This window comes from Indicator indicator, chromosome 16, assembly GCF_027791375.1.
Source record: "Indicator indicator isolate 239-I01 chromosome 16, UM_Iind_1.1, whole genome shotgun sequence".
Lineage (NCBI taxonomy): Eukaryota > Metazoa > Chordata > Aves > Piciformes > Indicatoridae > Indicator > Indicator indicator.
In genome coordinates this window covers 2527273-2667723 of record NC_072025.1, presented here as the reverse complement: position 1 = coordinate 2667723, position 140451 = coordinate 2527273, and the positions used below count along the sequence as shown (strand labels likewise).

Genomic DNA, 140451 nt, shown 5'->3' with positions numbered 1-140451 from the left:
CCTCCCAGGGCTTTGCCATGCCAGCTGTAGCAGGCAGGAGGTGGTGTCCCCTGCTGTGAGGGAGTCCATGTGCCACAGAAGCCACCACACCTCAAATCATAGAATGGGTTGGCTTGGCTTGGAAAGGATCTTAAAAATCATCCAGTCCCAACCCCCTGCCATGGGCAGGGACACCTCCCACCAGCCCCCAGCTCAAGGCCTCATCCAACCTGGCCTTGAACACCTCCAGGGAGGGAGCAGCCACAACCTCCCTAGGCAACCTGCTCCAGTGTCTCCCCACTCTCACTGGGAACTTCATTAACCTTCCAACTATTGCACCAAGAAATTCAAACAACAGCTGAGCCTTCACTTGCTGAGAAGCTCAAGAGAAGCATTAGATGATGCTGCACCCACTCCCTTTCCCCTCTCATCTCATGCCACAGGGCCAGAAAGGATGAAGACACTTTCCCCAGGGTCTGCATGGCCTGGCAGGAACCCCCAGGGCTTGAGGGGGACATCTAGACTGCTAGGAAGCCAATTTTCCCCCAGAATGTTGCTCCTTCTTCAAATAAAGCCTTGCTCCAAAGGCTGCCCCACCACAGACATCACCCAAAGGCCAACCATTTACTTGGGAGCCCAGGGCAAAGCCACCCCTCTGTCCCCACTCAGCAGCAGCAGCAGCCACACAAGTTCTCCTGCAAGAAAATGGTGCATCCAGCCATGGATGTTCATGTTCCACCAGGGATCCACTTTCCCAAGCCATCAAGTGCCATGTCAAGAATTTCTTCCTCATCCCCAGTCTCCATCTCCCCTCTCCCAGCTCAAAGCCATTGTCCCTCATCCTGTCATTCCCGGCCCTTGTCAAAAGTCCCTCCCCAGCTCTCCTGGAGCCCCCCTCAGGTACTGGAAGGCTGCTCTAAGGTCTCCCTGGAGCCTTCTCTTCTCCAGCCTGAAGAGCCCCAACTCTCCCACTGGGTGATGCCCCCGGGCAGCTGCAGGCCATGAAACCAGGAGAAACATCAGGAATTGTGATTCATGCATCTCTGTTGGGACAAATATAGTATTCAGGCTCTGAGGTGACCTTCTTGTGGCTTTCCAGTATCTGAAAGAGGCTCCAAGAAAGCTGGGGAGGGACTTTTCAGGGTTTCAGAGAGTGATAGGACTGGGGGGAATGGAATAAAGCTGGAAGTGGGGAGATTCAGACTGGAGGTGAGGATATCAGGTAGTGACAGGACTGGGGGGAATGGAACAAACCTGGAAGTGGGGAGACTGGAATCTGAGGAACAAATTCTTCCCCATGAGAGTGGTGAGAGCCTGGAATGGGTTGTCCAGGGAGGTGGTTGAGGCCCCATCCCTGGAGGTGTTTAAGGCCAGGCTGGATGAGGCTCTGGCCAGCCTGATCTAGTGTGAGGTGTCCCTGCCCATGGCAGGGGGGGTTGGAACTGGCTGCTCCTTGTGGTCCCTTCCAACCCTGACTGATTCTATATCCTTTGGGGGTGGTAAGAGGCAGAGCATGCCAAGCCCAACCCCACAACCCCCCAGCTCTGCTCACCTGCCAGACTGAGCAGCAGTGCTCCCAGGGCAAGCAGGGGCCTGAGCATCCTTGATGTGGGCAAAGCCTGGGTAAGGAGGCAGAAGGAAGCACTGCCTTGGGTGTCCTCAGGAGGAGTCTTCTGTCTTGCAGCAAGTGCTGGGGAAAAAATGGAAGAAAACATTGAGACAGTGCTGGGAGGGAGGGGCAGAGAGGAGGGAGGGCAGGGGACCAGCATTCCCCCCAGGCATCAGGAGCAGCCACCCTGTTGCAAAATGCAGACAAGGGACATTGGGGACCTGCTGGACCCAGAGGCAGCTCTTGTGTGCTGGAGGCTCTGGCTGGTGTCTGGGGAAGCCACGTGAGCCTCTTCCCTTCCTTGCTTCTTCTCCTCCCCTTTTGTTGCTCTCTTTCCCAGCTTTCCCCTGCAGTCTTGGGCTGCTACATGCCTGTCCTCCTCCAAGAGGAGGTGTCTAAACCAGCTGAGAACCAAACAGAAGTGGTTTGCAGATTCCCAGCTCCACCAGCAGCTCCAGGGCTGGGAGGTTCATCAGGGTTCATCATCCTGCTGGCAGCAGGAAAGCCTCCACTATGAGGTTGCCCCCACAAAAAAAAAAAAATGGGAAGGAAACCAGAGACTTCTGGAGCTGGATGGGAGGGCAAGCTGCCCAGCACCACTGGCCACCGTGGCTCACATCCTGAGCATCCTGAGAGCTCGCCAGGCTCCTCGTGACCTGCACTCCTCCCTCGGAGCAGAAATCAGCCCCAGACAGCACAGTCCCAGCCCTGTCCCACCACCTCCCAGAGCCTCACTGCTCCACCCAGAGCCCTCAGGGGTGACAGTCTGCAGCACAACAGCAACTTGTCTTTGTTGGCAACAAATTGGGTGTCCCAGCAGCAGCTTCCCGGGCTCCAGCAGGAACAGCTTGGGCCATTGGCACCTTCCTCCTTAAACCCCCTTGAGGAGGGGAAATGGCAACCCCAAAGCTCTGCTCAGCTCCCACAGGGTGGGGGGAAACTGAGGCACAGCTCTGCCCCAAGAGCTCTGTGAGGGCATCCCCCTCTCCTGTGAACCCTCTCCTGAGGATCCTTTGGGGAAAACAAATTACCCAGGTTTTGTTTTGTTTTTTTTTTCTTAAACCACATCCCAAACTCCTGACTCATCCCTGTGCCAAAGCCTGGGCAGGCAGGAAAGGAAGGAGCTGGGGTGGGAGAGGGCAGCAGGGCATCGCTCAGCTGCCTGGGCAAGGGAACCTGTGACTCATCTCCCTCACTCCAGCCCTGGCAGCTCTTTTCTTTTCCTGGAGCTGCTAAAATAACTACAGTCCTAGAGGTCTCGTGACCAGAGTGCTGTCAGACCATCCCTGAGGTGTCACAGAAAGGGGATCCCCATCTCCCCAACCCTCCCCTCTGCAGCCTGGAGTCTTTTGGTGTGCCCTGTCACAGCTTCCCCACCCCTGAGGTGTAAACCCAAGGGGGGGCTCTGCCCCTCCCCCAAGCTTCCAGAGAATCACAGAATTGTTGTGGTTGGAAAAGACCTCTCAGATCAGCAAGTCTGTTAACCCACCACCACCATGGCCATCAAACCATGTCCCAGAGTGCCAGGGCCACACCTTTCTTGAACACCTCCAGGGATGGGGACACCACCACCTCCCTGGGTAGCCTCTTCCAATCCCTGACCACTCTTGCAGCAAAGAAATCTTGCCTCATCTCCAACCTAAACCTCCCCTGGCACAATTTCAGGCCATTTCCTTGCGAGTTGGGCTGCAACAAACCCCACAACCACATCCCTTTGGAAGAGGCACAGCAAGGCAGGGTGGCTGCAGCCTCCAGAAGCCCAAGGAGTAACGAAATCCCTTTCTGCAGTGGGACCCTGGGGACCATCCTTCATCAGTTCCCCATTTCCTACCACATCCCATGCAGCCAAAACACTGCTTGCTGACAACACCCAGATTCTCATCTGCCAAATTATCCCCCCCCCATAAGATGGGAGGAGGTGTCAAGAAAACAACTGCTGGTCCAGGGAGAAGTCCTCACCCACCAATCTGAGTCAGCGCCAGGTTTTGGGGTTGCCTGTGCTGAGCCCCCTGTTCTGCTCCAAATTATCCCCCCATAAAATGGGTGGAGGTGTCAAGAAAACATCTGCTGGTCCAGGGAGAAGTCCTCACCCACCAATCTGAGTCAGTGCCAGTTTTTGGGGGTGCTGCTTCTGAGCCTCCTGCTCTTCTCCTCTCCTCTCCATCCCGAGGTTTGTGCCAATGAAGAGCCCAGCTCTGCTCTGGACTATTTTTAGTCTCCACTTAACTTCTTGGTGCACAGCAGAAGATCCCGGGTGGCAAGGGAGGACCCTGGGCTGGGGGGACATGAGCTGCAAAAGGAGATGGCCCCAAATCTCGGATAGGGATTGGGGGGTGGGGGAAGAACGATATTTGACGGTAGAACGGAAGGGGTTAGGTTATCCTTGTGCTCATCCTGAGAGAAAGGGGCACAATTGCTGCCTCTTGGGGCTGGGGCTTGTCCCACGCGTGGGAGTGGGGTCTAGCTCCATCCATTAAATCCGACGGCTCCCGAGCATCCGGCGGTGGTGCTGCTTCCCCTGAATCCAAATGGGAACCGGCGGGGACACCGTCTGCCTCCCCGGGAGCCCCCCCGCAGCATGAGGAGGGGACCCCCGACCGCCCTACCCAAGCCGTCCCCGGGTACTGGCTGCTCCACGGCACGGCTCGGGGTCGGGGTCGGGGGGAGCAGGAGGAAGGAGCCTCATTCATTTCGCCCTCCCGGAACAACGCCCGGGCTGCCAGAGCCGTCCCAGGGGAGGGCAAACGGGAGCGGCGGCGGCGGCTCCTCCCCAGGGGCTGCCTCCCACCGACCCCCCTGCTCCCCGCCACGTCCCCAGCGCCCGGCCGAACTGAACCGAGCCGAACAGGGCCGAGCCGAGCCAAACGCGGGCACTTACCGGGAAGGCGGCGCGGAACGGACCGGCCGGTCCCGGGGCGACGGCCCCGGCCCCGATTGGCTGCGGCCGCTTCCTGCCGGGGTCCCGCCGGCGGCGGAGGAGGAGGAGAGAAGGAGGAGGAGCAGCCGGAGGAGGAGCGGGGGCTGAGCTGGGGTCGGGCGGGGTGGTGGCGGAGGGCAGTGAAGTGCATGGAGCTAGGGGGCTGGGGAGCATAGAGCCAGGGACTTGGGGCACACACAGCTGGGGGAGTGGGGTGCACGGAGCCAGGGACTTGGGGCACACACAGCTGGGGGAGTGGGGTGTATGGAGCCAGGGACTTGGGGCACACACAGCTGGGGGAGTGGGGTGCACGGAGCCAGGGACTTGGGGCACACACAGCTGGGGGATTGGGGTGCACGGAGCCAGGGACTTGGGGCACATACAGCTGGGGGAGTGGGGTGTATGGAGCCAGGGACTTGGGGCACACACAGCTGGGGGAGTGGGGTGCACGGAGCCAGGGACTTGGGGCACACACAGCTGGGGGAGTGGGGTGTATGGAGCCAGGGACTTGGGGCACACACAGCTGGGGGAGTGGGGTGCACGGAGCCAGGGACTTGGGGCACACACAGCTGGGGGATTGGGGTGCACGGAGCCAGGGAATTGGGGCACACACAGCTGGGGGAGTGGGGTGTATGGAGCCAGGGACTTGGGGCACACACAGCTGGGGGAGTGGGGTGCACGGAGCCAGGGACTTGGGGCACACACAGCTGGGGGATTGGGGTGCACGGAGCCAGGGACTTGGGGCACACACAGCTGGGGGAGTGGGGTGCATGGAGCCAGGGACTTGGGGCACACACAGCTGGGGGAGTGGGGTGCACGGAGCCAGGGACTTGGGGCACACACAGCTGGGGGAGTGGGGTGTATGGAGCCAGGGACTTGGGGCACACACAGCTGGGGGAGTGGGGTGCACGGAGCCAGGGAATTGGGGCACACACAGCTGGGGGAGTGGGGTGTATGGAGCCAGGGACTTGGGGCACACACAGCTGGGGGAGTGGGGTGTATGGAGCCAGGGACTTGGGGCACACACAGCTGGGGGAGTGGGGTGCACGGAGCCAGGGAATTGGGGCACACACAGCTAGGGGATTGGGGTGCACGGAGCCAGGGACTTGGGGCACACACAGCTGGAGGATTGGGGTGTATGGAGCCAAGGACTTGGGGCACACACAGCTGGGCGATTGGGGTGCACGGAGACAGGGACTTGGGGCACACACAGCTGGGGGATTGGGGTGCACGAAGCCAGGGACTTGGGGCACACACAGCTGGGAGATTGGGATGCATGGAGCTGAGGAGTTGGGGAGAAAGGAGTCAGGGTGACAGAGGTACACAAAGAGTTGGGGAGCACCAGACCAAGGGGATTGGGGTACACAGGGCCTGGAGTGCATGGAGCTGGGTAGTTGGGGAGCAGCAAGCTCCAGGTTTGGGGTGCACAGAGCTGTGGGGTTGGGGTGCATGGGGCTGGGGAGGTGAGGAGCATCATGCCAAGGGATTTGGATTCCTAGAGCCAAGGATTTGGGGTGCATGGACCTGGGACATTGGAGTGCAAAAAGCTGGGTGGGTGGAAAGCACAGAGCTGGGACTTTGGAGCCTTCAGATCCGGTGGAGTGGAGTTTAGAGGGCTGGGCTGTGGCGAGGCAAGAGGGCTGAGCCATCTTGTCCCTGGAGAACAAAAGGCAGCTGGAATTTCCCTGCAGAGATGGGGGAAACAAATCCAGCTGATGATTTACCCGCACCAGCTGCCTGGAGGTATCAGCAACCCCACGGTGTGCTCGGTGGAAAATGCTGTGGAGGGCAAGAGGGGGACCCCCAAAAAGCTGGGAACCGTGGTGCTGGAAGGGGACACCCATGAGGGTTCCCCACCTAGCAGAGTTAAGACCTCAGCCATGCAAGGCGTTGGGGCATTGCCTCCCTCCTGCACCAACCATCTGGAAGGACCAGGTTCCCTGGAAAACCCACCTCATGCCTTCTGGAGTTTGATTTTTTGGGTGGTGTAACCCAGCTGGGCTCTGGGGGGATGCCACCAGCACTCCCACGCTGCATCGGGTGGCTTTTGCTCGGGGCTGGGCCCCAGAGCTGAGCTTCCTCCCACGCTCCCATACACAAAGTCTCCTTTTATACAGCCGCGGGCGGGCGGGCGGGCGGCAGCCCAGCACTGCTCCCCGACACGCACCGGGGGATGCTTCAGGACCAGGGAAAGGATCACAGCAGGAAGGAGGGGGGGGGGGGGGGAAGGAGGAAGAGCAGGGAAGGAGATTAACTCTTCCCCCTTTCTCCCTCCCACGATGTTTCCCCAAAGGAAGCAGCTGCTTGGGTTTAATCTGGTTTTCATAGGAGCCCCCTTGACACCACCAGCTCTGGCCACGTCCCTGAGGGTCTGGTGGCTGCAGTCTGTGCTCCAGAGCCAGGTGACTGTGGGGGAGGTTTGGGTCTTGTCAATGCTCAGGCAAAGGAAGCTCCTCACCCTTTTGATTACAGAGGAGAGGTGGATCAAGCAAACCTGGAGTGCTTAAAATGGAAAGGCAAATAAAACTACCCCCAAACATGATATATTTGAAACCATTTTGTTTGTTTCCTACTCCCAACAAAGGACTTTGTGGTGACAGAGGTGGTAATAAGGCTGCCCATCTTTACAGGATCTCAGAAGCACAGAATTGTCAGGGTTGGAAGGGACCTCAAGGCTCAGCCAGTTCCAACCCCCCTGCCATGGGCAGGGACACCTCACACCACAGCAGGTTGCTCACAGCCACATCCAGCCTGGCTGCAAAAACCTCCAGGGATGAGGCTCCCACCACCTCCCTGGGCAACCCATTCCAGTGTCTCACCACCCTCATGGGGAAGAACTTCCTAATGTCCTCTCCTCTAGCTTGGATGCATTCCCCCCAGTCCTATCACTTCCTGACACCCTCAAAAGTCCCTCCCCAGCTTTCTTGGAGCCCCCTTCAGATCCTGGAAGGCCACAAGAAGGTCTCCTGGGAGCCTTCTCTTCTCCAGACTGAACAGCCCCAACTCTCTCAGGCTGTCTCCAGAGCAGAGCAGCTCCAGCCCTCTGCTCATCCTCATGACCCTTCTCTGGACACCTTCCAGCACCTCCAGATCCTTGTTGTTAATAGAGGCTCCAGAAGTGGACACAAAGCTCCAGGTGTGGTCTCAGCAGAGTGGAGCAGAGGGGCAGAATCCCCTCCCTGGCCCTGCTGGCCACACTTCTCTTGCTGCAGCCCAGGCTCTGCTTGGCTCTCTGGGCTGCAAGTGCTCACTGCTGGCTCCTGCTGAGCTTCTCATCCCCCAGCACCCCCAAGTCCCTCTCCTCAGGGCTGCTCTCCAGACAGTCCCTGCCCAGCCTGTAGCTGTGCTTGGGATTGCCCTGACCCAGCTGCAGGACCTTGCCCTTGGTCTTGTTGAACCTCATGAGGTTGGCATGGGCTCACCTCTGCAGCCTGTCCAAGTCCCTCTGGATGGATCCCTTCCCTCCAGCCTGCCTGCTGCACCACACAGCTTGGTGTGCAACATCAAAAGTGGCTAAAATTACAATCTGCCCTGCTTGCAAGTCTGCTCATAATTAACAATGAAAGGGCTGCTGGGAAGGAGTTCAAACAGTAGATGGTCTCCATCCCAAATGGTTATTCCTGGCTGATTTTTCCTTCCTCCAACCCTGCAGCACCCAAGGCATTGCATAAGAAATGTGCAGCATAATGACCAAAAGGAAATACACAGAGGCAAAGAAAAACAGGTTGCAACTGGCAAGTTTTCATTTCATGCTCAGCCAGAATTTGATCCAGGGCAGGAGGGATAGACAGAGAGGGTGGATGATGGTCCAAAGTGTCCTGAGCACTCTACACATCCCAGGGAAACTTGCAGGGCTGCTTACCTTTCCCAGCATGGGAATACTGCACAGCACTGGTTTCCAGCTGGTAATGATGGAGAATTCAAGTATGTGATGACCAGGTGGATCTCCTGCAGCTTCTTCCAGCACAGGGCATCTGACACACTTCTAGGGCAGGGATTGTCCCCCTGGGCTCATCACTGGTGAGGCCACACCTCAAATCCTGGGGTCTATTTGGGGGCTCTCACTCCAAGAAGGACATCAAGGGGCTGGAGCAGGTCCAGAGAAGGGCAACAAAGCTGGGGTAGGGTCTGGAGAACAGGGCTGGGGAGGAGCAGCTGAGGGAGCTGGGGGGGGTTAGTGTGGAGAAGAGGAGGCTGAGGGAGACCTCATTGCTCTCTACAGCTCCCAGAAAGGTGGTTGGAGCCAGGTGGAGTTTGGTCTCTTCCACCTACTAACAAGCAATAGGATGAGGGGAAACTGCCTCAAGCTGTGCCAGGGCAGGTTTAGGTTGGACATTAGGAACAATTACAGAATCATAGAACTGTTTGGGTTGGAAGAGACCTTCAAGATCATCCTGAAAGAGTGGTTAAGCCCTGGAACAGGCTGCCCAGGGAAGTGGTGGAGTCACCATCTCTGGAAGTGTTCCACAGTCTGTAGTGGAGCTGTGGTGCTGAGGGCTATGGTTTAGTGGGGATTAGGCAGTGCTGGGTTAATGGTTGGACTCAGTCTTGGAGGTCTTTTCCAGTCTTCATGGCTTTATGATCTTCATGACCAATTGAGGCTGGGAGGTAAATCCTACCTTGGCTATGAGGAGATTTCTCTCCCCCAAAAGCTGCCAAGGTGGAACCAAACCTCAGTGGTGGTGACTGTGATATCCCTATGGGCCGGTGGCTGCAGCTGCTCCACTGCAGGATGCTTGCACATATGGAAACCTGCTCTGGCTCCTCTTGCTGCAGCCTTAAATGAAAACCAGAGAGTCACAGAATGCCAGGTCAGGAGTGACCCCAAGGAGCATCTGCTCCAAGCTTTCTAGGTCACACCAAAGTCAAAATCAGCTGGCCCAGCACTGTGTCAAGCTGAGTCTTAAAACTGCCCAGGGCACCCACTTCCCTTGGGAGATGATTCCAGTGTCTGACTGTTCTCACATTTTCTTCTAGAGTCCAATGGGAATCTCCCCAGCAGTAACTAGTCTCCATCATCCCTTGTCTTTTCCACAGGACTCCTTGCAATAAAAGGGAGTCTCCATCCTCTTGGTAGTCGTCATTTATGTACACCAGGCTCACAAGATGTTAGGGGTTGGAAGGGACCTCTGGAGATCATCAAGTACAACCCCTCTGCCAGAGCAGGACCACAGAATCCAGCACAGGTCACACAGGAACACATCCAGATGGAGCTTGAAAGTCTGCAGAGAAGGAGACTACACAATCTCTCTGGGCAGCCTGCTCCAGTGCTCTGGGACCCTCCCAGTGAAGAAGTTCCTCCTCATGTTGAGGTGGAACCTCCTGTGCTGGAGTTTCCATCCATTACCCCTTGGCCTATCCCAGGGTGCAAGTGAGCAGAGGCTGTCCCCTCCCTCTTGACCCCCAGCCCTCAGATATTTATAAACATTTATTCAATCCCCTCTCAGTCTTCTTCAATCCAGACTAACCAGCCCTCTGCTCATCCTCATGGCCCTTCCCTGGACACCTTCCAGCACCTCCAGCTCCTTCCTGCAACAGAGGCTCCAGAACTGGACCCAGAGCTCCAGGTGTGGTCTGAGCAGAGTGGAGCAGAGGGGCAGAATCCCCTCCCTGGCCCTGCTGGCCACACTTCTCTTGCTGCAGCCCAGGCTCTGTTGGCTTTTAGGGCTGCAAGTGCTCACTGCTGGCTCCTGCTGAGCTTCTCATCCCCCAGAGGGTGCAGACCCTGGCCTTGTGGGGTAGCCTCCTGCTCACTCTCCCTCATGACCTCCCCTCGCAGACCCCTCAGGGCACTTTCACATCAGTTTGGGCCAAATAAAGTCACCTTTTTTACAGCAGTGGCTTCTTCCCCTCTTCCCAGTGCCTGCTCCCACCCTTCCCCTTTGCACTGGGGCCTCTCAGTGTGAATTTGGGGTGCTGATCCCAATGAATTATTAAATGATTGGTTCATCTGCCACCAGCTTGGGAGGCACCAGCCTGGGCAACCTACACCTCCAGCACTTACATCTGTTGCTGTTCTGGGTCTCTACCCATGGCAGAGGGGTTGGAACTAGCTGATCTTTAGGGTTCCTTCCAACCCAAACCATTCTGTGATTCTATGTTTCTATGATTCTGTGATTCTATCACCCTGATGAGACCACACCTGGAGCTCTGTGTCCAGTCCTGGAGTCCCTATTACAGGAAGGATCTGGAGGTGCTGGAAGGTGTCCAGAGAAGGGCCATGAGGATGAGCAGAGGGCTGGAGCTGCTCTGCTCTGGAGACAGCCTGAGAGAGTTGGGGTTGTGCAGTCTGGAGAAGAGAAGGCTCTGAGGAGACCTTCTTGTGGCCTTCCAGTATCAGAAGGGGGCTACAAGAAAGCTGGGGAGGGACTTTTGAGGGTGTCAGGGAGTGACAGGACTGGGGGGAATGGAGCAAAACTAGAAGTGGGGAGATTCAGATTGGATGTTAGGAAGAAAGGGCGTTGGAACTGGCTGATCCTTGAGGTCCCTTCCAATCCTAACAATTCCATGAGTTTATGATTCAGAAGCCCATGTCAGGAGAGCCCTCCCCACACCAGTGTGTGCCAAGGGCTGGCATCTGCCTGCTGTGCCCAGCAGCCAGCCCAGTCCAGGAGGTCTGCCCAAGTCACTGACCCAAGAGGTTGTAAATGGCATTAAACCTGCAGCTGTGGTAGAAGCAACCTTTGCTCCAGCTCCTTTCCCTCTGCTTTGCTGGGCACAGCTCAGGTGAGCCCCGTGGGGGGCACTGCTCATTCCCCAGAGCACTCTGAAGGGGGCTTTAGCCCAGAGCTGGGCTCTAGGGATGTCTGTCTGCCATCCCCACCCCAAAACCACGGCACTCCTTGCCTCCTCCCTCCATGCAGGGGCTCTCAGGGGCAGGAAGGTGGAGCTGTCCTGTTTGCAGAGGCTTGCTGCAAGCCTTGGAGCAGAGGGTGTGGGGTGAAAACTGCTCCTCGGCGTGGCAGCTGCATTGCCTTTGAGGCAGGCAGGGAGGAAGCCAAAGCTCTTCTGCTGAGCTGTGCCTAAGCTCTTGGAGAGGACTTCCTCTCTCCCCCGACGTGGAAAATGAAGCTTTTTTCCTCCTCCTTTGTTTCCACATCCTGCCCAGGCAGCCCCCAGTCCTTCCACCCAGCCTTGCTGCCATCAGCACGTCCAGCATGAAGAACCTCTGCTGAAGCCCCCACTTCTGCTCTCCAGTAACCTCACTGCACTGAGGACTTGGGTTTTACCTACATCTAAGAAACAGGAGAAGTTCTGCCCCAAAGGAATGGCCCCTCTGTGCTCAGCTACCTCCTCTGCTGTCCCAAAACCACCCTCCTAGAAGGATAGCCAGGGTCAGTACCCCCTCAGCCCCTTCCAGCCAGGCTGTGGGTGCCAGCCTGGAAGGGAGCAGGTAGGAGCATGGCACCTTTGAAACCTGCCCTGAGTCCAGCACCAAGAGCTTTGCAGAAAGTGTCCCTCAGGGATCAGTGCTGGGCCCAGGCTTGTTCAACATCTTTGTTGGTGACATGGATAGTGGCACTGAGTGCAGCCTCAGCTGATGGCACCAAGCTGTGTGGTGCAGCAGACAGGCTGGAGGGAAGGGATCCATCCAGAGGGACCTGGACAGGCTGGAGGGAAGGGATCCATCCAGAGGCACCCAGACAGGCTGGAGGGAAGGGATCCATCCAGAGGGACCTGGACAGGCTGGAGGGAAGGGATCCATCCAGAGGGACCTGGACAGGCTGGAGGGAAGGGATCCATCCAGAGGGACCTGGACAGGCTGGAGGGAAGGGATCCATCCTGAGGGACCTGGACAGGCTGGAGGGAAGGGATCCATCCAGAGGCACCTGGACAGGCTGGAGAGCTGAGCCCAGGACAACCTCATGAGGTTCAACAAGACCAAGGGCAAGGTCCTGCAGCTGGGTCAGGGCAATCCCAAGCACAACTACAGGCTGGGCAGGGACTGGCTGGAGAGCAGCCCTGAGGAGAGGGACTTGGGGGTGCTGGGGGATGAGAAGCTCAGCAGGAGCCAGCAGTGAGCACTTGCAGCCCAGAGAGCCAAGCAGAGCCTGGGCTGCAGCAAGAGAAGTGTGGCCAGCAGGGCCAGGGAGGGGATTCTGCCCCTCTGCTCCACTCTGCTCAGACCCCACCTGGAGCTCTGGGTCCACTTCTGGAGCCCCTATTACAAGAGGAATATGGACATGCTGGAAGGTGTCCAGGGAAGGGCCACCAGGATGAGCAGAGGGCTGGAGCACCTCTCCTATGAGGACAGACTGAGAGAGTTGGGGTTGTTCAGTCTGGAGAAGAGAAGGCTCTGAGGAGACCTTCTTGTGGCCTTCCAGGATCTGAAGGGGACTCCAAGAAAGCTGGGGAGGGACTTTTGAGGGTGTCACAAGTGATAGGACTGGGGGGAATGGAATAAAGCTGGAAGTGGGGAGATTCAGACTGGAGGTGAGGAAGAAGTTCTTCCCCATGAGAGTGGTGAGAGCCTGGAATGGGTTGCCCAGGGAGGTGGTTGAGGCCCCATCCCTGGAGGTGTTTGCAGCCAGGCTGGATGAGGCTCTGGCCAGCCTGCTCCAGTGTGAGGTGTCCCTGCCCATGGCAGGGGGGTTGGAACTGGCTGCTCCTTGTGGTCCCTTCCAACCCTGACTGATTCTATGATTCTATGATCTCCCTGCCCTGCAAGCCACTGGGAGCACTGAGCACCCAGGCCTGGCCCTGCCATGTTGAGTCACCTTTAATGCAGACTCAGCTGGAGGGCAGAAATGGGAAGCTGCAGAGACCACCCTCACGTGTGGTGAAGGTCCCATAGCACTGGCAGCTCCCTCCCAAATCTGCCATCAGGGTGGCAGGAGGGATTTGACAGCAGGGAAGCCTCAAAGGATGTGTCCATGGATCTCCCCCACTTCCCTGAAGGATGCTCCCACTAACCCCCAGCCAGTTTTCATTGTGGTCTGGTGACAGCAGTCATATGCAGCTGTCCAAACGCTGTCTGCCACATGGCCACCTCATGTCTGCTTGCCACCATCCCTAGCAAGAACATTGACCTATGAGGACAGACTGAGAGAGTTGGGGTTGTGCAGTCTGGAGAAGAGAAGGCTCCCAGGAGACCTTCTTGTGGCCTTCCAGGATCTGAAGGGGGCTCCAAGAAAGCTGGGGAGGGACTTTTGAGGGTGTCAGGGACTGATAGGACTGGGGGGAATGGAGCAAAACTAGAAGTGGGGAGATTCAGATTGGATGTTAGGAAGAAATTCTTCCCCAGGAGAGTGGTAAGACACTGGCAGAGGTTGCTCAGGGAGGTGGTGGAAGCCTCATGCCTGGAGGTTTTTGCAGCCAGGCTGGAGGTGGCTGTGAGCAACCTGCTGTGGTGTGAGGTGTCCCTGCCCATGGCAGGGGGGTTGGAACTGGCTGAGCCTTGAGCTCCCTTCCAACCCTGACAATTCTGTGATTCTATGGTCTGGTGTCCCCATGCCCATCATGGGCTCTGTCTCCTGGCCACAGAAGACAAACTGTTCACAGAGGAGACAGGAGCTACAAAGGATGCACTGTATTTTGATCTCACAGAATCCCAGCCTGCTGGGGCTTGGAAGGGACCTCCAGAGATCATCCAGTCCAACCCTCCTGCTCCAGCAGGGTGACCCACAGCAGCTTCTCAGCATCACAACAGCTCAACAGGTGGGGTTGGAATCTCTCCAGAGAAGGAGACTCCACAACCTCTTTGGGCAGCCTGCTCCAGGCCTCCAGCACCCTCAAAACCAAAAAGGTTTCTCTCAGGTTCAGATGGAGCCTCCTGGGTTCCAGTTTGTGGTCCTTGCCCTGTCCCTGGGGACCACTGACAAGAGTCTGGCCCCAGCCTCTTGCCCCCCACCCTTTAGCTCTTGCTGAGCATTGCTCAGCTCCCCTCTGGGGCTGCTCTTCTCCAGGCTCTCAGCCCCAGGACTCTCAGCCTTTGCTCCTCACAGAGCTGCTCCAGACCCCTCAGGGTCTTTGTAGCCTCCCCTGGACTCTCTCCAGTACTTCCCTGCCCTTCTTGAACACCAGAGCCCAGAACTGGGCACAGGACTCAAGCTGTGTCCTGACTAGGGCAGAGTAGAGGAGGAGAAGAACCTTCCTTGTCCTGCTGCCCACACTCTTCTTCATGCTCCCCAGGAGATCTTTGGCCTTCTTGGCCATGAGGCTCCACTGCTGGCTCATGGGGAACTTGTCCACCAGCACTCCCAGCTCCTTCTCTGTGGAGCTGCTTCCCAGCAGGTCCCCCCTCACCTGTCCTGCTGCAGGAGGTTGTTCCTCTCCAGGTGCAGGACCCTACACTTGCTGCTGTTTGACTTCCTGAGGTTTCTCTCCACCCAGCTCTCCCCTGGCCAGCTCAGAGCAGGCTGGCTGTAAACATTAGCAAGGTATTTTCTTATCAAAGAAAAGGGTTACTTTCATCAATTCATTGTTTTACTAAAATAAAAATAAATTAAATTTCAAAACAACAACAACAAAAGAAATATATTAAGTTTTCTCTCTAAAGCCTTTCCTTCAGGAGTTTTCTTCAGGAAACTCAAAGCCCTCTCCCTCCCCACCCTGAGCAGACTCCATGCAGGCAGCAGAGCAGCAGGAGCTCAGCCAACCTCCAGGGAAATCAAGCAGAATAAATGAGCTGGGCAGTGCCAAAGTGGAGCCACAGCTGGCAGGGTGAGATCACCACCTCCCAAGGCAAGCAGCTGCCCCACAGCCCAGCCATGCAGAACTGCAAACCATCCTGCAGCGGTGCAGAGCAAAGCAGACCTGGGCCATTAGCTGCTCGACCCACTTGGACAGGAGGGAAGCTGCAGAGGCTGAGGTCTGCCCCAGCTTTGTGTGGGCACAGGCACCAGCTTTGCTTAAACCCTGCCCAGGCTCTTCAGCAAGCTCTTGGTGGCCGACTCAACACTTCACAGACTTTGTAAGGTAAACAGAAGTTGGCCAAAACTTCCTCAGAGCAGGGCAGGACTGAGCTAATGCAAAGATTTCATGGAATCATCAAATTGTTTGGGCTGGAAGGGACCTTTGAAGGTCATCCAGTCCAGCCCCCTGCAGCCAGCAGGGACATCTGCAGCTAGAGCAGGTTGCTCAGAGCCCCAAGCAGCCTGATCTGCAATGCTTCCAAGCATGGGGCATCTCCCATCTCTCTGGGCAACCTGAGACAGGCTCTCACCACCCTCAGTGTCAAACACTTCTTCCTTCTCTCCAGTCTGAATCTACCTGCTTTAGGTCAAACCATCACCCCTGGTCCTGTCACAACAGGCCCTGCTCAGAAGTCTGTCCCCAGCTTTCTTGGAGGCTCCTTTAAGCACTGGAAGACCATCAGAAGGTCTCTGTGGAGCCTTCTCTCCTCCAGGCTGAACAACCCCAACTTATCAACCTGTTCTCACATCAGAGGATTTTCCATCCCTTCTATCATTTTTGTGACTTCTTCTGGCCCCACTCCAACAGGTCCCTGTCTGTGCTGTGCTGAGGACTCCAGAACTGGGCCCAGCACTGCAGATGGGGTCTCAGCAGAGTGGAGCAGAGGGGCAGGAATCCCTCCCTTAACCTGATGGCCATTTGATGCTATTCCCTCACAAAACATCACCTGATTCATCCATGGGCATGACTTGATGCAAACAGCAAGGGAATCTGAGGCTGCATTACATCCTAATACTCCTTGGACCCCAGCTTCTGCCTGGGAGATGCTACCAGGGACTAAGCAGGACCTAGCAGAGCCATGGGCAGCAGGTCTGTCTTGCCAGCCTCCAGCACCAGGTTGTTGCTCACCATAGAATTGTCAGGGTTGGAAGGGAGCTCAAGGCTCAGCCAGTCCCAACCCCCCTGCCATGGGCAGGGACACCTCACACCACAGCAGGTTGCTCACAGCCACCTCCAGCCTGGCTGCAAAAACCTCCAGGGATGAGGCTTCCACCACCTCCCTGGGCAACCTCTGCCAGTGTCTCACCACCCTCATGGGGAAGAATTTCTTCCTCACATCCAATCTGAATCTCCCCACTTCTAGTTTTGCTCCATTCCCCCCAGTCCTATCACTACCCTAAAAAGTCCCTCCCCAGCTTTCTTGTAGTCCCCTTCAGATCCTGGAAGGCCACAAGAAGGTCTCCTGGGAGCCTTCTCTTCTCCAGACTGCACAACCCCAACTCTCTCAGTCTGTCTCCAGAGCAGAGCAGCTCCAGCCCTCTGCTCATCCTCATGGCCCTTCTCTGGACAACTTCCAGCACCTCCAGATCCTTGTTGTTAATAGAGGCTCCAGAACTGGACCCAGAGCTCCAGGTGTGGTCTGAGCAGAGTGGAGCAGAGGGGCAGAATCCCCTCCCTGGCCCTGCTGGCCACACTTCTCTTGCTGCAGCCCAGGCTCTGGTTGGTTTTTGGGCTGTAAGTGCACACTGTTGGCTCACGTTGAGCTTCTCATCCACCAGCAGGAGTTCCTAAGGCAGAGCCTGCTGTCAGCCTGCAGACAGGGACACAGCCTAGACCTCTTCTGGGTAGCATCCTCACTGCTCCAGCCAAAACCTCCATGGCACAGCTGCATCCCTAAGGCAAAGGGACTGTGATGCCATTGCTGTCCCTGCAGACACAACAAATATCCCTTTGCAGACTTCTTTCCTAGGGGAAACTAAGTGCTGCTCCCATTGCTGGCTGTCCTTCTCCCCAGGAATGCAACTAGCAACCCAAAAGGAGGCCAAGGCCAAAGGGGTGGTTTGGTTCCTACCAGCTTGGGTCAAAATCCAGCAGGAGTCAGAGCAATGCACACAGCCCCGGGGTGGCAGCCAGCTGGCCCTGCAGCACGTGGCCTGGCTGCCCATCAGCTGCTCCATCCTCACCATCATCTGTGCCAGAGCTGCCCTGAGAGGTCAGAGGGAAGAAGTTGGTAGAGCAGTGGGAAAGGGATGACGAGAAGGTAACTGAAGCCCTGGGAGGGAGTAACCCCCACACTGCTGCTCCCCGAGCAGCTGACTTAAGGGAGCTGAGTGCTACTGTACCACACTTCCAGACTCACCCACACACTTTGGGAGCCCATCCTGTGCTGCTCAGAAGACAGCTTCTCCCAAGAAAAGCCCTTCCCAAAGCAGCTCCTCCATCTCAGCACCACCATCCTCCTCCTCCTCCTCCTCATTCTCCTCTTCCTCCAAGCCAGCTGCCAGCAAGGAAAGGAGCAGAGCAACGGCAGAAGTCGCCACGAAGCTTGCCTGGGGCTCCCACTTGAGGCTGGCTGCATCACAGCTGTCCCGTGGCAAGGTGTCAATGGTAGCCCACCCAGCATTCACAGCACCATCCCCATCACAGTCCTCCCCACTGCCATCTGCTCTGGAGCTCAGCCCCTTTGCCAGGTGGCTGGTGGGATGGGAAAGAGGAACCAGCAAGCTTTGCAAGGCGCTCTTGCAGCACGGGATACACCAACTCGCTCCCAAACAGCTCCTGCTGCCTGCTCAGGAACAGTCCCACAAGGAGATTCCCACTCACAGAGCCAGGCCAAAGATGACAAACTGAGGAGCAGATGTTTGTTTGTTTGTTTGTTTGTTCCCCCATGCCTCTTTTTTTGGCAGCAGCAGATTGAGGGCCCTTGGGGGAAGGTTGGCAGCATGGACCTCCTTGTGCTTCATCTGGGAAGGAAGAATCAACTGCAGCAGCACAGGCTGGGAGGGGATCTGCTGGAGAGCAGCCCTGGGGAGAAGGTCCTGGGAGTGCTGGTGGATAACAAGTTCTGCATGGGTCAGCAGTGTGCCCTGGGGGCCAAGAAGGCCAATGGGGTCCTGGGGGGCATTCAGAGGAGTGTGGCCAGCAGGGCCAGGGAGGTTCTCCTCCCCCTCTACTCTGCTCTGCTGAGACCTCACCTGGAACATTGCATCCAGCTCTGGGCTCCCCAGTTCAAGAGGGACAGGGATGTGCTGGAGAGAGTCCAAGGCAGGGCTCCAAGGATGCTGAAGGGACTGGAGCAGTGCCTGGGGAGGAGAAGCTGAGAGCTCTGGGGGTGGTTAGTCTGGAGAGGAGAAGACTGAGAGGGATCTGATCAATGTCTATCAATAGCTGAGGGCTGGGGGTCAAGAGGGAGGGGACAGACTGTGCTCAGTGGCACTCTGTGATAGGACAAAGATCAATGGATACAAACTCCAGCACAGGAGGTTCCACCTCAGCATGAGGAGGAACTTCTTCCCTGTGAGGGTCCCAGAGCACTGGAACAGGCTGCCCAGAGAGGTTGTGAAGTCTCCTTCTCTGGAGACTTTCCAGACCTAACTGGATGTGTTCCTGTGTGACCTGTGCTGGATTCTCTGGTCCTGCTCTGGCAGGGGGGTTGGACTTAGTGATCTTTGGAAGTCCCTTCCAGCCCCTAACATCCTGTGAGCCTGTGACCCACAGCAGGACCCAACTGGGGATGTGGCTACAGGTCCTGAGCAAAATCCCCTAAGGGAAGGCCTAGCAGGAGCACAGTTTCAGGACAGTTTTTTGTGCTCAAACAGGCTCCTCTGGCAGGGTTTGGGATTCTGTAACCTTTAGCCTGTGCTGTGTTTGCACTGTCCTCACAACTAGCCCAAAGGAGGGCAGATGTCAGCAGAAATCTGAAATAACCACATACTTCTGCACCCTCCTCATCTGCTTTTTCTGGAGACCACATGGCCTTGGAACCAAGGTTTATTTGATGTTCAGGAAGCATTCCCAAAGCCCACTGGCACCATGGGGTACAAGAGAATCACTGTGGTTGGAAAATGGCTTTAAGATCATCAGATCCAACCATTATCTGGCTCTGCCAAGTCTGATGCTTAAACCATGGCCCTCAGCACCACAGCTCCGCCTCTTTCAAACACCTCCAGGGATTCAAGCACCTCTCCAAGCAGCCTGTTCCAGTCTTTGAGAATCCTTTCAGGATCACACAGGCTCACAAGATGTTAGGGGTTGGAATGGACCTCTGGAGATCTTCAGGTCCAACCCCCCTGCCAGAGCAGGACCAGAGAATCCAGCACAGGTCACACAGGAACACATCCAGATGAGGCTTGAAAGGCTCCAGAGAAGGAGACTCCACAACCTCCCTGGGCAGCCTGCTCCAGGGCTCTGGGACCCTCACAATGGAGAAGTTTCTCCTCGTGTTGAGGTGGAAACTCCTGTGCTGTGGTTTCCATCCATTGCCCCTTGTCATAGGATTCAACTGAGCAGAGGCTGTCCCTGTCCCTTCCTCCCTTCCTTCCTGACCCCCAGCCCTCAGCTATTGATAGACATTGATCAGATCCCTCTCAGTCTTCTCCTCTCCAGACTAAACAGCCCCAGGGCTCTCAGGCTCTCCTCCCCAGGCACTGCTCCAGTCCCTTCAGCATCCTGGTAGCCCTCACTTGGACTCTCTCCAGCAGATCCCTGTCCCACTCGAACTGGGGAGCCCAGAACTGGATGAAACATTCCAGGTGGGGCCTTCAGTGAAGAAGTTTCTTCAATGTCCAACCTAACCCTCCCCTGGTACAACTGGAGGCCACTTCCTCTCATCCTACCACCTGTTACTAGGCAGAGGAGAGACCAACACACACTGGTAGGGTCAGAGCTGGTTTCCTTTCCATGCACACATGCTCAGCATCTCTCTCTTCAGGTCCCTTTCAACACATCCTTTGCTCTTCTTCAGAAGTTGCCCTGCCCAGTTGTTTTTTTTTTTTTTCTTTCCAAAACCAGTTCTGCTTTCAAAAAACAGACAGGGAAGGAGGCTTCAAACTTTCCACTGCAGCTGGCTTTTATTTTTCTTCCCTCCACCCGTGCTTCCCTTAAAGCCCTCATTCCAAGAACTTTAATTGTACATTATTTTCTCTCTGAATTGCCCCCCCCCGGATAATTGATCTTCTCTTGGTGTAGCTGTAGGGAGCACAGTCTTATCTTGCAGCTCCAGCAAGGCTGACAATTTCCTACCTTCTGATGCCTCCTGCTCTTTACTGTTTTGGAGCTTTGTTAGAGAGTTGATTAAAGCAAAATTGCTTTTTGCAGCAATTTCCCTGCAATCTATCCCAGCAATGCCCAAGGATTCAGAGTCATCTTTCATGATGCTCATCTCTTTGTGGGCTGTAAAATTCCTCCCTGCTCAGTCTGGAGTGTCTCTAATTCTGTCCCAGCCATAATGTTTGCCATCAATTAAACCTCCTCCAAATCACACTGAAGATATCCAGCCCAGCCCCTGGTCACTCACTGCTATCCCTCATTGTTCATTTTCTCCTCTTCATAAGAAATTCCTCTGCTCAGAAATTTTTTTTCTTTTTCCAGTTGCATCCAGAAGTGCCCTTTCCACTGCATCTTCCTTAGCAGCTTTTGTTTCTCCAAGATGCAAAGAAGTCTGAAGGCCAAACACCTCCAAAAGACACAGAGTTTGTTTCTCCCAGCTTAGCTCATTTCCAAGCAGGGCAAATGGCAGCCCCAGCCTTGAATCCAGTTCTCAGGGGTTATAAAACCACTTTCTGGCTACTCAGGGGTGACTCCATCCCACTCCCTCTGCTCCACTCTGGTGAGACCCCACCTGGAGTGGGGTCCTCCAGTTCTGGAGCCTCTATTACAAAAAGGATCTGGAGGTGGTGGAAGGTGTCCAGAGAAGGGCCATGAGGATGAGCAGAGGGTTGGAGCTGCTCTGCTATGAGGACAGTCTGAGAGAGTTGGGGTTGTGCAGTCTGGAGAAGAGAAGGCTCCCAGGAGACCTTCTTGTGGCCTTCCAGGATCTGAAGGGGGCTCCAAGAAAGCTGGGGAGGGACTTTTGAGGGTGTCAGGGAGTGACAGGACTGGGGGGAATGGAACAAAACTAGAAGTGGGGAGATTCAGATTGGATGTTAGGAAGAAATTCTTCCCCAGGAGGGTGGTGAGAGACTGGCAGAGGTTGCCCAGGGAGGTGGTGGAAGCCTCATGCCTGGAGGTTTTTGCAGCCAGGCTGGATGTGGCTGTGAGCAACCTGCTGTAGTGTGAGGTGTCCCTGCCCATGGCAGGGGGGTTGGGACTGGCTGAGCCTTGAGCTCCCTTCCAACCCTGACAATTCTCTGATTCTGTGACTCAGAGACTTTGGCTATCCTCAGCCACCTGGGAGGTTTCTGGAGCTCGATAGTGCATCACACCTGAGTTTCTGGAAGGTATTCATCTGCCCCATGCTCCATCCCTCCTCTTCCAGCTCCCAAGAAGGGGCATCCTGAAAATGCCATTGCCCTGACAATGCCTTGGGGTCTCACTGGGTGAGGCTGTGCTTGCTGTGGTGGGGAGCCCAAGCTCCTAGCTGCAGGGGAAGGTGGACAATGGGTCTGTTGTAGCCATACTGGTGGGCACAGGTTGCAGACCAAGACAGAGCTGGCACTGCCCCATGGCACGATGCTAGTGAGACCCTGTTTGCTAGGAGGGGACATGCAACCTCCCATTTCAGCCACCAGTACATTCCACAGGCAAAGAGTCAAGTTCAAGAGATAGCTCCTGCCTCAGACACAGAAATTGAGGCTTCTGACAGCCCCCAGGCCCCACATCCACAGATGCCCATGCAGAAGAAAGATTGCCCTTTGAAAGACAACAGCCACCACTGCCTTCCTGTGGTCACAAGAATGAGACTGAACCAAGAGACAAAAGTGACTTCATCACAGGCCAGGAACCTCCCCACCCAGGAGTCTCCACAAGTGGAGGTACATCCTGGAGCAACAAGGCAGAAGGTAAAGCAACCTAACAGCAATATCTAGAAGCCACCTCAGAAAAGCCAGTCCAGAAGCCCAGGCTAGGAGAGACTCACCCAAACTCCAGCTCAAATCAAGAGTAAGCACTTGGCTTTGAGCTTACATGGAGTGATGGGCAGGGAGGGTGTGGGTTGGGGTCCCTGCTGGAGCCTGCTCAAAGCCTGGGCTGGATTCAATTCTTACTTGTGACTGGTAGTCCATAGAATCATGGAATGGCTCAGGTGGGAAGGAACCTCAGAGATCTTCTACTCCAACCCCTCTGCCATGGGCTCTCAACTAGACTCAGCTGCTCAAAGCCTCATCCAGCCCACAACCTCCCTGGGCAACCTGCTCCAGAGTCTCACCACCCTCACACTGAAGAACTTCTTACTCAGCTCCAGTCTCACCCAGCTCTGCCTCAGCTTCAAACCATCTCCCCTTGGCCTGTCTCTAGACACCCTCAGGAAAAGTCCCTCTGCAGCCTTCCTGTAAGATCCCTTCAAGGGACTGGCAGGCAGCTCTAAGGTCCCCCCAGAGTCTTCTCTTCTCCAGGCTGAACACCCCCAGCTCCCTCAACCTGTCCCTATAGCAAGGGTGCCCCCTTGCATCATCCCTGTGGCACTTCTCTGGGCTCAGTCCAACAGCTCTGTGTCCTTCCCATGCTGAGGACACCAGACCCAGACACAATATTGGAGGGGAGGTCTCACAAGAACAGAGGAAGAATCACCTCTCCTGGCCACACATTTATTTTAGGTCTCATGCTCCTAAAGCAGAAGGAAGCCTCAGGTTTCATCAAATCATTTTCATGTAAACCATTGCATCAGTGGCTAAAATAACCATGGCCCAGGGCAGCACAGCCAGCCCCATCTCTTCTAAGATGATCAGAGGAAGGTGAGAAACCCCCACCCCATGTCTAATCTGAGCAGCATCAGGCAGGGTTAGGAAGATTGTGTCTAATTGTATCATTTACCACGCTGTCAAGGCCACTAATACCTTTAATTTTGATGGAGTTGGCAAAGAGATGCTGGAAATCAGCCTCACCTACAGCAGACAGGATAAGCAGCAGATGGGATATGTGTGTGGGGCTGGAGAGCTGGGCCCAAGCCAACCTCATGAGGTTCTACAGGACCTGCATCCGGGTTGGGGCAATCCCAGGCACCACTACAGGCTGGGCAGGGACTGGCTGGAGAGCAGCCCTGAGGAGAGGGACTTGGGGGTGCTGGGGGATGAGAAGCTCAGCAGGAGCCAGCAGTGAGCACTTGCAGCCCAGAGAGCCAAGCAGAGCCTGGGCTGCAGCAAGAGAAGTGTGGCCAGCAGGGCCAGGGAGGGGATTCTGCCCCTCTGCTCCACTCTGCTCAGACCACACCTGGAGCTCTGGGTCCAGTTCTGGAGCCTCTGTTCCAGGAAGGAGCTGGAGGTGCTGGAAGGTGTCCAGAGAAGGGCCACGAGGACGAGCAGAGGGCTGGAGCTGCTCTGCTATGAGGACAGACTGAGAGAGTTGGGATTGTGCAGTCTGGAGAAGAGAAGGCTCTGAGGAGACTTTTTTGTGGCCTTCCAGGATCTGAAGGGGACTACAAGAAAGCTGGGGAGGGACTTTTGAGGGTGTCAGGGAGTGATAGGACTGGGGGGGATGGAGCAAAACTAGAAGTGGGGAGACTCAGATTGGATGTTAGGAAGAAATTCTTCCCCAGGAGAGTGGTGAGAGACTGGCAGAGGTTGCCCAGGGAGGTGGTGGGAGCCTCATCCCTGGAGGTTTTTGCAGCCAGGCTGGATGTGGCTGTGAGCAACCTGCTGTGGTGTGAGGTGTCCCTGCCCATGGCAGGGGGGTTGGAACTGGCTGATCCTGGAGGTCCCTTCCAACCCTGACGATTCTATGATTCCATCACCCCACCTGCGTTCCCTCCTCCCCCTCCCCCTACGAGCCACCCCTGCTGCTGCAGGCTGCTGGTTGTCAGCTCGGTGCTGAGCTCCTGGCCAGGCTGTGCCCTCTGATGTCCCCTCAGCAGTGCCAGCCCCATGGTCTTGATTTCACTTTAATCACCAGCAGTTAGTCAAACATTATCGGCCTTTCCGCCTGGCTGGCTGCGCCGCTGACACCCAGGGGCAGGTCGATGTGAAGCCATCACAGCACAGCTGTCCACGTTTGGGTCACTGGGCTGCCTCCAGCCCCTTAAACCCAGGCTTGAGCACCCCTGAAGTGACAGCCAGATGTCGGTGACTCCTTTAGGAAGAGATGTAAGTTATGTGGGGAGCTGGCTCCATGAGCACAGGAGGGAACAGCCAAGAGCCAGGGTGCTTTGTGCAGTCCTTCTGCTTCTGTGCCACAACCCTGCAAGGCTGGGTGACAACTGGGGGCACTAAGGGCCCTAAGCAGCCCCCTGCCTGGGACTCCCACCCACACCTTCCTATTCAAGCTCAGTCCAGAGCCTTCAGTGTGTGTTTGAGGTGTGCCCCTACATAGAATCATAGAATCAGTCAGGGTTGGAAGGGATCACAAGGAGCAGCCAGTTCCAACCCCCCTGCCATGGGCAGGGACACCTCACACTGGATCAGGCTGGCCAGATCCTCATCAGCCTGGCCTTAAACACCTCCAGGGATGGGGCCTCAACCACCTCCCTGGACAACCCATTCCAGGCTCTCACCACTCTCATGGGGAAGAACTTCTTCCTCACCTCCAGTCTGAATCTCCCCACTTCCAGCTTTGTTCCATTCCCCCCAGTCCTATCACTCCCTGACACCCTCAAAAGTCCCTCCCCAGCTTTCTTGGAGCCCCCTTCAGATACTGGAAGACCACAAGAAGGTCTCCTGGGAGCCTTCTCTTCTCCAGACTGCACAACCCCGACTCTCTCAGTCTGTCCTCATAGGAGAGGTGCTCCAGCCCTCTGATCATCTGGGTGGTCCTTCTCTGGACACCTTCCAGCATGTCCATATCCCTCTTGTAATAGGGGCTCCAGAACTGGATGCAGTACTCCAGGTGGGGTCTCAGCAGAGCTGAGTAGAGGGGGAGAATCACCTCCCTTGACCTGCTGGCCACACTTCTCCTGATGCAGCTCAGGCTCTGCTTGGCTCTCTGGGCTGCAAGTGCTCACTGCTGGCTCCTGCTGAGCTTCTCATCCCCCAGCACTCTCAAGTCCCCCTCCTCAGGGCTGCTCTCCAGCCAGTCCCTGCCCAGCCTGTAGCTGTGCTTGGGATTGCCCTGACCCAGCTGCAGGACCTTGCCCTTGGTCTTGTTGAACCTCATGAGGTTGGCTTGTGCCCAGCTCTCCAGCCTGTCCAGGTCCCTCTGGATGGATCCCTTCCTTCCAGCCTGTCTGCTGCACCACACAGCTTGGTGTCATCAGCAAACCTGCTGAGGGTGCACTCAATGCCACTGTCCATGGCACTGACAAAGATGTTGAACAAGCCTGGGCCCAGCACTGATCCATGAGGGACTCCGCATGCTGCTCTCTGGTTTCCTCTCAGTTATGCCTGTACCTAACTGTGGGCCTTGTTGACTGGAATCCTGACCAGACTGATTTCCCAGCTTGAAATGGGCTCTGTTTGGTCTCCTTGGACCTACCTGGGGATCACCTGGCTGTGTCTGACCCTGGTTGCCCAGAGTTAATCCTGACTTATGGAGTGATTTCTCAGCTTGATGTCAAGCCTACCTTCTCTGGAGACTTTTAAAACCTGCCTGGATGCATTCCTGTATGTACTACCCTAGGATAGGGTCCTGCTTTGGCAGGGGGTTGGACTCGATGATCTCTTGAGGTCCCTTCCAACCTCTAAGGCACTGTGATACTGTGATCTAATGACTGGGACTCTTGCCTGACCCTGCCTACCTCCTGCTCTCCTTACTCAGGTACTTTGGAGCTTTGGAGTACAAGGCCAGCCATGGTATCCCCCTTGCTTTCCCATTCCTTAGAGAGCGGTGCCCTCAATGCACAGCACCCCTGCTTGTTGTGGGCATCCCTCAAACAAAGCCAAGCCTGATCCTTTAGGCTAACAATAGTGATAAAGTGTCCCAGGCCAACCCACACAGGACACAGAGATAAAGAGGCCATTTCCCTGCTTTTCTGCCTCTTCAAGAAGATGAAGCTAAACCCTAGCTGCAGGCATTGCCCAGCCTGGCTTGTACCCACCCCAAGCAAGCCCTGTGCTAATCCATGGGTGCCACCTGCCGTCTACTCGTGATGGCATCGCCCACAGCTTCACCTTTGCCTCATGCAGATTGCTCCAGATGTTCAGCTTTTCCCCTCTGCCTTCTTGGAAGCCTCTTACCTGGCGTGGGAGCGAGCCTGGGTGCAGCAGATCTGCCCCTGGGCATCCTGCCTGTGGCTGGTCGGAGCTGCTCCCAACAAAAGCGTGAGGGTGAGGAGGTCAGGGAAGAGCCCTTGTGTGTCTTTAACTGGAAACTAAAACACTGGGTGGAGAAAAACATTACTTCATGGCTGAGCTGGGTGAAAAGTTTGCCATGTGAGAAATAACTTTGAGGTTGGGTCAGAAAGAGAGTGGGGGGTGAAGGGAGGGGGAAATCGCTTTCCTTTTCTCCTTCTTGCTTCTTTTTGGCAGTCAAAGCCTCAGGTTTTTGTCCTAACAAGGATGCTTGGGGCAGAGTGGCTGGAAAGCAGCCTGGTGGAAAAGGATCTGGGAGTGCTGGTGGATGTGCAGCTGACCATGAGCCAGCAGTGTGTTCAAGGAGGCCAACAGCATCCAGGCCTGTAAATGTGTCCAGCAGGAGTAGGGAAGTGATGGTGCCCCTGTACTCAGCCCTGGTGAGGCCACAGCTTGAGTTCTGGGTTCAGTTTTGGGTGCCACAGCATAGGAAAGACATTGAGGTCCTGGAGCATGGCCACAGAGAGCAAAAAGACTGGGGAGGGGTTTGGAGGGCATCAGATGAGGAGCATCTGAGGGAGCTGGGGTTTAGTCTGGAGAACAGGAGGCTGAGGGGAGATCTTACTGCTCTCTACAACTACCTGAAAGGAGGTTGGAGTGAGGCTGGTGTTGGCCCCTTCTGCCAAGTAACTAATGACAAGTTGTGCCAGGGGAGGTTTAGACTGGATATTAGGAAAAGCTTCTTTACTGTGAGAGTGGTGAGGGGTTGGAACAGGCTGCTCAGGGAGGTGGTGGAGTCATCAACCCTGGAGGTGTTCAAGAAGCTGTAGATGAGGCACTTGAGGATCTGGTTTAGAGGTCATGATAGTTGGGTTCTGGTTGGACTCAGTGATCTGAGAGGTCAGGTTCTGGTTGGACTTGGTGATCTCAGAGGTCCTTTCCAGCCTTCCTGATGCTATGATTCCATTCTATGAGTCTAATACATGATTAGATCAATGCTGGTAGCTGTCATTGGACTCTCTGTTTACACTGCAAATCACTCTGACCAAACCTAGCCTTTCTGTCACAATGTTTGTTTTGAGTGAGAAGACATTTCTTCTCAGGGAAAAAAAAAAGGGAAGGAAAAAAAAAAAGGCAAGAAATCAGTTAAAACATTTTGACCACTTTTGACAGGAACATTTGAACATGTGGGAGGATGGGAGATTGCTCAAAATAACCAATCTGCCATTAGCCAGTGGGACTGAGATGTGCAAAGGCAGCTTTCTGCTCACTAAGAAAGAACATCCAGGCTCTCCTCATCCCCACCTGAGGTTCTTTCATTCTTTTTTCCAGAAAGCCTACATCTCTGTTATTTTATGAGCTTTGTTTTGCCTCTCATTCCTCAGAGGGCTACTTCTTTTTCAGCTCATTCCTTCCCTAGCTCTTTCTATGGCACTTACTACAAGAAGGACATCAAGGTGTTGGAGAGTGTCCAGAGAAGGGCAAAGAAGCTGGTGAAGGGTGTTGTGAGGAGCAGCTGAGGGAAGAGGAGAAAAAAAATCTGAGGGGAGACCTCATTGCTCTCTACAACTCCCTGGAAGGAGTTTGGAGCCTGGTGGGCGTTGGTCTCTTCTCCCTAGTAACAAGTGATAGGACAAGAGGAAATGGCCTCAAGCCACAGTAGGGGGAAGATTAGGTCAGACATCAAAAGAAACTTCTTCACTGAAAGGGTTCTCAAACACTGGCACAGGCTGCCCATACAGCTGGTTGAATGCTCATCCCTGGAGGTGTTTAAAAGACACTTAGATGTGGTGCTGAGGGACATGGTTTAGCACCAGGTTTGGTAGAGTTAAGAGAATGGTTGGACTTGATGACCTTCAAGGTCTTTTCCAACTGAAGCAGTTCTATGCAGTGTGTTGCCTTGCTCACAGGGTTTTAGTGTGCTGAGGTGTCCTGCTGTGCAAACACTCTCTGTGTGTCTGTGTGTCTGTCTGTGTCTCTGTGTGTGTCTATGTCAACAGCTGATGTGAGCCTGTTGGACCTGGACCTGTGTTTATCCCTAGCATGTCCCCCTCAAGGTATTAACCAGCATTATTCAGCACTTCCCAGCCCTGAGAATCAGAGAATTGTCAGGATTGGAAGGGACCTCAAGGCTCAGCCAGTTCCAACCCCCCTGCCATGGGCAGGAACACCTCACACTACAGCAGGTTGCTCACAGACACATCCAGCCTGGCTGCAAAAACCTCCAGGCATGAGGCTTCCACCACCTCCCTGGGCAACCCATTCCAGTGTCTTACCACCCTCCTGGGGAAGAATTTCTTCCTAACATCCAATCTGAATCTCCCCACTTCTAGTTTTGCTCCATTGCCCCCAGTCCTATCACTCCTTGACACCCTCAGAAGTCCCTCCCCAGCTTTCTTGGAGCCCCCTTCAGAACCTGGAAGGCCAAAAGAAGGTCTCCTGGGAGCCTTCTCTTCTCCAGACTGAACAGCCCCAACTCAGCAGAACAGCTGCAACAGCTGAGTTTTTTACTATACACCAGCAAGCATTTCATGCTCTACCCTGTCAATAGTGGAGTTTTCAATATGCAGGGAAATAGGGAGGAGCAGTAACAGAACCCTCACTTTGGACTTTCGGAGGGCAAACTTCAGGTTGTTCAGGCAACTTATTCAGAAAGTTCCCTGGGTAACAGCCCTTAAGAAGAAAGGGGTCCAGGATGGTTGGACCTACTTCAAACAGGAGCTCCTAAAGGCACAGGAACTGGCAGTTCCCACATGCCGTAAGACAAGCCGGCGGGGAAGACGACCGGCCTGGATGAGCAAGGAGCTCCTGAAGGATTTAAGGGAAAAAAAGAGGGTTTATTGCCTTTGGAAAGGGGGGGAGGCAACTAGTGATATGTTTAAGGATGTTGCTATATCATGTAGAAGAAAAATTAGAGAGGCAAAAGCACAGTTAGAAATTAAACTGGCCGCTTCCGTGAAGGATAACAAAAAGCATTTTTATAAATATATTAACGCTAAAAAGAGGGGCAAGAGGAGCCTCCACTCCTTATTGGACGTGGAGGGTAACATTGTAACTAAGGGTGAGGAGAAGGCTGAGATTCTAAATACCTTCTTTGCCTCCATTTTCAACAGTAAGGCAGGAGGACTTCAGGATAACTGGCCTCCTGAGCTGGTTGATGGGGTCAAGGAGCAGTGTTGTACTCCTGAAATCCATGTGGAATTAGTTCGAGACTTGTTGAGTCACTTGGATATTCACAAGTCCATGGGACCTGATGGGATTCATCCTAGGGTGCTGAAAGAGCTGGCAGATGAGCTGGCCAAGCCTCTCTCCATCATTTTCCACCAGTCCTGGCTCACTGGAGAGGTCCCAGAAGACTGGAAACTGGCCAAGGTGACACCCATCCACAAGAAGGGATGGACAGAAGAACCTGGGAACTCCAGGCCTGTCAGCCTGACCTCAGTGCCAGGGAAAATCATGGAGCAGATTGTCTTGGGGGCAATCACTGCATACCTGAAGGATAGCCAAGGAATCAGGCCCAGCCAACATGGATTTAGGAAGGGCAGGTCCTGCCTCACCAACCTGATCTCCTTCTATGCTCAGGTGACCAGCCTGGTGGACGTGGGAAAGACTGTGGATGTAGTCTACCTGGACTTCAGCAAGGCCTTTGACACTGTCCCCCACAGCAAACTCCTGGCCAAACTGGCAGCCTGTGGCTTGGACAGCAGCACTCTGTGCTGGGTTAGGAACTGGCTGGAGGGCCGAGCCCAGAGAGTGGTGGTGAATGGTGCCACATCCAGCTGGCAGCCTGTCACTAGTGGTGTCCCCCAGGGATCAGTGCTGGGCCCCATCCTGTTCAATATCTTTATTGATGATCTGGATGAGGGGATTGAGTCCATCATCAGTAAATTTGCAGATGACACCAAGCTGGGAGCAGGTGTTGATCTGTTAGAAGGTAGAAGGGCTCTGCAGAGGGACCTTGACAGGCTGGACAGATGTGCAGAGTCCAACAGGATGGCATTCAACAAGTCCAAGTGCCAGGTGCTGCACTTCGGCCACAACAACCCCATGCAGAGCTACAGGCTGGGGTCAGAGTGGCTGGAGAGCAGCCAGGCAGAGAGGGACCTGGGGGTGCTGGTTGACAGCCGCCTGAACATGAGCCAGCAGTGTGCCCAGGTGGCCAAGAGAGCCAATGGCATCCTGGCCTGCATCAGGCATAGTGTGGCCAGCAGGAGCAGGGAGGTCATTGTACCCCTGTACACAGCACTGGTTAGGCCACACCTTGAGTCCTGTGTCCAGTTCTGGGCCCCTCAGTTTAGGAAAGATGTTGAATTGCTGGAGCATGTCCAGAGAAGGGCAACGAGGCTGGGGAGAGGCCTTGAGCACAAGCCCTATGAGGAGAGGCTGAGGGAGCTGGGACTGTTTAGCCTGGAGAAGAGGAGGCTCAGGGGAGACCTCATTGCTGTCTACAACTACCTGAAGGGAGGTTGTAGCCAGGAGGGGGTTGGTCTCTTCTCCCAGGCAACCAGCACCAGAACAAGAGGACACAGTCTCAAGCTGCACCAGGGGAGGTTTAGGCTGGAGGTGAGGAGAAAGTTCTTCACAGAGAGAGTGGTTGGCCATTGGAATGTGCTGCCCAGGGAGGTGGTGGAGTCACCATCCCTGGAGGTGTTCAAGAGGGGATTGGACGTGGCAATTGGTGACATGGTTTAGATAGGCATGAGGTGTAGGGTGACAGGTTGGACTCGATGATCTTTGAGGTCTCTTCCAGCCTTCTTGATTCTATGATTCTATTCTATGATTCTAATAACAGATTCAAAAGAAGGTGACTACAAGTGAGTCAAAAGCTTCCTTCAGGTGCCAAAGCATTATCAATAAACACATCAAGCCAACAGCCATCTCCTGAGCACTTCCAGCTGCAAGGAGGCAGGATCAAAGATTATACACAAAAATCAGATGAGGACTCTTGGCTGCTGTGCACTGCAAGAAGAATTGAAATTCTGGATTTGCTGCTCCTGATGTGTGTTTGTTTTTTCTTTTTTCTTCCTCTGCTTGTTTCAAAGCCAAGATTTTCTGTCCTGCTTTTGCTGATAGTCAGAGACTATGCAAAAGACTCAATCTGGTGGAATGCCTTTGTCAGAAACCTCTTGGTGAATGCATTGCTGGTAAATCCTCTTCTGCTCCATAACTCCACTGCAAGTGCAACCCAGTGCAGTAGGTTGAGTGTGGTAGAACAGGTTTTTAACCCTGCATTAGCCAGGAGTCTGGCAGGAACAGGTCTTGCTGTATCTATTAGAGATTGGTAGAAACCCTATTTGTGTCCCTCAAGAGACTCTCGAAGGCAACAGGAAGCTTCAGATCAGGTCTGTCTTCTTCTGGCCTTGATTTCTCATGTTGTATGCTCACAGCATCTCTGAGTCAACCACAAACCCCCACAGGTTAGCTCACCTTGTGTGCATTAACTGCTCTGGGTAACCATCTCTGATCAGAGCTTTTGAGGCAAACTCTGGCAGACACAGCTCCAGCAGAGCAAAGCCTCAGCAGTGCTAAGCAGGGCAGCATCTCCTGGGGTTGTCCCCAAGGCAGAGCCAGAGGAAAGTGAAGGCAACAGGCAAGTTAGGCAGCTGTGGGGAGAAGATGGCCAATTGGATCCTGGGGTGTGCCCAGCAGATCCAGGGAGGTTCTCCTCCCCATCTGCTCTGCCCTAGTGAGGCCTCACCTGGAATATTGCATCCAGTTCTGGGCTCCCCAGTTCAAGAGGGACAGGGATCTGCTGGAGAGTCCAAGGGAAGGCTCCAAGGATGCTGAAGGGACTGGAGCACTGCCTGGGAGGAGAGGCTGAGAGCCCTGGGGCTGCTTAGTCTGGAGAGGAGAAGACTGAGAGGGGACCTGATCAGTGTTTATCAATATGTGAGGGCTGGGGATCAGGAAGGAAGGGACAGGGACAGCCTCTGCTCACTTGCACCTTGTGGACAATGAATGGAAACTACAGCATAGGAAGTTCCACCTCAACATGAGGAAGAACTTCTTCACTGGGAGGGTCCCAGAGCACTGGAACAGGCTTCCCAGAGAGGTTGTGGAGTCTCCTTTTCTGGAAACTTTCCAGCCCCATCTGAATGTGTTCCTGTGTGACCTGTGCTGGATTCTATGGTCCTGCTCTGGCAGGGGGGTTGGACTCGAGGTCATCTCCAGAGGTCTCTTCCAACCCCTAACATCCTGTGAGCCTGTGTGATCCTGTGATCTAGCAAAACATGAGTGTACTGAGCTGGTTACAGAGGAGAAACAGAAAAGCCTTCTGCTCACTTGGGCCCAGGCCTCTGGCAGCATGAGTCACTGCGAGCTGCCATGGTTACGAAACGAGCAGTGCAGTGCAGATACCGACCATGCTCGCAGGCAAGCACATCACCAACTAGTTCCAAACTTGGAAAGCAGTAGAGTGTAGGTAAGGCCTGATGCTGAGTGGGTGTCTGCAGAGAGGAGAGCTATGGCAAAACCCTCTGGAGCTATCATTCAGCATGCAACGAGCAGAGAGGAGGCCATCGCCTTAAACCTTGATTTTGAGATCACAGAATCACAGAATCACACAATGTTAGGGACTGGAAGGGACCTCGAGAGATCATCCAGTCCAAGCCCTCTGCCAGAGCACGGTCACCTAGAGCAGGTCACACAGGAACACATCCAGGCAGGTCTTGAATATCTTCAGAGAGGGAGACTCCACAACCCTCCTGGGCAGCCTGTGGCAGATCTTTTTGCCCATTCTGGTCTGCAAGAGCTGCTGTCAGAAGTGTTCCACAGAGAGAGAGAGAGAGAGAGGTAAAAAGAGGATGTTTCTGCACCATGGCAAGAAAACAATCAGTAGTGTCACACAGCTGATTCAGCTGGTACAAAGCGTGAGTCATGGAAATGCACCATGGAGATTCTCCAGCGCGGGATGCACAGTGGAAGATCTGATGCCCATCTAAGCCTCTGAGAGTTAGAGGCAGCCAGCACGAGGACAGCAACCAGGACCTGCCCAGATGTTTTTTCTTCTCAGGTATGACCTCAGCCCTGCCAAGCTGCAGCCATTAAGGCCACAGTCGATCCTCCTCGTTAAAAGTCCTCAAGCGGTGATTTTGCTGGCTCCAAGCCAGCGGCAGGGTTTTGATGACAAATGTGTGTCCCAGCCTGCTCTGCAGTCTTGGAAGTCACACCAACAACAAAAGGACTCTTGTTTGCCAACCACCAGCTGAGAATAACCAGGTCAGGGTAAAGGATGAGGGGTGCAAGGCTGCTGTGAGGGAAGAGGGGGAGCAAGGGCACGATCTGCACATCTGCTGCAGGCTGTGCCTTATAGAACCATAGAGCTGTCAGGGTTGGAAGGGACCTCAAGGATCATCCAGTTCCAACGCCCCTGCTGTGGGCAGGGACACCTCACACTAGAGCAGGTTGCTCAGAGCCCCATCCAGCCTGGCCTTGTTCAAACAAGCTCCTGCTCCCAAGGTAGACCAGTGGTTTGGATGCCACCACCACAAAGAGAGAAGGTGCTGCACCCACTCCCCAGGTTCACCACAACGTGGGTCAGGCAATGCCTACAGAAGGTTGGAAACAGAGACAGGCTGAAAGAACTGAGGTTGTTCAGCCTAGAGAAGGCTTCAGGGAGACCTTAGAGCAGCATTGCAGTATCTGAAGGGGACCTACAGGAAGGCTGGGGAGGGACTGTTTAGAAGGGCTTGGAGTGACAGGACAAGAGGCAATGGTTTGAAACTGGAGCAGAGCAGATTTAGGTTGGACATCAGGAGAAAGTTCTGCACCATAAGAGTGGGGAAATACTGGAAGAGGTTGCCCAGGGATGTCGTTGAGGCCCCATGGCTGGAGATACTCAAGGTCAAACTTGATGTGGCCCTGGGCAGCCTGATCTAGTTGAAGGTGTCCCTGCTGACTGCAGGGGAGTTGACCAAGATGACCTTTGAGGGTCCCTTCTGACCCAGTGCAGTCTGTGAATCTGTAACTGAAGAAAATCTGTTTTTGAGGGGCTTTCTGCTTTCACTTCAAGCATGCTCCTCTGCTGGCCTGTCCCATGGTCTCCTGCACTCTCTGTTTCTCCTCACTTTGGCTCCAGCTGTTTGTGCCATCCAGTGAGGGAGAGCAGTCAGGACTTCCAGCACCTACACCAGGCTGGGGTCACCAGCACAGCACACAGCAACCACAGCACGAGCAGATCTGATCTGCCACCTGTGCTTTACAGAGAAGGAAATCAAGAAAGAACCTGCCCAAAGCTCAGCAGGTGCCATTTTTCATGACACTTGCTGTACCCAGGAGTCAGCTTTTGTGCTTTCTGCCCCCAGCTCCACTGCTAACCCTGGCCTTGGCTTCCTCCTCATGCAAAAAAGGACAAAGCCCTTGAATAAGAACTTTATTTGTTTGTTAATACATGAGTAGTGGTGATTGATAATATTGTGTTTTAAAGGAATTTTGGGTGCCTGGACATAAAGCTGACACCTAGAGATGGATTTTACATTCCTCTGGCACACCTTAGCCCCTGAAGAATGGCAGATAAAACTCCTCAATCACCCTTGAGACTATGACCAAGCCAAGCTGCTGGCTCTTGGCCTGCCTTCTCTTCTCTTGGCCACTACTTCAAGCCCACGAAGAATACAAGTGAGGAGGCATGTGGGTGCTCCTCAGATGACAGCTTTCCAGGCAGCTACAGGGACTCCCCTTTTCCACCTGCAGCACCCCTGAGGGCACCGCAACCCCAGATGAGGCTCCTCTCACACCCACACCACCCCTGAGGCAACTGCTGTCTCAGTGGTGCTCCTCATCCACCCACAGCACCCCTGAAGGGATAACAGAATCAGGTAGGGCTCCCGTCACCCACACAGCACCCCTGAGGCGACTGCTGTCCCAGTGGTGCTCCTCATCCACCCACAGCACCCTTATGGGCACCTCAGCCTCAGGCAGGGATCCCCTCAAACCCACAGCACCCCTCAGGTGACTGCAGATTCAGGTGTGGGCTCCTCATTCACCCACAGCACCCCCGCGGGGGTCACACCCTCAGGTTGGGCTCCCTTCACACCCACGGCACCCTTGTGGGCACCGCAGCCTCAGGCAGATCCCCATCCCCTCACAGCACCCTACGGAGACCGCAGCCGCAGGAGAGGTTCTCCTCACACCAACAGCACCGCTGTGGTGACCGCAGCTTCAGATGGGGGTTCCTCAGCCACCCACAACAACCCCGCGGGCACCGCAGCCTCAGGCAGAGCCCTCTGACCCCGCAGCGAAGCCCCAGGCAAGCCCGTTCCCGGGAGCGGTGGGAACCTGGCCGCAAGATGGCGGCTCCGGAGGGCGGGCGCGCTGCGCGACGCGTGACAGCCTCCTCCCGCTCCCCCCCGACACCCCGCGCCCCCCGCTGGCGCGCGCGCGGCGCCCCCCGCCCGCCCCCGCAAAATCTCGCGAGAGGCGGCGGCGGCGTCGCGAGAGCGAGCGCAGCGCTGCGGTAGGAGGTCGGCGGAGAAGGACGGAGCCGGAGCCGCTTCGCTCCTGCCGCCGCCGCTCGCCTCAGCCCCCTTCCCTTCCCCTCCCGCCGTCCCCCCTTTTCCTCCACCTGCTTCCTCCCTTTTTTTTTCCCCCTCGGCCGCCGAACAGGAGGATGTCACGCTCCGGGCCGCTCCCCGCCGCCCTTTCGCTGCTGCTGGCGACGGCGGCGCTCCTGCCGGGACCCGCCGCGGCGCAGAACGGTGAGGGCGGCGGCGGGGCGAGGACGGGGCGGGGGCTGGGGGGGTAGGGAGAGAGGGGGCGACGCGGGTTGGCGATGGCGGATCGGGGCGGGGGGGGACGGACGGGGCGGGGGGATGTTGCTGTGAGGGCAGCCGGTTGCTACGGGGGCGACCACGGTGGGGAACGGGTCAGGAGGAGGGGGAGGGACGCTGGGCCTGGGTTTGGGGAGGGGGCTCGGCCAGTGCTTGAGGGGACATCCCCCACTCCTCTCTGTGTTTTCGGATCCTTCAGGGGAGGGGGGGCTGTCAGGGCCATGCCGCGGTGGTTCCCCCCTCCTCCTTTGCTTCTCCTGAGGCGTCTCGTCCTGCCGGTAAAATGGAACATCTCCTCCCGCCTACTAAACCTGCATCTGCCGGGCTGCCTTAAATCATTTATAATGCAATAAAACCGTAGTTCCTTAGCAACTAAAGAGGTTCTCTGATAGGAGCCTTAAAGAAGGGGAGAGGGAAAAAAATAGATATATATGGAAAAAAAAACACCAAAAAAAGCCGGCAACCCACCCCTTTTTTTCCTTCCTTGTAGGATAGCATGAGCTAAATCTAGCGCGGCATGCCTCCTCCCTTGATGAGTTTGCAGCCAAGTGCATGACAATTAGTGGCAGGGAGAAGCGGGGCCAAGAGGCTGGTCTAACCTCCTGCTTTGAAAAAAGGTCCTGCAGCGCTGATAAAAATGCAGGTCTGCTCCTGCCGTCCGAAGGCGAGAGCCAGCCGCCAAGGCAGGCTTGGTCTGCTCCAGCACTGCCCCGGCTCAGGCTTTCTGGAGCCACTTCTTACGCAGTTTAGCGTGGTGAGGGTAATGCCAGGGATGCTTTGGCTTGGAAACGATGTGAAGGGCAGGGATCCTGCCTCACAGGAGGCTCCAGTCTACGTACATATGGGAAAATTTTACCTAGAAGGAAGGGATACCCTGCAGACAAACCAATCCCTTGCAAGTTTTCATCGTTTCATCCTCGTCCTTTCTGCTCTGCAGAGATACTGTTCAGTCCTAGCGTTTTTCCTTCTATTGAGGTGAATTTTGCCTTGCAGCATGAAGTCAGCCTCTGTTGGCTGTTTGCTCTGGAGGAAAGATTGAGGCTTTTGACGTGTTTGGTAATGATAGGAAAGATGTGGATGGAAGAAATAACGTCCTAGAGATTCCAGGTCGGAATTGCTGCCTTAGGATGTGCAGATTTTGCAGTCTGAAATTACAACTGAGCCTCATGCTTGTCTTTGTTAAACCACACAGAGGGAGCCTTGGCATCCATGCTATGTGGGTGAAAACTACATTTTCTGCTATATGAGGGACTTTTTGTGGAGCCTAAAAGAGTGTGGGCAAATCCCACAGCGGTTCAGTGGGGATTTTAGGGACTTGACTTCCTGAGCTCCCAGGAAGCTGCTGGCTGGGCCGAGTTGTGGATAAAACCTGGTTCTCTGTTGCAGTGATGCTGTCGGCTTCTTGTGCTGGCTGTGCCATCATCCTGGCAGGGTTCATCTGCCCGTCCTGTGTTCCTCTTTGTATTTGGGTGGAGTGAGGTGAGCTGTCCCCTTGACAAGCACATTAAATGGGTCGGGAGCCTGAAGCTGTTCCCCTGCAGTTAGCAGGCAAAGGTGTCAAATGCTGGCAGCTGGTGTAACGATTCCCAATAGCTGGTAGGCAGTGCAAACATTTGGTGTTTGACAGCAGTTATATGTCTGGAGGTCAATGATAAAAACAATTTTGAGGATAGATGGAAGCCTTTAGCCTTTGAGTGTCTTAATTATGATTTCTATTCCTGACATGAAGCTAATCAAGCAGTAGCAGGTCTTGGCATGAGGTGAGACTGCAGACCCCCAATATATCCTGAAAGCTTATTAATTTTGCCTTGGTGAACTAGGGTAATTCAAGCAATTAAATGATAAGGGAGACTTTTCGAGTGTCTGTATTCCTGTAGGAGTTTATACAGGTGAGTGGAAATCTTGGAAAGGAGTGGAGCCCTATCAAGTAAATGGTATCCATATCCGATGGTAGCCATATCAAGTAAAAGGTAGAGAGATCCTTCTGAATAAGGGTTAGTGCTGCTGTTGAATTTTTACCGCAACTTGAACGCTGTTGTAAGATCATCCAGTTTCAACCCCTCTGCCATGAACAGGGACACCTCTTACTAGACTTCGTTGCTCAAGGCCTCATCCAACCTGGCTTTCAAGTCCCAGGCTTGGAACCTCCACAGCTTCTCTGGGCAACCTGCTCCAGTGCCTCACCACCCTCATGGTGGTGAATTTCCTCCTAAAGTCCAATATAAATAGAGCTGCTTCTGATTTGAAGTTACTGCCCCTCATTCTGTCATTCCAGGCCTTTGTTAAAAGCTCCTCTTCAGCTCTCTTGTAGCCTTCTTCAAATCCTGGCAGGTTGGTCTAAGGTCTTCCCAGAGCCTTCTCCAGATTGAGCAACCCCAACTTTCTCAGCTGGCCTCACAGCTGAAGGGTTCTAGCCCTTACATCACTTTTGTGGCCTCCTCCAACAGGTCTGTGTTTCTCCTGTGCTGAAGACTCCAGAGCTGGCCCCAGCACTGCAGGTGGGGTCTGAACAGAGCACAGCAGAGAGGGGAAGAATCCCTTCACCTGCTTCCCACGCTGCTGGGGATCAGCCCAGGACACGGCTGGGGCTGGGCTGTGAGTGCATGCTGTCATGCTGAGCTGCTCATCAACCAGTACCCCCAAGACCTTCTCAGCACCGTTCTCTACCCATTCTCCACCCAGCCTGGATTTGTGCTTGAGGTGTGCTGAACTTTGCAAATGTTGAAGGCCCTGCTGCAGAGAAACTGTTTTCTCTCTGCAGGTAATGTCCAATGGGACCTGTCATGAAGTAGAACAATTCCTGTTTGGCTTTGGCATGAATAGCTGCAGCCATTTCTTGCATTGTGTGTACTCCTTGTAAGTCCTCAGGACAAAAAATGAGGTGGTTTGAGCAGGGGTGTGCAGGTATGTCAGTAACAAAACTCCTTGAGGAACAAAACCTGTCTAGCACCCAGGTGTGTGCTTCGAAGGGATCTGGAAGGATCCCAGAATGTGCATATGGAAGAATCACCTTATCCATTATTGATGTAGAGCTGTCAGTGCAGTGAAAGGTGATAGTCCAAGTGCTGTTGAATGTGCAGTGACACCACATGAGTTCAGCATGGCAGAAGAATAGTCAGGGACTTGTTGAAGCTGCAGGGCAGGTTGCTGCTCAGCTAGCAGAGAAGATAACCAGTGGCATCCCAAGTGTCTGTGGGAAGCAACCTTTTTTTTCCTGCCTGTGACAGCAGCTGCCTGATGAATTACCAGTGATTTCTTTGCTTTTCTTTTCCAGTTGATGTAAGTCAGAATATTTTGCATCAGGCTCACCTATAGATTCAAGCTTATTAAAACTGGAAGTTGGTTTTTGACGCTCATCAGGATTATTTTTAAAGCTCTTGCAGCAACCCAAAGATCACAGGGAAAAAAAAAAAAAGGCATGTTGGAAATGTAACTTTTCCTGAATAGTCTTCTGATAAGTTTATCAGGCTCTTTGGGGCTGCATTTCTGATGCACTTTGACTCATCACTCCTATCCAGAGCACAGTTCCAGATGAAGTGACAGGAAGAAGGGTTAGAAGAGAGATGAGGAAATGTGAAAAGGAACAGCTGGAAAAAGCCAGGCTGTCAAGAAGATCTCTGTTAAACCTGTGCTTTCCAACTGGCATTTGTTGGAAAATCACTTCAGTGCTTCCACACAGACAGCATCCTCATGGAATGGGGCTTGACTTGCTTTTGGGTGATGAATAACGTGCCTCTGCCAGCTGCTGGGTTTTAATCTTTGCAGTATCTGTGTTTCTCCAGCTGCTTGCTTAAGAATAAAAGATTCATCTGTACTAACTCACCTAGGGGGGCTTGGATTTAGAGTGGCATGGCTCCATTTTTACTGTCTAAAGCAGAGGCTTGGATTGCCCCCCATGAAACCTGCAGTGTTTCTTCAGTGTGCCAACTGAACGTGAGTTTAGTTGGCCACAAAAGTTCTTCCAGTTTCAGAGCTTTGGTCTGGTTGAGTGCTCTTAGACCCCAGCTTTGTGTGTTGTGTGTTCTTCAACACGTTCTAAAACTGAAAGCTGGCTTCAGAAAATGGCTTGGGTTATTCAAAGCTAGACATAACTGGGGAGAAAGAAAGAATGAAATTAAGTGGTGCTTGCTTAGATCTGTTCTCATCATCTTCTGTTTGGGACAATGAGAAGGAAGTAACTAGGTGGAGAATGAGCTGGGACAATGAGAAGGAAGTAGCTTAGGCTAGAAGGGTCCTTGGAGATTATCTATTCCAACTCTCAGCTAGGCTTGGTTGCCTAAGGCCTCATCCAGTCTGGCCTTAAACACCTCCAGGGAAGGGACATCCACAACCTCTCTGGGCAACCTGCTCCAGAGTCTCACCACCCTTGTACTGAAGAACTTCTTCCTCAGCTCCAGTCTAACCCTGCTCTGCCTCAGCTTCAAACCATTCCCCCTTGGCCTGTCTCTAGACACCCTTAGGAAAAGTCCCTCTGCAGCCTTCCTGTAGGATGCCTTCAGGTATTAGAAGGCAGCTCTAAGGTCCCCCCAGAGTCTTCTCTTCTCCAGGCTGAACACCCCCAGCTCCCTCAGCCTATCCTTGTTGCAGAGGTGCTCCAGCCCCCTTGGGTCATCTTTGTGGCCTCCTCTGGACTCACCTCAACAGCTTTGTGTCCTTCTTATGCTGGGGACCCCAGAACTGAATGCAGTATTCAAGGTGGTATCTGGCAGAAACCAGCATAAAAATGACCACAAAATCAGGAAAGAGGAGCTCCTTAAAATGAGCTGCTTTTTAAAAGAGCAAGAGAAAAGCCTTCCTTTTATCCTTGTGATGCTATTTCTGCCTGCTGCTTCTCATCCTTGTTGCACTGATTGTATCCTGACACGAATTTAATGGTCCCCAGATGAAACTAAGAAACAGTTTCACACAGGGTTTCTGGGAGCCTGAGTGTGGGCTGAGCCATGGAGGAAAACGTTCAAAGTTCTCCTCTCTGCCCCACCATTGCTATTCTCCTTCCTCCTACAACTCCCAAGTTGGAAACTTAAATACAAGCAACATGACTAATGTGTACACACTGGAAAATTGCCCTGAGTTCTGACAGCTCTCAGCTGAGGGGTGAAGAGGCGAAAACTGCTGGTAACTGACATTTCAAACGGGACCTTTAATGATGTGGGGAAGCAGCTGAAAGCCAGTGACTGATCACAGGATGTTAGGGGTTGGAAGGGACCTCCAGAGATCACTGAGTCCAACCCCCCTGCCAGAGCAGAACCATAGAATCCAGCACAGGTCACACAGGAACACATCCAGATGGGCCTTGAAAGGCTCCAGAGAAGGAGACTCCACAACCTCTCTGGGCAGCCTGTTCCAGTGCTCTGGGACCCTCACTGTGAAGTTCCTCCTCATGTTGAGGTGGAACCTCCTGTGCTGTAGTTTATATCCATTACCCCTTGTCCTGTCATAGGGTGCAATGGAGAAGAATCTGTCCCCTCCCTCTTGATCCCCAGCCCTCAGATATTTATAAGCATTTATTAAGTCCCTTTTCAGTCTTCTCTTCTCCAGACTAACCAGCCCCAGGTCTCTCAGCCTTTCCTTGTAGGGCACATGCTTCAGTCCCTTAATCCTGGTAGGCCTCCCTTGGACTCTCTCCCAGCAGATCCCTGTCCCTCTTGAACTGGGGAGCCCAAAACTGGATGCAGTATTGCAGGTGAGGTCTCAGCAGGGTAGAGCAGAGGGGGGAGGAGAACCCTGGATCTTCTGATGCGCTGAGGGTGTGAACTGTCCTTGCAACAGGCTGTTGCAGTGAAGACATCTTTCTGGTTAAAGCTATGGAAGAGGAGTGTTCTTTCCCTCACAATCAGCTGTTGCTTCTGCTGCAAGGACTTCTTCAGAGGAGAGGATTGTAAAAGGATAATACCCAGCCTGTGATTCATTCTTGGCTTTCCAAAGCCAGAGCCTTCCAACTCTTCTTAACTTACCAGTACTGGAGGTGCTGCACCTCCCACTGATAAGGTTGAAAGTCAGATAAACTGTTCCTGCTTATTTAGGAGCTGAAAAGTTCATCTGGAAATCTAATCTAAATGTTTTTTTTTCCTGTCCTTTTATAGGCATTTTATTCTTTCTATCCTTGCAGTGTAGAGTGGGGGAGGAGGGTGCTGCTGTCTCATCAGCAATCCTTCCTTCTCCAGGTTAGTTGTCACGGTTGTTGTGGCTTAAGTTGTGTTTTCCTGGCTGTTCTGGTGGTTTTCAGTGGATTTTCCTCAGTCACATTTGATCTAGAGTGTGATGTGTAAAACTGGACACACTTCTAGTTGGGACCAGACCAGGATTCAGTGGAGTGGAAGGATTATTCAATATGTCTTGCATATGGCATTCCCCTTTGCATCACAGAACAAATGGATCCCTAAAATAAAACATTTCTGATTTGTGTCCAGTGGGATCCTTTATGGTGGTCAGACCTTACTTTGCAGGATTGCTGCTTTGCATTCCCTTACTGCCTAAACCAAGTAGTTCCTAGATGTTCTTGCTCAGTGGCAGCTTACCTTCTTCTGATGTCTTATCTGTTGTCAAAAGTCCTATTTTATCTTCTCAAGCATGCAGCCCTGCTTTGGTTCTATCAGCTTAAGAGACCCTCTAGCCCACTGTCAGTCTTCCTTCTGCTTTCCACCCAGTTGCTCATGTACCTCATCAAACTCACATCTGTGGTACATGAAGCTACATTAACGAGGTTTTATTTTTGGTTGTGAGGCTCTTCATAGAAAATAACAGAAACATTCAGGTTGGAAAAGACCCTCAGGATCTTGTAGAGGGCAATGGTAAAAGCTTTATTGAAATTAGGAGCCCTGAGTCTGCTCTTCCTCCTCTAGAGTCACCTTTGAGTGTTAGCCAGCACTGCCAAGTCACCATGTCCCTCAGCACCACATCTCCACAGCTTTTAAACCTCTCCAGGGATGGGGACTCTACAGGTGCCCTGAGCAGCCTGTTCCTGAGCTTAAATCAGTCTGCAGGGGAGAAATTTATTCCTAATGTCCAACCTAAACCGCTCCCCTCATGCATCTTGTGTGAGAGAGAGAGAGAGAATGTCTTGAAAGATGTGGATGTGCTGGTATAGGTCCAGAGAAGGGCCACGAGGATGATCAGAGGGCTGGAGCTCCTCTGCTCTGGAGGCAGACTGAGAGAGTTGGTGTTGTGCAGTCTGGAGAAGAGAAGGCTCTGAAGAGACCTCATTGTGGCCTTCCAGAATCTGAAGGGGGCTACAAGAAAGCTGGGGAGGGACTTTTTAGGATGTCAGGGAGAGATAGGACTGGGGGGAATGGAACAAAACTACAAGTGGGGAGATTCAGATTGGATGTTAGGAAGAAGCTCTTTCCCATGAGGGTGGTGAGAGCCTGGCAGAGGTTGCCCAGGGAGGTGGTGGAAGCCTCATCCCTGAAGGTTTTTGCAGCCAGGCTGGATGTGGCTGTGAGCAACCTGCTGTGGTGTGAGGTGTCCCTGGCCATGGCAGGGGGGTTGGAACTGGCTGAGCCTTGAGGTCCCTTCCAACCCAGACAATTCTATGATGCTGAAGTGTTTATCCCCTGGTAAGATAACTACTGTAGACTTGCAAATTCATGCCCTGTTGATAAGCTTGAAGCTTGTTTGGATCATCCTGGTGGTTGAAGTCCTCACTTGTCCCCACTTACTGACTCATTCAAGAAACAAAGACAGCAACTTTGGAAGCTGTGAAGGGTGTCAGAAGCTGTAGATTGCTGCTAGAGGTAAGAATGAGGAGGATTTGGAGCACAAGGTGGAGTTCTATTGTCCCCATTCTTGTTCTGAATGCAGTGTGGATCAGCACTGTCATCTTGTCAGCGTCATATCTGGGCTGCTGGAAGGTGTGTGTGCCTGGGGCAAGTGTGAACAATGGGCTGTGATCATGGGAAGCATGTGCTGAGTAAATCTGACACTTAACGGTCCCATATTAGGATGGGAGAGCCTTTACCCCTCCCTTAATGGCTTTAATGTTGGAATATGGTAGGAAAGCAGAGCTCTCAGCTCTGCAGCTGCTTCTGAAGGAGTCACAGGAGTTGTGCCTTCCACTTTTTGGAGGTGTAGTTTGACCTTGGTTGGAGGGATACAATGTTTGTATCAGCTGTGTTAGCTTTTGATATCAGGCAGGAAGCTTTCTGGTACAGAATCATAGAATTGTTTCAGTTGGGAAAGATCTCTAAGATCATCCACTCACACCTTCAAACTAACACCACCATGTGCACACATTTCTTGAACATCTCCAAGGATAGGGACTCCACTACCTCCCTGGGCAGCCTGTTCCAATCCCTGACCACTCTTGCAGCAAAGAAATTTTTCCTAATCTCCAACCTAACCTTCCTCTGGCACAATTTCAGGCTGTTTCTATCACCTGATACTAGGGAGAAGAGACTAATCCCCACCTCACTCCAGCCTCCTTTCATGGAGGTGTAGAAAGCAATGAGGTCTCCCCTCAGCCTCCTCTTCTCCAGACGGAACAACCCCAGTTGCCTCATCTGCTTCTCACCAGATGTGTTCTCCAGACCCTTCAGCAGCTTTATTGCCCTTCCATACATCCACACAAAAGCAGGGGCAGGGATGTTCTGCAGGAACAGATTTTCCAGATGAGAAGAAAAGTGCCCAGGACAGTAGGTGATGAATTAAATCTGATTTGCATTGGGAGGCTCTTCTTGTACAGGAAAATCAGATCCTCAAGTCCTCTTCTGGTTTGAATAAAGGCAAAGGTGGCCTTGGATTGCTCTAGTTTGTCTAGGCTTGTCTTACATCATGTTTTAGAAAGTCCAAGTAACTGATCTGTTGAACCAGAGTGCTGCTTAAGAGTAGCCAAGTGGTGCAGCTACTCCCTGGTTCCCACATGGTTTGAGTTACTGCTAGCTTGGAGTTCACAGGGATCATGGTGATCCTCCTCAGAGCTTCTGTGCTTGTTGGGAAACCTCAAGTAAATGTGTTTTCTAACAGGTGTGTTTGAAGGTATGGGAAAAGGAGAGGAAGGGAAATAGAATGGACTAGAAAAGGGAAGGCTGGCCACTAGAGATGGGACAGAGGCTCTCTTTGAACCCCTCTCCCTTCCCAAAGGGGAGAGAACAGAGGGATACTGATGGGGTGGGAAAGAAGCTAAACAATCTGGGGTGGAAAGAAGATCAATCTCATGAAACAGAGACAGAGACACAAACCAATATGGAACCCAACCCCTGATGGCAATGAGGGCACCACTGTCACCACTGGTGCTGGGGAGAGGCACTGGATTCAAGGGCTGGATTCAAGAACACAGGGATGGGGATGGAAGTTAGAAGGGACAGAGTCCTGCTGGGACACCAGGCAGTGAAGAAGAGGCTTGACCCTGGGGATCCCTCAGCTTGCTCCTGAAGATGCCCTCCATGGGCTGCAATCCCTTGTTGGGCAGTTGAGGGTCCCCTGTCCTGTCTGCTCCTCCCCACAGCTGCCACCTCTGCCCTCCTGCCCCCTAAGGTTGGCAGAAGCTGTGGCAGTGCCCTTGGTGTGCCCAGGAGCAAGTCTCAGGCAGAGCCTTTCTGCAGCCCAGCCCTTGGCAGTGACTCTCCCCAAGAGCTTCTCCCTGCCAGGAGCAGCCCCTGGCTGTGCCAAGCTGCCCTGAGCTTCAGCAAGTGCCTGAGTGAGCAGAGCCTGGGCTGGGCAGTGCCAGCACTGAGCAGAAGTGGCTCTGCTGTGGCTCAGACCATGACAGGAAAAAAAAATTAATTTAGGAGGTTGGAAAAACTGCCAGAGTGTGTATTTTAGGTTAAAAAGAGAAAATTGAACTGGAATGCTGAGGGAAGAGCTTGACAAGGAATTTGGCAGTGCTGGAGGCTCTCAGCAGACACCATGGCAGACCACAGGCAGACTGAAATACTCTGGTGAAAGCATACAGCAGGAGGTGGACTAAACAGATGTCTGAGTGCATTTTAAACCCCAGTAGCTACCACACTGACTGAGCACTCTTGGATTATGATTTGATTTTTGGCCTAGTTTGTTGGCAAGATTTTGTGATGGTGAGCTAGACTAATCTACCATAGCAGGTGCCACTCAGAAGTGCTGAAGTATTTTATTTCCTCTCATATTCATTCAAAACACCTAATAATAATGCCTGAAGTGATGCTAAACTGGTTCAAATGCCATTACAAATCAGAGTTCAGCTGCACTGCTGTTGTTGTGTTGGACAGAAGATGAGCCAAGCTCCTGTATGTGCAGTGGTGATGTTTGGCTTTGAACTGTTGGTGGGGTGAGGATAGCCTTCAGCTAAAAATCCACAGTGTCACAGAGGTGGACTGGTTTGAATTCCTCATTTGAGCAGGTGAGAATTGTTGTTACCAGAAGGGAACACAAGCTGGTGGAGCAGAGAATTAGAAGATCCATGGAATCATAAAATTGGTTGGAAGGGACCTCCAGGATCATCTAGTTCCAACCCCCCTACCATGGACAGGGACACCTCACACTACAGCAGGTTACTCAGAGCCATATCCAGCATGGCCTTAAAAAACCTCCAGGCATGAGACTTCCACCACCACCTCCCTGGGCAACCAGTTCTAGAGTCTTACCATCCCCATGGTGAAGAACATCTTCCTAACATCCAATCTGACTTCTAGTTTTGCTCCATTCCCCCCAGTCCTATCACTCCCTGACACCCTCAAAAGTCCCTCCCCAGCTTTCTTGTAGCCCCCTTCAGATCCTGGAAGGCCACAAGAAGGTCTCCTGGGAGCCTTCTCTTCTCCAGACTGAACAGCCCCAACTCTTTCAGTCTGTCTCCAGAGCAGAGCAGCTCCAGCCCTCTGCTCATCCTCGTGGCCCTTCTCTGGACAGCTTCCAGCACCTCCAGATCCTTGTTGTTAATAGAGGCTCCAGAAGTGGACCCAGAGCTCCAGGTGTGGTCTCAGCAGAGTGGAGCAGAGGGGCAGAATCCCCTCCCTGGCCCTGCTGGCCACACTTCTCTTGCTGCAGCCCAGGCTCTGCTTGGCTCTCTGGGCTGCAAGTGCTCACTGAACCATAGAGCTGTTGAGGTTGGAAGAGACCTTTGAGATCATCAAGTCCGAACTGCTTGCCTAGAGCTTGCAGTCCCAACCACTACTGCTAAGCCACTGCCATTAAACCATGACCCTAAGCACCACATCCATGTGTCTTTTAAATACCTCCAGGGATGGTGACTCCACCACCTCCCTGGGCAGCATATTCCAGTTCTTGATCAACCCTTTCTGGGAGGAAATTATTTCCTAATATCCACCCTGAACCTCTCCTGGCACAACTTGAAGCCTTTTTCTCTTGCCCTTTTACTTGTTGCATGAGAGAAGAAACCAACCCTCATCTGGCTCCAGCTTTCTTTGAGCGAGTTTTTTGCAGTAGATAGTTTGTGTTGCTGTCTATGAATCTTCAAACAAGGGCAACAAAATTCTGCCTTGTAATTCAGTTAATTTCTGCTTTAGCTGTTCTGACCTATCTCTGAAGGTAAGTCTACCTAAGCCAATCTTTTGCAGCAAACTTGATGTTATTTCATCCTCCCTTTGCTGATTTAAGCACCCAAGGTTGCAAGCATCTGACTCCCACTCTCACATTTTATATTATTATTATGTATCTTGATGGCTTTTATAGAAGTGTGGTTACATCACAAGCAGGTTGAGGGAGGTTCTCCTCCCCCTCTACTCTGCCCTAGGGAGGCCACAGCTGGAGTCCTGTGTCCAGTTCTGGGCTTCCCAGTTCAAGAAGGACAGGGAAGTACTGGAGAGAGTCCAGGGGAGGCTATGAAGACCCTGAGGGACCTGGAGCATCTCTGTGAGGGAGAGAGGCTGAGAGCCCTGGGGCTTTTGAGCCTGGAGAAGAGCAGCCCCAGAGGGGATCTGAGCAATGCTCAGTAAGAGCTAAAGGGTGGGGGGCAAGAGGCTGGGACCAGACTCTTGTCAGTGGTGCCCAGGGACAGGACAAGGCACAAAGTGGAACCCAGGAGGTTCCATCTGAGCATGAGGAGAAACATCTTTGTTGTGTGGGTGCTGGAGGTCTGGAGCAGGCTTCCCAGAGAGGCTGTGGAGTTTCCTTCTCTGGAGAGATTCCAGCCCCACCTGGCCATTGTGATGCTGAGCAAGCTGCTGTGGTTGCCCCTGATTTAGCAGGGGAGGTAGTGTAGGTGATTCTCAGGAGTCCCTTCCAAACCCCTCACACATGGGATTCTGTGATACACTAATACACATTCTGGAGGTCTAGTTTGAAAGAGGAAAATCCTGCATCCTAGTATCTTATTGGGTGCAGAACTAAGAACCATTTCAGTTCTTACTCCATGCAGCTCTGTGTAATCCTCATTTAGAAAGGAAAGGATAGAGCAGAAAAAAGATGGAAAACTATTCCAGGAGGAGATTTAAAGAGTGAGTTTAAGAGGTTGAGATCAAACAAAGCCAGGAATAAATGACATGGAGGAAGGAAATACATATATATATATATATATATAAAAGTCTACTGGATGTAGTATAGTGAGAAATGTGGCAGCAGGATGCCCAAGTTGCAGTTTTAAGCCAGACAGGCACCAAAGAGGCAAACTTTTGGAGTATGAGGCATTAGCCTGTCTCTGTAATGAGTAGCTGGAGATTTGCAGTGTAGCCTCTGTCAGGCAGTTTAGTTCTTTCTTGTGCTAGATTAGCTTACTGACTCTTCAGAAATGAATAGGAAGCTCAGTATTTTTACTCAGTGTTTGCATATGCTAAGTTGAACTCTACAGTGAGTTTCTTCCTCCTGGTGTGACTGCTAGGCTATGGAAACAGCAGGTTCAGCAGTTAGCTGCTGTTGAGGCTTCACGACTTGATCAGAAGAGAGCTGCCTTGGGGAAGTGGTTTCCAAAATCCTGAAGCAGCTGAGCCTCTTGGGTTTGTGAGTCAGAGCCTTCTGCACTCTCTGGGAGTCCTCCTCTCAATGGGCTGTTGCTTGTTTAGGTGTGCTGGGAAGCTTGGGTTTGCTTGCTCTGCCTTCCCCCACCCCACTGTGTTGTGTTGTTGGGGGGAAAGGAAGTGAGCAGAGCTGTTGCTGTCAGCTGTGCTGTCTGTGAATCTTAGCAGTGTTTATAAATACCTGAAGGGTGGGTGTCAGCAAGGGGCCAGGCTCTTTTCAGTGGTGTCCTGTGATAGGACAAGGGGCAATGGATACAAACTGGAACCCAGGAAGTTCCACCTCAACATGAGGAGAAAATTCTTTACTGTGAGGGTGCTGGAGCCCTGGAGCAGGCTGCCCAGAGGGGTTGTGAAGTCTCCTTCTCCAGAGACTTTCAAGGGTGCATTTCTGTGTGACCTGTCCTAGGTGATCCTGCTTTGGCAGGGGGGTTGGATTTGATCTCTAGAGGTCCCTTCCAACCCTTACCATTCTATGATCCTCTATGTGACCCATCCCATTGGAAACAAGTTATTTCTCTTTAACCAAATGGTAAAATGTGAGTATGTCTTGGGCATACTGAAGGGCTTGATGCAGCTGCTTCCAAACCGCAGGTGAACAGGATTGTCTCTGGCAGGTATTTGAAAGACATGCTTTGGGTTATTCTTGGTTGGTTGTTCATGGAGAGCTTTTTCTTTTGTGCAATTGCTCTGCATCTGCACTAAGAGAAAAACACATGCAGGTTGTCACTTCTTTTGTGTTTCATTTTGCTTCAAGAAGTGCTGTTTGGTCCCTGTGATCACAGAATCCCATTGTGGTGGGGGTTGGAAGGGGACCTCTGGAGATCATCCAGTCCAACCCCCTTAGGACTGCAAGGTCCAGGCAGCTTTGGAATCTCTGCAGAGGATACTCCACAACCTCCCTGGGCAGCCTGCTCCCAGCACCCTCACACCAAAGAAATTTCTCCTCATGTTCAGATGGAACCTCCTGGGTTCCACTTTGTGCCTTGTCTTCTCACTGGGCACCACTGACAAGAGTCTGGCCCCAGCCTCTTGCCCCCCACCCCTTAGCTCTTGCTAAGCATTGCTCAGATCCCCTCTAGGGCTGCCCTTCTCCAGGCTAAAGAGACTCAGAATCTACCTCTGCCAGTTAGTTCTGATTATCTTATTTCCTTCTGATACTTCCTGCTCTTAAAAGCTTCCGCCTTTACCCCAGTGGTCTTCTGCCTTCTGCTGCCTTTGAGTTTGTGTTTCAGTGGCTGCCTAGCACCATTCATACCATGCTTTAGCTCACATTCACCTTCAAGTTTCCTCTTGCAGTGTAAGTGATGTCACTCTGACCTTTGTATTTTTACAAGTATTTGAGCTTTATCCTATTTTTGCCAAATCTTCATGCAAAACAGTTGGGAATGATGCTTCAGTACCTGGCTGTAACCATCTGGCACTGTGAGAGCTTTTCTGCTTGCTCTCCAACACTATGGTGATTGAAGTGTTAATTAATTTCCTTCCATTGTGTTAATTGTGTTTAGATTGGTTACAGTGCAGCTCTCCCCATTTTTTTTCACCTCCCCCCTGTAACTCTGGCAGAGAGGACAATGTGTGGGAATGCAGCATCCCCTTCCTGGCTGTTTGCTTCCAGAAGCAGACTGCTTGCTGGAGACAGGACAATTCACATCTCATCCCAGGTTTAAGGATGCTGACCCTCCTGTGAGCCGTAGCTGTGGAGTATGGAAGGCTTACTTCCAAGTTAAACTTTAACAGGTTTCTCACCACCTCACTGCACATTCTGCAGCAACTTATGGTCTCACTTAAGGCTGTAAGATAATTTGAAGCCAAGCTGCCTGGTTTTTGGGTCTCAGAACTCCTGAAGCTCCTATTCTTAGCAATACCAGGATCAATGTAGTGACCCCAATCTTGAACCATATGGAGTAAGAAAAAAAGCAAAAAAAAAGCAAAAAAAAAAAGAAGTTTAGTTTGGTTTCTAGGAAGGGAATTAGTTGGGAGAATGGAACAAAAATGCCAGAACAGAAGAAATAGCTTTCAGGGAGCTATAAATAACAGCCCAGGCAGGAACTGTAAAAGAACATGGATGAATGCAGTGCTGTTTAGAGTATTCTCTTTCCTTCTGCCTCCTCCTCCTATCTTCTTTTCAGTGCACACAGTAAGGTACCTGGATTTTCAGTGCAGCTGGGAGTTGGAGCTGTCTGCCAGTGGCCTACATTCCTGGTCTTCAGCAGAGCATTGTCTTCCCTTGTTCCTTTATTTATGCCTCTCCTGGGCAACAAATTCAGTGCAGAGATGATTTCTACTTTCAACAGCACCTTCCAAATGTTAACCTGGCATTGGCTGCCCAGTCAGCACCAGTATGAGTGTGCCTTGTCCTGGATTGCTGTTCTCCTGGTGTGATGAAATAAAATGCACTTCTCATTCTTCCAGGGGCTTTCAGAATCTGTGCTGCTGTCCTTTTTCTGCAAACTGACCCAGAGCTCTTCCCTCTTAAGAGATGGAAAATTACTAAATAAAGCTTTTTCAGTTCTTTATGGAAAAGTAAACTGGCTCTAGGGTGGCAATGAAAACATAGCCTTTGGCTTGGGAGAGTCCTCTCCAGCAAACTCTTGAAGGCTGGCAGAAGGTCACTGCATGGTCCCTTGTATTCTAGTCATGGCCACCACTGCTAAAGGCTACAGGATAACTTAATTCAGTGATTTAAAATCTTGTAATGCTGTTGCAGAATGTCTGCACCACTGAGTGTGGTTCAAGAGCATACAAAAGGCTTCTTAGTGTTGCCATGTTGGTAAGGACAACAGCTTGGAATCACAGTTGTCCTAGTTGGAAAGACCTCTAAGTTCAGCCAGTCCAACCTTCAACCTGAGACCACCATGGCCATTAAACCATGTCCCGAAGTGCCATGGCCACACTTCAACACCTCCAGGCATGGTGACTCTACCACCTCCCTGGGTAGCTTCTTAACAGTGTTGTGATGGCAAACAGAAGGAATACCTTTTTTACTTGAGCTTGGGGAGGTGATTCAGATTAGATTCAATCAAATGGTTTGGGTCACCATTTATACTCTTCTCAAACACCCCAACAATCTCTAAATGTAGTGAAACACTCTTAAATACGTCCCAGCTATGGGACTGGGTTCCCTGGTACATTGGAATTGTTTTGATTGGACAAGACCTTGAAGATCATCAAGTCCAACCATTCTCTGACTCTGCAAAGGCTGGTGCTAAACTATGTTCCTCAGCACCACATCTAAGTGTCTTTTAAACAGCTCTGGGACAGGGAGTGCACTTCAGCCCAGCCCTTGCCGGTGAGGTGATTGAGTACAAATCCATTTCTTACAAGTGGTGTGATTAAAAACCATCAAAACTGATCAGTGATAGGTGAAAATAAGCAATGTGCTTCAGTGCTTTCCTTGGGATTGAGAGATCTCCACCGTTCTCCAGCTGGCATGGTGGCTGCTACTTTTCTGTAGGCTTGACCAGTTTCAGATAATAAAGGGATATTAAAGACCATCTAGTTCCAAGCCCCTGCCATGGGCATCAACAATTCCTGCTAGACCAGGTTGCTCAAGCCCCTCCCCTGGGCTGGGGATAAAAACTCCTCCCTGGGTAGCCTGTTCCCATGTTTGAGAACTTTTTCAGTGAAGCCTTTTCTTCTAATGTCCAACTTAAACCTCCCCTGGTGCAACTTGAGGCCATTTCCTCTTGTCCTATCAAGTATTACCAAGGAGAAGGGGCCAACCCCCACCTGGCTCCAAGTTCCTTTCAGGGAGTTGTAGAGAGCAGCAAGGTCTCCTTTCAGCCTCCTTTTCTCCAGACTAAACAACCCCAGTTCCCTCAGGTGCTCCTCACCAGACGTGTTCTGCAGACCCTTCCCAAGCTTCCTTGCCCATCTCTGGACACTCTCCAGCACCTCACTGCCTTGTAGTGATGGTCATCTTGAGTAGGCTGGACCGAGGACTCCAGATGTGGCTTCAGTAGCATGTAGGGGGCTGGAGAACCTCCCTTGACCTGCTGGCCAACACTCTTCTTCATGTACCCCAGGACACCATTGGCCTTCTTGGCTGTGAGGACACATTGCTAGCTCCTGGTGAACTTGTTGCCCACCAGCACTCCCAGGTCCTTCTCCATGGAGCTGCTTCCCAGCAGGTCCCTCCTCACCTGTCCTGCTGCAGGGGGTTGTTGCTCCCCAGGTGCAGGACCCTGCACTTGCCCTTGTTGAACCTCATGAGGTTCCCTCTGCCCATCTCTCCAGCCTGGCCAGGCTGGATGACAGCACAGCCTGATTGGGAGTGTCAGCCACTGCTCCCCATTTGGTACTATCAGCAAACTGGCTGAGGGTCCACTCATTCCTTCATCCAGGTGGTTGATATTGAACAAGACTGGACCCAGTGCTGGAGAACAACACAATCTGCAAGCCTCCAACTAGACCCTGCACTGCTGACCACAACCTTCTGAGATCTTTTTGTTGGCCTCACCAGCAGTTTGTAGTGTTTGCAGTTGTCTTGAAGTTGCAAATCATAAGTCATTATGGTTTGAAAAGACCTCCTAGGTCCTGGGCTTCACTGCCAAGTGCACTGCCATGTCCCCACCAACGAAACCATGGCCCCTCAACTTTTAACACTTCCAGGAATGGTGACTCCACCTCCCTGGGCAGCCTGTTCCAGGCCATGACAACCCTTTCAATGAAGACTTTTTTTTTGTGGTCTTAATGTCCAATCTACAGCTCCTTTGGTGCAACTTAAGGCAGTTTCCTCTTGTCCTATTGCTTGTTACTTTGGAGAAGAGACTCACCTCACTCCAGCCTCCTGCCAGGGAGTTAGAGAGTGAGAAGGTTGTTCCTTGGCCTCCTTTTCTACAACCCCTGTTCCTTCAGCTGCTATTCTCCAGACCCTTCACTAGCTTTTCACCCTTCTCTGGACATGCTGCAGCACCTCAAAGTCTTTCTAAGAGTGAGGGGCCCAAAACTGAACCCAGTGTTTGAAGAGTGGCCTCACCAGTGCCCAGTACAGGGAGACAATCACAGCCCTGGTCCTGCTGGCCATACTATTGCTGATCCAGGCAAGGATGCTGGTGACCTTCTTGGCCACTTGGGCACACACTGGCTCATCTTCAGCCACTGCTGACCAGCATCCCCAGGTCCTGTTCCACTGGGCAGTTTCCAGCCACTTTCCCCCAAGCCTGGGGTGGTTGTGACCCAGGTGCAGGGTCTGGCCCAGTGCTGTTAACTTTGTGAGGCTTCAATTGCTGTGTTAGATGTGAACACCAGGCAGATTTAAATTGGAATTCTGCTGTTCTGTGTTGGGAAGATTGAATTCCTTCCTGCTCCTTTCCAGGGAGTGGGTTCCTGGTGGTTAACTCTTGTTAATTGGTTGTTAATTGGCATTATACAAGAGTCTTTCTGCTCCTGTGTCATTCTGCTCTAGAGATAGTCTTGTATGTTCTTTTGCAGCAGCAATGTTTCTGTGGTGACTTAAAGAATTAAATCTGATACATGCTGGTTTATTTAATATTTTTTTTTCCTCCCTGCTAGATGGTTTTAAGTCTTTTTGTCCCTAAGTTGTTTGAGGGAGGAAGTATAAATGGAAAGAAGAGGAGGATAATGCCTGCCTCTTCTGAGGATGGTCCAAGTTTAATCTTTGGAAAAGCCTGTGAGGAGCTGGTCTAGAGCTTCTCCATGGAAGGAAATCTCTTGTCAGAAATGCTTCTTGAGGCATTCAGAGCAGCTCTGACAGCTCTTCAGAACAACCAGGCATGTAAAAGCAGAGCTTGCTGCAGGATTACATTACTCTAACAAGGCCTGGTGGAGCATCCTGCACAGGCAAGCACCAGTCCCAGCTCCTTTCAGGTGACCAGGTTGGGTGCCTGATGCCATCAGCCACTTTTGAGTGTTCTCTAAGTGTCTGCAGACAAGGAGATTTTTTTTTCTTTCTTTTGCTTTCAGGTTAGTTTATAGCTCAGGGTCTTACTAGAGGGAGAGTGTGGCTGCTTGGTGAACCTGATTATCTCTTCTGCTTTGCATCCCTAATCAGTTGACTAAGGAGTGAAAACTGCCTTAAGTCACTTGATTCTTGCATCAGTCCTCCAACGCCAAGCCCTTCAGTCTGTAGTCTGCCCTGGGAGATGTTTTTCTGGTGGTGCCTGTAGCATGTGACGATGACAAACCTCTTTGGGATTTTAAGAGATTTGAATATTAAAAGACTGGCTTGTGTTCCCTTCTCATTGCCCTGAATTGAGGTCCATGTCCTCCTGGAGTCACTCAGATGGCTTTGTCATCCACCTTTGTTTGGTTGATCTTATGTAAGTTGCTGGTCTATCATGAAGGGCCAGCCGAAGTTATCCCAGACTTCCCTTTTCTAAAGCACAGGATTGAAATGCCAGGTAGCTGAATTCTGCCTCAGATGCTGCCTTCTCTTCTGCTTTATTGTGTATGTAATCTACTTCAAATGTGGCTAGGAATAGTCCTTGAGTGATCATAAGTGGTTTGGATTGGAAGGGACCTTAAAGATTGTCCTAGTTTCAACCACCTTGCCATGGGTGGGGACACTTCCTACTAGACCAGCTTGCTCAGGACCCCATCCAACCTGACTTGGAACATTTCCAGCCTTGGAGCCATCACAGCTTCTTTGGGCAACCTGTTCCAGTGCCTCACCTCTCATGAGGAAGAATTTCTTCCTAAGGTGCACTGTAAATCCAGCTTCTTCCTGTTTGAAGCCATTACTCCACGACTTTGTCAGAAGTCCTTCCCCAGCTCTCCTGTAGCCCCCTTCAAATCCTGGAAGGTTGGTTTAAGGTCCCCCTGGAGCCTTCTCTTCTCCAGGCTTAACAACCCCAACTTTCTCAGCTGTCTTCATCAGCCCTTGGGTCATGTCTGTGGCCTCCTCTGGCCCCACTCCAACAAGTCCCTGTCCCTGCTGTGCTGATGACTCCAGAGCTGGCCTCAGCACTGCAGGTGGGGTCTCAGCAGAGGGGCAGAATCCCCTCTCTCCACCTGCTGCCCATGCTGCTGGGGATCAGCCCAGGGCATGGTTGGCTCTGGTCTGTGAGCGCACAGTGATGTGGGTCACACTGAGCTTCTCTTCAGCCCAGCTCCCTTACGTCCTTCTCACGACTGCTAATTCATTCTTTGTGCTGGGGATTGCCCCAGGACAGGTGCAGGACTTTGATATCCTTTAGTATTTTCTTTGAGTTAGGAAGAAAGGAGCTTTTGAAGGGGCCCAGATACCATCAGCTGTTTCACAGGCAAGTTAACCTGTGCTGGTCAGAGCTGGCTTCACTGTGTCTCTGCACCTACTGTTTGTTTGGAGGGTGTTGCTCCCAGCAAACAAGGCTTGGGGCTTCCTTGTTTATACTCCTTCAACCCTTCTGGGCAGATGGGCTTGAAGCAAAAATCAGGCTTTGACAAGGAGGAAGCTCTGAGTTTGAGAGGGCTTGCACTCAGCAGGTGGTGAGTAGGACAGGGGCTGCAGATCGCACTTTTGGGAGAATCCCCTGCAGAAAGAGCATCTTCTTACCCCATGCCTGCTCCTCCTCTGCCATCTGAGCAGCTTGTCCATGCACACCACACCTTTAGTTAGCAAGGTCCATGTCCTTGCTATCTGAACTCTGCTTCAGATGCTGCCTTCTCAGCTGCTTTGTTGTGTATGTATGTATTCCTTTGCAGAATTAGCACGTTAGAGGCAGAGCCTTACAAAGAGAGCACTTCTGTTTGTTTCCTGCTTTCAGGTGGGGTAGATTTCAGTGCTGTTCCAACATTTTTCCACTAGTTGAGTGCCAGGTTTCCCAGTTCTTTGTGAAAGACTACGTCAGTGTTCCACTTAGCTCTTCAGACTGTGCTCTTTTGTAGTGGCAGAGAACTACAACTTTGTTCTTTCCAGATGAAGAGCTAGGAAAAGAAGATCTGCGAACTCCCACACGTCAAAATGTGACTCTAGCCAGCAGGCTGACATTAATATGGAGCCCAAGTGAGGGAGCATATACTCAATTATTGTTCTGACTCTCCTCTTGCTGCAGATTCACAGAATCCCTGCATGGCAGGGGTTGAAAGGGACCTCTGGAGGTCATCCAGTCCAACCCCATTGCTGAAGCAGGGTCACCCACAGCAGCTTGCCCAGGATCACAGCTTCTAGGTGGGGCTGGAATTTCTCCAAAGAATCAGACTCCACAACCTCTCTGGACAGCCTGCTCCAGACCTCCAGCACCCTCACAACAAAGAAATTTAGATGGGTTCCAGTTTGTGCCTCTTGCACTTGTCCTGTCCCTGGGTACCGCTGCTGAGAGTCTGGCTCCAGCCTCTTGCCCCCCACCCTTTAAGTCTTGCTGAGCATTGCTCAGCTCCCCTCTGGGGCTGCTCTTCTCCAGGCTCAACAGCCCCAGGGCTCTCAGCCTTTCTTCCTCACAGAGATGTTCCAGGCCCCTCAGGGTCTTTGTAGCCTCCTCTGGACTCTCTCCAGCAGTTCCCTGTCTCTCTTCAAATGGGAAGCCTGGAACTGGACACAGAACCCCAGCTGTGGCCTCACTAGGGTAGAGTAGAAGCAGAGGAGAACCTCCCTTGTCCTGCTGGCCACACTCTTCTTCATGCACCCCAGGCTACCATAAAATAATTGCATTTGAAAGTCATTGCGGTGTGAAGCTTTCTGTTTGGGGGAAGCAAGTGGACCAGAGGACCTTGAGAAATCCTTTCCATCCTGAGTTCCCTGATTGATAACCCTGAAGCTGATCCTTGTGTCCTTTCTTCATCCATCCTTGCAGAGCAGTGTCTCTTGGTTGTATGGGGCATTGATATTCCCAGGATGGCCTCACCACAGCCAAGGCTCTGAAACCATTTACTTAAGGACTCTCTGAATTTCACCTGAGCAAAGAAATGAAATGAGTTTGGCCATAAATCTCTTTGCACATGAAACTAAGGGAGGTTTTCTGCTGCAGAGAGAAAGGAGGAATGCTGGTCTGGATCCAGCAAATGTTAATCCTCATCTCTGTGAGATCTGGAGAATGTAATCCTCAGGTTTCCCTCTCTGTGAGGTGAATCTTAATGCTGCAGCATGACCTCATGCATTTTGTATGATGCTCTCTGGGCAATGTCTTCCTCTGGAGCGAGTCAGAACCTACCTTCAGCTATATAGAGCTGCAAGATGAGATTGCAGGAATTCATTCCATGTACTGCTCCAGTTCTCAGGGTGCTTATAGATAGTGTAGGATAGCTGAGACATGAGGCAAAGTGCTGCTGGAGAACTGGGCAAAGCAGAGCAGCAGTTGGTGGAGCTGGGGTGGTGCACATAGGAAGCTATCCAAAGGTTGGTGCAGCACATGGAGGTTACTGGTGCCACAGCAGTTGCTGAGTCGGACTCTGCCCAGAGGACAGGGAGTGCACTTCAGCCCAGCCCTTGCTAGTGAGGTGATTGAGTCCAAACCCATTTCTTACAAGTGGTGTGATTAAAAACCCTGCTTTCTACTGATAAAAGAATGGGAAACCATCAAACTGATCAGTGATAGGTGAAAATAAGCAATGTGCTTCAGTGCTTTCCTTGGGATTGAGAGATCTCCACCCTCCTCCTCCAGCTGGCATGGTGGCTACCACCTTTCTGTAGGTTTGACCAGTTTCAGATAATAAAGGGATATTAAAGACCATCTAGTTCCAAGCCCCTGCCATGGGCATCAACAATTCCTGCTAGACCAGGTTGCTCAAGGCCCATCTAACCTGGCTTTCAACACTTCCAGGCTTGGAGCCTCTATGACATCTCTGGGCAACCTGTTCCAGTGGCTCACCAGCCTCATGGGCAAGAATTTCCTCCTAATCTCCAATCCAAACTGAGCTTCTTCCAGTTTGAATCCATCACCCCTCATTCTGTCCCTCCAACTCTTTGTAAAAGGTCCCTCCCCAGCTCTCCTGGAGCTCCCTTCAAATACTGGAAAGCTGCTCTAAGGTCACCCTGGAGCCTTCTCTTCTCCATGCTGAACAACTCCAACTCTCCCAGCCTGTCTTTATAGCAGAAGTGCTTTAGTCCTTCGGATCATCTCCATGTTTTCCTCAGGACACACTCTAACAGGTCCATGTCCTTCTTGTGTTGGGAGCTCCGGAGCTGGCCTCAGCATTGCAGGTAGGGCCTCACCAGAGCAAAATAGAGTGGGAGCATCATCTCCCTCATCCTTGGTTTAGTAAAGATGAGCACCGGAAAAGAACTAAAGATTAATTAGGCTGCCTTTTCCCCCATCCTGAATGAGGTAAAAATGCACTGCTTTGACAAACTGATGCTTTTCTGCCCTCACAAAATAGATCACTTCATTAACACCGTGCAGGGAAGGGGAAGGTGGTGGTAATTAGCCAGAGGGCCAGTCCAAATTACAGACAGATGCTGCCTGGGTGATGGATGCTGTAGGAGAGTGAAGAAGGAAAAGGAGGAGAGCAGCTTCTTGTTGTAGTTTTGCTTGATGTTCTGATGCAAGCTGGAAGGGACACTGTTGCCATGTGAAAGAAAAAAAAAAAGGTGAAAAGAAGCTGAAGAGAGCTGTGAAGCCTTTGTGGGCTGCCCAAGTTCAGCTGAAATCTTTACAGATGGTACTTGGGTTTGTCCTCTTTCCTGATACTATTCCTTAGAGCTCCAGCCATGCTTTGAACCCTTGGATCTTGGTTTTGGGAACAGACCTCTCTTAGTAGAAGGTAGCTGTCTCCAAGCCAGTACAAACACAGCACTTCAGGAGTGTGTGAATTGTTTGCATTTGGTTCTTCCCCTTTTGGATCCTGAAAAGTGCAGGGTTATTCTTAAATTACTTGATCTGCTCTACTGGAATTGACTGATTGCTCTGAAACTTTGTGCTGGTAAAGCTTTGTTTTGTTTTCCTTTTGCAGAGCCCACAACACTTGGGCAAGCTGGAAGACTTACTTATTTAATCATTCAGAAATCAAAATGCACAATCCAGAACTGTAATTAGGAAAAAGATGTGAAAACAATTTAATGAAGAGACCTGAGTGAAAGCTTCAACTCTGAGGGCCTGGTTTTGGTGGCAGAACTTCATAGAATCAGAGAATCATTAAGGCTGGAAAGACCTCCAAGGTCTTGGAGTTCCAACTGTCTGACCCACCACTGCTAAGTCACCACTAAGCCATGTCCCTCTGCACCATCTCTAGATGTTTTCTGAGCACTTCCACTTCCACTAGTGCACCAGACAGCCTGTTCCAGGGCCTCACCACTCTTCCAGTGAAGAGGTTTCTTCTAATGTCCAACCTAAACCTCGGCTGGGGCAACCTGAGGCCATTTCCTCTCATCATATCACTTGTTACTAGGGAGAAGACCAACACTGACTCAATCCAACCTCCTTTCAGATATTTGCAGAGTGAGAAGGTCTCCCGTTGGCCTCCTTTTCTCCAAGCTGAGCAATCTAATTTTCCTCAGCTGCTCCTCACAAGACTCAGAAACTCTTTTTGTCCTTTAACCTATGTTTTCTTTCTCAATAGAAGAGAAATCCACTACAAAGTAAAGATAGGATCAGCACAGGAGCTTTATCTTGCTTGATAGGGAAGTGTGCTGCTTTACCCCTGACTACAACGTTTCTTTCTTACAGTTATGCCCTTGTGGTTGAAAACATTCTTGAAGGAAACTCCATGTGGGTCACCTCTGTATGTTCTTGAGCTTGTGTCCTACTTCCAACCTCTCCCTGCAGCCCATTGTGCCCTTGGGCTTCACAGCTTCTTCTTCCCTGATCTTTGCAGGCTGTTTTCAAGCCAGTCTCCTTTTGCTATCTGATGTTGATGGTCTCATGTTTGTTTTCAGCTTCAGTCCTCATGCTTGAGATACTTAAACCTGAGAGAAATCAGTTTGCAGTGCCTGCATTTCGTTTCCACCTGGCTGTTCCTCTCTTTGCTGGGGCTGCTTTGACATTCCTTTTCCTAAGGCAGCACATAGCTCTAGTTTTTAAACCCTTCCTTTAGCCCAAGCTTCAGCTTGGGAAAATCAATATTCTCCCTTTCTTGCTTCTCTGGGGCTGTTGTCATTGCAGAAGAGTCAATCTTGTGTTAAATGTCAGCAACCAAAGGATATTTGAATCAATAGCCCAGACATTTCTGCAACCCAGGGATGGGTTTAGTCAGGCAGTGCTTTCTGTGGATTCTTAGGCTGGTGGATTATTGATCTCCCTCTCTTTCTGTCTGTGTCACAATCCTATTTTGTGTGTTCATTTTAGCAGTTGGGAAGCTCCTTGGTCATTGCATTACTGGTTTTAAGCTCTTCCCAGGGAGCTTCAGCCAAGGTAGAGCACAAGCTGCTCTGCAGGCTTCAGAAGTTGCTCTGAAGTACAGCTAAACATTTCCACACACTTCTAACAATGTGTAGATTTCTGGTTGTGTGTGGTGTTTAATCCTGCAATTTGACTAGCTCACAGCTTTTCTCCCACTCCCAGCTGAGCTGGACCTGCCTTTCAACAGGCATTTGTTCTTAATCTGGATTTAGTGGCTCTTCCCCACAATGCAGCTTTTAACATCTCCAGTCTGCAGACATGAAGAGCCCTGCTGCTGCTGCTGCTGCTGCCTGGATTTCATTAGGCTGTGGCAGAATATTCACAGGCTGCATCAGGTTGGAAAAGGTCCTCAAAGGTCACCTTGTCCAGCCCCCCTGCAGTCAGCAGGGGCACCTCTGACTACATCAGGCTGCCCAGAGCCCCATCATGTGTGACCAGGAACAGGGCCTCAACCACATCCCTGGGCAACCTGTTCCAGTATTTCACCACCCTCACTGTGCAGAACTTCCTCCTGATGTCCAACCTAAATCTGCCCTGCTCCAGTTTCAAACCATTGCCTCTTGTCCTATCACTCCTAGCTCTTCTAAACATTCCCTCCCCAACCTTCCTGTAGGTCCCCTTCAGATATTGTAGTGCTGCTCAAAGTCTCCCTGGAGTCTTCTCTTCTCTAAGCTGAACAGCCCCAATTCTTTCAGCCTTTGTGGCCTCTTCTGGACCTGCTTCAGCAGGTCCATGTACCTCTTATGCTGGGGGCTCCTGAGCTGAACATGGTACTCTAGTGAGGTCTCACTAGAGCACAGGGGCAGGATCCCCTCTCTCCATCTCTGGCCATGCTGCTTTTGATGCAACCCAGGCTGCCATTGGCCTTCTGTGCTGCAAGTGTCCATTGCTGGCTCATGTTCAGCTTCTCACCCACCAGCACTCCCAAGTCCTTTTCTGCAGGGGCTGCTCTCAACCTCATCACCCCCAGCCTGGATTGATACTGAGGACTGTCCTGACCTAGGTGCAGGACCTTGCTCGTTACCTTATTGAACCTCATGAAGTTCTCCTCAGCCCACTTCTGCAGCCTGTCCAGCTGCTCCTGGATGGCATCCTGTCCTTCAGTCATGTATTGTATGTGGAGACTTCATTTGCCTCTCTAGTTTTGGAGCATTGGTCCATTTCTTTTCTCATCTTTATCCTCACAATTGGTAGGTGAGATCAAGTCTTCAGTGAAAAGCATCACTTCAGAAGTGATTTAATATTAGTGCCCGTTGTTCTTCTGTCCTGCAGGTAGATCACCAGCAATTAATACCAACAATAGTTAGTTGGCAGCACGACCTGGACCATTGAGCATTGTTTTTCTTGCCTTCTGGTATGTCATGAAGACTTAGAAGACCTTCTAGGGGATGTTTAACATGTTTAACCTTCTAGGGGATGTTTAACATGTTTAACCTTCTAGGGGAGGTTTTCCCTTTGTTCTTTTCAGCCTGATAGCAATTAGTGTTAAAGATGTCCCAACCCTGAACAACCCTCCCCCTCAAGCACCTTTTTCTTTTAATGAGGATGAAAAATCCCTATGTGACAGAACAGCTCATCTCTGACAAGAATGAAATACAGCTGGCAGGATCATGAACATCACAGCTCCAGCACTTGAAAGTGCTGATTCCTATTGTATTTGGCATTAGGGAATCCACCTAAGATGTCACAGAATTCATAGAATGGTTGGGGTTGGAAAGGACGTCTAGAGATCATCAAGTCCAGGGTTACCTGGGACAAGTCACACAGGAATGCACCCAGATGAGGATTGACCGTCTCCAGGGAAGGAGACTCCCCAGCCTCTCTGGGCAGCCTGCTCCAGGCCTCCAGCACCTTCACAGTACAGAGGTTTTTCCTTATGTTGAGGTGGAACCTGCTGTGTTCCAGCTTGTGCCCATTGTTCCTTGTCCTGTCACAGGGCATCTCTGAAAAGAGGCTGGCACCTTCATCCTGCCACCCCTCAGATATTTATGGACATTGATAAGATTCCCTATCAACCTTCTCCAGACTAAACAGCCCCAGGTGTGTCTCTCTTTTTTTCATAGGAGAGAGGTTCCAGTCCCTTGGACTGTTCTGCTACTCCCCATTAGTCTATGTGATCTTTAAGTATGATCTGTGGATCCTTCCCCCACCCTCCCCAGAGCCCTGACCTCTGGTTGCTGCAGTTCTACTCTGCTGTCATGGGCAGGGCTGACCCTTCAAAACCAGGAGCTGAAAATGATTCTTGCAGCTTACACTTGGGAAATGAGTCAGCCAGAAACTACAAATAAGGGCAGGTTTAGGCTTTCAGATGGATCTAATGTAATCACTCAACCAAACCTTGACCTCTTGGCTTGTTCTGTTTGTGTTTTGATTCGTCTTTGCCCTTTTGATGTCTGTAGAACTGTGCAGAGCATGGTAAGAACAAAGCAGCAAGTGCTTGGAGAAGACCAAGTAAGGAAACTGTTGGGCTCTGAAAACCTCTGCTGTATGCAGTGAGATCTGTGGAGTGTCATCCTCTGTTTGCTTCTGAACAAGGGTGGAAACCACTGACTGGTGCCAAAAACCAGCAGCACCAGTTCCAGACCCAGCTTGTGTTGCAGGGAGCATCCCCTGGAGTATTCAGCCTTTGTCTGCTTGGTCCTAGCAGCTTTCTGCTCTTTTTGGCAGCTTCTGGCTAGAGCTTTGAATGGGAAGTGGCCCTCTGGCAGGTGTGGAGCAGCTGGAAGCATCTCCTCCACTTCCTGGTGCTGTTTGATGTGTTTGCCTGAAAGTGCAAAACGTTAACCCCAGACTTGTGTGTGGAGTTTTTAGTACCCTGCTGGTCATTTGTGATGCACAGGTCTCACTGATTGCTCCAGGGAGGCTTTTCCTGCCACCTCCATTCCCATTGGCCCATCCAGGATTTTATTCCAACCTGGAATACCTTTTCAAAGAGCACTTTTACCTCTTGGAGGGGGTTAGGAAGGCCACCAAATCCGGTTTGTGGTTGCTTTTTTCTTTGCCATCGTTTTTCTTGTCAGTGGTGCCCAGTGACAGGACAAGCAGCAACAGGCACAAACTGGAACCCATCTGAACAGGAGGAGAAACCTGAGAGGAGATCTTCCCAATGCTCAGCAAGAGTAAAAAGAGGATGGGGGGCAAGAGGATGTGGCCAGACTCCTGTCAGTGGTGCCCAGTGACAGGACAAAGGGATAATGAGAACAAACTGGAACACAGGAAGTTCATCTGAACAGGAGGAGAAAATTCTTTGGTGTGAAGGTGCTGGATGCCTGGAGCAGGCTGTGCAGAGAGGTTGTGGAGCCTCCTTCTCTAGGGACTTTCAAACCATGTCTGGATGTGTTCCTGGGTGGCCTGCCCTAGGTGATCCTGCTCTGGCAGAGGGGTTGGACTGGATGATCTCCAGGGGTCCTTTCTAGCCCACACCATTCTGTGATTCTGGAGTTAGCTGCAGTGATGCCATGGTTACCCAGCCAAGTGTGGCAGTGAGTACATCATAATCTGAGACATTGTCCTTCAAGAGGATTTGGAACTGCTGGAAATGGAGGGTTTAAAACTTCAAACCCAGAGCATTTTTTTTTACTGCAGAGACCTTTTGATGCAGTTGTCCAGTGTAATCTTTTCAAAATTATTTTTAGGCTTTGTGCAGAAAGTTCCTAATACTTTTAAGAGCTTAACAAATGCAGACTCAGATTCCAACCCAAAAGCTTTTGACAGCTCAGTTTATTCAAATTACTGCAACTCCTTTAAGAAGAGGATTTACAGGAAGGACTTTTTCACACCACAAATGTCTATTGTGGAGTCCCAGCAGCAGTGCAGCTCCCACTTATTTGAAAGCAGCTCCCAGTTATACTCCTTTTTAGATTCATAGAATGGTTTGGGGTAGAGGAGAGATCTTAAAGATCATCTATTCCAATCCCCTTGCTATGGCCTGGGACATCTTTCTCTAGACCAGGTTGCTCAAGGCCCCATCCAGCCTGGCTCTGAACATTTCCAGGCTTGAGGCCTCCAGAGCTTCTCAGGGCAGAAGTCATCCCAGCACAGAGCCTGGCTCAGAAGCCTTTCTGGTAGAGAGATGGTTGCCTAGTAGCCAGGCTGGCTGGAGAAGTAGGATGGAATTGCACCTTAAGTGGTTTGGGTCACTTGACCTTTGGCTTCAAGGGATGCATTTCATGCCAGGGAAGTTGATCATTATTGTGTAGTGGAACCTGTTGAAAGGGAGCCCCATTCTGAGGAGGCTTTCTTGAGTTACTGGCATCTCTTTAGCAGTGTTCTGATGGAAGACATGAAAGCAAGGCTGTAGTGTAGGAGGGAGATCTACCACCATTGGAGAGAAGCAAGCCTATGCTACAGGCTAGCCACAGTTCTATAGCCTATGCTATAGGCTGGCTCCACCTGTACTCAGCACTGGTGAGGCCACACCTCAAATACTGGGGTCAGTTTTGGGCCCTTCAAGAAGGGCATTGAGGGGCTGGAGTGGGTCCAGGGAAAGGCAACAAAGCTGGTTGAAAGGGCTGGGGAGGAGCAGCTGAGGGAACTGGGGTTGTTCAGCCTGGAGAAGGGGAGGCTGAAGGGAGACCTCCTTGCTCTCTACAGCTCCCTGAAAGGAGGTTACAGTGAGGTGGGAAGTTGGGCTCTTCTCCCTAGTAACAAGTGGCAGGATGAGAGGGAGTGGCCTCAAGTTGCACCAGGGGAGGTTTAGGTTGGACATCAGAAGAAACTTCTTCTCTGAAAGGGTTCTAAAAACCCTGGCACAGGCTGCTCAGGGAGAGGTGGGTGAGTCCCCATCCCTGGAGGTGGTTGAATCCCTATCCTAGGAGGTGTTTCAAAGCTACAGCGGTTTGGTGCTGAGGGCCATGGTTTAGCAGCAGCCTTGGCAGAGTTAGAGAAGGGTTGGACTGGATGATCTTCAACGTCTTTTCCAACCAAGAAGAGTCAGGGATAGGCAGCCTGTTGCATCCATGTTGAGAGAGATGCTGGCCTCCCAGTTCAATGTATGCCTCTGTGGGAGTACAAAGTCTTCCCCCTTCAGCATCCCTTGAAATGGGCACAGTCCAGCAGAGCAAGATCATAACCTTGGCTGCTGCAGCAGGGTGAGAACAGTGTGATCCTCATTACCCTGGAGCAGCAACCAGGGTGTTAGTGCTGTTTGCAGTGGCCAATAATTAGGGCACTTGTGTAGTGCTGTAGCTTTTCCTCCTTCTCTGCAGCAGTGGGTTGTTTGCTGCAGCACTGCCGCTGAGCTTTTAGAGCTGGAGTAGGAGGCTGGAGAATCCTTGTCAAGTGAGTTGGTGACTGAGATGGAGATCTGGTAATTTTGAGTGTTCTTGTAGCTGTGATGTGCAGCTGCTGAGCAATTGCTCTTCAAATAGGACTGTGCTGGCTAGGAAGAGTTCCTCTGTGTCTGCACTGGGGAATCAGAGCCTTGTTTGCTTGCCCAAATGTTTACGTAGAGATTTCACAGACTGCATTGGGTTGGAAGGGACCCTTGAAGGTCACTTTGTCCAACCCCCCTGCAGTCAGCAGGGACACCTCCAGCTAGAGCAGGCTGCCCAGGGCTGTGTTGAGTCTAATCTTGAATGTCTCTAGGGACAGGGCCTCAATCACATCCCTGGGCAACCTGTTTCAGTATTTCCCCACTCTCATTGTGAAGAACTTGCTCCTGATGGCCAAATCTCCCCGGCTCCAGCTTCAAACCATCATCTCTCGTCCTATCACCACAAGCCCTTCTGAACAGTCCCTCCCCAGCTCTCCTGTAGCCTCCTTCAGGGTACTGGAAGGCTGCTAGAAGGTCTTCCCAGAGCCTTCTCTTCTGCAGGCTGAACAACCCCAACTCTCAGCCTGTCTTCATAGGAGAGGTTCTCCAGCCCTCTGATCATCTTTGTGGCCTCCTCTGGACCCACTCCAGCAGGTCCATGTCTCTCTTGTTTGGGGGTCTCCAGAGCTGGCCACAGAACTGCAGGGGTGAGGTCTCACCACAGCGGAGTGGCAGAATCACCTCTCCCCATCTGCTGGCCACACTTCTTTTGATGCAGCCCAAGATGTGATTTGTCTTCTGGGCTGCATCTTTGGTACCAACTTCCCATCTGATAGTCCACCTACAACTCTTTGCTTCACTGTTTCATGATGTGTGTGGGGGAAGCTCATCAGAAATGTCTCCCAAGGCTTTTTCAGTCCTCTTTTTTGTTTTCTGGGGTCCACTGTATTGTCTTTTTCATCTTGTCTTTGAATTTGAGCCATGAACTCGAGGAGAGGGATGAAACAATCAAGAGTTTTGTCAGCTGTGTGGCCCTCAGCTTGCTGCTGAGGAGCCCTGCTGCCCAGGGAGCACAGCTCTGTGCTGGGTTTTGCTGCATAATCTGTCTCACCAGCTGCATTCTAATCTTCTGCTTTTTAGAGGGAGGGCTTGGTGGAGGCAGAGACTAGCTTTAAGGCAACGTGGTTTTCAATAGATACCTTTGAAAATAGGATTGAAGGACAATTTAGGATGTCTGTGCTCTTAGCAGGGCTCTGAAGCTGGTAAGTATTGAAGGATTTCATGCTTTAATAAGGATATTTTGGCCTGAGCACCAATGTCAGCACGACATCCCCCCTGCAGAAGGCAAAAAATCCTGTGGGCTGCTGAAGCATCTTTGATGCTGTTCTTTTCCTAACTAATGAGTCAATCTTTGGGCCTGCCTGTGTGTACCCCAATGAAATTCCCTTTACCTTAGAAGATTGTGAGGCTCCTGGAGCTGTGGTGATCCAGCCACTTCAGGAAAGTAGGTCATTTGTGTCTTAGGGAATTCCCTGCTTCACAAGTCCAAAACAGATGGAAGAAAAGGTCCAAGCAGAGTTCAGAGTTGAAAGGGGAGCACGCTGGGGTTTTATTCCCCCTTTTGCCCCCCCACCCCCCTCCGCAGACAGCTCATATGAAACAAGACTTCTCAGAGACAAGACATCTGGCCATGAACACACTTAACACTAACCAATTACAAGGTCCACACCACTGAAACAGCTTTGACAAACTTTTCAGAGTGTCCTGGGGCTTGGAGGTACCTCCTAGCTGCTGTGTGTTGCAGCCTGGAGCTTCCCAAGAACATCATGCTGCCCCCAGAGCAGCAAGGATCAGCACTTTGTGCTGTGAATCATAGAATCATTTAGTTTGGAAGAGACCTTTCAGATCATCAAGCCCAACTGTTAACCCAGCACTGCCAGGTCACCACTAAACCACATCCCTCAGCACCACATTTACATGAGGAGAAACTTCTTCACTGTGAGGCTGATAGAGCATTGGAGCAGGCTGCCCAGAGAGGTTGTGGAATCTCCTTCTCTGGAGACTTTCAAAACCCACCTGGATGCATTCCTGTGCAGACTACCCTGGGTTGATCCTGCTTTGGCAGAGGGGTTGGACTTGATGATCTCTGGAGGTCCCTTCCAACCTCTAATGTACTGTGATACATGGCTTTGAAACCCTTCCAAGGATGGGTATCCACTAGTGCCCTGGGCAGGCTGATTTACCAACCCCTTTTTGGTGAAGCTACTGCTGTTAAGATGTAACCTGAACCTCTCCTGGCACCCACCTGTGCCTCTCATGGGGAGTGTTCTGCTCTCCAGCTACCACCCTTCACGCCCGAGTGCTGCTCCGTGTTGTGCTTTCTTGAATGGAAGCTGTCTGGTTGTCAGATGTAAGCTGATGTCTTACCTAACTCTTGTTTTCTGCACCCTCACTGCTTTGTTCTCTGCCGAGATCTCTGTTGTTTTCTGCCACTCTGTCACTGCGTTTCTGCTGCCCCTTCCCTCTCTAGCCGGGTTTGTCAAGTCGCCCATGTCAGAAACTAGACTCACGGGGGACGCCTTTGAACTGTACTGTGATGTGGTTGGGAACCCCACTCCAGAGATCCAGTGGTGGTATGCTGAAGTCAACCGGGCTGAGTCTTTCAAACAGCTGTGGGATGGGGCTCGGAAGCGCCGTGTCACCATTAACACAGCCTACGGGGCCAATGGGGTGAGTGTGCTGAGAATAACTCGCCTGACCTTGGAAGACTCGGGCACTTACGAGTGCAGGGCCAGCAACGACCCCAGGAGGAATGACTTGAGGCAAAATCCCTCCATAACGTGGATTCGAGCCCAGGCTACTATAAGCGTCCTGCAGAGTGAGTCTCTGGCACCTTACAGTAGTTGGTTCTGTAGTACCTAGAGGCAGTCCTAGTGAACCCCTCCCCTCCTCTGCCCCCCATGCCCACCCTCAGCTACCTTCTCCTGCTGTTTTCCACCTCACACTGCCCCTTCTGTCTGTGTAGTGCTGATGTTGTCTGCCATCTCCTGTCTCTTCTCCTTAGCATCAAAGGACTTGGGGGTGGGGTAAAAAAAAATCAAATCCTCTGGATCTGTTTCTGTAGCTTTTGTGTGCAAGCAAGCCCAGTGGTGAATCTTGTGTTTCTTCCCTGCCCTTCTTTAGCTCTGTAGTGGCTTCTCCATGAGTACCTTTGTGTTTGATTTCTTGTGTTCTTGCCAGGTCTAACCATTTTGTTTTCTTTTCTGTTTTAATTTCTTCTGTTCTTTTGGAATTTCTCCGAGTGCCTTCTCTCAGGAGGTTTTGGTTGCATCCACGCTGCTGTACAAATCCTTCCCTTGCACCTTGAATGTTTAGATTTTTCCAGCCAGTCATGGTGTTCCTTTTCCTCTCTGAACAGCAGCTTGTTCCTAATGAGTTCTCTGATGCAGCAGCACTGAACTTGATGCAGCTATTCTTAATCCAGCCTATGAAAGGGAAGGGGAGGGGGAATATCCTCCCCTCAGTGCTGAACTAATAACTTGAGCTAAATGACTTTCATGTGAGAACGCAACTTTTGGCAGCAGCCAAGCTTTCAAAAGCAGAGGATATTGTTGACCCAGAATTGCTTTTTGTTCTTTGTTATAAGACTTCTGCTTTTAAAGCAGTCCCAGGCAAGCTGGGACCTTTGTGTCATCAGAGAATGGTCTGGGATGGAAGGGACCTTGAAGATCACCCGGTTCCAACTCCCCTGGCATTGGCAGGAGTTTATATATTCATAAAATGGTTTGAGTTGGAAGGGACTTTAAAGATCATCCAGTCCCAATCTCTGTGCCATGGGCAGGGACATCTCCCACCAGCCCAGGTCGCCTCATCCAGCCTGGCCTGGAACACCTCCAGGGAGGAGGCATCTACGACCTCCCTGGGCAACCTGTTCCAGTGTCTCACCATCAAGAATTTCTTCCTATTCTGCAGTCTCAGTCTCCCCTCCTTAGAGAGAAGAACCCTGGCTCTTGGTAGAGGAGAACCCTGATTCATTTTGTGGAAGATGCCAAACTCCTTCAGTTGCTACTAAGATAAACATTTAATGAGTTATAGTTGAGTGAATTAAATCTGCAACATGAGCCTGGAGGTAGAACAGAATTTGCTCTCTCAGTGATTTCTCAATGTCCTGAAGTATCAGAGAGCAGAACACAGATATCCTCCTGCTGTTCTGCTCTGTGCATGAACAAACCTTGGATGTACCACCTCCAGGTTTGCCTGGCTACAAAAATGTCAAATTCTGTGTAATTATGTCTGGCTTATGGGTTTGGAACACCTGCAAAAACCACCCCCAAAATAACCCTAAAGCCTGATGCTGCAGTCAGCACTGCTGGATCAGAGAGCTTCCCTCTGGAAAATGGAAACAGCATTGCTCACATGTGGAAAAATAAATGGTTGTTCAACTCAAACCTGCTCAGCTTCCAGCCCTGATGCTCCATTCCTCCTCTGTCCGTTGAGCTCCCAAAGGACTCAGACTGGTAGATCACCTGCATGACCCCTGACAGCAAGAGTGGTTGCAGGAGGTGATGCTGCCTTAAAGCTCCAAACAAGGCTGCTAGGAATTCATGTCTCCTACACATCCCCTCTGCCCTTCTTAGGACCTTTGGTTACTCTTTAAGTGTGGTAATTCTGTGGTGGTCCTGTGCTTGTCTTGCTGTGTCCAGTCAGTTTTAGTCACCTGCTGAGGGAGAAAATCCTTTTCATGTCACCAGTTTGGGAATGGACTCCTGGGAAGACATCTCCATATGGAAAGGTTGTTTGTTTGTTTGTTTGTTTTCTCCCTCCCCTCTCTCAGGCTCTTGCTACTAACCTGCTCCAGGGATTGAAGATTTAACTTTTCCTCTTCCTCCCCAGTTAACATCATCTGGTGCTACTAATTCTGGAGTGTGTGTCATAACTTTGTTGCCAAGTGCCTTGTGCCCAGCATCATTCTGTGTTTCTCATGGAGTGTGGGGGAAGTGTTGAACCCAACACTTGAACACTTTAATACTGTGTGTGGGGTTGTCTGTGTGTTAGGAGATCTGACCAGGAAGCACACCAGGTGGGCATCAAACTGCTGCATGACCACGGAGGTAAAAGGGCTTGGGGGAAGCAAGTTTTGCAAGCCAGCCCTGGAGGTTGGAGACCACCTTAAACCTCTCAGTGTCCACAATTTGTCTTGGAAATGGGGAATTCCCTGCTTTAAAGGGTGGTGGAGCTTTCCAAGTAGCAGTGAGCATTATTTGACATCAGCATCAAAGACCTCCAAAGAGCATTGACCTCTTTGTCACTCCCCTGTAAATCAAAGCTTGTCCTCAAACACCACAACTTCACTGCAGACAGCTCAAGTGCAGCTTGAGTTGGAGGAGTTAGCACCCCCAGGAAGAGGAGCTGCTGGCTTCAGGCTCCTTCCTAACCTGCCTTAAGAGGGTTTGATTTAAGAGTGCTTTAGGTTTGGCTGGGCCCTTTGGTTGTTCTTTTGTGTGTTGAGTTTGGGGTTTTTCTTTGATGTTTGGAGTTAGGTTTTTTTTTGGGGGGGGAGGGGGATGGGGTAGTTTTTTGTTTGTGGTTTTGGTTTGTAGTTTGGTTTTGTCCCTTTTTCTGGTCTTTTTTTGGGGTAGGGGGTGAGGTGGATTTTTCAGGAGGTTTGGTGTTTCTGTGGGGAGGATTGACTTTTTTTTTTTGAGGGGGTGTTTGGGGTTTGGGTTTTAGCTTTTTGGGGTTGGTGGTTTTTTAGCTTTTGGGATGGTTTTTGGCCTTTGGGATTTGGTGGTTTTCTAGCATTTTGGGGTTTTTAGCTTTTGGGTTGTTTTTTTTAGCTTTTGCGATGGTTTTTGGCTTTTGGGATTTGGTGGTTTTTTAGCTTTTGGGATGGATTTTGGCTTTTGGGATTTGGTGTTTTTTTAGCTTTTGGGATGGATTTTGGCCTTTGGGATTTGGTAGTTTTCTAGCGTTTTGGGTTTTTTATCTTTTGGGGGTTGGTGGGTTTTATCTTTTGGGGGTTGGTGGGTTTTATCTTTTGGGGGTTGGCGGGTGTTTTAGCTTTTGGGGGTTGGTGGGTGTTTTAGCTTTTGGGGGTTGGTGGGTGTTTTAGCTTTTGGGGGTTGGCGGGTGTTTTAGCTTTTGGGGGTTGGCGGGTGTTTTAGCTTTTGGGGGTTGGCGGGTGTTTTAGCTTTTGGGGGTTGGTGGGTTTTAGCTTTTGGGGGTTGGCGGGTGTTTTAGCTTTTGGGGGTTGGTGGGTTTTAGCTTTTGGGGGTTGGTGGGTTTTAGCTTTTGGGGGTTGGTGGGTTTTAGCTTTTGGGGGTTGGTGGGTTTTATCTTTTGGGGGTTGGCGGGTTTTATCTTTTGGGGGTTGGCGGGTTTTATCTTTTGGGGGTTGGCGGGTTTTAGCTTTTGGGGGTTGGTGGGTTTTAGCTTTTGGGGGTTGGTGGGTTTTAGCTTTTGGGAGTTGGTGGTTTTTAGCTTTTGGGGGTTGGCGGTTTTTAGCTTTTGGGGGTTGGTGGTTTTAGCTTTTGGGGGTTGGCGGGTTTTAGCTTTTGGGGGTTGGTAGTTTTTAGCTTTTGGGGGTTGGCGGGTTTTAGCTTTTGGGGTTGGTGGGTTTTAGCTTTTGGGGGTTGGTGGGTTTTAGCTTTTGGGGGTTGGTGGGTTTTATCTTTTGGGGGTTGGTAGTTTTTATCTTTTGGGGGTTGGTAGTTTTTATCTTTTGGGGGTTGGCGGGTTTTAGCTTTTGGGGGTTGGCGGGTTTTATCTTTTGGGGGTTGGTGGTTTTAGCTTTTGGGGGTTGGCGGGTTTTAGCTTTTGGGGGTTGGCGGGTTTTAGCTTTTGGGGGTTGGCGGGTTTTAGCTTTTGGGGGTTGGCGGGTTTTAGCTTTTGGGGGTTGGCGGGTTTTAGCTTTTGGGGGTTGGCGGGTTTTAGCTTTTGGGGGTTGGCGGGTTTTAGCTTTTGGGGGTTGGCGGGTTTTAGCTTTTGGGGGTTGGTGGGATTTATCTTTTGGGGGTTGGCGGGTTTTATCTTTTGGGGGTTGGTGGGTTTTAGCTTTTGGGGGTTGGTGGGTGTTTTAGCTTTTGGGGGTTGGTGGGTGTTTTAGCTTTTGGGGGTTGGTGGGTTTTAGCTTTTGGGGGTTGGTGGGTTTTAGCTTTTGGGGGTTGGTGGGTTTTTTAGCTTTTGGGGGTTGGCGGGTTTTAGCTTTTGGGGGTTGGTGGTTTTTTAGCTTTTGGGGGTTGGGGTTTTTTTTTTTAGCTTTTGGGGGTTGGCGGGTTTTAGCTTTTGGGGGTTTTTTAGCTTTTGGGGGTTGGTGGGTTTTAGCTTTGGGGGTTGGTGGGTTTTAGCTTTTGGGGGTTGGTGGGTTTTAGCTTTTGGGGGTTGGTGGGTTTTAGCTTTGGGGGGTTGGCGGGTTTTAGCTTTTGGGGGTTGGTGGGTTTTATCTTTTGGGGGTTGGTGGGTTTTAGCTTTTGGGGGTTGGTGGGTTTTTTAGCTTTTGGGGGTTGGCGGGTTTTAGCTTTTGGGGGTTGGTGGTTTTTTTAGCTTTTGGGGGTTGGGTTTTTTTTTTTTAGGTTTTGGGATGTTTTTCAGCTTTTGGGGGTTGGATATTTTTTAGCTTTGGGGGCTTGGTGGTTTTATAGCTTTTGGGATTTTTTTTTTAGCTTTTGGGATGGTTTTTAGCTTTTGGGATTTGGGGTTTTTTTAGCTTTTGGTGGTTTATTTTTTAGCTTTTGGGATGGTTTTTAGCTTTTGGGGTTTTTTTTTAGGTTTTGGGGGTTTTTAGCTTGTGGGATTTTAGCTTTTGGGGTTTAGTTGGGTTTTAAGCTTCTGGGGGTCTTAAGCTTTTGGAGGGGTTGGCTTTTTGGATTTTCATTGTGGGTGGTTTTGGCTTTTAGGTGAGTTTTTTGTTAGCTTTTGGGATTTTTTTGATCTCTGGGGATTTTTGGGGGGCTGGAGGGGCTTTTGGGTTTCTTGGGTTTTTTTTTTGCTTTTGGGGGTTTATTTTGGTGTTGAAGTTTTTTTGGAGTATTTTTGTGTCTTGGCTTGGTTTGGGGGATTTTGGGTTTTTTTGGCTTATGGTAGTATTTTTTTGCTTTTGGGGTGTTTTTTGTTTTGCTTTTGGGCTTTTTTGCTTTTGGGTTGGTTGGGGGTTTTGGTTTTGGCTTTTGCTGGCTTTTTTTTTTGGTTGCTTAGTAGGTTGCTTTTTGTTTGGTTTGTTTTGCCTTTTTTTAGGTGTGTGGCTTTTGGTTGGTTGGTGGTTTGGGTTTTTGGGGTTTTTTGTTGGTTTGGGTGGTTTTTTTTTTGGTTTTGGTTTTTGTGTGTGTGTTTTGTTGTTTTTTTGTTTGGTTTGGGGTTGATTTTGTTTTGTTGGGTTTTTTTTTACCCTTAAAACCTGATCTCACCTAGAATGGGCAGTTTAAATGATGTGTAAAAAGAGACTTTGCTCATTCCAGTGGACATCCTTCTTTGGATGTGCTGTCCCACCACTATTCCATTTGCAGTTTGTCTGCTAGAATTCAGTCAAGCTGGGACTGCCTGATTGCCTTTGCCTTTTTATTTTTGAAAGAAACAAATTGCAGAAGCAGGAACAGATCTGAATGGTGGAAAGGAGACAATTTGCTTAGCCTACAACTTAAAAAGTTGCAGCTCAGACACAAAAATGCCCCAGCAGACTCCAGGAAAGCAAGCTTGAGGCAGCTGCAAGTATTTTCTGGATGCTGCAGCTTAGAGACCTAGGTGTAAAACGGTGTGGATTAGCAAAAAAATAGCATTTGGAGCTCCAGGCAGGGTTGGTTTGGGGTTTGTTTTTCTTTTTTTCCACGTTTTGGCTCATCGGTTTGAGAGGCTGAAGAACCAGCCCTTTATTAACAGAACATGAAGGCCACCAAAACCCTTCTGGGTAAAGTCTTTAACTTCCTGGCCCTGTAGGGACAAGATTCACCTATTTTGGTGGGGTTTTTTTCCCCTGTTTGCTAGCATGTGTGTCCTGCTTTCTGCTGGCAGAACCTCTGCTTTCCACCTCCAGTGCCTCTACACAGCCAGCAGCAGTGCTCACAGCCCTTGCCTGGAGGTGGTGCAAGCTTGGTTGGAGTGACCTAAAGCCTGTCCTGCCAGTGTCCTCCTCCCAAAAGGAGAACCCTCTGTGTATTTCTCAGGGGACAGACTTGAAGATGCTGTTTTCATCATCAGAGAAAAACATTTAGAGCCAAACCCAACATGATCACAGATTGGTCTGGGTTGGAAGGGATCTCCAAAGGTCATTCAGTCCCAACCCCTTCTGGAGGCAGCAGGGACATCCTCAACCAGATCAGGTTGCCCAGAGCCCTGTCCAGCCTCACCTTGAATATCTCCAGGGATTGGGCCCCAACCACCTTCCTGGGCAACCTGTTCCACTACCTTCATGGTGCAGAACTTGTTCCTAACATCCAATCTAGATCTGCCCTTCTCCAATTTGAAGCCTTTGTCCCTTTTCCTGTCACCACAGGCCTTAATCAGTGGATTCTAGCAGAGGTTATTATTTCCCTGTATCAGGGTTCTGACACTGAATTACACTTTGCAGCACACTGCTAAGCACATTTCCCAAGCACACAAGCTTCTAGTTGGAGATGGGAGCAGGCCGGTAGTGGCATGGCTTTAACAGAACAATTTTGTACCCAGTTTTTGTAGAATCACAAAATGGTTTGGTTTGGAAGGGACCTTAAAGCTCATCTAGTTCCAAGCCCCCTGCTATAGGCAGAGACACCTCCCACTAGACCAAGGTGCTCAAAGCACCATCCAGCCTGGCTGGGAGCCTCTGCAGCTTCTATGGGCAACCTCTTCCAGTGCCTCCTCATCCTCATGGGGAAGGATTTCTTCCTAATGTCCAATCTAACTGGAGCTTCTTCCAGTTTGAAGCCATTACTTGTCACTACAGACCTTCTGGGTTGCATTCTGGACCCAGACAGCTGTGTACAATTAAAATCCCCAGCGTGGGAACAGGAAACACAGCTGCAAATGTGTGATGGTAACCAAGATGTCTGTGAGAAGAGTCAAAACCCCTTCAGTAACCACCAGTTTGCTCAGCAGTTAGTTTGAAGGAGCTGTGGGAAGACTGCAGCCAGCCCCTCAGAGAGGGGGAGAGGAGAGACAGCAGTCAGCTGCTGCTTTTGTCATGTCAGAAGTAGGTAGAGGGATTTTTTTCTGGCCTGCCTCTCTGGGCACTAATCTTAAGGACTTGCTTTTGGACAGAGGAGTGTTTGATGTGATGAAAACAAACCATTTGTGCTGGGGGTTTTCCACTTCCCCTTGCTCTGTGTCAGAAATTTATGTTCCAAGTGCTTTGCGGATGAATATCCAAGAGACTGCCTGCATCTAAGGTTCTGTTCCAAATGTGTTACCTAACAGAATTTTGCAGGATTTCAGACCCCTCCTTTCCCTCCCCCCTGCTGACTGACAACAATAAGCACAAAGATGTTCAGCACTGACCACCTGCCTCACCCTCCTGCCCTTTGCAGAGGAGGCAGCTGGTGCTGCAGGAGTGTGCTGGGTGAAATGAGCAGCTGGCATCAGCTTCCTCCTTGGAGTTCATTTCACTCCTTAAGAGATGCATCAAAGGCAGGAATCCCAGCAGTGTTTCCGTGGGGGGAGCCTGCTACAGCAGTGGCCTCTGGTTGAAGCTGTAGCTATAACCAGTACTAAACCCAGGTATTTTTGGAAGGTGGATAGTAAGGATTCTGCAATTCCCTTTAAGCTCTCTTGTTTTGTGTTGAAGTATCACAGAATGGTTTGGGTTGGAAGGGACCTCCAAAGGTCATCCAGTCCAACCCCCTCTGCAGTCAGCAGGCACATCCTCCACTAGATCAGGTTGTCCAGAGCCCTGTTGAGCCTCACCTTGAATATCTGCAGGATGGGGCCTCAACCACCTCCCTGGGTAAACCTGATGCAGCACCCTCATGGTACAGAACTTGTTCCTCACATCCATGACCTTCGGCAGAAGGGTCTGGGGTTTGTTGTTGTGGTGGTTTTTTTTTTTTTTTTTTTTTTTTTTCCCCAAGCTTGGGAAGAAATTTGTCTCCAGCTGCTCTGAAAATATCCATCAGCATTGTTAGGGAGTAGGAGCTGTCTGCACCATCTTACCAAAAGCTGTGGTTCTCACATGTAAGGGCAGTGCCCTCACAGAACCTTAGCACTCCTGAAAGGCTTTCTCCTAAAAAAAAAAAAAAAAAAAAAAAAAGGTGAATTTGCTGTTAGCAGGTAAGATTGTGGCATCAAGCAGCTGGGTTATGGCTTCAGTTCCTCCTGCAGCCAGTAAAGTGGCCTCTTTATGCAGCAAGGCTAACACAGTTGTTTGGGTTTTTTTCCCTTTGTAAATCTTTGTGTTTGAGGTGACTTTAGAAATGAAATAGCTCCCAGCTCTCATTTTACCAGGGTGTCTATTCTTTTGTTGTTGTTGTTGTTATTAAGCCTGGAGGGCTGCTTTCAGCCACCCCACAGCAGACTTGTGCCTTGCACTTGCTGGAATTGCAGACATCAAGAAAGTTGTGGTGTTTGAAATACATCCTGTGCACAGGATGTTCTCCTCAGAGGCAGGAGGAAGCCCAGAAATCCTTCAGAGAAGGTTTGGCTGTGTCTGCCATACACCCTCTGCAGGGAACTTGCTGTTCCATACAGAGCATGGGGTCGGTTTTAACCTCCAAGCAGGGAAACCCATAGGCAGAAAAAGTTGCTTGAGAAGGACCAGCCAGTATCCTGTGGTCACAGGACAAGCATTTTCCCATGTCAGAGGACCATAGAATTGTTTCAGTTGGAAGAGACCTCCAAGATCAAGTCCAACCTTCAACCTCAGACTCCACTGTGGCCCTCAATCCATGTCCCAAAGCGCCAAGTCCTCAGGTTTCTTGAACGCCTCCAGGGATGGTAACTCCACCACCTCCCTGGGCAACCTCTTCCAGTGCCTGGTCAGTAGTGTGTAGAAGATGGCTGAATGGTGGTGTGTAGACACCTGCAGTGATGGTCAGTGTGCAACTAACCAGTCTGAAAAATCAATCTGCTTTTTCCCATTTAGAGATGCTCGTCCCTGAGGTCGCTGCCTTCACCGGTGGTCAGCTGTTTCAGTGTGACTTTTCTTGCTGTCTCCCAAATGAGTGCCATTCCTTGTGTAGTCTCTTTTTCCCCATCCCAATTCCCTTCTTGAGTGGTAGACTAGCACATGGTACAGCCAAGGCTGGTTGCTATTGAAGGTGGTGGTGGTGTGTTTCAGAGCCCAGGATCAACGCCAGTGAGGACGTCGTCATCCACGTCTATGGCCCGGCCGTCACATTGCAGTGTAACCTCACCACCAGCCCCAGCCCCCTTTCTGCCAGCTACTGGGTGAAGAATGGAGAAGAGATCCCTGGCACTAGAAAATCTTCAAACACTACAGAATACAAGTAAGTCTCTGGGGAAATAGCCTTCATCTTCCACCAGAGAGTGACCAACCTGGTTAGAGATCGGCTTCGGGGTGTTGGGATTTCAGTGTCCCCGGTTCAGCTTTACAGTGGTGGTCAGCCAAAAGGAGCTGAGCTGCATTAGAGGGTCCACCAAAAGTGTGTCTGTGAACAGTGTTAGAATGATGCTGGGAAAGCTGTTGTCTGCTGTCCCAGCTGGATCATGGAATCAATAAAAACCTGCTGCAAGCTCTTCTTTTTCAAGAGAAACTCATTTAGAATTGGTTGTTGAAGATTGAGTCCAACCATTCTGTGATTTTACCAAAACCATGTCCCTCAGCACCACATCTCTGCCTATTTGAAACCCCTCCAGGGATGGGGATTCAACTACCTCCCTGGGCAGCCTGTGCCAGTCTTTGAGAACCCTGTCAGGCAAGAAGTTTCTGCTAATATCCAACCTAAACCTCCCCTGGTGTAACTTGAGGTCATTTCTTTTTGTCTTACCACTTGTTCTTTGGGAGAAAAGACCAACCCCCACCTGTCCCCAGCCTCCTTTCAAGGAATTAGAGAATGAGAAGACCCAGAAAGCAATTTACATCTTCTCTAGAGTGTCCATGAGTGTGGACACAGGCAGAGACATTCAGCCTGGTTTTCTTTTCCTCTGGGTACATTGTGCAGCTGGTGGCTGCATAAAGATGGATCTGCAGCTGTATTTTTTTATTGTGCAGGGAAATGCAGCACATAAACCACTACTGGAATCAACTGGTTTAGTCCTTCTCTAGCCTTGGGAGGTGAAGGATGATGTTGTCTGAGTTACTGCTCATGAGTTGTCAGAGTTCCAAGCCTGGCACTGTTCCAAACCAGGCTAGATGAGGCCCTGAGCAAACTGGTCTAGTGGGAGGTGTCCCTGCCCATGGCAGCAGGTTTGGAAGGTCCCTTCCAACCCAAACCATTCTAGGATTTCCAGCATTCATCTGCTACACCTGTGCATACTCTGGCTTTGCCTTCCCTCTAAGGGTGTGAAGGAGGACAGAACTCATACAGCCACCACTTCCATTTCACTGTAGCTTGCGTGGAGCAGAAATGCTCTGAGGGCTTCTGTCTTCCTGAAATGAGGCCTTCACCCCATAGAGGTGAGGTGAACTTAGGAGGCTTGCTCAGTGATGCCAGCAGGGCTGGTTTGTACATCTAACTTGATTTGTTTTTTCCGTTCCATGTACTTTTCTTGATGGCAGCATGGACAGCAAACCATCTTTCTCTTCATAGGATCATGAAGTGGTTTGGGTTGGAAGGGACCTTAAAGGACATCCAGTTCTAGTCACACTGCCATGGGCAGGGACACCTCCCACCAGCCCAGGTTGCTCAAGGCCTCCTCCAGCCTGGCCTTGAACACCTCCAGGGAGGGGACATGCACAGCCTCCCTGGGCAACCTCTTCCAGTGTCTCCCAACCCTCACTCTCAAGAATTCCTTCCTAATCTCCATTGTCCATCTGCTCTCCTCAAGCTCAGATCCATTGCCCCTCATCTTGTCACTACAAGCCCTTGTCAGAAGTCCATCCCCAGCTTTCTTGTTAGGCCCTCTTCTGGTACTGGAAGGCTGCTCTAAGGTCTCCCTGGAGCCTTCTTTTCTCTATGCTGAACAACCCCAACTCTCTCAGCCTGTCCCTATAGGGGAGGTTCTCCAGCCATCTATCTTCATGGCATCTCTGGATCCACTCCAATAGTTCCATGTTCTCTTTGTGCTGAACTGGAGGCAGTACTCCAGGTGGAGTCTCACAAGAGCAGAGTAGTCTTAAGCTAAAGGTGAAGATCACTTGAGCAAAGTCTTACCCAGCTGGTGCTAACTTGCTCTTTGAAGACATAAACTCATTGCTGATCCCCTCCCTCAACTGTTACAGCAGAGAGAAGTGATTATCTGAGCAAGGCCCACAGTGACATTGCAGTGCAACTGGTTTGAGAGAAGCGCAGAATGGTAGGGAGTTGGCAGGGACCTCCAGAGATCAAGTCCAACCCCCTGCCAAAGCAGGGTCCCCTAGGGCAGGGCACACAGGAACTCATCCAGATGGGTGTTCAAGTCTCCAGAGAAGGAGACTCCACAGTTTGCTGTGCCTTGGCCCTGCCCCAAAGCAAGGCACTTCACTCTGAGCTGGCTTTTTTGCTGTCTCTAGCAGAGCTCTGGGGCATCTTTTCCACACAAATGTTGTGCTCTGCCACAGGATTTAAGAGGTGCTGAATGCTTTCAGTGCCTCAGCAAAGCAATATTTTCATCCACAGGATTATGGAAGTGGTGTTTGATTCTGATCAAGACCTGTTCCAGTTTGTTTCCCTTTGCTTCTCCACTTTGCATTATTTGTTCAGTTTGGCAGCTTAAAGAAATGGCCTCATTGAGTTCCATAATTACTTCCTGTGATTTCTTCAGTGTTGAGTGCTGGGGGTACTGGTCTTGAAAGGCTCTGCTTTCTCATCTAGCAATTAACTTGATGAGCAGCCTTGTCCAAAAGCACCAGACTAAGTGCTGCAGAAGGTGCCTTGCCTCCAGATTACTGAAAATGACCTTTGATTATGCAGGAAACTGAAGTACCAAGGCTGACTTCTTTATAATGTGTCACAAAGTAGGGTGGAATTTTCCTTTCAAGTCCCTCAGTGAAGAAAGAATTAAATTTTCCTTCAATTCTCAAGTCCTGCAGAAGGAAGAGTAAAGGTGGGCAGGCTGCAAGACAGTGGCTTTGTTCCCAGGGGATGAAGGATTGGCAATCACAGGGCAGGTGGAGAATTTGGGGAAATCAGGGGACTTCAGATTCCTGCTCCTTTATAACTTGCTTTGTGTAGATCTCAAATGCAGACCTTAGATTCCTGCTCCTTTGTAACTTCCTTTGTTGTATGTTGTGGCTTCAGGATTTAAGTGAAAACCCCTTAAAAATCCTGCTTCATACAACATCAGACATTGAGCACAACCTTCCTCATTCTTCATTCAAACTTGCTGGAGCTGCTCTTGCTGGAAGGCAGCTGTGGTCAGAAGGATAGAGATTTAATTATCATTTTAATTAAGAATGGGCAAGAATTAGTTGGAGTGGGTTCTTTCACAAGCAGCAAGGGTCTAGAAGTGACTCTGGCCATCCTGAGCTTTCATTCTGGAGACCTTGTCCCCTAGACTACTCTCATAGTTTGGATTCCTCATCAGTTAATTCAGAGTTGACTAACCCATAGCAAATGTGGGGGAGGTGGAGGTTTTTCCATCTGCTGCAGAATCTATGGCTACAAAAAGCTGAGATCTTCCTACAGCCAGAGGACTGAGGGAAGTTCTTGGTTAAGCAGACTTGGTCCAGGTGCTTGTCTGTCTGTAAAACCCTGCAGCCCCATCAGCTCACACTTTGGTGAGTGCTCCAGGAGAGGCTGACATTGACACTCTCAGACCTGAAAAAGAAGCTTGTGTAGAATGGAAAGAAGGAAATCCTGGGATGGGTTTAGCTGGAAAACACCCCTAAGGTCATCCAGTCCAACCATCATCTAGCTGCACCAAGTCTGGTGCTAAACCATTGGCCCTCAGCACCACATCTCTGCAGCTTGGAAACACCTCCAGGGATCCAAAGGATTCAACTCACTGTGAAAGGGTCTGAGAACCCTTTCCATCAAGCAGTTTCTCCTCATGTCCAACCTTACTCCGCCCTGCTGCAGCTTGAGGCCATTTCTTCATGTCCTGTCACTTGTTAATAGGGAGAAGAGACCCAACCTGGCAGCAGCCTCCTTTGGGGGAGTTGTAGATCCAACCTCTTACTCTCCCACCCCTCCCTGCCTTTAAAGCCTCGTGGATAAAGAGCAGAGGTCAGGCTGTGATTATTTAAAGGCTCCTTAGCCAGCTGCTCTCTGCCTTCCTTCCTTCCTGCAGAGTCAGGAGAGCTCAGGAATGGCAAGAGCTGGGTGGAGCCAGGTGACAATGTCACCATGGCCAGCAGGGCTGCTGCCTGCAGTTCAAACACCCCTGATTGCTTTGATGTTTGGGTACAAAATGATCTTTCCTGCTGCCATTCAGATACTCTGTGACAAGTGGCTCTATTATCCCGTATCTGAAAGACATTAACCTTAGAACTAACTCCAGGCTGGATCACTGGAGCTGGACAGGCAGCCATGGCCTGAGTCCAAGGATTGTCTTCAAGTGAGCAGCTTTTTCCATGTGTCTAAGCAGTTTCCATGCCTAATTAAATTCTTTTCTTGCAGTGCTCTTCCTCAGAGTTTCTGTTCACTTCATGTTTCAGAAAGCATTCATAAGAAAGAAAGAAAACCAAGAAGCCTTTTTGGTGCAGGGAGGGGGAGGGATGGGGAGAGCTCTTGCCTTATTCTGGGCTGTGTGGAGGTGGAAATGCTGTGTCCCATTGCCATGCACTGCTCTAGCCTCAAAAATCTCCTGAGGGAAAGAGCTGAACATGTGTGGAGAGCTTTTAAGTCACCTCTATGCAAAAGCTTTTTGAAGCACAGCAAAAGCTGGTGCCCATGAAGTTGGCACCATCTTGAGTGCAAAGTCATCTTGGTTTTCTTGGATGGGTTGAGTTGGAAAAGATCTTAAAGATCATCCACTTCTAACCTCCCTGCCATAGGCAGGGACACCTCCCCCTGGCCCAGGCTGCTCAAGGCCTCCTCCAGCCTGGCCTTGAACACCTCCAGGGATGGGGCTTCTGCCACCTCCCTGGGCAACCTGTTTCAGTGTCTCCCAATCCTCACTCTCAAGAATTTCTTCCTAATCTCCAGTCTGAGTCTGCCCTCCTCAAGCTTCAATCTAGTATTAGTAGTAGTAGCAGTATTTCTAATGTTCTTCTGGCTAGCCTGCATCTGCTATTCACAGGTTCCCAGCATTCTGGGTGTTAGAAGGGACCTCTGGGGATCACCCAGAGCAACCCCTCTGCTGCAGCAGGGTCACCCACATCAGCTTGCCCAGCATCACAACGTCCAGGTGGGGTTGGCATCTCTCCAGAGGAGCAGACTCCACAACCTCTCTGTGCAGCCTGCTTCAGCACCCTCACAACAAGGAAGTTTCTTCTGACATTGAGGTGGCACCTCCTGTGAGTGCCCCTTGTCCTGTCCCTGGGCACCACTGAGAAGAGATTCAATGTCTCCAAGGTGACAGAAATTGCACTGGGAAGTCACTCAGCCACTGGCTGTTTTTTGAGACAAGACTTGTGGTAGTTTTTCCTGATCCTATTTGGCAGTAGGCTGCTGTCAGGTCTCGACCAGCTTTTGCAGTTCTTCCCCATCCAGTCTGAACCAGGAGGCTATGAAGGGCCCAGCCTCATGCCTGCTATCCAAAGAGGAAGCAGCTTCTGAGTGTCAGCCTTGGCTTTGCAGCTAGCCCTGCAGGTGCTACACACAGAGCATGCTTCCTCCTCAGAGGGTGAGGATATCTGCCTTCTTGGCCAGGGGCTGGAAGATGGCTGACTGTGCTGCTCCAGCTACATTTGTGCTGATTTCCAACCTGGAACTCCTCCCTGTTTGTGCTGGCAAACAGCTTCCTTTAGCTCAAGCAGGTCCACCTGGAATTACAGTATCACAGTGTATTAGAGGTTGGAAGGGAGCTCCAGAGATCATCCAGTCTCTGATCCCCCTGCCAAAGCAGGATCACTGAGGGTAGTCTGCACAGGAATGCATCCAGGTGGGGTTGGAAAGTCTCCAGGGAAGGAGACTCCACAACCCCCCTGGGCAGCCTGCTCCAGGGCTCTGTCAGCCTCACTGTCAAGAAGTTTCTCCTCATGTTGAGCTGAAATCTTCTATGTTCAAGCTTGAACCTGTTGTTCCTTGGCTTATCACTGTGCACCACCTAAAGAGCCTGGCCCCCTCCCCTTGACCCCCACCCCTCAGCTATTGATGGACATTGATCAGATCCCTCTCAGCCTTCTCTTCTCCAGACCAAACAGCCCCAGGGCTCTCAGTCTCTCTCCACAGGGGAGATGCTCAAGTCCCCAAATCATCCTCCTGACTCTCCCTTGGACTCTCTCCAGCAGGTCTCTGTCTCTCTTGACCTGGGGAGCCCAGAACTGGACACAGGATTGCAGCTGTGGTCTCACCAGGGCAGAGTAGAGGTGGAACAGAACCTCCCCAGCCCTGTGGCCACACTTCTCTTGCTGCACCCCAGGCTCCCATTGGTCTCTTGGCCACCAGGGCACATTGCTGCCCCATGCAGAACTTGCTGCCCACCAGCACTCCAAGGTCTTTCTCTGTGGAGCTGCTCTCCAGCAGGGCAGCCTCTAACCTGTCCTGGTGCCTGCTGTGACTGCTCCCCAGCTGCAGGATCCTGACCTTGTCCTGATTGAACTCCCTGAGGTTTGCCTGCAGCCAGCTCTCAGCTCTGGTTGGATGGCAGCACAGCCTGAGGGGTGTCAGCCACTCTCCCCCAGCTTTGTATCATCAGAGAACTTGCTGAGGATGCTCTCAATGCCCTCAGCCAGGTGGTTGCTAAAGATCTTGAACCAAACTGGACCCAATAGTGACCCCTTGGGCACACCACTGACTGCAGGCTGTGAACAGGAATTAACAGGCAGCAGCTGTGCGAGTGGGTTTAAAAAGCTTCAAGCCTTGGGAGGATGATGGGGGAGGTGGGTGAGGAGAAAAACCTCAAATCCTGTGTTGCTGGTTTGTTGGTTGCTACCAGAGTGTTTAACTTGGCTGCTTTGTTCTCTCCCTGCCTGCAGGATTTTGAAGCCCAGAGCAGAAGAGTCAGGGGAGTACTTGTGCGTGTTTGTGTTTGCAAACTCTCCCATAGCCAACGCCACTATAGAAGTCAGAGGTACTCTGCTCTTCTGGTTTTTTGTGTGTGTCTGTGTCTGTTTTCATTTGTTCCCCTCAAAGTCAAGGGCTTGTACTTGCTGTGCCATCTCCCTTGGTGTCTGTGAAGAGACAAGGACTTTCCTCATGGAGAGCACATCACAGGATCAGAGGCTTGCAGGATGTTAGGGGTTGGAAGGGACCTCTGGAGGTCTTCCAGTCCAACCCCCCTGCCAGAGCAGGACCAGAGAATCCAGCACAGGTCACACAGGAATACATCTAGATGGGGCTTGAAGGTCTCCAAAGATGGAGACTCCAGAACCTCTCTGGGCAGCCTGCTCCAGTGCTCTGGGACCCTCCCAGGGAAGAAGTTCTTCCTCATGCTGAGGTGGAACCTCCTGTGCTGGAGTTTCTATCCATTGCCCCTTGGCTTATCCCAGGGTGCAACTGAGCAGAGCCTGTCCCCTCCCTCTTGACCCCCAGCCCTCAGATATTTGTTGTCATTTGTTCTCCTCAAAATCAAGTGCTTGTACTTGCTGTGCCATGTCCCTTGGTGTCTGTAAAGAGACAAGGCCTTTCCTCATGGAGAGTGTTCCCTCCTTGGCTGTCATTCCAAGGCAAGCCAGGGATGCAGGCACAGGGTGGAGATCTCACAGGTACAGGGAATGTGGTGCTGTGGGCACAGAATCACAGAATTAACCAGGTTGGAAGAGACTTTCAAGATGATCAAGTCCAACCTCTCACCCAACAGCATCTAACCAACTAAGCCATGGCACTGAGAGCCTCATCCAGTCTTACTTTAAACACCTCCAGGGATGGTGACTCCCCCACCTCCCTGGGCAGCACATCCCAATGGCCAATCTCCCTTTCTGGAAAGAATTTCTTCCTAACATCCAGCCTAAACCTCCCCTGGCCCAGCTTGAGCCTGTGACTTCTCCTTCTGTCACTGGGAGAAGAGACCAACCCCCACCTGGCTCCAACCTCTCTTCAGGCAGTTGTAGATGGCACTAAGGTCTCTCCAGGTCTGCACAGAAGGCACTCAAACACCTTCTGGCATGCACTTTGCACTCCTGTGGTAACCTTACGCCTGGCTCTCTGTCCAGCAGCAGAGGCTGCTGTGGACTGCAGCTGTGCTCCTGCAGAGGCAGCTGTGGGCTCAGTAAATGAGACCAGCAGGATGTGTTCAGTCTGAAGAGGAACCAAGTAAGCAGCAGTGTCTCAGGTGTGGCAGCTTGGAACTGCCTTTTGCCTGCAGAGGCTGTTTGATGTGCTGGGAATGCCTGGCTTCTGGACCTGATGGGTGGACTGGGGCAGCTTTGTTAGCCAAAGGCTGTGCTAGACAGTCCTACCACCAGCCTCTGCAGCTCTGGGACTGGAATTATAGAGTGGTTTAGGCTGGAATAAAACCTTTCAGGTCATTGAGTCCAAGCATGAACCCAGCACTACCCTGTCCAGCATTAACCCATGCCCCTCAGCACCATGTCTACATGGCTTTTAAATCTCTCCAGGGATGATGATTCAACCACTCCCCAGGGCAGCCTCTTCCACCCTAATGCTTGTTTTGTGCACCCTTGTTGGAATCTAAGTTGGCATTGCTTACCCCCTTCCTCACAGCAGGCTGCCCAGGGAGGTGGTTGAGGCCCTGTCCCTGGAGACATTCAAGATCAGACTCACCATGGTCCTGGGCAGCCTGCTCTAGCTGGAGGTGTCCCTGCTGACTGCAGGGGGGGTTGGACAAGCTGACCTTTGAGGGTCCCTTCCAACCCAGTGCAATCTGTGAATCCCCAGCATCATGCAGAGCTTCCTCTGCTGCTGTTTGGAAATGGTGAAGGGAGGAGGATGCCTCCCACTACCTCAGCATCCCTGCAGGAGCCCTGCAGGCTGTCCTGATCAATACTCTGTGATCATGACTGTTTAAACTCAGCAGCAGAGCTCTGTAGCAAAGCTGGCCTCTTTCTTTGGGCCCTTTCTGGTGCCTCAGTGCAGACTTGGATGGTCAGGTTCCTGAATCCGAAGTGAGGAAGTGGCAGCAATTCAGCAGCAAGTGTGCAGTGACAAATGTCCACCATTAGCCTACCACTGCTCTCTGGAGAGCAGCATCTTTTGAACCACATTTTCCTGAGGAGGAGAAATATTGCCACATAAATAAGGATCCTGACTGATATTGTACTGAGAAAAGCTTGCTGGGTTCCTGTGTCAGTTTGAAAAGGAGGGGTTGGGGTTGGTGGTTTTTCTTTTCTTCAATCATCTTGCATAAAACCTAGCAAAAATAGCCCCAGATGTAAGCAAATCTGCTGCAGGAGCTCTCTCTGCCAGGAAAAAAAAGAAGGAAATCTAAACCATGTGCTGAGATGGATGCACCACCAGTTCTTGGTGGGCCAGGGTGGAATCAAAAAGAATCTGACTGCACCTCTAAAAAGAAGGAGAGTGAAAACCTCAGGTGGTGCTTGTGGTGAGCTTGTCCCACATCTGGGTGGTCAAAGTGTGTGTGGGCTTTGTCTTGCTGAATCACCTCAAATGACCTGCATTTAAGATCTTGAGTCCTCTGTGCCTTCTGGAGGCTGCTCTGGGGGACAAACCACTTCCAGAGGCAGGGCATTTAGCACTGGTAAGAGACCTAAGCCCTTTCCCAGCTTTGGATAATCTCTTTAAAAAAAAACAACACCAAAAACCAAACCCAAACAAACACAAAACCCCAACAAAACAAACAAAAAATAACCCCAAACACAACCAAAAGCCAAAAAACCCCACCCCAAACCCAACAACCTTTGGAAACACTTGGCTTAGAGCATCTCTGCTCTCTGCTGCCAGGAGGGGACACCAAGAGAAGCTGGCAGAGAGATGTGCAGGGGCAGAGGGGGTTTGACAGGGAAGAGAGAAAAAAGAGTGCATCTGATGGAGCTACTGGCACCAAGGGCAGAGGGAGGGTAATAAGTAACCCTCCTCCCAACTTCTCACAGGTAATTGAGACCTAAAGCCATCAGGTAATGACTCCAGCACCACTCCTGGCAAGTGTTAACAGCTGCAGCTTGCTCAGCAGCCCCAGTCCTAGAACTCTCTTCTCCAGCTCCTCCTCACAGCTTCACAAGAGTGGCTTGGGGGGGGGCTGGAATTCCTCCTTTGGCAGAGAGAACCCCCAGGGCTTGTGTAGAGTGAGGAATTATCCTGTCAGGTCTTCTGCAAAGCAGAGTGGGGTGTGTGAGTGTAGCTTTAAGCTGAAAAGACTCTTTGCTGTCTAACTCCTGGTGGAAAGCCAGTACTGTAGCAGTACCTTGGGTCTGCATTGAAAGCACAAGCTGGAGAATTTTGCAGGCTCCTTGAAGTTCTCAGACTGCACATAAATCCATCCTGCTCAGTGCTCATCTGCACTGCTGATCCTGGAAGAGCCAGGCAGTTAAACTTCATAGAACCCCAGAATGCTTTGGGTTGGAAGGGACCCCAAAAGTCATCTAGTTCCAAGCCCCTTGCCATGGGATGTGTCCTACTAGACCAGGTTGCTCCAGGCCCTGGCCAAGCTGGCCTTGAGTTGATATCACACAGGGATTTTCTGGGTTGTCAGTGTCTCTGGACAATATCCATGCTAGTGCCTTTTTGTCCTTTGCAAAGGAAGATGTTCTCTGCAGCTGGGCTGTATTGATAGGACCAAGGGGCAGTGGCTTCAAACTAGAGCAGAGCAGATTCAGATTGGATGTTAGGAACAAGTTCTGCACCATGGGGGTGGTGGAACCACTGGAACAGGTTGCCCAGGGAGGTGGTTGAGTCCCTGCAGCTGGCCTGTATTGATAGGACCAAGGGGCAATGGCTTCAAACTAGAGCAGAGCATCTTTAGATTGGATGTTAGGAACAAGTTCTGCACCATGGGGGTGGTGGAATACTGGAACAGGTTGCCCAGGGAGGTGGTTGAGTCCCTGCAGCTGGCTGTAAGTACTCCACACCTTCTCCCAAAGCAGTGCTCACTCTCCAAGCAAGCAGCTCTGTTTGGTACTCCTTCACCTGTAGAGTTGTTAGCTAGTTGTTAATCAAGACATCTGTGGTGTCTCAGTGAGGCATGAACTTTGTGTGAGCAGGCAGATGCCCTCTTTTACTGCTCACCTGGCAGGGCAGTGGTGCTGAAGTCATTGTACACTAATTGAATTGCTCATTGTAGTTAAAAACATCACAGTTTGGAGCTGCTGAGGCAGACAGAAGAAGAGATGATTCTGGGATATGGAAGTGCTCCTGGACCAAAATAGGGCCTTCCTGACAGCTTGTGAACAGCTCTCACCAATGCCTGGCAGCAGATGCAGTAATCCAGGATGCAGCAGTGCCATTTGCCTTTATGTAATGCTGCCTATTTTCTGCTTGGCCCCTGGGCATGTGCTCTGTGCAGGCAGGAAGCTGAGCCATGGGGTTAGCGTTGCAGGTGGCTTTGTGCACTGAAAGCAGACTTGCTTGGTGGGGGGCAAAAAAAAATGTTGTTAGGGTGGCAGGAGTGTAACAAAGGGAGCTGTGGGGGTTCCAGACATGGCACAAGTCTGGCTTCCCTCAGAGAGCCAGCTTGGGGCTGAAGTGTCTGCTGGAGACTTCAACCTGCTTGGGGGCTCCAGAGAATCAACAGAATGGTTTGGCTTGGAAGGGGCCTTCAAGATCAGCCAGTTCCAACCCCTCTGCCATGGGCAGGGACACCTCCCACTAGCCCAAGTTGTTCAAAGCCTCATCCATGGAATGAGTCCATAGAATGGTCTGGGTTGGAAGGAATCTCTGAAGGTCATCCAGTCCAACCCCCCTGCAGTCAGCAGGGACATCTTCAACTAGAGCAGTTTGCCCAGAGCCCTGTCAAGCATCACCTTGAATATCTCCAGGGATGGGACCTCCTTAGGCAACCTGTTGCAGTGTTCTACCACCCCCATGGTGCAGAACTTGTTCCTGACATCCAATCTCAATCTGCTCTGCTCTAGTTTGAAGCCATTGTCCCTTGTCCTGTCCCTGCAGGCTTTGCAGTCTCTCTCCATCCTTCCTGTAGGCCCCCTTCAGGTACTGGAGGACTCCATCCTGGCCTTGAGCACTTCCAGGGAGAGGACATCCACAGCCTCCCTGGGCAACCTGTTTCAGTGTCTCCATACCCTTACTGGAAAGAATTTCTTCCTAATCTCCAGTCTCAATCTGCCCTCCTCAGTCTTCAATCCATTCCCATTCCGGTCCATCCAACCTTGGAAGTGTTCCAAGCTGGATTGTCTGGGGCCTTGAACATCCTGATCTGGTGGAAGGTGTCCTTGCCCATGCCAGGGAGGTTGAGACTGGATGATCTTTAAGCTCCCTTCCAACCCAAACCATGCTGTGACTTCTGAGTCTCACTGCAGTTATCCCCAGGCTGTCAGAGGCATTGTGTGAGTGCAGCTCCAAGGCTGAAGCAGGCTGAGCAAATCACAGGATCAGAGGCTCACAGGGTTGGAAGGGACCTCTGGAGGTCTTCCAGTCCAACCCTCCTGCCAGAGCAGGACCACAGAATCCAGCACAGGTCACACAGGGACACATCCAGATATGGGTCTTGAAGGTCTCCAGAGAAGGAGACTCCACAACCTCTCTGGGCAGCCTGTTCAGTGCTCTGGGACCCTCCCAGTGAAGAAGTTCTTCCTCATGCTGAGGTGGAACCTCCTGTGCCGGAGTTTCCATCCATTGCCCTTTGTCCTATCCCAGGGTGCAAGTGAGCAGAGGCTGTCCCCTCCCTCTTGACCCCCAGCCCTCAGCTATTGATAGACATTGATCAGATCCCTCTCAGCCTTCTCCTCTCCAGACTGCACACCCCCAGGGCTCTCAGCCTCTCCTCCCCAGGCACTGCTCCAGTCCCTTCAGCATCCTTGGAACCCTCTCTTGGACTCTCTCCAGCAGATCCCTGTCCCTCCTGAACCGGGGAGCCCAAGACTGGCCAAAAACCAATCTTGGGATCATTCTGCCTTGAAGGGAGGACCTTGTCTCCCCTTCTGCTTTGGCAGTGGAGCCAGCTGGCTGGGGTGCTGCAGGTGAGCACCTGGTGAGGCTTGGTGTGGTTATTTTCAGCAGGAGCAGTGCCTGTCTGAAGGCAATTTCTTACACTTCAGTTGCTCTGTATCCACCCAGTGGAAATAGCTGCAGTGCCTTTGCTGTGGTGCTGGAGCTCTGGACACTTGAAGATGACAAGGAGAAAAAAACAACAGTTGCAGAGCATTCTGCCTCTGGAATCATTCTGCTCTTGGCAGGTGCTTGGGAGGAAGGGGAGGATGGAGACAAGTTTGTCTTTTTGTCTTCTGATACTCAACAAACCAGACAACCTGACAGGGAAGAAGATGCTTCCAGTTCCATCTGGCTGCCCAGCAGTGGTGCAGACATCAAGACAAGTAACTGCCAAGTGAAGCATGACTGAGGGAGGCTGGCTGTCCTCCCTGCCCTGCCTTCATCCCTTCAGAGGCTTCCTTCTTTCTGGGCACCTGGACTTTTTTAATACCTCCTCCTGTGAGGCCTTTCTGCCATTACCTCATCAAGGGGCCTGTCCTGACCTCCCTCCCCAGCCCCCATTCATTTTTCACCTCTCCTCTGCCCTCCCTAGGTGCTGTACTGTTTTTAAGTGCTCAGAGCTGTCCTGTTTCTGCCTCTGAGAGACCTCCAACTTGCCCCTTCGAAAATGCTCATTCCCTCGCCTGATTTCAGCTCCCCTGGGGGTCCTGTTTCATGTGCAATGCCCACACTCAGAATTCTCCTCTTTCTAGTCTGGCTCCAGTCCAAGCAGCATGCTTGAAAACCAGTGCTCATTGCAGCAGCCTTGGGAGGTCTTGCTTCACAGATTCACAGAATGGGTCAGGTTGGAAGGGACCTGAAGAACCAGCTGCTGCCATGGGTAGGGACACCTCCCACCAGCCCAGGTTGCTCAAGGACTCATCCAACCTGGCCTGAAACACTTCCAGGGAGGAGCATCCACAACCTCCCTGGGCAACCTGTTGCAGAGTCTCCTCACCCTCACTGGAGAGAATTTCTTCCTAATCTCCAGTCTCAGCTCCCTTCTTCCATCTCAAAGCCATTGTCCCTCATCCTGTCACTCCCAGCCCTTGTCAGAAGTCCCTCCCCAGCTTTCTTGTAGCCTCCTTCAGGTACTGGAAGCCTGCTCTAAGGTCTCCCTGGAACCTTCTCTTCTCCAGACTGAACAGCCCTAACTCTCCCAGCCTGTGCCCACCACAGGGGAGGTTCTCCAGCTCTCTGATCATCTTCATGGCCTCTCCAGCACCTCCAGGTCCTTCTTGTGCTGGGGACACCAGAGCTGGAGGCAGTGCTGCAGATGGGGTCAGAGCAGAGCAGAGGGGCAGAATCCCCTCCCTGTGCTGCTGCTCTCCCTGCTTTGGATGCAGCTCAGCACACAGCTGCCTGCTGGGCTGCCAGGGACCATTGCTGGCTCCTGGGGAGTTTGTCACCAACTGACACCCCCAAGGCCTTCTCCTCCACACTGCTCTCCAGCCACTCCTCACCCAGCCTGGATTTGTGCTGTTGATTGCCTGGATCCTGGTCTAGGACCTTGTACTTCAAGGAATCATAGAATCAGGCAGAGTTGTAAGGGAACACAAGGAGCAGCCAGTTCCAACCCCCCTGCCGTGGGCAGGGACACCTCACACTGGATCAGGCTGGCCAGAGCCTCATCCAGCCTGGCCTTAAACACCTCCAGGGATGGGAACTCAACCACCTCCCTGGACAACCCATTCCAGGCTCTCACCACTCTCATGGTGGTGGGCTGCTTGAACTTCATGAGGTGGGCTTGGGCCCCTGTCTCAAGTCTGTGCAAATCCTTCTGGCTGGCTCCTTGCCTCCTGGCTGTCTCTGCTGCAGTTTCACAACACTGCACCAGGAATGAAGAAATCAGCAGCAGAAATCAGATCTTCTCCCAGCACAGCTGTAGCTTGGAGCCATCTGAAGCAGTGCACAGAAGGTGCAGGTCCCATTCTCCCTTCTCATAGTACCTTTGCTGTCAGCTCTCCACCCAGACCTGGATTAGAATGAGGATGCAGAAAAAGAACTCTTCCAGAGTTGACCTTTTTTTATTAGGTCACCCACAAGCAGAATAGTTTCTACATGAAGAGTATTTTTAGGTGCTTTTGCCCTTGCTTTAATTTTGTCCCTTAATAGGAAAACTTGAAGGGCTTTTGTTATCTGGGGCATGGTTTGGAGGTGTCCTGCATGTTAGTTCTGCTCTCCTTAGGAGTGCTTAGGTAATGCAAACAGCCAGAAACCAAGGGCTGAACACCCCCTGTGTCTCAAGGAATGACCTTGCATGCACTGTAACAAGGGAAAAACTTCTCTTTTGGGGGCTGCATTCAAGCCAGAAAGCTGCTGCAGTGCTTTTTGGCTACCAGAAGCAGGGAGGTCCAAAGCTTACTCTGGCACAAAGCCCCTCTTCTGTGGTGAGTCAGTTCAAGGCTGTCAAAAGAAGGATGCCTCTCAGGTCAGTCTTTTGTCAGGAATGGCTGTAGGGGTTTGGGGTTGAGTTTTGGGGGGTGCTAAGCTGAGCTGGCCCTGCCTCTCCTTGCTCTTCCATCTGCTGTTTCAAACAAGCCGTCTGTTCTACCTGGAGAAGAGAAGGCTCCAGGGAGACCTTCTGGTGGCCTCTCTGTACTTAAAGGGGGCAGTCAGAAAGCTGGAGACAGGCTGTTTGTCAGGGCCCTTTGTGACAGGACAAAGGGGTGATGGTTTGAAACTGAAAGAGGGAGATTGAGATGAGGTAGAAGGAAGGTGATGAAACACTGGCCCAGGCTGCCCAGGAACCATTCCAGGTTTGTTTAAGGCTCTGAGCAACCTTCTACTCATAGAATCCTGTGGGTTTGAAGGGACCTCTAGAGGTCATCCAGTCCAACCCCCCCTGGAGTCAGCAGGGACATCCCCAGCTAGATCAAGTTCCTCAGAGCCCCATCAAGCCTGACCTTGAATGTCTCCAGCGCTGGGGCCTTCACCACCTCCCTGGGCAACCTGTTCCAGTGTTCCACCACTCCCAGAGTAAAGAACTTCTTCCTGATGTCCAGCCTAAAAAGTTGCAGATGACCCTGCTGAGTGCAGGGTGGTTGGATTAGGTGACCTCCAGAGGTCCCTTCCAACCCAGACCAGTCTGTGATTCCATGGCTTAGCTCTCCTGTTTCACAAGGCAGGAGTGAAACACTCAGTGTCGTTTGGCAGGGCCCCACCTTGGTCTGGTTGCTGTGGGAGCTGATCAGCATGGCTGGGCTCATGCCTCCACAGCCAGCTGCACCTGAACAGACCTGTGGGTTCTGCTGCCTACAAGCTGAAGCCAAATCTAAGCCCTTTCTGAACAGAAGCTGCTGCTTTCTGTGCTTTGTCTGTTCCTGGCACTGGAGCAGAGCAGTGTAAGGAAGATCCTGCCTTGCAGAGCTTCCCAGGCAGGGATTGCTCTGCTGATAAAGCTGTGCCTGAGGTCAGACACAGATTTGCTTTAATTGTAGTTTGTGTAGCAGTTTGTTGACAATTAGGCATAGAGCCATGGAATGGGTTGGAAGGGACCTTCAAGTTCTTCCACTTCCAACCCCCCTGCCATGGGCAGGGACACCTCCCACCAGCCCAGGTTGCTCAGGCTCTCATCCAGCCTGGCCTTCAACACCTCCAGGGAGGGAGCATCCACAGCCTCCCTGGGCAACCTGTTCCAGTGTCTCCCCACCCTCACCACAAAGAATTTCTTCCTCATCTCCAGTCTTAATCTCCTCTCTTCCATCTCAAAGCCATTGCCTCGCCCTGTCACTCCCAGCCCTTGTCACAAGTCCCTCCCCAGCTCTCCTTTAGCTCCCTTCAGGTACTGGAAGGCTGGTCCAAGGTCTCCCTGGAACCTTCTCTTCTCCAGATTCTCTCAGCCTGTCTTTGCAGTAGAGGTTCTCCAGCTCTCTGACTGTCTTCATGGCCTCCCCTGGACGCTCTCCTGGACTTCTTGTGCTGGGGGCCCCAGAACTGGCTGCAGTGCTGCTGCAGGTGGGGTCTCACCAGAGCAGAGGGAGGGAATCACTTCCCTCAATTCATGGCTCAGCCATGGGTTGAGACTGAGCAGCATCGTGCCCTGAAATATTCATGTGCCACACAGAGCTCCCCTTAGGCTGAGTACAAAAATAGTGCCTGGCCTAGCAGAGGTGGAAGTGGCTGCTGCTCAGCTGTGCCCAGCAAGGGCAGGGCAGGGCAGGAGGTATTCTTGTCTCCTCTACTCTCATTGGGATAACCTGGAGATGATGTTCTCCTCTTACAGGAGAAATGTAATTATCCCTGGGCTGGAGGAGAGCAGGAGGTCACCCTGCAGGAGAGGGTTGGATGTCCTAGAAAGCTTTTCTCCTCTCTTTCAGCTGTCAGCACCCTCACAGAAAAGTGGGCCAGCTGCAGAGTGCTGCCTTGCTGTATCCTCTTCCCCTGCAAGGTTCTGCTTTGCCTCACTGGCTGCTGGGAGGTGGCAGTGAAGAATGAAGTGCTGACAGAGGGAGGCTGTGTTGGGGCTTCAGCTTTAAGCTTCTTCTTCTCCTGGGGGTAACTTGGAGCTGTTTTTGACAGCCTGTCAGTGCCAGTTCTGGGATGGTCACCTTGATATCTCAAGCCTGTCTCTTGTGTTCTGTTTCTGCTTGCCTTTCATCTTCAGGAGGTTGGAGGAGATCTCTGCATGTCAGCCTCAAGGAAGCAAAAGCCACAGGGAAGTCACCAAGCTTAACCAGCTCCTGCCTAAAAGAGGAGCCTAGAAAGGAAGAGATCACAGCATGTTAGGGGTTAAAAGGGACCTCTAGAGATCCTTGAGTCCAACCCCTCTGCCAGAGCAGGATCACCCAGGGCAGGTCACACAGGAACACATCCAGACAGGTCTTCAAAGTCTCCATCTAAGGAGACTCCACAGCCTCTCTGGGCAGTCTGCTCCAGGGCTCCAGCACCCTCACAGTAAAGAAGTTTCTCCTCATGTTGAGGTGGAACCTCCTGTGCTCCAGCTTGTACTCATTGTTCCTTGTCCTACCACTGGGCACCACCAAAAGAGCCTGGCACCTTCATCCTGACCCCCAGCCCTGAGATATTTAAACACGTTGATCAGATCCTCTCTCAGCCTTCTCTTCCCCAGACTAAACAGCCCCAGGGCTCTCAGTCTTCCTCCATAAGAGAGATGTTCAAGCCCCCCTGTCATCTTCATAGCCTCTGTTGGGCTCTCTCAATGGACCATGAGATTAAATTCACTTCTTCTTGAGCCACCATCTCTTGGCTGAAATGTTAGAGACCCCTTTGGGGCTTGGTTTGAAGGGAATTTGCAGGTGCACATCCTGCAGCTGAAGCCATGCTTCATCTACTGGAGATGGAATGCAGTGCACTCACCACTACAGGCTGATTGGTTTTCTTCTTGGAGACCTTCAGCTTAAACACTGAATATCCTCCAGGTGGTGGTGCCCCTTGTAGGCAGAGGTAGGCTGTGCTCACTTGTAAGCATGGAGTCATCTTTCCTTTCCAGCTTGCTCCAGTTTCCATAGCTGGCAGCTTCTTTTCACACAAGACCAGAGAGCTGTGAGAGTTTGGTGGCTTGTGTCCCTCAGAGCATTTTCAGATTTGCTGTGTAAAGATACATTGTAGGTGTCAGAAGGATAAATAACACCCCTTGCACCTTGGTCTTGTGCTGGCATCACAGAATTCACAGAATGGGTTGGGTTGGAAGGGACCTTCAAGATCAGCCAGTTCCAAACCCCCCTGCCATGGGCAGGGACACCTCCCACCTGCCCAGGTTGCTCAAGGCCTCATCCAACCTGGTCTGGAACACACCTAGGGAGGGGGCATCCACTGCCTCCCTGGGCAACCTGTTCCAGTGTCTTCCCACCCTCACTGGAAAGAATTTCTTCCTAATCTCCAGTCTAAATCTGCCCTCCTGAAGCTTCAATCCATTCCTTCTAGTCCTGTTACTCCCAGCCCTTGTCCAAAGTTCCTCCCCAGCTCTCCTGTAGCTCCCTTCAGGTACTGGAAGGCTGCTGTAAGCTCTCCCTAGAGTCGTCTTTTCTCCAGGCTGACCCAACTCTCTCAGCCTGTCTCCATAGGAGAGGTTCTCCAGCCCTCTGATCATCTTCTTGGCCTCCTCTTGAACCCTCTCCAGGAGCTCCATGCCCTGCAGTTAGCAGCTGGCATTTGTTTGGCTTCATCTGCTGGTCCTGCTACACGATCCTCTATATTGAATGAGCAAAGCCTGTGTGGGCACAGGCTGATCAAGTCCTTCCTTCAGCACCTTCCTTGTGAGCTGATTTTCTTGGGTAATGAGCTCTCTTTTTCAGCTCCCTGCTGAAGAGATGTTCACTTAAAGATTAGATTAAAAAAAGATCTTTAGCATTAATTTTCCAGTGGCATCATTTCCTTAAGGCTTCCACCAGAGGCCCTGCAGTTTGTTTTTATTCCTGGTGGGCAATATCTGTGCCAAGGAGCTGCTCTCTGTGTCCTCTTAGAGCAAGCTGGAGGGTCTCTTCAGCCTGTCAGTGCTTACTGACAGCTCTGACTGTTCCTGCATCAGAGCCAACCATGCAGCTAGGGGTTAATAATTCTGTAAGCATTCTGTAAGGGTCAGAACTTGTGCAAAGCCCAGGCTGAGTCTGAGAGAAACCTGGGCTGGTTGTCTTCTCCAGAGATGCCTTCTGAGGTGAGCACACCCAACGTAGGGAATACTGGAGCTGAAGCATTCTTACAGCCATCCTTTTGCTGTTGTTCAGGAGCTGATTTTAATTCCAACATCATCAATCAGCTGCATCCTTGTCCAAAAGAAATCTTGCAGGAGCCAGACCTGGGCCACTTCCTGCAGCTGAAAAGCCCCTGCCTTTGAAAGGTGCTAATTGCTTTAGCACCTCAGCCTGCCAATCATTTTCCCAGAGAGCTGTGCTGTCCCTTGGGGGAAGGGCAGGGTCAGCTCATGCTGTCTGCTTGCCTGAAACAGTTGTGCTTGGCTCTGGTTTGCTGGGACCCAGCAGAACTGTGGCATTGCTTTAATTCCTTCAGCCTGCAGCTGAGCTGAGCTGTCAGAAGGCTGCCTGCTCCCTCTCTGCAGGGGGTAGTGAAAGGAGCTCTCCCTCAGCAGACTCCTTGGGCTAAATTCCAGTGCCTGGGGGGCTTTTCCTGGAGTGCTGGGCTGGGGCTTGGCCTGGATTACCAGCTCAGTGTCCTGCCATCACACAGCAGGCCACGTGTGACATGATTAGCAAGCTAGAAAGCGAATGGCCTTTAAAGGTGGTCACTACAGCACCACAGCCATCTGCTTAAGGGAAGGTTCAGCTCAGGCACCCCATTGATCCACCCTAATCTCTCGTGAGGCATTAGGCTGCCACGAAGCTGCTCTGGCAGCCACAGCCAGCAGCACTGACGTGGCTGGGAGGGAGGTGAACTCCCAGGTCCCTCTGCTGATGTCCAGGGCTGCCTTTTGCCCAGCTTCACCTCCTTGGAGCAGATGTATTTATGTACAGGCCTGAGCTGGAAGGAGCTGCCCAGGGAGGTGGTGGGGTTAAGGTCCCTGGAGGTGTTTTAGAAAAGCCTGGATGAGGCACTTAGTGCCATGGTCTGGTTGATTAGTTAGGGCTGGGTGATTGGTTGGACTTGGTGATCTTGGAGGTGTCTCTTCCAACCTGGTTGATTCTGTTACTCCTGCTGCTTTGCAGCTACCCATAGGTTACCCAGGGGTGGTGTGGCTGGAAGGTGGAAGGGGCATCAAGCATAGCAGATCACAGCCTGTCAGTGGGCTGAAGCTCAAATGGTGCTGCAGGGAGGAAGCCCTTGATTCAGCTTTCAGAAATGCACCTGAAGACAGCATCAGTTCAAAGTCCTGATGCCATGGGCAAGTTGTAACCAGAATCCCTGACAGCTCTGTTTCAAAGCCAGGGCAGGAGGGACCTCCTGAGCAGTGGGGAGGTTGTTCTGGTTTAAGCTTTCCCAGAGTCCATAAGCCCAAATGGAACAGATTTAGGATCAAGAGGAAAGGACAGGAAGATGGCTCCCCTTAAATAGGCTTGGTGGACAGGAAGGGGGAGTGGAATGGACCTTGACCCAGGGACCCCTGGGAGGGGGAACCAAGTCTCTCTGCTCAGCTGGGTCATGTTTCTTTGTCCACCCTGAGGGCTGGGTACTTTTGAGCCCACCCCCTCCAGGGATGGGTGTAACCTGGCACACAGGACCATGTGGCTGTTTCCTGCACAGGGGAACGGCTGAGCCTCCTTAGTTTTGTAACTCAAGCCTGATGGTGAAGGTTTCTCCCTTCTCTGGCTGGCTGGCTGGCAAAACCAAGCCTGAGGGACGTCCTTTCAGATGTTGAGTTGAGTTGCTGCTTGGAGAGACCTGGGAATGGCAGTTTCTCTTGTGTGTGGGAAAAGAACAGCTTCCAGGGAGCTTGTTGCTTATTTTCTGCTCAAGGAGCTTAAAATAACTCTCTTGATGGAGCAGCTTGGAAACACAGAGGGGTTTTCGTTTCTTTTTTGTCTCCTTTTGTTTTGTAGCTATTCCTGACATCACTGGCCACAAGAGAAGTGAAAACAAGAACGAGGGGCAGGAGGCTCTGATGTACTGCAAGTCCGTGGGCTTCCCACATCCCGAGTGGGTGTGGCGCAAGAAGGTCAATGGAGTGTTTGAGGTAAGCGTGGAGCAACCTGCCACAGCCTCCTGGGAGGAAGGGAATGAGCAGCCTGGGCTCAGGGATGGATGTCAGGAAGAAGTTCTTTACTCTACAGCTCTGCCCTGGTGAGGCCACACCTGGAATATTGCATCCAGTTCTGGGTTCCCCAGTTCAAGAGGGACAGGGATCTGCTGGAGAGAGGCCAAGGGAGGGCTCCAAGGGTGCTGAAGGGACTGGAGCAGTGCCTGGGGAGGAGAGGCTGAGAGCCCTGGGGCTGTGCAGTCTGGAGAGGAGAAGACTGAGAGGGGATCTGATCAATGTCTATCAATAGCTGAGGGCTGGGGGTCAGGAGGGAGGGGACAGGGACAGCCTCTGCTCAGTTGCACCCTTGGACAGGACATGGGGCAATGGATATAAACTACAACACAGGAGGTTCCACCTCACCATGAGGAGGAACTTCTTTACTGTGAGGGTCCCAGAGCCCTGGAACAGGCTGCCCAGAGAGGTTGTGGAGTCTCCTTCTCTGGAGACTTTTCAGGCCCACCTTGATGTGTTCTTGTGTAACCTGCCCTAGCTCTGGCAGGGGGGTTGGGCTCAATGATCTCTTCCAACCCCTTAGTATGTTGTGAGCTGAACTGTTGCTGGGCAGTGGTGGGTGGGTGACTTCCTAAGTGCTGTGATGTCCCTTCACACTGGTGATGTTCCTTGATGAACTCATCCCAGATCAGCTGTCAGGTAGATCAAACATCCATATTTTATCAACATTTTGCCCTTTTTAGAGTCTTTAAATGTAAGGAACTTCCAAAGTCTCCTTTTCCAAATGGAGACAGCATATTAATTCCTGCTTCTCCAAGCATTCCTGATGTGGGAATGCCCTGAGCACTATCTATCAGCACTGCCTGGTTCTTTTCATTACAGAGCAAAGCAAAATTTTCTTCATTATTATAGAATCATAGAATGGTTTGGGTTGGAAGGGACCCCCAAAGGTCTTCTAGTCCAACCCCAATGCAGTCAGCAGGGACATCCTCCACTAGATCAGGTTGCTCAGAGCCTTGTTGAACCTGACCTTGAATATCTTCAGTGGTGGGGCCTCATCTGTCTTCCTGGACAACCTGTTGCAGTGTTCCACCACCCTTATGGTGCAGAACTTGTTCCTCACATCCAGGATAAATCTCTTCTAATTTCAAACCATTGTCCCTCATCCTAACACTGCAGGCCTCTGGAAACAGTCCCTCTGCAGCCTTCTTGTAGCCCCCTTCAGGTACGGGATGGTTGCTATGAGGTCTCCCTGGAGCCTCCTCTTCTCCAGGCTGAACACCCCCAGCTCCCTCAGCCTGTCCTCATAGCAGAGCTGCTCCAGCCACTCCCTGATGATCATGCTCACAACCAGTGGTGTGTGATGGCTGAACCTCCTTAAATGAGGATGAAAAGAGAGGTTGTCGTCTAGAGTGGCAGGTTCCTGGTGGTGTCTGGAGGCAGAGTTGGACTTTTCTCTTGGATGAATGCCTCCCACGGAAAGGCACCGAAACTTCCTAAACCCTCTTGCTCTTCTCCACCTTTTCTCCCTTTCCCAGGACATCAACAACTCCTCTGGCAGGTTCTTTATTTTAAACAAAGACAACTACACCGAGCTCAGCATCACAAACCTACAGATCAACGAGGACCCCGGCGAGTACCAGTGCAACGCCACCAACCAGGTTGGCTCTGTCTCGGTCACAACCATCCTGCGTGTGCGCAGCCACCTGGCTCCCCTCTGGCCCTTCCTGGGCATCCTGGCAGAAATCGTGATCCTGGTGGTCATCATAGTCATTTATGAGAAGAGGAAGAGGCCGGATGAAGTTCCAGACGGTAAGTGTGCCTCGAGGCACTTGTGAAGAGGAGGAACAGCGACCCCCAGCCAGGCCAAGCCAGCCGGTGGAAGCAGAACGGAGTGGGGCTTGGTGGCAGGAAGGATCAGCAGCCCAGTTCCTTCAGCTCTGAGCTTTTTTGTTTTCTTCTCTGTTCCCTCTCTGAGCATTAAGCCCAGCAAGTGCAGAGAGCCCAAGAGCTCTCAGACCACGGGTGGGTCATTGCAGTAGCTTTTAAAGCTTCTCTTGCACAAGAGACGTGGCACTCCTGTCTCTTCCCTGCTGTAGCAGCCCTGGGGAACCCTGCACGTCAGCCCTGAGGAGCACAGGGCAGCCCAGAGGGAAATGCAGGCACTAATCCATGCTGGCACTCCCTCTTCCACCTGGCATCTGGATTTGGACACTGGGCAGGTCTTGTAAGAAAGCATTCTACATAAAGGGATTGGGACTGCAGGGATGCTGGAAAACCAAAAATGTTTTCAGTGTTCGAAGAGCAGAGGAGGCAGGGCTCTGATTTTGCTGTGTAGTTGAGTTTGTGTTTAAGGAATGCTCTAGACACTTCACCCAGTTGTAACGGTCACTGAGGTGAGTTTCCTAAAGATCAGGTCTGATGGTAGCGCTCCTCAGTTACACCCTCTGGTGCACACACAAAGTACCAACTCCTCCATCTTGGAGCTTCTTCTGCACACCTTCCTGTTTAAAAGCTGGGAGGAATTTGAGGCTAAAATGAGGATTTGGAAGAGCCACACGGGAGAAGCAGGGCTTTAACGTGACACTCAGCTACTTACCACAGTGCTTACCAAGAAAACCTATCCAAGGAACCCCCTGTGAGAAGCAGCTGGTGTGGGGAGAAACCTGCTGTAGGAGCATGGCACGTCCAGCCAGTGGAGCGAGCAGGTGCTTTAGCCTGTGGAGGGCACCATGCTGGATCAGCACAGGAAGCTCTGCGTCATCAGCATCTTCCTGGGCTGGGCAAGCTCCCCAGCATGGCAGGTAACTTCCAAAGGCAGCTGTGTTGCAGCTTGTGGAGCAATGGCAGAGGTGCTGAGGCTGCGATCTGCTCCTGAAGTTGGGGCACAGGGATCTTCAGGCCTCCTGAGCTGTGCTCCAGACAATGAACACAAATAATCCTACCAGACATGAGAAATGTCAGTACTGTGGGGATGGCTGAGACTTGGCTCACTTCTGTAGCAGATCAAAACTGCCTCCAGCAGTGCATACCTAGGGGAAAGCAGCTTTAGCTCTTAACCTCTGGAGTGGCACCTGCTAATTCTAGAGCATGCCTTGAGATTGCTCTAGGTGCGTACCCAACGAACCTCACGCTGTGTCGTGCATGTCCCTCTGCATATCTAACAGCTTCACAGCTGCTGAGGGGTTTGGACTGCCAGCACTTGGTCCTCGAAGCAGCCCTCAGCCAGCCCAGAAGACTTCAGATCAGACAACTCCAGTGCTCATTGGTGCTGCTCCCACCTGGCTCTGGCCTAGGTGTGATGTCAGGATGGCCAGGGAGGATCTCACCTCTGTGGTGGCTGCTCGTAGTTGCCTGCATTTCAGAATTGCATTTCAAGTTCCAGAAGGTCCAAAGCAAGGCAGCAGATTGTTAATTTAGTGATTTGATTCGTTACAAGCAGCCTCAGATGGCCTCAACCCAACCGAAATTGGCTTGCACCTGAGCAGATCACAGGGCAGCCACCAGCTTAGTGTGGAGGTAGAGAGGTCACTACCTGTTTGTATCAAAGGCTGAAGTTTCTCTGACAGGTCTGGCTGCTCCTCAGTTCCCTGAGGGATCCATGCTCATCATCTCTGCTGGAAGTGTCCAAGATGATGAGCCAAGTAACCAAGGATACTAAATTTGCTTGCTCAGTCTGCTGTTATTTTAGAGGCAGCTAAGCCTGAGCCCTGGAGAGTGATCCCCTCTGTGGTGGGCAGATGTTTTCCCTGGCCACTCCTGGGAGACAAAATCTGACTGTGACAATCTTAATGCCCTGTGTCTTGAGGTTTGCCTAGAGGAAGAGGCACAATCAGCATAACATCATCTCAGCTCAAGTCCAGCCTGAGTCCTGCCTTCCCTTGGATACTCTTGCATTTTGAGTGGCACCTGAAGCTTTCTGTGCTGTGGTGGTGGGAAAGCACCCTCTAAGCAGAGGTGTTTGATGAATGCATACATGAGAAGTGGTTGATGGGCTGCTGATTTCCACCCCTGGATGTCTTCCTCCGGTTCTCCTTGGTTGTATTGTTTTCAAGAGGCTGTTAGGAAATGCCAAAGTTAATGTTTGAATGCTTACTTAGTGCTGGGAATGGAACCTCTCTGCTCCCCAAGTCAAACCTCCACCCCTGCGTGCTGCAGTGAGCTGTGATGGTAACACCAAAGAGCCTAGAGCTGAGCCAGCAGCTCCTGCAGATAGGGTCTGAGCACCACACTCCTTAACAGCAATGTCAGTTGGCAGCAGCTGTGTTGTCCTCAGCTGTCAGCTGAGGGTTTGGTGTTTGAAGCCCTAGGAAGGGTTGAGGTTGTGCCACGTCTTCATACGAAGCTGTTGGCAGCAAGAATCATGGAACGGTTTGAGGTGGAAGGGACCTTAAACATCATCCAGTTCCAAGCCCCCTTGCCATGGGCAGGGACACCTTCCACTAGCCCAGGATGCTCAAGGTCCCATCCAACCTGGTCTTGCACACCCACAGGGAGGGCATTCACATCAGGTTCAAGCTCTGTTAGTGCCTCCTTGCTAATGGAGGGGGGAAAGGAGCCTCAGCAGCAGAGCATCCTCCCTGCTTATCCTTCTTGCTGGGATGTGAATTTTGTCCTTGGACCCATCTTTAGACACTGAGGTTCCTCCATATCCTTCAACATCCTCCCACTGATGGTGGAATAACTCTGGGCCTTCCTTAGTCTGCAGATTTCTCTGCTGCTCTTTGCTCTGCAGTAGCAGGTACGAGCAGCCAGACACCTCCAGCCCTGTGTGTGGCTGGGCGGCCATTGGACATCTTGCTTTGGGTCACTTACTGGTTCCTGTTCAACTTGGCACATCCTCTGCTGCAGATAAGGTGTCAGCCTCTGGTGAACAGCCTAAGTGTTGGGGTGCAGGCTCTGTGAGGTGACATCCTTTCTAGAGCTGCCTTCCCCACTGCTGAGACCACACCTTGAGTCCTGGGGTAAGTTTTGGGGCACTCGCTCCCAGAAGGACATTGAGGAGCTGAAGTGTGCCCAGAGAAGGGCAGCAAAGCTGGGGAAGGGTCTGGAGAACAGGGCTGGGGAGGAGCAGCTGAGGAACTGGGGGTGTTTAGTGTGCAGGAGAGGAAGGTGAGAGGAGACCTCATTGCTCTCTACAGCTCCGTGGAAGGAGGCTGGAGCCAGGTGGGGGTTGGTCTCTTCTCCCTAGTGATGGGGTGAAAGGAAATGGCCTTAAGTTGCCCCAGGGGAGGTTTAGTTTAGACATTAGAAGAAACTTCTTCACTAAAAGGGTTCTCAAAAGACTGAAACAGGCTGCCCAGGGGGGTGGTTGAAACTCCATCCATGGAGGTGTTTCAAAGCTGCAGAGCTGTTGAGCTTCTCATCCACCAGCACCCCCAAGTGCTTTTCTTCAGGGCTGCCCTCAAGCCAGTCACTGCCCAGCCTATAGCAGTGCTTGGGACTGCCCCAACCCAGATGCAGGACCTTGAAGAGGCCTCTGAGGAACCCCATCAGGAACTTCAGTGTTTGTATTTGCAGTGCACAAGAGGCTCTTTGTAAGAACCTCAGAGCAAAGTGAGGTTCAGCAGGCCTTGGGGCTGTGCCTTTTTGGTGAAGGCTAAACAAAGAGGTGCCAAAAAGGGCTTTGGATGAACTGATGCTGACCAAAACCACCCAGCTGCTAGTGGGGAATGGGACTGTTTGGAGAGAAACATTATCTCCATCCTGGAAGGTGTCTGGGCTGCTTTCCAGAGCACCTGGGGACTCTGGCCAGCCAAATAAAGCCAAACTGAATTAATTCTGTTTCCCTTTCTCTCATCTCCATGTGGCACAGGCTAAAAATGGCCAGTGGGAGAGTGCCAACGACCTCAGCTCTTGGCAGAGGCTGGAGGGGCAGGTACCTGCTTACACTGGGAGCAGATCTTCTCAGTGTCCTGATGAGCTGCTTAGGTTCCAGAGTTTGAGGGGATAAAGGAGGCTAAAAGGAACTTTTCCTGCTGGCCTAACAAGGTGTTACCTCCACCTGGGAGGACCTGGATGCTCCTTGAACTTTGGCATTTCCTGAGGGCAGTTGGTTTTGCATGGACCTTGCTTTGTTGTGTTGAGTTTGTTTGCTTTTTATGCCGTGGGACAGGGCTGCTCAGTAGCTCCTTGGCTGACGTTTCCTCCTTCACATAATTGAGATCTGTCAGTTTGTTCCTTTGGGATTTTTTTTTCCTTCCTGCTGCTACTGAGCAGAAAAAGGAACCTGGCACCTGTGAATTCTGAATTTCCACCAGAAGTGGTGCGAGGATGGCAGTGGAAGATGCCCAGTGCAGGTTCTTGCTGGCGTGCCTGTGATTTAGGGGCACTCTCCTCCCTCTGCCATCCAAATTATGTGCTGGAAGGAGGAAGGCAGGGCAGATTGTGCTCGAGGTTCTGCATCCTTTCCAAGAGAGAGTCTTGCCTGGCTTCAGGGGTGGTAGAGCAGTGGAGGGCTCTGGAGGCGGTGTGCAGCCTAGAGGGGGTGAGCAAACGCGTGGCCTCCGGTGGCTTTGGGTGATGAAAGCTGCATGACTGTGGCATGTGGAGGCCAGAGATGCTGCATGTGCCATGGGGAGGGGTTCCAGCAGGGCATTGCTGATGTGTTTGGCACAGAATGCGAGTTGCTTGGACTTCCTTTGAGGATGAAAGGCAGCAAACGGTGCTTTAGTCCTCGGCGGGATAGCTTAAGCTGCTTACCGCAGATGGACGTAGCCACCAGCCATGGTGACCTGAATGTAGTGTGTCAGAGGGGCCTCAAGAACGTGTTCCTTCTCTAGCTGGGGGATCAAACTGCCTAAGATTAGCAAAGAGGCTGTTGGAAAGGGTGTGTCCTGGGGTAAGTAGAAGGTAAAAACTTGCTGGCTGCATTCCCCTGGAGGAATGTGAAGTTTTTACTTCCCAGCCCACGTCCCACAGGATCTTTAGCTCAGAGCCGTGAGGTGACTGGCTTATAATGTGTCCTTTTTCTCCTCTTTCATCACTTTTCCCTTCTCATTTCTCAGCCTAATACAAAGACTTTTCCTTAAATGCTTTTCTGCTCTGACCCTGCAGAGGCTCCATCCATACCCCCACCTTCTTTCTAATAGCCTTTTGTTTTTTCTTGACTTTCCCTGTTCCTGGTCTTACTGTAAGTAACTTTAAAGAACCAAATGTTTTCACTGAAACGATTTGCTTGTAACTGCTTCAGTTTGGGGTTGGGTTTCTGTTTATTTCCTCTTACCCAGACCTTTCTCTCCCACCCTTAAAATCCAACAAGGGGAGGAAGTGGCCCCACAGGCAGGTGGAGAGGCTGCGGTGAGCAGCAGGCATCGGTGTACCAGGGTGGCAATCGAGCAGCCTGGCTCCTCTGGGCCTATGGTGCCCATTTGTTAGATGCTGTGACAGGAGCAGGATTCCTCCAGCCTGGTGTCACTGATCTGGGCCACACACACTTGTGCCTTCACACACATTTCATTTGAGAGCAACCACTTTGGTGGTGGTGGTGGTTTGCTTCATGGAGTGAGGCGAGCGTCTCCATTCACCTCTTCTGTCCCCTCCCTCCAAGTTCTTACATGAAGGCAAAGGGAAGAGAGTCACAGAATCATAGAATTGTCAGGGTTGGAAGGGACCTCCAGGATCATCTAGTTCTAATCCCCCTGCCAGGTTCAGATCAGGTTGCTCAGAGCCCCATTCAGCCTGGACTTAAAAACCTCCAGGGATGAGGCTTCTACCACCTCCCTGGACAACCTCTTCCGGTCTCTCACCACCCTCATGGGGAAGAATTTCTTCCTAACATCCAATCTGAATTTACCCATTTCTAGTTTTGCTCCATTCCCCCCAGTCCTATCACTCCCTGACACCCTAAAGAGTCCCTCCCCAGCTTTCTTGGAGCCCCCTTCAGATACTGGAAGGCCACAGTAAGGTCTCTGAGCCTTCTCCTCTCCAGACCTAAGGTGAGAAATGCTACCTTTGAATCTCTGCCTGCAGCCAGAGCCCTACATGCTTCATGCAGGGTGTAGGGAACACTGGTGTCCCTGTGTGGCTGTGAACTGCTCTCTGCTCCATCTGGAGCCTTCCACTTGTTTTAAGAACAGAAAATTTTATCAAGTGAAACTTCTACAAAATTCTAAACTGAGAATGAAATTATTTTTCCAACTTGGGCAAGCACAGTTCAGAATTCTTCTGAATGTTTTCCAGAGTTTTCAATGCTCTTGTCAGATTTTTTTTCTCCCTTGGAAAGCAAAATCTTAAAGGGTAGCTTTGAAACAGGAGAATTCCCCAGCAACCTCTGTAACATTTTGCCAGACCATGGAGGTTGTGGTGTCACACAGGGGCCCAGAGCTGCCACAGACCCTGGCTTTGGCTTTGCCTTTTGAGCATACAGAGATCATAGAATGGTTTGGGTTGGAAGGGATCACCAAAGGTCATCCAGTCCAACCCTCCAGCAGGCAGCAGGGACATCCTCTACTTGATCAGGTTGTTCAGAGCCTTGTTGAGCCTCACCTTGAATATCTCCAGGGATGGGGCCTCAACCCCCTGCTTGGTCAACCTGTTCCAGTGTTTCAGCATTCTCATGGTGCAGAACTTTTCTGTTTTCACTGATTCACAAATTGCATTGGGTCGGAGGGGACCCTCAAAGGTCATTTTGTCCAACCCCCCTGCAGTCAGCGGGGACACCCCAGCTAGATCAGGCTCCCCAGGGCCACATCAAGTCTGATCTGCCAAGGCAGGTCTGGGGGCTGCCACATGCTGGTGTAAGATCCACCACAAAGCTGCTTGGCCTCTCAGGATAGTTTTCTGTGCAAGTTCTAAAGCACAAGCAGAAGTCCTGAATCCTTGAGGTTGCATCAATTTGAGTCTTAATGCTGGAAGTAGCCATCAGTGTTACATTTTTAACTGCCACCAGTCACAAGAGTCTACATGAGATAAATCTGATGTTAAAAATAAACACTGCAGTGTTCCAAAGTAGGCAGAAAACAGAGGAACATCACAACCACCTTGTAAATTAAGGCTGAAAGGAGGGAGGGGACATACAAAACACAGCCTCCTCCTCCGGAATTACATCCCCAGACAGCTCTCACAAGCAGAGGAGCTCAAGCAGATCTGTTTGTCAGCATCTTGCATTCTGAAGGCCCAGATCTGTGTTCCTGGCAGGACTGATTGCCTCTGGTACTCGATGCACTGAAGCCAAGCAGCAGCAAGCAATTCCAACCTCTCCCTTCAGGGCCACGGGAAGCAGGTCATCGCTGTACCCACTGCACCGGCCTGGCTGGTTGGGGGTTGTCAATCTGGTGTCATGTAAACAAGGAGGGATTTTGGAGTCTGCAGATCTGCTTCCCCCTCCCCCTTCCAAAGGAAATTCCTGCCAGAGGAGGAGGGGTTTGAGCGTGGTCAGTCCCCAGAGGGGTGCAGACCCGAGCACAGCAGCAGCAGCAGCGAGCAGCAGCCCGGGAGGATGTTCTGCGCGGCCGTAGGTTGCTTAGAGCAGGGCTCCTGGCATGAAAGGTTTTGCGGTGATATTGATAACCTGTCGGTTACTATGACTTCTTTTTTTGTTTGTTTTTTTTTTCCCCCTTCAATTGCATCATACCCTTAAAAAAATGGTGGTAAGTGCGAGATCTGCATGCTTTGGAGTTTGTTTAATCTCCGCTTCAGTCTATACAACGCACAAGTCATGATGTTTAACACTTCTCTCTTAAAACTTCCTCATTCACCTTCACAACTAATTTGGATTTCAGTTTTGCTGGTTTGTTTTTCTTTTTTTTTTTTTTTTTAATCTTTATTTAGTCTTTTTTTTTTTTTTTGTACTTCTTTTATTATTTTTTTCCCCCTGTCCTTCTGTTGCCCCACTCTGGTTTCACTGAGGTTTCGGTCTCTGTCTGTACTGTTCTGGGGATGCTTTTCCAGCAGTTAAGTGGCTGACCCGGGCAGAGAAATTATCTTTGGTCTGATTTTTTGTTTGTTTGTTTGTTTGTTTTTTAATCTCTTAAGTTTCTAGATGGGAAGGGGACAAGTGGTGGTGATCCACCACCTCATTTAAAGTCCTCTTAACAGGCATTTTTGTTGGACCTTTGTAAAGAGAAGACCTGGTGGCAGCCTTGATAAACGCTGAGGGGTTTTTTGTTTGTTTTTCGTTTCGTTTGGGTTTTTGAAACCACACAAAAGTGCTGACCTGAAACAGGCAGAAATATTTTAACAGAGAAGGGAAAGTGGTCATTTTCTAGCGAGTGCTTACTCTGTGTCCAGGGTGCAGTTTGATGTCTGAAGTCCAGCCAAACAAACTCTCAAAGCTGTTGCTGGTGCTGGTTAGGGAGGTGGGACAGGCGAGGGAGTCTGGCAGCGGCACGGCACCGCTCCCAGCTGCCCTGCACCGGGGTGGGCTGGGGGCCCGGGGGCTCGCTGGCTGTCTGAGGCTCAGCCTGCTTCACCATCTTTTGTGACTCAAAAGATGCCCGTGGAAGGAAGTTGTAGAGTCACTCTGCCGTGCTTTGTGTCGCAGTACCTGATGTGTCTCTGTATATCTCCACTGTATATACAACAGCACATTGATGTCTGGTTGTCCTGACTAGTCCCAGTTCTCTCTGTACCTTGTCCAATAGTGTACTGGACTCCTGTGGACACTGGTGTGTGGCTAGTCTGTTATTTTGGCTGTAAAGCTCTTGGTTTGTGGTTAGTCCTTTCTTTTTTTGAAGTATCTTCTTTTTTTTTTCGTTGGGGTCACTGTCTGTGCTAGCGGTGGCTTTGCCTCTATCCATTGCCTTGAGAGGTACAGGTGGAGTAATGTCCCCCTGCGACCGGCATTACTCCCGGCGTGTGCTCATGCGGATGCCTACACACTCCTGAGACTGTAATCTCCATAACTGCTTCATGTGCACTAAGCACCCTTGTGGAATCCTGCTGAGAGTTTCTTTTAGAGGCTTCAATACAAACAAATCGAATCCCTGCAGCACGGAGGTGGCAGTGCCAAAACCAGCAGGTCCTGAATGGGGTCCCCCTGAAAGGCTTCCTGGATTGATTTTTTTTTTGTGTGTGTGTGTGTGCTGCTGTTTCAATGCACTTTTGTCTTCTGGGACTGCAGCTTGGGAGCACAATTAAGTGGTTAAGAACACACCCCAAAAAAACCTCATTTGGTCACAAAAGAGCTCATGTGAAACATTCTTCCTTTGCAGATGATTCTCCCCCCGCCTACCTTTCCCCCAATTCTGTAAAGAGACACAGGCAGAGCAGTGCTGGAGTCTCTTGTCTCTGGAGGTGTTCCAGCACCCTCCCAGCTCCTGGTGCTGTGGGATGCACACACAGTGCCTGCTGCTGCCCAAGGACTGCTTGTGGGTGCTTGACTCAAGGGTTGCACCTTCAAACCTCCTCCTAACCTGGCCCATCCTGATGAGACATTTAGAAACCCAGAACAGAGGCTCATAGAATTGTTTTTGGTTGGAAAAGGCCTTTAACATCGAGTCCAACCATTATGTGTGTAGAGGTTGTGCCATCATAGGGGAAAGATGAGCCTGTGGTGCATGTACCCTGTGGTGTGCAACCAGCAATTACCCATCAGCAGTTGAAGAATGCCTTTTAAAAAAATTATAGATATATAAAAAATAATAAAAAAATTAATACAAGAATCAAACTCAAAAGCAAGAAAACAACCAGCAGGATTTTACAACTGAGACGTTGGTTTGTCCTCTCATCTTATTTTTTTCTGAGATTGAACCACTGGAACTTGGGGACAAGATGAGTTCACTGCCCATATTGCAACAATCTGTCCGCTACAGTTGCAGTTCTTCATGACCAAGCATTCCAAAGTGTTAACTAAACCCATCAAAGCCACACACCTGCCATTAAACCCCAGCCCAGAGCAGTAACTCCATGGCTGCACCAGCCAGCGGAATGGCCTTGAACGCTGTAGATAGATGGGTTTGCTGCTTGCCCTGCAGCTAGGGCAGCCCACAAACGCTCACGCTTCTTTGTTTTTCTCCTTTCCTTTCCCTGCCTCTCCCTGGATGCCGTCGGGATCCTGGCTGCAGATGATGAACCAGCTGGGCCAATGTAAGTGCGGTGATGAGACAAAGAGCTGAGCTGACTCGGGGGGGCCGTGGAGAGGGACTGTTTGCAAAGGCCTGCACTGGTAGGGTGAGGGGCAATGGTTTGAAATGAGTGAAGAGCACATTTAGATTGGATGTGAGGAACAAATTCTGCACCATGACGCTGGTGGAGCACTGCAACAGGTTGCCCAGGGAGGTGGTTGAGGCCCCATCCCTAGAGGTATTCAAGGTGAGGCTCAACAAGGCTCTGGGCAACCCGATCTGGTGGAGGATGTCCCTGCTGAGTGCAGGGGGGTTGGACTGGATGACCTTTGGAGGTCCTTTCCAACCCAAACCATTCTAGGGTTCTGTGGGGGAAGAGCAGAGAATCATAGAATGGCTTAGGTTGGGGTTTTTCAGCCTGGAGAAGAGAAGGCTCCACAAAGACCTTCTGGTGGCCTTTCAGTGCTTAAAGGGACCTCCAAGAAAGCTGGGGACAGACTTTTGAGCAGGGCCTGTTGTGACAGGACAAAAGGGTGATGGTTTGAACTGAAAGAGGGAGATTCAGACTGGAGAGAAGGAAGAAATTGTTTACACTCAGGGTGGTGAGAGCCTGTCCCAGGTTGCCCAGAGAGGTGGTAGATGCCCCTTTCCTGGAACTATTGCAGGTCAGCTTGTTGGGTGCTCTGTGCAACCTGCTGTAGTTGCAGATGTCCCTGCTGACTGCAGGGGGGTTGGAGTAGATGGCCTCTAAAGGTCCCTTCAACCCAAACCAGTCTGTGATGCTGTAAGAGGAAACACTGCTGAAGGAGTGGAAATGACACATGGAGGAGGCAAATTGCACTGGGCACGAAGGGGTCAAGCTGGCATTTTGTAGCTAAGAGGCAGCACAAAATTCTGTTTGTTACTTACAAAGACTTCCCTCCCCCCCTCCATGTTTGTGACTGATTTCAATGCATTTTTCTTTATTACTTTCCTGCAGGAAAACCAATTCTACAAACAATCACAAAGACAAAAACTTACGCCAGAGAAACACAAATTAAAAATGCTCATCATGTAAGTATGCCCCACACACCCCCCAGGGAGGGCCAGCCCAAAGCCCTCCCTCCTCTTCCTCTGGTGCTGGGGATGTGTCAACAGAACCAAAAGTTGCTGGGGGGGCCAGGTCTGGAGCCTTCTTGCCAGGTGTCCCAGAGCATAATAGGCTGCAGGTAGTTTAATGATTGAAATCTACATAGTCACTGCTATTGCTAATGAAATGCCCCCAGCCCCCTCCTCAGTCACTTAGAGCCTGGAGGCTAAGGTGTGGTTGGGGACCTGTACCTCCAGGTAGATCCCCAGCAGCTGTTGCTTGCACGCTGTGGTGGCAGGGAGTGGTGGCACTGCTGCTGGGCATTGACTGGCACCTTTTCTCCTTTCTGTTTTTTTGTAGAGCTTTAAGTTTCTGAGAGACTGATGGCAATATGACCTGCTAAATTTAAGGGTTGGAACTCTTGGTTCTAGAACTCCAGTTCTGTCTGATTATTATTATTATTCTTATTATTCTTCTTCTTATTCTTCTGATGATTTGATTTTATTTTTTCTCCTCCTTTTCAAGTGAGCAACGATATGACTGTCTAAAGCATGCCTTATTTAGCCTCTCCTGTAAGGGTGACCTAGCCAGATACATTTTACTAACGCTTCCGTGTAGAAGGTGTAAACACTTTCGGGCTTTGATGTGCTGTGAATGTTGCTTCCTCCTTTTCTTTTGATTCGCTTTTCTTTCCTCCCCCCCTCCCTCTCTCTTTCTCTCTCTCTCTCCCCCCTCGATCTATTTAAACATTAGGAGTAGCGAGTCGGTCGCTTTTCCCGCATGCGCCATTTTTTACTTGCCGTAGCTGTTAAGGTTGGCAGAGCTCCCCCAGCGCTCCGCTGCCATCTCCTGGGACTTGCGTTAAAGTGCAGAGGAACTTGGAGAGCCCGAGGCGGGGGGGCCGTGTTTATATCGGGGGTGGGGTGGGAGAACCAAACGACAGTCACCGTGTTTCATTTCGAAGCTGCTGATGTTCATTCCTTCCTGTGTGTCTGAAAGCTGAGAGAGTGCTGGGAACTTAGAGGAGGTGAATAGAAACCCCGGGAATTATCTCAAGGGCTTTACCTACAGAGAGGGATGCTGGGGGCAGGGATGGGTGTCCTCCAGTCAAGACTTCCAGAGGCTGGGATGATGGTTGGCCAGGTGCTGGTGGTGGAAGGCAAGCTGAGAACACAAAACTTTTGGTTTATAAATATAAATATATATATATGATTGCTTTTTAAGTGATGATGATGATGATGATTTTCTTTTTGTTTGTTTTTGTTAACTCATGTAAATTCTCAAATCCTTTTGCACTGATGTGTTCAACATGTTCTTGTACATTCAATTCAGGCAAACTTTTATAATTTTATTTGTTTGGGGGTTTTGTTTTGCTTTTTTTTATTTTGTTTTTTTTTGGGGGGGGTGGGGTGGTTTATTTTCATTTGGTTTTGTTTTGTTTTGTTTCAATGATGAAATGTTACAGCATGGTGATATTCTATGCAACTTAGTTTAACAAAGAAAAAAAAAATCCTCTTTTTAGTTTGACACTGTAATTTCTCATTATTTTCCAAAAAAAAAAAAAGATTGTAGAAAATAGACCTTAAACAGGGTTCTCATGATGTGCATAACTGTAGATGCATGACCTCGTGTTCTGTGTATTTGTTGAAGTGCAATGATGTATAACAAAACAAAAAAAGTGGATTCACCTGTTTTTAAAAATAAAACACTGACCAAAAAAAAACACCAAAAAAACCCACAAACCCAAAACCTGTCTCAGACTTTTCTCCAAAATTTAATCACCTGCAGTGCTGGGTGGGGATATCCTGCAGCCCGGCGACGCTGATTCCTCAACCTTCCGTCAGTTTTTTCAGTTCCTTCTCCACGTCTTCCACAAAAGCTGGGAAGTGCTGATCCAGGAGGCAGAGGCGAATGAAGGGACCGAGCTCCTGTGCCTGCCATGCTGAGTGCTGGTACATGAGGGGCAGCTCAGACTTCTTCCTCAGCACAGACTGCAGAAGGAAGAGCCAGAGGTGTTGAACTCCTCTTGCTGATGGAGCAATGCAGCTACAGCAGCAATCCCCTGGCACCAGGACAGGTGAGGGCTGGCCTGCTGGAAAGCAGCTCTGGAGAAGGAGCCAGGAGTGCTGGTGGACAACAGTGTGAGCCAGCACTGTGCCCTTGTGGCCAAGAAGGCAAATGGTCTGCTGTGGTGCATGAAGAAGAGTGTGGCCAACAGGTTGAGTGATGTTCTCTCCCTCTACTCTGCCCTAGGAAGGCCACCTCTGGAGTACTGGGTCCAGTTCTGTGCTCCCCAGTTCAAGAGAGACAGGGAACTACTGGAGAGAGTCCAGAGGACGCTACAAAGATGCCGAGGGGACTGGAGATCATCCAGTCCAATCCCCTTCCTAAAGCAGGGTCACTCACAGCAAGCCTTCCAGCATCACAATGTCCAGGTGGGTTTGGAATCTCTCCAGAGAAGGAGAGTCCACAACCTCTCTGGGCAGCCTGCTCCAGGCCTCCAGCATCCTCACAACAAAGTTTCTCCTCATGTTGAGATGAAACCTCCTGGGTTCCAGTTTGTGCCCACTGCCCCTTGTCCTGTCCCTGGGCACCACTGACAAGAGCCTGGCCCCAGCCTCTTGCCCCCTGCCCTTCAGCTGTTGATCAGCCTTGAGGTGATCTCTCAGGCAGCTCTTCTCCAGGCTCAACAGCCCCAGTGCTCTCAGCCTTTTCTCCTCACAGAGATGCTCTAGGTCCCCTCAGCATCTTTGAAGCAGGGGATTTTTGAAGCTGCTCTACCATGGAGTCTTTCTGTGCTGGGGAATTTATTAGTAATTCAGGTGAGACAGGGATGGGTGTGCTCAGCAAACAGCCCCTCCCTGGCAGAAGGGTTACTTTGAAATGGGCATCGTGCTCCTGTCTGACACAGGGCACAGAGAACAGCAGTTTTTAGAAACTGAGTTGTTTATCATTTTGGTCTTTATTTACAGTTCCCAGCATTGCCTCTTAAAGCAGAGGCTGGTCCTGAAGAATAGAGTTGTTAAAGGCCAACTGTGCCTTTTTGGTGCCCTCTCACTGCATTGCCCAAGGACAATAACTGCTGGGAATGAGCCAGTAGGATGTGTGGGATTGGGGACTCTGAGAGACAGGTTTGGAAGAGGGAGCACAGGAGCTGCCCCTTACACCACTGATGTGAAGAGATGTTGACCTGATCATCCTGTGACTACGGAAGAAGGGTAAGAAAGACCCAGAGGAGCAACTGCAGAAGCACAAGAGTTTGGAGAGAGTTTTCTCCTCAGTCATCTAACTGCAGTGTCCCAGGTTCCCAGTGAAGGAGTTAGCCTCCAGGCTTTACCCTGTGCTCCTCAGGGAAGCTGGTAGTTGACCTTCCACTGCTGATTGGTACTTTCAGACTTCAGCTAAGTAATTTCTGCAGAGTCCCAAGAGTGACAAAGCCATTTATTTGGATGTGGCCTCTGGTTTGCTGTGTGTGTGTGGTTTGTTGTTAAGCAAAGGGAGCAATGACACCATGAACTTCCTGGGTTTGCAGCTAATTTCCTAGCTGCAGGCATTACACGAGGTCTATCTGGTGGCTTTGTGGCTATAGAGGATGGCAACCTGCTGTTCAGTGAGGACACTGACCAGCTGTTTGAGTATGAGCTTGCTCTCCATACCCTCTTAAGAGCTCCAGTTACAGATCTGAGTATCAGATCCTCCTGCTTTTACCTGGGCCAGCTGTGTCACAGATCTTCTTTGTCCAAGGGTTGTGCAGGAGTCCAGTCGAGGCTCAGCTGCCTAGAAGATACCAGATAAGGGCTTGTGAGCAGGCCTGGTGTGGGGCTGTGCAAGGCAAGGCACTCCAGTTAGAGAGGTGAAAGGAAGAGAATGTGCTCAGCCACCTCAGGCAGTGGAAAGGCATCTTTTATGAGACCTGCATGCACATCTGCTCAAGGCTTTAAAAATGGAAGATGTGGAATAATGGCCATGCAGTTAAACTCTTGGGTCTGAACTCAGATGACTTGTAAACTACTTGCTGGAAGTAACTGGAAAAAACTCTGTGTGAGTGCTCACCAGAAGCATGCTTTCTGCTTCCCTGCTCTAATCTGTCAGTCCTGTGTCCTGAGTCCCAATCCTGGAGCAAGAGCATCATTAACACCCACAGTCTGACTGCTGGTGCTCAGTTGTGTTCTGCCATTACCTTCCATTCCTTGCTTTGTCTGACCAGAAAGTGGGCACAGCACAAAGCATGGGTAATCTACTTTAAGAATAAACAGCAGAGCTTGAACAGCAGCTGCTAGAGGTCATAGAATTACAGAATGGTAAGGGTTGGAAGGGACTTTCAGAGATCATCATCAACCTCCCTTGCCAAGGTTGGATCACCTAGAGCAGGTCATACAGGAACACATCCAGTTGGGTTTTGAAAGTCTCCACAGAAGGAGACTCCACAACCTCTCTGGGCAGCCTGCTCCAGGGCTCCAGCACCTTTGCAGTAAATAAGCTTCTCCTCATGCTGAGGTGGAACCTCCTGGGTTTCAGTTTGTCCCCATTGTTCCTTGTCCTGTCCCTGGGCACCACTGAAAAGAGTCTTCATCTTGGCACTCGCCCCTCAGATATTTATAGACATTGGTAAGGGGCCCCCCTCAGCCTTCTTCAGATTAAACAGCCCTGGGGCTCTCAGTCTTTCTCCATAGGAGAGATGTTCAGGCCCCCTCCACCCCATGTGCTGCCCTGGAGGCAAACTTGCAGGTTTATTTTCCCCATGCTTTCTTTACTGGACAGGGAAAACGTACTGGGTAGGGTGGGATCTTCCTAGATTCTATCAAGAAAATGATGGAGCCGAAAGCTCTGACAGTCCTTTTTCAGGGCTCAGTCTGGGGTCCCATATTTTTATCCTGTAGTCAAGAGGTTTAGGTCTCTTGGCTAAGTTACCATAGAATCATAGAATTGTCAGGGCTGGAAGGGAGCTCAAGGCTAAGCCAATTCCAACCCCCTGCCATGGGCAGGGACACCTCACACTACAGCAGGTTGCTCACAGCCACATCCAGCCTGGCTGCAAAAACCTCCAGGGATGAGGCTTCCACCACCTCCCTGGGCAACCTCTGCCAGTCTCTCACCACCTTCATCCTGAAGAACTTACTAATCTGAATCTCCCCACTTCTAATTTTGCTCAATTCCCCCCAGTCCTATCACTCCCTGACACCCTAGAAAGTCCTTCCCCAGCTTTCTTGAGCCTTCTCCAAACTGACAACCCCAACTCTCAGCCTGTCCTCATAGGAGAGGTACTTCAGCCCTCTCATCATCCTTGTGGCCCTGGCCCTGCTTGGATGTTTTTCAGAGCTGCTAAACCTGCTCCTCTCTCTCCCCAGGAGAGTTTATATTCAAGAGTTACCCCCCTCAGAAACACCATCAGTCTTCACGTTCCCATTTAGCTTTTCTTTGTCTTGGAGAGGGGAAACATTCTGAACCATCCCTGATATAGCTTTTAGAGGGGTCAGGTTACGCTCAAATTGCTTATGAACAGTTGCATATTTACAATTCTGGATGCTGGAAAATAGGAGCAGGCAAATGCAAAAAGGGGAACACAATTCCTGGCTACTTACCTGGCTCTCAGCATTTTTCCTACCCTGTATAATTTATGTGGAAATCTGCCAGGTGGCTCCCAGCAGCCTTGGCTGAAATCCACACTGATGAAATAGCAGATGAGCTTTTCTGGTAACCTTTCAGCTCTCATCTTCTGCCCCCTATTGTCAGTTAACCTCAGCAGAACCCATCTAAGTTTCCCACCAAACCATTCCACCAACTGGGAACTGGTAAAGTCCACCTTTGGTGCTGTTTCTGTTACTGGTTAGTAACTTCCTGCTTTTGCCTGAGCCCTGCACTAATTGCTCCCATCAATTCCAGGCTCCCTAGCTAAGGAAAAGTTCAAACCCCAGAGCAAAGCTTTTTCCTATAAACTTCATCCCATGTGCTTGTTAATACTCTTCCTATGATCATATGAGCTCTAAAGTGGGATCCCATAAATGCTTATAAATACTTCAAGGGTAGGTGTCAGGAGGGTGGGACCAGGTTTTGTTCAGTGGTACCCAGTGACAGGACAAAGGGTAAAGGGCACAGACTTGAACATAAGTTCCATCTAAACATGAGGAACTTTTTAAAGAGTAATGGAGCATTGGAATAGGTTGCCCAGAGAGGTGGTGGAGCCTCCATCTCTGGAGACATTCAAAACCCACTTGGAAGTGTTCCTGTGTGACCGTCTTTAGGTGAACCTTCCTTGGCAAGGGGGTTGGACTGAATGATTTCCAGAGGTCCCTTCCAACCCCTACCATTCTGTGGTTCTGTGTATATTAACCTTGGTCATTAGTGACCTTTTGGAGGCCAAAACTAACGTATCTGGTTGCTCTGAAATGTTGCAGTAAGCTTGAGGAGCAAGAACCACTTCTCTGAGCATTATTCTTTTCACTTGAGGCACACGAAGAAGAAGGGAAGACGACAGCTTCAGTAGCTGACTTCTGACTCACTCTAGCTGTGGTCACTAATGAGATTTCCTTGCAATAAACTGTATTTTGGGTTTCCTGCATCATAGAGAAGGTCTCCCAGCTGCAAAACTAAACCCTGTAATTTGCAGGTCTGACAGCTGATTCTTTCTCTATTTTTCTGTCTGTATGTTCCTGATTACTTACTTTATGTAGTGCTGATGCATTGTGGTCAGTGCCCCTCTTAGGGTTTCCACCACTACCCAGCTGGCTGAGACTGGGATGGAGCTGCTGGCTTGGCTCATCTGTCACCTCCACTGGTAGGTACTCTGCAAGTTTCTGAACACAACTGCAGCAGAATTCCAGCATCTGCTCTTTTGCTGTGCCACCAAACTGCACCCGGAACATGCGGCATTCGCTCTGCTCAGAAACCACAGAGAAAGCAAATTCAGCCTCACAGAATCACAGAATTACTGAGGCTGAAGCAGACCTCTGAGACCATCCAGCCCAGCCTGTGACCCAACACCACCACAGTGACCATGGCACTGAGTGCCACATCCAATCTTACCTTAAACACCTCCAGGGATGGGGACTCTACCACCTCCCTGGGCAGTCCATTCCAGTGTCTATTTCCCCTTTCCATGAGGAAGTGCTTCCTAACATCCAAGCTAACCCTCCCCTGGCACAGCTTCAGGCCATGCCCTCTTGTCACAAGTTGCATGGGAGAAGAGCCTGACCCATACCTTACTACAAATTCCCTTCAGGTAGTTGTGGAGTGTGATAAGGTCCCCCCTGAGTCTCCTCCAGGCTAAACATCCCCAACCCCCTCAGCCTCTCATCAGCCTTTCCTGCCAGTCCCTTCCCCAGTCTCACTGCTCTCCTTTGGATCTGCTCCAGCACCTCAGTATCTACAGAATCACAGAATTATTGGAATAGACCTCTGAGATTATCAAGTCCAGCCTATGACCTAACAGCCTCTAGCCCCTCTGCTTTGGTTTCATGAAAGTCCTCTTGGGGAAAGTAAGCAAGGTGGTGATACGTTTTTGGATTGTTGCACCAACTTAAACCCCAAGAAACAAGCTTTGCCTGCTCTCTCTTCATTTTTTCCTAGCAGCTAAACCTAAAGACTCTTGATTCCCAGTTTGAAAATAGGTGAGAAACACCCCAAGAAAACGGTGAGAGAGGGAGGAGGGCCAGGTGTCAGCTAATTAGTTTGTCTGGCCAAGGGAGCAAACCTTGCCATGATAAGAGCTTTTACAGGTGTAAGCAGGGAAATGAAGACCTTCTTGTTGCTGCTAGTAATATGCTAGAAGGATCTGCCAACTCTGACCAGTTGTGTGTGACTGAAACACAAAGGAAATGACAAAATAGGCAGAACTCTGGAATCTAAACTAAATGTCTGTGCTGTGAGGGTGCTGGAGGCCTGGAGCAGGCTGCCCAGAGAGACTGTGGAGTCTCCTCTGGAGGGATTCCAAACCCACCTGAACGTTGTGATGCTGGGCAACCTGCTGAGGGTGACCCTGCTTTAGCAGTGGGGGTTGGACTGGAGGATCCCCAGAGGTGCCTTCCAACCCCCACCCTGCTGGGATTCTGTGAAAAGGGAGGACTGAGGAGTTTGTTGTGCACAATAAGCTTGTCCTGAGCACATTCAACTCACGTAAGGCAGACACATCTTGAGTGCCTGTTTAGAGAGTGAATTAATGGGACATGCACTTTGATCTTGGAATTTCAAATTTAAAACAGTTAAGGTTCTGGAAAAGAAGGGAGATTTTCCTTACACTGACATAGCCTGGTTGAGGCTTCATCTTTTTGAGCTTTCACCATCAAGCCCACTTCTGTGAGTGACTAGACAGGCTGCCAGAGAGCTGAGTGCAGGGCTACAAGGACAACTTTCACTTCAAAGACTTCTGTCTCAGAGAGGAGCCAGCTCCTCCTGACAGCCTCTGTATTTACACACAAGTAATTGTAAGATGCTTGTACTGCATCAAGTGATTTTTACGACATCCTGAGCAGGAAAGCTTGTCTTGGTACCTTTTAAAGAGAAATATGTCAAAGTAATTTGAACTGTAGTGCTCATTTTACCAGTGGCCAGTGATACTTCTTCTAATTAACTGAGCTGTCACCTTCACTGGGTTGGCTTCACATAAGTGAGAACTGATTTGTGGCTACGCCAGGCAGGTGAGTTCTCATTAGGAGGTCAGGAAGGTAACTTGCATCTTAATTTGAATTCCTTTGGGAGGCTTTCCAAGAGCACCTCTACAATCTCCACATTAATTTTCATAGATTCATAGAATGGTTTGGGTTGCAAGAATGAGTAAGTTCCAAGCCCCCTGCCATGGGCAGGGACACCTCCCACTAGACCAGGTTGCTTGAGGTCTCATCCAGCCTGGCCCTAACACCTTCAGGGAAGAGGCATCTACAACCTCCCTGGGCAACCTGTTCCAGTGTCTCACTACCCTCACTCTAAAGAATTTCTTCCTAATCTCCAGTCTAAATCTGCCCTCCTCAAGCTTCAATCTACTCCCTGTAGTCCTAGCACTACAAGCCCTTGTCAAAAGTCCCTCCCCAGCTCTCCTGTACCCCTGAAAGGGGTCTCAAAGCCTGGAACAGGCTGCCCAGGAAGATGGTTGAGTCCCCATCCCTGGAGGTGTTTAAAAGCCAGAGAGATGTGATGCTGAGGGCCATGGTTTAGCACCAGACTTGGCAGAGTTAGAGAATGGTTGGACTTGATGATCTTAAAAGATCCTTCCCAGCCTAAACTATTCTATGATTCTGCAATTCTAGGACCAATCAGATTGTTAATGTAACAGTTGCCCTGAGTGCTCAGATGGACTTTGCAAACCTAGCTGCCCTTCCTCTGTTTAAATGGCTTCTCTTTGCCACCCTTCACTGAGGTCTAGCAGAGTTGAGATGTGAGCCACCCTTACATGGTGTGTCTGCCTTCCAAAACACTCTACACCAAGAACTGCAGAAGGTTAGCATGGCAGCTGTATGCACTGACAGCACTTAAGGAATCACTTCAGCTACAATTTAGGATATAAAGTAGAGAAACAGGATGATGGGACCACTGCAGTGCCAGGAAACCCAGTTAAAGTCACATGAATTGCTGGTAAGTAAACACTGAGATGCACCAAATTCATTTCAGACTCTCTTAAATGTTCCTTCTTTTCTCAACTGTCCCTCAGATCTGTGTTCAAGCCTCACAGTGATTCTGTTCATTTGGGGTTCTGGTGAGATGCAGCAGAATCTCTTAATGCTGTGCTGAGGAGTTTGTTCTAGCAGCTGTAAACTGATGATCTACTGATTCATTAGAACTAATGATTGCAACAGCTCCATAGTCTTCTTCAGTGACACTCCATGTTCTTAACAATGGGGAGACCTCAGTGCTCTCTACAGCTCCCTGGAAGGATGTTGCAGTGAGGTGGGGGTTGGTCTCTTCTCCCAAGTCTAAGGTGACAGAACAAGAGGAAATGGTCTGAAATTGTGCCAGGGGAGGTTTAGGTTGGAGATATGAAGAATTTCTTTGCTGCAAGAGTTGTCAGGGATTGGAACAGGCTGCCCAGGGAGGTGGTGGTGGAGTCACTGTTCCTGGAGGTGTTCAAGAAACGTGTAGCCATGGCACCTGGGGACATGGTTTAATGGTCATGGGGGAAATGGTTTAATGGCCATGGTGCATTCAATGATCTTGGGAGGTCTTTTCCAGCTGAAACAATTCTATGGTTCTATGATAATCTGATGAAAACCAGCACAAAAGGTGTTTTGGTTTCAGGCAAACATAACCCATGAATTTAACAGAATCCCGGCATGATAGGGGTTGTAAAGGACCCCTGGGGATTGAAAACAGTTTAAGATACTTCTTTATGCAGCTCCTAGACTAGACCATTAGACTAGGCTGATGCTGAAACAAGATTAGTCCTTACATATAAAGACTATTTGTTGTTATCTTGCAATTAGTGAGGCATTCTACCCCCCTGCAAACTAGACTGTTTGTAAAAATCCATAAATGTGTCTTTCAGGCAAGAATTCAGACAAAAGATCAAAATCAAGAACTTTTCAGTTCTTTTGGCTGTTGCTGTTTCATGCAACTACACTAAGCCAGTCTGTAGCAGAGTTCCTGTCAGGGGAGAATGTCAGAACAGCTCAGAATACTTGAGATGTTTTTATGCCTTAATTCTTCTGCAAACAGGGCAAAGAGTTGAAACTGGGCTCTGGCAGCTACTGAACAAGAGGCTCATCACCATTTCCCAGAATTTCTGTTTCTGACTTAGAGATGAATTCTCTTTTCAAGTAGAGATAAACTAGAGACAGCTGTTTCTGCTGAAACAACAAAGCCCAAGAGCCATCAGGGGAGAAGAGAGAGCTCCTCTCATTTCAAGCAGGCTTTGTTTCTGGGAAACCTGGTGAGTACTCAGTGTAGATGAATAAGAAACTTCTCAGAACCAAGCACACTGAGAGCTACACAGAGGTTGCTAACAAGCAAGTGCTGTTTAATTATTTACAGGCTAAAATAATTGACTACTTTCCAGGAGATCTGAGGGGAAGCCCAGAAGCCTTTCATTGCCTTGGGCACCAAATGGCCTGAATCACCAACCTGCTGCTGCTGCACCAGGTGTCAGGGGCCATGGCATGGCTGAAGAATGGTTTGTTTAGATACTTCATTTGCCAAAGTGAAGTATGACTCAGAGGTAGCATGTTTCTGTACCTGTAAGAGCATCACTTCACCTTTTTAATTGTTTGCCATGGCAGATAGATTCTGAAATAAATAATGGTCTGGTTTTTTGTAGCTAACTCTCAGATAGCAGCCTGCAGTTACATACTGAGATGATCTTGGTCCTTCTCTTTCCTTGTTCCTTCCAGAACCATTCTGCCTTCTAAACAGATTGAGAGAGGTGATTCTGCCACTCTGCTCTGGCAGGACCTCACTTGGAGCACTGCATCCTGCTCTGAGGTCCTTAACACAAGAAGGACATGGACCCCATAGAGAGGGTCCAGAGGAGGGCCATAAAAATTATCAGAGGGCTGAAAGACCTCTGCTATGGTGCCAGGCTGAGAGAGTTGGGATTGTTCAGCCTGGAGAAGAGAAGGCTCCAGGAGACCTTAGAGCAGCTTTCAAGTACCTGAAGGGGCCTACGAGAAAGCTGGGTAGGGACTTTTGACAAGGGATGGGAGTGACAGGACAAGGAGCAATGGCTTTGAGCTGGAAGAGGAGAGATTTAGACTGGAGATTAGGAAGATACTCTTTACTATGAGGGTGGTGGCACACTGGAACAGATTGCCCAGGGAGGTGGTGGAGGTCCCATCCCTGAAGACATTCATGGTCAGGCTTGCTGGGGCTGAGCAACTTGTTCTAGTGGAAGATTTTGCTGCGAAGAGCAGGGGATTTGGATTAGATGACCTTTAAAGGTCCCTTCCAAACCAATGCATTCTGTGATTCTTATTTACTATCTAGAGAGGAAGAAAACCTTTTAATTTATATAGACAATTGATAGTATCTCAGAACTTCAGGGTTCATTACTCCAATATGAAGAAGTCTTATCCAGAACTGTGTGAGCTACCAGAAATATTAAAAGCAACCCAACCCACCTTGGCCTCTGCTCGAAACAGCAGGCAGTCTGCTCTTCTCACTATCTTGAGCCACTTGTGGGAATCGATTAGTGAAAAGCCTTCCTGAAACAAAGCAGAGCACAAACGACTCCAACAGCAAACATCAAACACTCCAAAGCACACACTGGGGGGGATGTAATTGGATCCCTAACAAAGGTCAGTCCTCTGCATGCTTCAGCTTTTGCATCAAACAGCTGCCAGTGTGTGGGTTTTACTGCACCAGGAATCAAACCTGAGTCTGCAGCTCCAGTACCAAGATCAAGGCACGTTCTAATTTCCATATGTATCTGTGTCTGTGACGAAGGTCTCCATGAGATGCAGCACAAACCAGCTGCAGCAGAGAGCTTCACGTTCTCCTGCATCCCCTGAAGTTGCCCAAGAGGGCAGCAGAGGGCAGGCGAACCTGAAGAATGTGCCAGCAGTTGGTTTATCTCAGGCCCAGGGAGGCCTTCTCTCCAGATGGAACTCAGGTAAACAAGCAGCAGCTTCAATAACTTGATAAAGATGTTTTTGTACTCGGGTTGCATTAGCTGTCAGTCTCCTCAAACCACCCAGGCTGCTCAGCATTCTGTAACAACACTCCAGGAAGCTGAAAACATTGTGTAAAAATTGCAGGGCAATGGATTGTGTCTCCCAAGGTACCTTCCCCAGGCTGCCACAGAGTCTTTAGTTAGCAAATGCATGGGGGTGGAAAAAACCCCAAGCAATTCTAAGGGCAGGGAGGAAGCTGTTTGCCTGTTTCATCTGAACTGATCATGCTTGCAGTGATGGTGGCTTTTTGCATAGGTGTCCTAAAGTCAAGAACCACATGTCATGTCCCCCCTTGGACCACCAGCAGTGTGATTTTGCCAGAGCTATCATCCATCTACCACCACTCCAGTGTCTCCTCATATGGAGGTGGACCTTCCTGTGACTGAGTTTATGTCTATTGCCCCCCATCCCATCACTGAAAAAGAGCCTGGCTCCATCCTCCTGACAGCCACCCATCAGGTTTTGGCAGACATCAATAAGCTCCCCTCTCATCCTTCTCTTCTCCAGACTGAAGAGCCCCTGCTCTTGCAGCTTTTCCTCCAGTCCTCTAATCATATCCATACCTCCTCAAAATACAGGAGCCAGTTCAGAACTGCTCACTCTGGACGAGCAGCCAAGCCCCAAGATGCTGCTAGACAAGCAATTCCAGTATCTCATGCTTTCCCTAAGCCACTTGAACTTGTGGCTACTTGTGCTTACTCTCTTCATTTCAAATAGTTGCTGGTTTTAATGCACACCAACTGGGTTTGTTTAAATATAGCTGTTCCCATATTAAAGTCTATTTTTATAGTGTTTTTCCTTTTCACTGAGATGTAGGTTGACCAAATGTTGTCTCCCTAAAATCATAACTGTTTTCAAAGAAATCATAAAAGGCAGCCAATATTTAACTTTCGTAACAACTCTTTTGATGATATTTCCCAGACTCTCATCCTTTTTGTATGTCCTACTTCTGAGGTCAAGCAAACTGGAAAAACCCAACATTTGGAGTGTGTATTTATGTACTCTTGATTAGTCAACTCCAACCCCCAAATGTGATTAACTGGAATTTAATTTACTTCAGGTTTAATTAACTGAAGAACAAAGCAGGAAGTATTTCCTCTCCTCTTGCACCTTTGGTGGATTGTGTGTTGCCAAGCAGAAACAAATAACTAAGAAGAGCTAAAACAAACAGAAAAACAGAATCACAGAATCATTGGGGCTGGAAAAGATCATTAAGATCATCAAGTCCAACCATTAACCCAACACTGCCAGGTCACCACTAATCCATGTCCCTCAGCATCACATCTACATGGCTTTTCAGTCCCTCCAGGGATGGAACTCCAACCAGGCCACTTGTTCCTTGGGAGAACAGACTGACCCCCACCTGGATCCAGATCTCCTGTCAGGGAGCTGTCTTGAAAGTCTCTGGAGAAGGAGACTCCACAACAGGCCAGCCTGTTCCAGTGCTCTGTGACCCTCACAGTGAAGAAGTTCCTCATGCTGAGGTGGAACCTCCTGTACTGCAGTTTATATCCATTGCCCCTTGTCCTGTTCCTCATGGCTATTCCGTGTTACCTCAGTCAGTACAGACTGGCTTTTTTCCACCATTCAGAGTTGAAAGGAGAAGGGGAAACCTTCTTGCTCTATACCTTCTCCTGGAAAAGGAGGCTGGAGTGAGGTGGGGGTTAGTCTCTTTTCCCAAGTAAAATGTGACAGGATTAAAGGAAATAGCCTCGAGTTGCAGCAGCAGAGGTTTTGGTTGGTCAAGGGGAACAATTTCTGCCCCTGAAGGGTTGTCAAGCCCTGGTACAGGCTGCTCAGGGCAGTGGTGCTGTTCCCCATCCCTGGAGGAGTTTAAAACCCATGTAGACATGGTGCTGAGGGATGTGGTTTAGTGATGGACTTGGCAGTGTTGGGTTAATGGTTGGATTTAACAATCTTAAAGGTCTTCCCCAGCCTAAACTATTTCATGATTTTATGTCTGCCAAGAGCCAGCAGCTAGGTGTAGAGTAGGCAATATATCAAGATTATTGTCCATTTGTGCTTTGACTCTGAATCTGCTCTGGACAGAACAACTGGCAAAGAAAAAGGTAATTGTCCCTCCAGATTACTGCTGACAGAGAACAGAGCAGCTGTGGTCACTGTTGTCCTTGAGCAAGTGACATCCATACTTCACAGCAAGGATTAGGCAATGCTGAGTAGTACTGGGCATGAGCAAAGACAGATGGCAGTGTAAGATTGATCAGGGATACAGAGAAAAAGGCAACTAAGGACTGGGAAGGGATGTAAGACCTCAAAAGTTATCAATCTGAAGAGATAAATGGCAGCATTTTGATGATTAATGTTCAGTCACACATACACTACTCATGTCACTCTCCGGGATCATACCTCTAAGTGTACTGTACTGAAGGAAAACACTTTCATAGACCTCTGACAAAAGCCTTTCTGAGGAAGAGCCCTGAGAATTAAGCTGAAGCAGAAAACAAAGCAAGATTTTTCCCAGGTATTTTAGCAGCAGGTGAGCCACGACCATTTCTTTGAGTCAGAGAAGTCAGTAACACTGGTCCAGCCTTTCACCTATCTAGTCATCATTAACTGGGAAAGACTTTTGCTCTGATTTTATATTTCAGCACACAAAAAGCTGCTGGACAATGAGGGGTTGTGATCTATGTTGGAAGGTATTGTGTGTTATTTAACACTATTTTTATTGCTGTATACTCTAGAAACCCTTTGGTGCTAAGCAACATAAGAAAACAGGCACAGATTATCCACTTTATGGTAGCTTGCAAGGCCCTTAGGCAGCCCTAGCTTAACTAAAAATTAATATATAGTAGAAATGTTATTTGTGTGAGAGTTCAGCTATGCTGGCTTGCATCAGCTAGTTTGGATTCACTCATCCTCAGGAGACAGATGTTTGCAAATGAAACTGAAGTATGTGTCAACAATAGCTCTGGAAGAAAAACTTTCTTTTGGCCATAAATTTTATATACTCTGCTCTTGAATTACAAACAAAACTAAAGACAAGACAAACAAAATCCCAGAATGCCACACATAACACTGCCTTTGCAGGGTGAAAGGAGATGTGAGGAAAACACTGCTCTGGGCAAGGGTACAGCGTTCTACTGCTTGGAGCACCCAACCTGTGTGCTCATCCTACACTGCACAGACAGTAGGGATGGAGAACCTGCACCCAGAGAGAGACTGGCACCAGACAGAGACTGACCCACTTACTGTGTCACCCTGCCCAGAACTCCACACGATGGCTCTGCTCACCACTACCTGAAAGGAGGATGGAGTGAGGTGGGTGTTGGTCTCTTCTCCCTAGTGACAAGTGATGGGATGAGAAGAAATGGCCTCAGGTTGCACCAGGGGAGGTTTGGGTTGGTCATCAGGAACAAATTCTTCCCCAAAAACGTTGTCAAGCCCTGGAACAGGCACCCCAGGGAAGTGGTGGAGTCACTACCATTGGAGGGACTGAAAAGCCATCTAGATGTGGTGTTGAGGGTGGACTTGGCAGTTTTGGCTTAAAGGTTGGACTTGATGATCTGAAGGTCATTTCCAGCCCAGATGATTCTCTGATTCTATGATTAACAATTACCACAAGAGTCAGTAGAAAGAAGGATGTGAGAGCAGACAGCCTGGAAACACTTGTGAGTTTTATTCAGGTATTACAGGGAACTCTAAAGAACAGGCAAGACTGAAGTGCTCTAAGAAAACTTGATCAAATTGGGAACATATATGTAAGTTTTGATGGTTTCCTATTTGATAGGAATTTAGTTTTTAACAGGTTGTATAATAAGAGAAACTGTTCAGGCTTGAAACTGAACATGGAAGTTCATATATTCATAGGATGGTTTAGATTGGAAGGGACCTTAAAGTTCATCTAGTTCCAGCCCCCTTGCCATGGACAAGGACACCTTCCACTAGCCCAGGTTGCTCAAGGCCCCATCCAACCTGGCCTTCAACACCTCCAGGGAGGGTCATTCACATCAGGTTCAAGCTGTTAGTGCCTCCTTGCTAATGGGGGAAAGGACACTGGGAGCATCAGCAGCAGAGCACCCTTCCAGCTTGTCCAACCTGACCTTAAACATCTCCAGGGAAGGGGCATCCACAACCTCCCTGGGCAACCTGTTCCAGTGTCTCCCCATCCTCACTCTAAAGAATTTCTTCCTCATCTCAAGTCTCAATCTCCCCTCTCCCAGCTCAAAGCCATTGTCCCTCATCCTGTCACTCCCAGCCCTTGTCAAAAGTCGCTCCCCAGTTCTCCTGGAGCCCCTTTCAGGTACTGGAAGGCTGCTCTAAGGTGTCCCTGGAACCTTCTCTTCTTCAGGCTGAACAGCCCCAACTCTCCCAGCCTGTCCCCATAGGGGAGGTTCTCCAGCTCTCTGATCATCTTCCTGGACTCCTCTGGACCTTCTCCAGCAGCTCCATGTCCCTCTTATACTGGGGAGACCAGAATTGGAGGCAGTGCTGCAGGTGGGGTCTCAGCAGAGCAGAGCAGAGGGGCAGAATCCTCTCCCTGTGCTGTTGTTCTCTCTGCTTTGAAGGCAGCCCAGCACAGAGCTACCTGCTGGGTTGCCAGCAACCATTGCTGGCTCCTGGGGAGTTTGTCACCAACTGACACCTGCAAATCCTTCTCCAGACTGCTCTTGAGCCATTCCTTGCCCAGCCTATGTTTGTGCTCAGGCTTGCCCTCACCCAGGTGTAGGACCTTGCACTTGGTCTTGATGAAATGCTTGCATAGAACTGAAAAACCAATTTTTAACTCATTGCTTTCCCAAAATGGAATGTGACTTTTGACCTTTTTTGCATTAGAAAAGCTCTTACTGAGAATTCTGAGTTTCATTAATGACTGTCAAATGGAACTGTGGTTCCAGCTTACAGTTAGAAGTCATGAAAATTAAACTTTAAATGCAATTCCAATCAAATCTTCATTATTACTTTTTAACACACCTAGAAGCAAAACGTTTTCTTGTTTGTATCCTTTTTCTGAGGTCTAAACGAGGCCAGACATTAGTGTTTATTCCTCTAGTATGAGCTGTCCTGAAAATGGAGTGGAGGACTGTCAACATGACAACAAAAATAATCCTCACTTGTAGACTGGGGGGAGCAGAAAGTTGTCCCTGCAAGAATGTTCAAGCAAAAATGTCCAAGCTCCAAATCAGTATCCAAGTGCATCATGAATAGCATGGTTGGGAAGTGAGAGCATAGCAGGAACCATGTGCATCATGAGCTGGGTGTAACTTAGATCTTGGTATAAGCATTGACCTTCTCATAGAACTGTTAAGGTTGGAAAAGACCTCTAAAATCGAGTCAAATCTTCTACCCAGCACCTCCATGACCATTAAACCATGTCCCCAAGTGCCATATCCACAAGTTTCTTGAACACCTCCAGGGACGGTGACTCCACCACCTCCCTGGGCAGCCTGTCCCAATCCCTGACCACTCTTGCAGGAAATAAATTCTTCCTAATATCCAACCTAAACCTCCCCTGGTGTAGAATGAGGCCACTTCCTCTTGTCCTCTGATTAGTTACTTGGGAGAACAGGCCAACACCAGCATCACCCCAACCTCCTTTCATGGAGTTATACAGAACAATGAGGTCTCCTATCAGCCTCTTCTCCAGACTAAACAACCCCAGTTCCCTCAGCTGCTCCTCACCAGACCTGCTCTCCAATCCCCTCACCACCTTCGTTGCCCTTCTCTATAGCTGCTCCAGTACCTCAAACAGCATCTCAAACAGATCCATAATACAGAACAGGAAGTGGAGGGAGGTGAAAGCCCAAACCCAAAACTCAAGAAGGCAAGCAGACAGCAAGGTAAGTGGAATAAAAACTAAAAGGATGTTAAGCTCTGCATTATCTTTCCACATGTTATTTTTTTTTTACCCCAAATCTCTCTGAAGCTGGATCTTAAATCTTGTTATTAAGCTGTTTGAGTGTGGAAAAGAACACACCATTAAACAGAACTCATTAAACAGAGTGCTCTGTCCTTAGAGGCAGGAGAACTAACTGAAGCAGCAAACACAGGGCACACACAGCCACCCTCTAGACAACCATGCCAAGGGACTTGGCCACCCATGAATGTCTTGTGTCAAAGTGCAATGGATTGGGTGCAGGAGTGCATGCTGCCAGGCATCAGCCTTCTAGGAAGAGCTGGGCACAAACTACTGCCCCTTACAGAGTGAAGAGCAAAGATAATCTCCTTACTCAGGACAAACCCTGATAGTTCATAGTGAGAAAAGAAGGCTCCAGGGAGAACTTCCAGTACCTGAAGGGGTCTACAAGAAAGTTGGGAAGCGACTTTTTTTCCAAGAGCTTGTAGTGACAGGCCAAGAGGCAATGGCTTGGAGCTGCAAGAGGGGAGATAGGGCCTGGAGATTAGGAAGACATTCTTTCCAGTGAGGGTGGGGAGACACTGCAACAGGTTGCCCAGGGAGGCTGTGGATGTCCCCTGCCTGGTGGTGTTCAAGGCCAGGCTGGATGAGGCCTTGAGCAACCTGGGCTGGTAGAAGGTGTCCCTGCCCATGGCAGTGAGGTTGGAACTAGCTCATTCTTCCAACCCAAACCATTCTATGAATCTATGAATAAAGAACCTGATTCTTGTTTGTCTTTTCCTAACTTATACTTTAGAATACTAAGACTTTGACCAGGGACCTAGAGAGACAAATTAGATGCTCATGGGGTGGGTTAAAACCCTTCAGGGCATCCCATTAATAAGCCAAGTTAAGCAATTTCTTATTTAATTCCTGATACAAAATATGTACTTCCCTAGATCAATACCATAGATTAAATTCATAACTTCAGGCTAAATACATTTCATTAACAGATATCACTACTTTTTAAAAACTGCTCTAATAGCTGGGTTTAGAAGAAGAGGAGAATGAGAAAAGTAAAGATCAGTACCCCATAAAACTCTTTACTGGTGGCAATCCGCAGTACCTAACCATCACACAACAAGATTCTATCATTATGACAAACATAAATGGGGAAGTAATGCAGAAAGATATTCAATGTCCCAAAAAGATCGTGTCAAAGAAATGAACAAAGTCAAACTGCCACCAGTTTGGGTGGGAGTGCTGATCTGCTTGAGGGTAGGAAGGATCTACAGAGGGGTCTGAACAGGCAGGATGAATGGGCCAAGATCAGTGGAATGAAGCCGAACTGCACTTCGGTCATGACAACTCCATGAATGCTCCAGGGTTTATGAAGAGTGGCTGGAAACTGTCTGGTGGAAAAGGACCTGGGAGTGTTGGTCACAGTTGGCTGAAGATGAGCCAGCGTGTGTTTAGGTGGCCAAAGACCACCACCAGCATCCTGGCCTGGATCAGGAATACTGTGGCCAGCAGGACAAAGGAAGTGATTGTCCCCCTGTACTCAGCACTGCTGAGGCCATACCTTGAGTACTAGGTTCAGTTTTGGGCCCCTCTCTCCAAGAAGGACATTCAGGTGCTGTAGTGTGTCCAGAGAAGGGCAATAAAGCATTATCTATAGTATGCAAGTAGCAGATTTTTCTCCTGTAAAATATGCAGTCTGTTAGGAAACACTGCAGCAAAAAAAAACAAAAACAAAAAAAAAAAAAAAACAGGTCCTAGAAACATGTTATGTAATTTAATTCCAAATGAAGAACTCTGTTTGAAAAAAAAAAAAAAAAACAAACAACAACAAATCCAAATACCCTTTGATTTGCATCACACATCAGAGATTTTTATGTTCCAGGCTGTGAAGTTCCAGTTACCCTCCCCTTCAGTCCATTTGGCTGATCACAAAATGTATTTTTAGAGGGAAGCAGTTGTTAGGACTGTTCCAAGCATGTCTCTGGCAGTGTCATTATAGAGTATTTCAAGTCATCTTGAACCCATTTCCCAAAAGTTTACCATTAAAATAAATCATTTCTTTGGGCATCTGATAGAAACACTGAAGATGTGCACCATTATTTCTTAATAGTAGCATGGAAGGGCTCTAATGACTGCTTCTGGAGCATTCTCAGACACTGTAATCAATTGTTTCAGCCTCACCACAGAGCAAGATGCACAGCACAAGGCATTTCACTAATCCACCTGGTTTAAAAATGCATGATTGTAGCCTTCTTTTGGGCAAGAAAAAGAGTATTTCAGCTTCCATTAGTAGAAAGATTGCTAGAAGGGAATACATTAAATATTCCACTCTTTTATTGCTCATGAAAATAATTCTGTAGGCTTCCATATGTATCAAAAATAAATCAGTTGTTAGGAAATGTGAATATTTTATTGGTCTTTTATAGATGTTGTTCTCAGAAATGGATCATAGAAGAGCAGAAATGGATCACAGAAGAGTAATAGTCTCACTTGACTCTGCCACCATTCTTTAAGATAAAAAAATAAAAGGTTTCTTACACTTCTGCTTTACAATATTAGAAAGGATTAAGAGAATACATAAATACATCAATCACACAGAAAAGACTTCGATATCAAGTCAGGAACACTTGAGTATTCTTCCTAGAGTTAATCATGTTCATCTAACTACCAATGAAATGAAGATTTCCATTCAGATTCACAGATTGTATCAGGTTGGAAAGGACCCTCAAAGGCCATAGTATCCAACCCCCCCGCAGTCAGCAGGGACACCTCCCACTAGATCAGGCTGGCCAGGGCCACATCGAATCTGATCTCAAATGTCTCCAGGGACCGGGCCTCAACCACATCCCTGGGCAACCTGTTCCAATATTTCATCACTCTCATTGTGAAGAACTTCTTCCTGATGTCCAACCTAAATCTGCCCTGCTCCAGTTTCAAACCATTCCTACACAGCTTTTTCCTCAGATTTGTGCAAATGGATTAGAAGTGAATGTTGCATGTATAAGAAAGGCAGACAGCAAAGAAGATTCTCTGAGTAAATCGCTCACCCAGAAGTTAGACTCTCTTCATTTCAGTTTGCAGATGACACCAAGCCGGGAGGAAGTGTTGATCTGATGGAGAGTAGGAAGGCTTTACAGAGGGATCTGAACAGGCTGGATAAATAGTCCAAAGTCAGTGGGATGAGGTTCAACAAGGCCAAGTGCTGGGTCCTGCACTGGGGCCACAACAACCCCATGAACACTCCAGGCTTGGGGAAGAGTGGTTGGAAACTGATAAAAAAGACCTGAGGGTGTTGGTTGACAGCCAGCTAAAGATGAGCTAGTGTGTGCCCAGGTGGCCAAGAAGGCCAACAGCATCCAGGCAATAGTGTGGCTAGCAAACCTTGAGTACTGGGTTCAGAGTTAAGCCACTCACTACTAGAAGGACACTGAGGAGCTGGAGCATGTCCAGAGAATGCCAAAGCTGGTGAAAGGTCTGGAGAATAGGGCTGGTGAGGAGAGTCTGAGAGAACTGGGGTTGTTTAGTCTGGAGAAAAGGAGGCTGAGGGGAGACCTTCTGGCTCTCTGCAACTCCCTGAAAGGAGGCTGGAGCCAGGTGAGGATTGGTCTCTTCTCTCAGACAGCAAGTGACAGGATAAGAGGAAATGGCCTTAAGTTTTGCAAGCAGAGGTTAGGCTAGACATTAGGAGAAATTTCTTCCCTGGAAGGGTTGTCAAGCCTTGGAATAGGCTGCCCAGGGCAGTGGTGGAGTCCCCAACCCTGGAGGGATTGAAAAGCCATGTAGATGTGGTGATTTGGTAGTGCTGGCTTAATGGTTGGACTTAAAGACCTTTTCTAGCCTAAACATTTCTTTGACCTTATTTTGGCTTCTGTGAAATGTACACACCACTGAAGAGCAGAGGCACTCTTGTCTTCCTGAAGAAAAGAGAAGGTACAAACCAAGATGGTTTGCATCTTCTAATGCCCTGCTTTTACTACATTCCTTGCCAATTTTAAAGCAGAAGAGATAAGGACATACCATACTGCAGCATTGCTCATTGTAAAACCATTCAGTTTCCCTTGTTACAGATACTGGATGAAAACTTTCTGGTTTTAAAACTGTTACTTAGGATGGTTCATGTTAAAGTTCTTGGGGTAGGGCAGGGGTTCATGCTCTGCCATTGCTACTGCAGTAAAAGAACACAGTTAAGGACACTCTCTAGTGAATAAATTCTTGAATGAACAGTTCAGTTCATTCTTGGATTAGTGTTAAAGGAGGGAAAAAAAAGTCCTTTTATTAATCCATAAATGGAAACATCACAAAAATACAGTTATTTAAGTTGAGAAGGAGCTAGTATCCCTGTGGCACACATCTTGTGCCCCACTCACCATGTTCCTAAGCAGAGGTACAAGGTACAAAGCTGGGATGATTGTTACTCAGTTCCCTCAAAGCCAGGAGCCTCTAGTATATCAAAAGGTCTGAAAAGCAGGGCTTAGAAGATAGATCAAAAGACTAGACATCAACAACTTAAAGGATGCAGGTACTACACAGAAAGAAAGGGTTCTGTGAGCACATCAGAGGGAATTTCAGCAGGAGTAGGGCATGTAGGTGTTGGAGAACACCTTGCCACAGAAAGGGAAACATTCAGTAGCCCAGGCCAGGATGCAGCAATGAGAGTGCACAGTAACAGAAGCAGCTGAGTCATTCCAACAATGGCAGCTTGATAGGTTCCCTCTGGAGCAGAAACTTGTGCATTATTCTCTGTGACAAAATGTCCCTTCTAATGGACCTCCCTGCTCCTCACAGTGAGAGGATTTGGGCTGTGACAGATTCCAAAGAACTGTGTACACTTAGTGGTGCAAAGCCTGTTTAGTTATTGTGACAGGTTTTTGACAGCTCCTGAGAGCTGGAGATGAGAGGGAGATAGAAGCAGTGAGATTAACCATTTCTACAGTCTGATTATTTCTACAGCCACAACACAAACTGCACAGTACTGCAACTCAATGAGGAGTTTACAAGAATTCACCAGTGGCCTGATCAGTTGTGGCTAGCACTGACTCTACAGGATCTGGCTTGGGCCAACCCCAGGCACAAATCCAGGCTGGGTGCAGACTAGGTTGAGAGCAGCCCTGAAGAAAAAATCCTTGGGGATGTTGATTGATGAGAAACTCCTCATAAGCCAGCAGTGCCCTCATGCAGCCCAGAAGGCAGCTGTGTGCTGGGCTGCATCCAGAGGAGTGTGGCCAGCAGGGCAAGAGAGGGTATTCTGCCCCTCTACTCTGCTCTGCTGAGACCTCACCTTGAATACTGTGTCCAGGAAGAAGTTCTTCAGTAGGAGGGTGGTGAGATTCTGGAATAGGTTTTCCATGCCCCCTCCCTGGAGGTGTTCAAGGCCAGGTTGGATGAGGCCTTCAGCAACCAAGTCTAGTTGAGAGATATTCCTGATGATGGCAGGGAGGTTGCAGTAGGCTGCAACCAGTCCAGCCTGAATGTTTTTATATTGTACCAGTGCATTTCACACCAGCTCAGTCCTGTACACAGAGAGCACACCTGCAGCATGATCCCAGCTTGGTGTACTCAGAGGGCACCCAAAGGAACTGACAGCCAGGTTTCAAAATGCTCATGGCACCACATTTGTGTAACACTTGACAGAATACTTGACAGAAAGTTGTTGGTGTTGGCCTTAAAGTTGGCACAGAAGCATTGCCAAAAGAAATGTTTTAAAAGAACAACTTTTTTTTTTTTCCCCTCCTCCTTTCAGTATTACATGTTGGTGTAATCTACCAAGCATGTCTGTTCCACCTCTTCTCTGCACCATTAGGCTGTGACTGTTACTGCAATATCTTAAAGTGTCTCTTTGAAGCTGAAACAGACCTGACAGAATTCAGAAATTCCTCATCTGGCCTTTCAAGGCAGCTGCCTGAAAGCTTCACTAGCCACTAAAGCTAAGAGCTGCAAGAAAAGTGCTTTTCTCAGCCAAGTCTTCTGAAAGCTTTGCTTGTACTGCCTGCACCCATCCCTCATGACAGCACGCTTCTATCTGCCCCTTGTTCCTTGCCAGATTCGGTCCTTGCCAGAGCTACAGCTTTTGTCTGAGCATTTTTTTCACTCCTTAGTTGGTTATTAAAACTTACTTTCAGATAGCTTTTAGATGGTTATTCCAAGGGCATTCTAGAGTAAGTCTACTAAACAGTTGCAGACTGAAAACAGGACCAGCTCCAGAAGAGGTGCACTCTGAACTGAATTTGGTTAAGAGAGGGCAGCAAGGCTCATTTCAGTTGCATTTCTTTTAACTATTAGAGACTTAAAATTGTCCCATCCTTTTTTCTTATTCAACACAACTGCTAAAATACTTTCCAGGTTCCATTTTCACCTTATCTAAGAATATTCATCTTGTCCTCACTAAATATGGGAGCCAAACACCATGTCTTGTATGAGAGGTATCCAGAATGACAACGGACAGCTGTCTGGTAGCTCATTCATCATATATTCAACACCCTTAACACACTCATAGGCCAAAAAATTTCAAGGGTATCCTTGGTTCTACCACTATACTCAAGGTTTTTCTGTAAGTTTAAGATCTTTCAAGGTACACAGTAAAAACTAATTTGTAAGCTTATACATATTTAAAGCTACAGCATAGTCTCTTATACATTCTGTATTACAAAAAAGTGAAGTCTTTGTTATCTTAATGCTGCCACACCTTCCAATGGTTTGTAAAAGCTTTCTACTGTATTTATCAGCCAATGCCTATTTCTTATCATGTTTAGTATCACAGAATTGTCAGGGTTGTAAGGGACCCCAAGGATCATCCAGTTCCATCCCACTGCCCTGGGCAGGGACACCTCACACTAGAGCAGGATGCCCAGAGCCACATCCAGCCCAGCCTTAAAAACCTTCAAGGATGGGGCTTCCAACATGTCCCTGTGCAACCTGTTCCAGTGTTTCACCACCCTCATGGTGAAGAACTTCTTAACATCTAATCTAACTCCACCCTATAATCTGACTATCCTGTGTGTGGTAATATTCTGATAAACATAAAGAAAGAGCATCACAAGAGAATTTCCACGAGCAAAAATAAATCAGACAGCTTCCTTTTAGTGAAAGACTACAGCAAGCTGAGAAGGGAAATAAAGTTAGTACTGATGGTAATATGAAATGTTCTTTATGCATGAGAAACTTACCAGGACTGTTCGCCCCTGGGAAATGAAAAAATGGCCAGACACCACAATGGTAAGGATAAGATGGCCTGATTCTTCGTTGGATTCAAAAACCTTTAAAAAGATAGACAGCACAAAAATCTAATATTGTCAGTACAGTTATCTCTATTTTCCATTTTTAGTGCAAAATAAAAGGTTTCAAAGGTGGATGATACAAGTCAGGTGTATAACTTACCTCTCAGGAATGCAACCTTCCCTCCACTCCCACAGTCAGGAGACACATTTAAGAATCTTTTTACTAATTATAACTCCATAAAGAGACTTAACTACTTTAAACAACTACCTGGACTTTTCCAACTTGATCTCTGGTTTTTAATACCACAGGTCTCTGCTGAAGGAGTAAAAAAAAAAAAAAATGTGGGCCACACTGATAGGTTGGGGATGATGATGAGGGGCCTGGAGCATCTCTCTGAGGTAAGACTGAGAGACCTGGGGCTGTTTAGCTTGGAGAAGAGCAGCCTGAAAGGGGATCTTATCAACACTCAGCAAGAGTCTTAAGGGTCAGGCAGCAAGAGGATAGGGCCAGACACAAACTGAAACACAGGAGGTTCCATCTGAGGATAAGGAAAAAACTCTTTGGTGTGAGGGTGCTGGAGCCCTGGAGCAGGCTGCCCAGAGAGGTTGTGGAGTCTCCTTCTCTGGAGACATTCCAAACCCACCTGCACAGTATGATCCTGGGCAATCTGCTCAGTGTGACCCTGCTTTAGCAAGAGGACTGGGACTAGATTATCTCCAGAGGTACCTTCCAACCCCAGGATGCTGGGGATTTGGGGATTCTGCATGTTTTCACTAATAATGCATGAAGCAAAACCTCTCCTAATTCCTGCACTAGTGCTTGACTTGCAAATGGCAGCCTGCAAGGGCCTCACTTATTACTGCTTGCCACACAGCGGCCTCCCAGACCCCACCGGAGCCAATCCCTGCAAACGCAAGCAGGCAGCTCCCACCACCCCACCCCGCCCCGCCCATCACCTTCCAAGAGGTGTTTTGCCCTTCACCGTCGCCATCCCTCGGGGGCAGAAAGCGGCCGTAGCGCTTCAAGGGCCACGTCGTGGCGCTGCCGAGGAGGAAGGTGGCACCGGCGGGGCCGGACGCAGACGAGCTGCGACCCTTGCCCGCCACAGCCATGCCGGGCGCTGAGGGGACTGCGAGGAGGGCATCGCGCCGAGACCTGGGCGGGAAGCAGGAGCCAATAGGAAGGAGGAGGGAGCGCGTGGGGGGGAATTGTTCTCCAATCAGCGGACGGCACAGACACGAGAGCCAATCAGGCAGCGCGTTCGAGCTCCATAGCTCCTGTATTGGCGCTGGGTATCACGAGCCTCGGTGCCGCTGCTCCGCTCCCTTCAGGGGTGCTCCGGGCCGAGTCCGGTCGTGCTGTGCTTTTTTTGTGTCCCTTCGGGGGGTCGCGGCTGCAGCCTCCCTTTCTCCCAGCCACCCTC

General features: G+C 50.3%; 2 protein-coding genes across 2 annotated transcripts; one reads left to right on the top strand and one right to left on the bottom strand.

The window, feature by feature from the left end:
- Positions 1-36221: 36221 nt before the first annotated feature.
- Positions 36222-113379, top strand: NPTN (neuroplastin). The gene is made up of 8 exons (XM_054388119.1): positions 36222-36314; positions 69039-69444; positions 78805-78973; positions 85648-85742; positions 100183-100316; positions 101873-102146; positions 112340-112361; positions 113319-113379. Exons 1-8 carry the CDS (start codon positions 36222-36224, stop codon positions 113377-113379), a joined length of 1254 nt encoding a protein of 417 aa, XP_054244094.1.
- Positions 113380-115237: 1858 nt separating this feature from the next.
- REC114 (REC114 meiotic recombination protein) lies at positions 115238-140140 on the bottom strand. Its single transcript, XM_054388118.1, has 6 exons — positions 139985-140140; positions 138977-139066; positions 125447-125530; positions 120071-120286; positions 117117-117185; positions 115238-115399 (listed from the first exon to the last, which is right to left on the bottom strand). Exons 1-6 carry the CDS (start codon positions 140138-140140, stop codon positions 115238-115240), a joined length of 777 nt encoding a protein of 258 aa, XP_054244093.1.
- Positions 140141-140451: the final 311 nt, after the last annotated feature.

What these genes read in the sequence shown, in the direction of transcription:
- NPTN (XM_054388119.1), top strand. Translation starts at nt 36,222, where the DNA reads ATGGCGGATCGGGGCGGGGGGGGACGGACGGGGCGGGGGGATGTTGCT. An exon ending in GCGACCACGGTGGGGAACGG is followed by an intron (nt 36,315 to 69,038) that starts GTCAGGAGGAGG and finishes TTCTCTGCCGAG; the next exon opens with ATCTCTGTTGTTTTCTGCCA. An exon ending in TCAAACACTACAGAATACAA is followed by an intron (nt 78,974 to 85,647) that starts GTAAGTCTCTGG and finishes CCCTGCCTGCAG; the next exon opens with GATTTTGAAGCCCAGAGCAG.
- REC114 (XM_054388118.1), bottom strand. Translation starts at nt 140,140, where the DNA reads ATGGCTGTGGCGGGCAAGGGTCGCAGCTCGTCTGCGTCCGGCCCCGCC. An exon ending in GGCAAAACACCTCTTGGAAG is followed by an intron (nt 139,067 to 139,984) that starts GTGATGGGCGGG and finishes ATCTTTTTAAAG; the next exon opens with GTTTTTGAATCCAACGAAGA. An exon ending in ATGCATCAGCACTACATAAA is followed by an intron (nt 117,186 to 120,070) that starts GTAAGTAATCAG and finishes GGTATCTTCTAG; the next exon opens with GCAGCTGAGCCTCGACTGGA.